We start from the raw sequence: 101,784 nt of genomic DNA, 5'->3' as shown, positions 1-101,784 counted from the left end.
AATTAAACATACAAACCAGCTGCAGCAAAACATAGAATCATAGAATCACCAGGTTGGAAAAGACCCATTGGATCATCGAGTCCAACCATTCCTATCAAACACTAAACCATGCCCCTCAGCACCTTGTCCATCCACCCCTTAAACACCTCCAGGGAAGGTGACACAACCACCTCCCTGGGCAGCCTGTGCCAGTGCTTTTCCATGAAAAATTTTTTCCCCAATGTTCAGCCTGAACCTCCCCTGGTGGAGCTTGAGGCCATTTCCTCTCGTCCTGTCCCCTGTCACTTGGGAGAAGAGCCCAGCTCCCTCCTCTCCACAACCTCCTTTCAGGTAGTTGTAGAGATCAATGAGGTCACCCCTCAGCCTCCTCTTCTCCAGGCTAAACAACCCCAGCTCTCTCAGCCGTTCCTCATAAGGCCTGTTTTCCAGCCCCTTTACCAGCTTCGTTGCTCTGGACTCGCTCCAGAGCCTCAACATCCTTCTTGTGGTGAGGGGCCCAGAAATGAACACAGGATTCGAGGAGCGGTCTCACCAGTGCCCAGTACAGAGGGAGAATAACCTCCCTGGACCTGCTGGTCACGCCGTTTCTGATACAAGCCAAGATGCCACTGGACTTCTTGGCCACCTAAAACTTATCTATTAATTCTCACATCCCCATACCAACGCCCCTGTCCCCAACCCCACTGTCCCCGTCCCCCGGCCCAGGAAGCCCCTCACCCTCTCTGCCCCCATCCCCACGTCCTCCCTCCCGCCCCTTCCCCTCCGCCCCGGCCTCTCCGGGCCCCTCCCCGGCGGGCGGGCGCCCCCTGGCGGCGGGCGGCGCGCGCGGAGGAAGCGGGGGCGGAGTGGTTGCCGCTCCGTGTTCCTCCGCGCCGGCGGCCGGAAAGATCCCTCCGCGCCGCGCGCCGCGCCGAGTCCGTGCGGCGGGAGCGGCCGTGGCCATGGCCGGCGCCGCGGGGACAGCGCTCGCCGCGCTGCTGCTGGCCGTGCTTAGCCGCGCCGACACCGCCGCCGGTGAGTGCCGGGGGGCGCGGGGGCTGCGGGGGACCGGGAGGGGGCGGCTGCCGTGCTCGCGGAGGGGGGTCCCGCCCTGCCCCGGCAGCCGCCCCCGGCGGGGGTGCTCGAGGCTTTCGGAACGCGGGGGGACGGGGTCGCCCCTCCGCGCATCCCCGCGGCGCTCGGAGCCGCGTCCCGGGGAGCGGCTGCTCTCCGCCACTGCCCCGTTCCGCGCGTTGGCGTTCGCGGGGGGATTTAGAGCGCGGTGCGCGGGTCCCGCGCCGCTCGCAGCGGCAGCTCCGCTCCTGGAGCCGAGCCCGGGCAGCCTCGCGGCGCCTGGCAGCCATCGGCGGTCACTGGTTACTTAATGCGACTTCTCATTCTTTCTTCCTTTTTGCTTCTGGCTGGATCGTTTTTCAGATGAGTTGGTGGGGCTGGATGGGGCCTCGAGCCGCCCGGTCCGGCGGGAGGTGCCCCCGCCCGTGCGGGGCGCTGGAACCGAGCGGGCTTTGAATCCTTCCCCCCCGAACCGCTCTGTGATTCTGTGACTCGTGAGGAGCGTAGGGGTGGGGGAAAGTGGGAGTGGAAGCGGCTCGGTGCGTGACCGAGCGAGCCGCTGATCGTTTCAGCAGTTTTATTCTTTAATATGGTCAGGAGCGGCGGCTGGCGGCTGCAGAGCTCTGTCTGCTTCTGTGCGGAGTAGTCGGGTTGATTAGTCTACCTGGTCTGACTCTGAAATGGTCATTATTTGTCTCCTGGGATAAACGCTTTTTTTCCCCCCAGTGACACCCACTGAAATCTTGCTTGCTTAGTTTTACCGATATGATGCAAGAAGGTGGTTGGAGTTTAAAAAGAAAAAAAAAAAGCTGTTTCCCGTATCTGTTTTGGCCAGCTTTGCTCAAAAGGAGCTGGAAAAATAAAGGGTCTTTCATGGGTAGATGTCTCGTAAATTCAGAAATACGTTTCCTTGGTACGTAAAGGTGTGGTGTGTAGGAGGACCATCGTTTCTGGAAATGGCTCACACAGTCCGGTAAGATGGCAAAATACTATTTTTGCAAAGACAAAATGTCCCATCCATTTAGTTAAATCGTACCTTCATACCAGCAACTGGCCAGCTTACTGCTAGCCCTCCAGGTTGCTTCTTCAACAGGGGCAGAGATGAGAAGCGGCTGTGAAATGGTTTCTTGTCCCTGGGCTGGGTATGGATACCCACCTGGCTGGTTAAGGTTCTCCCATGCTGCAGAAGTTTTTGACATTGTGGTTGAAATGTCTTCCCAGTGCTAAACAAAGGTTGATTATTGGAGATGACAAATCTAGGCTGAAAATGACTCCTGTTGTTCATGAGATACTGACCTGCATCTGGTTCCTGGGAGCGGGAGCTGTGGCTTGAATTAATGGGAAAGGGAAAGATGAAGTCACCGAAAGGGTATTTTCAGGTGCATGTTCAACTGTCTTGATGTTCTTGTGCAAGAGAGGGCAGGTATCTGATGTCAGCCCTCTTGGTCAATAAATAGGAGGCTCCTGGATGCACTAAGCGCTATGGTTTGAACTGCTCAGCTCTGCCTCATCATGCCAGCCCAATGGTGCAGCAACTCGCTTTTCCAGTTGAGCTGTTGTTCAGCTTTGCAAGAGGCTGCAGTTGAAGTTGCAGTAAGTTGGGGTGGGGCAGCAGCACCTGCACTCTTGGTGTGGATACTTTCCTGGTAATTGCTGTGAGCAGTTTGCTGCTCTCCTGGTCAGGCAGCAGAGGATGAAACAGGAATCCTTTCTGGTGAAACCCATCCTAATTCCCCACTGTGGTTGTTAACGCTTGGGGTTTGCCAAGCCTGGTTTCACCAGGCTGCTGCTGACTGTCAGCTTGTATTTCTAACAGGTTGCAAGGTATTTCTGGTCCACAGCAGTGCAAGGGTAGGGTGCTGGTGTGGACTGCAGTTTGAGATCTTTAGTATTCAAACAGTGAAGCTTCTGAGGATCTCAGATAACGCTGACAATGTCGGTCTGCTTGATAGGGATTTGCTTACGGAAGAGCAAGTTCTACTTGTTTTTTGGAAGGTGTTACCATCTATCGAATTTGTTCTTATCAAAGATGCTGATTTAGACTTTAAAAAGGGAGTGTGATGAGAATCTGTCGACCTCGCATTGCTTCCTGCAGGGCATTGCTTAGTCAGATTAGAAATACGTGAAGATCCTCTCGCTGATGTTCTCAGGACTTTGAAGCCTTTGGGAAAAAAGGACTTATGCCTCTGGTGGCATCTGAATCTCCTACAATGGGTGGGTTGGGTTTTTGTCAGCTTCCACAGCTGCTTCCCTCCCTCTGCTGTTCTCGTGCCTTGCTGATGTTGCAATACGTGGGTTTTTTCTTCAGTACGCTGTGGTGCTGTTCAGCTTCTCCCATATTCAAAACCAGTGAGTGTGGATGGGTGGCTGCAGTTTGAAGCCGGGGAAGGAGCAGCAGCAGGATGCTGGTAGCCTGTTTCATCTGGAGTTGGGAATCTCGCTTAACAGCCAAACCTGACAGCCACAGTTTGTGACTTGAGGTGTAAGGTAGTTTCCCTTGAGTTTGTGCTTTCGGCTAATGAGTGGAAAGCCATGGAATGATACAGGGATTATTGATTCTCACCCCTCCTTTGGGACACATTAGGGAAATGTTATCTGTGTTGGGGGGAAAAAACAGAGGTTCCCTCAGCATCTGTTTTAGAGTTCTTTTGTAGTTATATTCTTGGTTTCTGTGAATTCACTCTGAAATCTTGCCAGCAGAAGTCAAGGGCTGCCAGTACCCATCCGGAAGAAATAGTGCTTATGTCGTTCTAGACACAGTCATCTGAGAGCTGCAGAAATAATCATTCGTTCTGTTTAGAAAATAGTCTGTTTCTAGGGCACATGTCCTTTTTTTAGGCTGCTGTGAGGATGAAAAAAGAGCTTTGTATCTCAAAATGGCACGGGTGTCTGCTGTTTGTTCCATGCAGCAAGTCTTCATCTCCTTTCTCTGACATCACTCTGGATGGCTGTGGAATCACTCACTGCTCAGTACTAGCAGCAGGCAAGCATTTCTGCACAGGCAAACATCCTTAATGTCCAGATTAATAAAGATTTAGTGCTGGAGAATGACAGAAGACTTTGGACAAGAGGCGAGCATGGCTTCTGGCTGCCAGATTGCCATGGAAACACCAATACCCCTTCAGCTCTTTAATTGCCTTCCCTACATTTATTTTGTTGAAAACTTTTTTTTTTTTTTTTTTGAACAATGGTTTATGCTGCTGTTCTGTATTTTAGGCGTTTTGGCATTGGTTGGAAAAGTGAAAATAGGGGAAGGCAGGGAGCAGCAGCTGTGCAAGGAAATGGAGAACATGGTGACTGACAGACTTGGGAGCTGCATTGCGAGTTCACCCTGAATGCAGAGCGTATTTTAACTTGTAGACCCTCACCAAGTGTAATGTTCTATGAACAGGAGCTGCATCTGATCACAGTACCAGTCCTCTTGCAGCTTCCAAAGCCTGAGGACAGAGAAATTTCCACTTTCTGTGGATTTGCACAATGGTTCCTAGCTCTGTTCTTAGGAGGACAAATTAGTAGTGTTGTCAGTTTCTAGATGTTCAGAGGGCAGATTTGAAACAGATGATGGCAGGGCATGTGGCATTGTATATCAGAGAGCTTGATGTGGTCAGATTTTCTGTTTGCGCTCTCAAGTTAAAAAAATTCCTGATTAACTTCTAAAGCAAAATTTCTTCTTACTGGCTTGTTCTTCTAAAATCCACTGAAAGATTTTTTTGCAAGTTTTTTCACACTTGTCTTACAAAGCATAGAGGTATAGGGAAGAAAGCTAGTTGATCACTCCTCTGAGCTCTGTTCAGCTTCTCAGTTGATGAGTCTTGCATTGTCCAATTGGCTTCTGGCTTTTGTGCGTAAAAGCAGCAGAGATCTCTTAATAATCTGATTAAAGCACTTGTACTTTACAGGTGATTTCTATGACTTATAGGCAACCTTCGTCCTCAACTGCTGCCTTCTGTCTGTGATGTGCAAACCGTTCAGCTTGTCAAATCCCCCAAATGTTAACAGTTTCTAAATATAAGGCTTTATCACTTTTTCACAGTAAGATTTTTTTTTCCTAATTTGTTGTCCCCTGGCCCCTCTCAGTGTGGCTGCCACAGGGTGGGGTGTTAAGGAAAAAAAAAAAGAAAAAGCTATATTCATATTTTCAACTAGCACTCATTTACTAGTGGGTTCTTCCCTGGTACCGAATTTCACTGGAACTATAGCTTGTTGAGATTAGTGAATAATGTAATCATTATATAGTTATCACTCCTTTGTGGTTTTCCTCCAGAATTTGGTATTCTTTCCTTTTGTGCAGTGTTCTTATTCCTTACCGGTGTTTTCAGCAGCCATTTGTGCTGTGCAAGGTGTTGCAGAGGGGTATTTTGTCTCATCCTTTACAGCAAGAACTTACTGCTCTGCCTCCAGAACTGCACCTCATGTTTCAGCATTTTTTCATGGCTGCTTTTGTCACGCTCCGTTTTTCTTGATGGGAATCAGATGCTGGTTTTGGCTCCATTGGTATTTGGGACCCCTTGATTTGTAGCATAGCTGGAGTTAGTAGTGGACAGTAAATCCAGTGACTAAATAACAGTTGCTGAAACCTACTTTGTCCTTCTTGCTAGTTTTTAATGTATTTTTAATCTGACTTTTCTATGTTAAAATAGGTTGGTTTATAAGTTCTTAAAAATACTGAGTTTGTGAGCTTAATGGAACGTTTATGAACGGAAGGAGAGGAGAGACCCATACAGTGTCCTCCTGAGGAGAAAGCTGCACTACCTGCTCAGCTGTGTTCTCTGCCAGAATACTGTTCTCCCCTTATTTAGAGCAAAAGCTTTGGTCTGAGCCTGCACCTTCACAGATGCGGGATAATTGACCACAGAGCTACAGGAAACCAGCTTTATAATGTCTCTCACGACATTAATTGTTCTGATATTTTGCATTTTTATTTCTGCTTGACTTTTTCTGAACTTGTGGGTAAGGCATTTATTTGCATTGCTTTCCTTTTAGTATTTACAACAAACCCCTTTCACGTTTTCTCTGGTTATGTCTCTTTTTCCCTGTAGCAGCCTGCTCTCTTAAAAGCTGAACTCTGGCACAGCTTCTGATCTTAGTCTTTCTCTGTTTCTTTTAGAAAATTAGCTTAGAAAGTATCTTAATGGGCAGATGAAGTATAGGAACCAAATCACAATTTGCCGATTGTCTCTGCATCCAAAAGAACAATGAGGCCGAAACACAAGTTTTCTTTTCTTTTCTTCTTAAGTTTGCTTTAACTGTCTGTCATGGTTTAGACCTACCAGAACATTGTCTGTCTAGCTGATAAGATTAAACCTGTGTGAAATTTTACTCTGGTTAAGAGCGTGCTTTGGTGGATTCAGGTGTTGAGAATTGCAGCACTTGCTATAGTGTTTCTGTGAGTACCGTGCTCATTTTACAGCAGCAGCTATTTAGTTTTTCCCCTCTGGCCTTGGAAAATAGTCCTGACAGGCTAGTTAAAATGTCGGTGCAGAAATTGTGTCTAAACACAGTCAGGTGCAAGGGTTTGTATGGTCTCTAGGCTGGGTAGTACGGCTAATAGTATTCATCTCACATGCATGTAGAGCCCTCATTCAAGAAGTCTTTCATACTTAGCTGTGATGAAATGACAGGGATACTTCACAAAATCATAGCCTGCTCACTTCATAAGAACACGGTCTTTTGATAATTGTGGTCTGTCTTCCCTGTATTCCTGTAATGCGTCCAAAGGACTGATAGAAACCATGAGATGGTTCAGTATGTTAAAAAGCTGTGGGATTTCCCCTTGAAGACCTGCAGGCGTACCAGGGTGAGCCCTGCACCGCGTGAGAGGACTTGAAACATTGCTGCTTGCACCTGATCTGTGCTAACCCACCTTCTGGTAGTCTTGGTGGTCTTGGCAAGTTAGAGCAAGTCTAGAAAGCCAACAAATAATTCACCATTGCTTTTACTTTAAACACAGTATAAACCTGTCAAAAGTCTCCTTTTAGACTCAAGGCCTTGACAGCAAGCTGATACTGTCCATACATGGCTCCTAGAAAAGTAGCTTTATCTTTTCAAGACAAGGATCTCTTCTTCCATGCTGAACACAATGAAATTGACATAATGGATGTAGCAAAACGTACTTTTTTGGCTGGATGAGGTAGAAGGTAGACTTTCTGACACTGTTAACTCTTGAGCATAACTTGGTTGAGTAGCAGAAAAGGAGCTGTTTGAGTAAATTGTGTTGAAATGCCTTGGTTTTGCATGTGTTGTGAAATTGTTAAAAATGTGAAATACAGGAAGGCAGCGCTATGTACACAGAAATGCTAATTGTACTGTGAGAATTGCAGTCTTCATTTTCCCTTGTTATTTCTTTTTTGAAGAGAAGTAGTTGTGTTATTTTAATTACTAATTTTAATACAGAATATGGTTAGATGTGCATTCACTCCAGCTTTAATTGTGTTCCAGTGTATTTCTATTCAGCCTGTTTCAGTCTTGAGCTGAAAAAGTAGAAGTCTTTTTGCTTTTGTTTTCTTTGCTTCTTTCACTTCTAGATTACCATATACAAAACATTTAGCTGCCTGCATTACCCCATTCATGGTGTGTCTCTGTTAAAGAAGTCTAAGGACTAGTAGTAGTTTAATGACTTGCTAAACAGCAGTTCAAGGCAGGAATAATTTGACAAAAAACAGGAGAAAATTAGTCATTACTTTGCTAAAACCTCTCTGCCATGTCTGTGTTTGGTATAGCAAGCTCAACTGGAATTACTGATTCAAATTCTCACTGTGACCCTGAAGGCTGTCACACAGTTGTTCCCCTCTGTAGTTTTGCTCTGAGGTGATTTTGGCTAAGTGCTAAGCTTTTACTGTGTGGGTAACAAAACCAACTGGCTGCTCAGCTCTCACTGGGGATGGGGGTACTTGAAAAGATTATAAAATTGTGTTTGAAAGTGTGGGCACAAAAGAAATAATCCTCTGAGTATTTGCTTCACTGACTTGATGGGTGTGAAAAGAATGAAAACTCAAGGTGGTGAGATGAGAATACCAAGTCTGCTTCCTCTACTCATTCTCTAAAAGGTGGTAAGACTCCTTTTCACCTTCCTCCTTTTTCCCAGAGTAGTTTTTTCCTTCTGTGGGAGTAGCCCGAATCCTTACAGATCCCTTTGTGGTTTCCTCTTGAACACAGAGTAACTGTGCTGTACTAACTGGAGCTAATCTTAGCTGTGAAAACAAGCGGCTGTGGTATTAGACAGAAGCAGATGAAGTTTGGAGCAAAGCCTCCTGTTAAATGGCATAAAAATTGTCAGACAGGTGCAAATCAGTGTAAGAGTTTTTGGCTGCTGTGGGTAGGAATGCCATGCAAAATCCATGTTAATATTTCTGTTGCTTAGTAACCCTGACCTCAGAGGTTATCTGAAAGGGGCTCAGAGTGGAGTTTTGCTCATTTCCTGAGAGCCCTGCAGAAGCAGCGCCTTCCAAGTGTCCCTTTTCAGAAACCAAGTGAACAGAAGCAGACATACTCCTGTTGTGGGAAATACTGATAATTTTTCTGGGCAACTGGGTTTAATGTAACTGTGTTCTCTGTAGGGATTGCAAGTGTTAAACATTGCTATAGTAGCTTGTAGTGCCTCTGACCTGTTTATGTACTCCAGGGTTATTGAGAAATAACACTTCAAGCCCACTTTAGCTGTAACTGGAGTCTGTTCTGAGTTGTCGAGTAGCTGGACTGCGTTTGGGCTCATTGCAGGGAGAGCTTAGTGGGGCTGGTGTGTTAACTCTTCTGAGCCCAGTTTCTTAGTCACCAGCATATAAACTTTGATGGTGATTTGCACTAGTTTTCCCTCATGCTCCTTGCTGAGTGTGCATGGAAAATTTGATACCTCTTGAGGAAAGAAAAAACATATTTAACAAAAAAAGGCAGTTGGCTGCCCTGCAGGAGGTGGGACACAGGTGAGCAATTTAGTAGGTTGTATAATACTGATTCCTCTAAGTGCCTTTAGCTAAGATTGGTTAAATGCTTTCACAAACACAGCAAGGTTGTTGAAATAGGATATGGAAAGGCAAAGAAATGTGTGTGTGTTTGGGGGCCAGGAGACATAACTCAGGGCTGGGAATAGCTTGTGACCCTTTGGGATGTGGCTAGGTTTGGGAAAGGACACAGATCTTCTGGTTCTGAGAGCCTTACCCACTGTTTTGGTGCTATTCAAATGGCAGGCTGTGGTCTAGGTTGACAGGCTGTATCTTCATGATTCTAGAGCGCCCTCTGCTCCTGGAGGGTTTCTGTGGTCCTCGTCCTTCGGGTTGCCTCAGCATTAGCCATGACGTACTGCTTCAGGTCCCCATGAGGAGACAGGGACTTGCCAGAGCTGGAGCTGATGTGCTGCTTCAATCCAATTAGAACTTTATGGAGACTTGGAGTAAAATTGAGCAGCCTTGAACTGTTTCACACCTGAAAAAAAAAAAAAAGGGAATACTGGAAATGTCAAGCTTGAGCTACAGTATCTCTTCATGAGAAATACCACATTCTTTGTGGGCAGTCTGTAACGTCTCTGATGCTTTCACTTGCTCCCAAATCAGTGCCACAACAGTCGTGATGTTGCAGCAGATTTGGATTGCTAGAAATTCACAGCAGTTGGGTTTATGAGGGACAGATGCCCCTATTCCAGTGCCAAGTGACCCTAGAGACAGTGGAAAAGAAGAAAAGAATTGGGGAAAATACTGTGAAAGAAGGCTGAGGAGTAGTTGCCTCTTATTTCAGAGTTTCAGTCCAGAATTTTGATCAGAAAGTAGTAATTGGTGACACTTAACCTGAAACACACAAGTGCTGACATGAATGTTTTTGTAGCTTGCTGAAATTACCACATGCTTTGCTTTGAAAATCTACCTAAAAGAAATTCTGGAAACATTTAGTTGCCAGGTGAACAAATCTGTATTTGATTCTTCTTTCAGTCTGGCTCTTTTGATGCTGCCAGAGATTATATTAAACTATGTGATAGTGCCTTTGTTTTTGTTCCAGTCATGTAAAATTTTTTACTGCTAGATTTTCATTCCCTCAAATATGCTAGACTTGACATGTATGGCTACTGATTTGACTGCTGTTTTTTTTTCTTTCAGCTTTGCAGTGTATGGATGATTCCAGGCCATGTGTTAATGAGGGAAAGTGCATTCCGTATCAAAATGGTACAGGGTATTGCAAGTAAGTTGTTTTCATTTCTAATAAATTTAATCAACAGTTTTCTTTCATTCAGGGTCCTAGCCAGAAAGGAAATGTGAATTGTTAAGATTTTCTTATCGGGTGCATTCAGCCTAATGGTTTTGGAACAGCTGGTGTTTCTTGATAATGCCTTAGTTCTGATGTGCTACCTTTTGTTATGTAAGGAATCTGAATTTCTTGTACAGATTTTTGGGTTTTGATCATCTCAGTTTGATTTCTTTGCATTAGGTTAGGAAGCAAGGCCAAAGTGATCATAGAGGTAAACTGTACCTTGCTTCCAGACCCACAAGTGAAGTTGGAACTTGCTCTCCATCTCATAGCTTGCCATATTTCATAGAACTTCAGCCCAAATTTGAGTATTTTAAAGTGGTTTTTCAGAACTCCTCTGCACTGTGAAGCATGCCAGTTCCCTCCTACATGCTGGAGAGCAAGTATAATATGGGAGCTGCAAAAACAAATTAACGTACCCCCCCAAACAAACACCCAGGTTTGTCTTTATCCATGATTGATTTTGGTAAATGTTGACACTCATCTTCAATGGTGTCTTCACTTTGCTGCTGCATGGAAAGCTGATGAGCAGGAGCTTTGTCAGAGTGTGTGGTGACTAGAGAATATCATCACATCTATTTAAATGCAGTTCACCTTTCGAACTGCAGTATTTAGGTTTTTTAAAAATGAAATGGTATTTTGCAAAAAAGTTAAATCCTCCTTGTTTGGCAGGGTTAACTTGACATGTCTGTAGTAAATGGATTATTTTCTAAACCTTGTTTACTTCATCAGTGCAAGTTGTGCCATTTTCTGGTGTGCTAAATCCCTATTTTCTTAATGCCAACGTTCTTTAAGTATCAGTGGATTTTGTCTTGATCTAGCTTAGCTAACACACAGCTCTGCTCTTTACCCTTTTCTACCCATCCATCTTTCCTAGCCACAACCTTTGGTTCTCTCTATTTATGTGGGACATGATATTACTTAAGGTGCACCTGTGGCACACAAGGGGAAAATCATACTCTAATTTGAGCAGCTTCTCAGTTTCAAATCAATACTTGAAGTGCAGAAAGGCCATATAAAGGCAAGTGTGTAACTTGTTATTCGCTGTTGGTTTTTTTTCAATTTTTTAACTATTACTGCTTCCTACTCTTTTCCTTTCTGTGACTTTGTCGCTGTCAACAGAAATGAGCTGTCCTCTTGAAAGGAAAGCTGGAACTTTCACCTGTATTTTAAGACTGAAACAAGAACTGGTGATGTTAGTAGGCCTTCCCGACGTGTACTTAGGCATGTCAGTCCAGAGCCAAAGTATGTGGGTCACGATGAAGATAATAAACATCAATGGTATTGATGTTAGTGCTGTGCGTACCTTCCTAAGGACACTTTCTCCAACTTGCATCTTCCTCTTAACTATGTCTTATGCTGTTAAAAAAAAATGAAATGTTTAGTTGGTTCATCTGATTAACTTCTGTTTGGTATTTGCAGTGCAGTCCAGATCTTGACACGTTTTTTCCTTTATTGCAGTGGCAGCTTTGACCACTCTTGGATTTTTGTTTTCTTTAGCGCACAGAGTTTTTTATTTACAATTCTAACGCTGCCTTCTTCCTTTTTGTACAATTCCTTTGTGCAGATCTTAAGACAACCCATCCTTCAAATAACAGCTCAATCCCTTTGCAGGTGCCAGAGTAAGTGGAACAGTGAATAGAGGCTGTATGTAGAGTTTAGTATGGGTCTGTTTGTTCTGGCTAAAGAACTTTTTTTTTTTTTTTTCAGAAAGGCGGGGAAAAAGTAGCAAAAACCTCTCAGTTGTGGAGCCTTTACCTTTAGCAGGCTGATTCTTAGCATCCTGTTTTGGTTTTAACTTTTTTTCTTTCCTGTGCTATGAGGAACTCTGAACAGGGGAACTTTCTAGCTGGTGCAGTAACCTAAATGACTTTCTGATTTTTTTTTTATAGCTATCAGAGTAGACATTTTATTAAGGAAACTGAACTTATTACTAAAGCAAACTGCTTGGCTTGTAGCTCTGCAGCATCACTCACTGTTTAACTACATCTGCACTTCTTCCACTTTTTTCAGGTTTTCTGCAATACTTCCTCTGTGAGGCAATAAGTTGTTCTAACAGACTCTCTTCATCTTTCCTCTTGGCCAAGCTGTTTGTTCTAGTGTGTGATCTGTCCATCTAGTTAATCTCACTCTCTGTAAGAAACAAGCAAACACCTGAGGCAGAGCTTGCATCAGGGGTAATTGTATGTGATGAGTAAGACATGAGTAATGTGAGCAAAATATCTAGTCTAGCTGTTTGGCAAAGCAGCAAATGACAGCTTAGCGCTGAAAGAGTTCTTTAACAGAAAATCCTATAGCATCTACTCAATTAGAAGAGAAAGCTAGTTTTCTGCTAAGAAATCTTTATTCTATTGCATCTGGCTTCTGTTATGGGAAAAGTGCTTGTGACCCTTGTAAGGAAATCGGTGTTGGATCTTTATCAGATTGCTCTTGCAAGCACCCTTTAGGTAGCCCCGTTCCCTTGGTGATGCTGCTAGGCCGTGTCTGTCAGTTTGTGGCACTGTTGGATAGAATTGCTGACCTTCTTTGACCTTGATTTTATATTTAGAAAATTACACATTCCTGCGTTTGCGTCTTCCAAGGTCAGAATTTTTGTTTGAGAGGTCTTTCTGCACTCACTCGGTGACCAGTGTGGTGAGGATGCAGACCGTACTCCAAGGAATCTGGCTGTATCTGCAGTGGCACTACAAAGGGGACCCATCCTTCTGAGCTTTCTGGGTCCTGCTTTGACAAAGGGCTTTTCAGCTTGGGGTTTGGCTATGAATTGAACTGTGGTAGGGGCTTTTATGTTGATTTTGTGGGTTATTTTCTCCCTTCAAAATGCCTCCAGGTGGTCTTTTGCACATTGAGGTGTTAAGCATGAAAGAGCCTTCTTGCATGCTCTCATATCCAGCAGTGAAGCAGTGTAACAGTGGCTTGTTGCTTAATGCTAATTGTGAATATAACAGAAAATCCCTTTCTTGTCTCCCTGCTGCTAGATGTCTGGGAAAGCAGCCGTAAGAAGCATCTCGGGGATAGGGCTGAGAACTTGCAGTGCTTTTGCTGTTGCAGGCGGGCTGAGGAGGTACAGGGAGCTGTTTCAAGGACAAGCAGAGCAGAGATTTTGGCAGTGCTGTGTGGTGTTTTCTAAGCGTCCGAGTCTGCTCTGCTGCAGGAGGATGCAGGACTGGACATCCCTCTGTGCCTGGAGTGGGGCAGGGCCTGAAGCAGAGAATATCTTCACTGTTTTCCCCATGTTTGGCAGCTATGGCATCTCCCAACTTCCCTCCACTGCGCCCCAGTGACAGGGAGCAGAGATATAAGTGGGAAGGGAGTGAGTAGGGGTGCTCCAAGGTTTAGGGAGGAAACCTGGCCTTGCTACTTCTCGTGCTTTGTAGGCTTTCAAGATTGGAATTTTGACCTCAGGACTGTTGCATATTGTGTCCTGGATGGATATCAGTGCCTCTGTATGAACCAAAGTACTGCTTTAACACTATGGTGGGAAAAAAAACCCAAGTAAGGACACTGGCAACCATGGCCTATTTGTTGTGCATAGTCAAATGGGGAGGCTGCTAAAGTAAGCTGATGCATCACTGCGTGACAAGTTTTTGCAAAGTGGCAGCAGAAGGACCTCAAAGCAGCAACGATGTGGTGGTAAGGGGCTTCTATCCAAGTTTCAACCCCAGTAACTCCAACTCCTCTGCCAGGTTTTTGACCTACCTTTCTTTCCAGATGGGCCTTCATAAAGGAATTAACTTCTTGGGCTGGAAGCAGTATCCTAGACTGAAGAAGTGCTTCTGAGTCTGCAGCAGATATCCTCTCAGGGTCTATCTTGAGAGATAGACCAGCGAACGGGGAATACCCATAGGAGACCTTGTAGGAGGATGAGGTCTGAAAGTTTTCTAGAAGAGGCTAAATGCAGAAGTTAGTTATCCCTTTCTGAGAATGGACTGCCCTTTCCTTTTTCGTTGTCTCCTTGCAAAAGGTGAAGGAGACCTTTTCAGACCAGGGCAGAGGAAAAAGTGATGAGCATGCATACTTCTAGCTTCAATTCTAGGAACAAAATGGTGATTTGAGTTACTTGGTCAGAATTTGCTATTGTGATTTACCTGTGCAGACCAAAAGCTATTCAGAGCTTTGATGATCAGAAAAAGCTGAACTAAACTTTGACTGTTCAGATTTGGGTGGCACTTACTCCTCGGGATAGTGTGAATTGTTTACACTGTTGAAGCAGTTTCTGTGGACTCGAAAGAATAGTTGTGTACTGCTTTAAGCGCTCAACATCGAGGCCGTCCCATCCCATAGTTTGCAAAGTATGACGCATAAATGGGAGCCTTGAGACATGGGAAGGAGAATTTGTAAAGCTAACCAGAGAATCCTGTTCTCCCTCCTGAGAGGAGGTGTAGGTGTGGGAGTCAGAACCTGGGAGCCGGAGGGAAGTGTGGTTAAAATCTGTAGCAATGTAGCTGGGACCCTTCTCATGTTAGTCATCAAGACTGTATTCCCTCCCCGCTTCCACCCCCCAAGTGTGTTCCAATCAAAGTGAAGGGAGTGCTGGGTTGAGGAGGGGAGAAGCAAGACTAGGAGGAAATTCTTCCCTTCGTGTTTTAAATCAAAACCATCTGCTTCCTTCTGTGCATCTCCAGATGATATCACTGGGCCTGAATTGGAAACTCCCATGAAAGTCAAACATCTGGAAGACTGGTTAAAACAGTCTATAATGTGCATTTGAAGAGACTGTCCTGTGAATGTGCCCAAGAAAGTATAGTCCAGCAGATGAGGTTTTTCCAGCAGACCAGACATATTTTCCATAAGTCTTTTGAAAGCAAGAGAGGACAAAGTGTTGGGAGGTACTTCAATGTAGTTTTGTGGCAGAAGAGCCAAAAATACAGCTTTTGTGAGTCTTCTACTTCACTTGTAGCATTAGGCTGTTTAGAGTGAATACAGCTCTTTGGCTTTGTCGGTACTTCAGATTTGGATAAATACTTTCATTTTGTTTTTACGTCTCTTGTTTAGCTCCATGAGAGCCTGAGCTAAGACAAATGCAGGCTGGGACTGAAAAGGAGGAGGGAAAAAATGGGCTGAGCTCTGACTAAAGTATTTGTGCTGGAAAGTAGCCCAGAGAGAGTAAAGGAGAAGCTTTAATTAGAAGCAGCTGCATAGCTGATGCAGCCCACAGGACATTTTTCCCATTTTGAACTCTAGCTTTCAGAAATCATGATTTGAATTAAGTTGTATGTGAAATTTGTTCTTAAAAGATTAAATTCCTGTTGAAGTAGGTTAATAGACCTCATGTGCTTCCAGAAAGTGCCAGAACAAACTTCATCTTTCTGTTTCTGAGTGTTAGATGGAAAACTGAGGAGAAACAGTGGCTTTTATTTGGAAAAGATTCAGTTTCCTGTTCTGAGCATGTCCTTTGCAGCTGACACAAGCTGCTGCAATTTTAAGCTGTTCTGTAGACAAGTCTCTTTTTTTCTTTCTTTCTCCCTCTAATAAAGAGAACTTGAAAGAGTAGGTTGGGATGAGAGCAGAGCAGGAGTGGTGGGAAGCTGGGGTTGCTGTTGAGGATAATCATATCCTTTAAAGAAGTTTGGACTTAGACCCCGCTTTTTCAGTGTTTGCCTCTATTTTTAGAGAAAAAATGCGGTGCCCAACATGAATCAGGGGCAAATATTTGCAGTTTTGTCTAGACCAACATTTAGAACTAAATTACTAGTATTTGTGCCTAGAAATGTTGATGACAGGAGATGTAGTTGAAGATCTAGACTGTGGGATTTTGTTCCTTAATATTGAAAAAGGATTGCACTGAGTTGCTGGAGCAGAAGTCTGTGTAACTGTGACATAGCTCTTCTCTAGGGGGAGAGCGAAATGGTGGGTACCAGCGCGTCTATACCTGATGTACTTCCTCTCCACAGGCAGGCATGTGCCCTCTGGCTTGTTCTGTAAGGTTTTGTCCTTCCAGACATAAAGAGCTGAAGTTAGAGCTTTTTCTGTTCCATGATGGAGTGCTCCTTCTTGTTTTTCTGATTAGCCTCAGAAGATACCAGAACAAGACTGGTCTCGGAGCACTCTTTGCCATTGTACCAGAACGTTTGTGTACAAAATGTGGGGCCATTTGTGGGTGATGGTTGAGTGTTGTCTCAGAGCTCAGGTCTCAGCCTCCCTTCTAAATCATACCAGCAATACTCTTAATCAGTGTTTAGGCTCCCTCTACCCTGTTATCCAAGGGGAAGAGATAAATGCACCTTCCAGTATTCCTGAGTGTTGGGGATGGGAGAGTAAGAGTATTTTGGTGGTTTATTTGCTTGTGGACAAAACATGAAATGCTCCTCTGGAGTTTCTAATTTGTTTTACAGCCTTTCAATGAGAAATGAACTTCAGCTAATCTTTTAGGTGTGCTTTGGTTTATTTTGTATTTGTTGGAGTGATGGGTGCTGTTGGAGGACCTCGTTTGCCTGATGAGATGCCCTAGGTGAGGTTTCGTGAGGTTTTGGTTGGTTGCTCTTGCTTTCATTATCAAGAGAACTCCAAGTGGATGGCCTGTGCCTGCCGCTGTTAGGCTGTAGAGCTTGGTGTGCTGTTGATACTGAAGTTGCTGAGTCCTCAGACCGCCCCCCATGGCTGGTGGTACTGAAACCAGAAGAAATCCTGTCACAAAATCTTGTAAGCCCTCTGGGACTGAAGTTCAATTTGACTTCACATATACATCAGCTGCATATAGATGTCCAGAAACATGATTTAACTGTGGTTATGCAGACAATTTCTGAGCAGAGCTAGCCCATGTACTGTGTACAGGCTTGAATGCTGTGGGAGTCGAGCAATTCTCCAGCTGCTGGCACAGCTGTCTTTGCTGAGTGCCAGAATTCTATGTGATTGAGCTTCTGCACTGCTGTGCGGTAGCCCGCTGGTGTTTGGGCTGATATCTCACCTGTATCAAGGAGGGATTTAAGATGTTAAAGGAAGCCAATAGAACTGCTGTGGTTTAGGTCCAGAATACTCAAAAAGATTGCCTCATGTGATGTGGCAGTGCTGGCTGACAGCCTTCAGCTGTTACGCTGAGGACAGCACAAGAGGCAGAGGATATTCTGCAAATGGTATTGTCTCAGGATTTACTTTCTGTACCTTTATTAATCCTGCCTTGCCCTGCAAAACCTCTTCTTTCATGTCTATTCTTGGGTATGAAGTTGAAAGTATTAAGGTATGGTGAAAGGAGTCTAATTTGTGTGTCGGGAATGGTAAATTGCTATTATGCACACTATTATATGACTTTCCTGCTTTAAACATGTGGGTAAAGCTAGTTAATCAATTTTAACATGAGAAAAAACAGTTGTGGTCATCTTGTAATAACCCCTTGCGAAACTTGGATAATAACCTCTCTGAATAGCAGTGTTTGAACTAGCATGTATACTCGTGAAGCAGCCAATCCCGGTGTTCTTTTAAACATGCGTGAGTGATGGAGAAATTCCACTGCAACCTTAAATGCGTTGTTTCAGTTGCTTCCACTGCTGAAACTGTAAGTGGCTGGCTGAAGATAAAGCTTGAACTTTTAGCTGCTCTGTTCTGTTATCCCTGTCCTTTCTAGATTACGAATTATTGTTAAATCTGAGTTTCTTTGTGGGTACTTTGAGCTTTTGATTAACTGTCTCCTTCTCTTTCCCCTTTGATAGAGAGACTGAGCTACCTGAGCTTCTCATTGTGTCAAGAGATTTCTGTTAATCATTACTGTTGGCTTATTTGAATTCTTTTAATCTTTCTCCTTAAAGAGCAGACACCAGAACTGATGTAAATGTCTAGTAATGGTTGTGCCATGCAAATATCAGGTGTAGCATCATCTCACTTATTCCTACTCTATATTTGCTGTTGATACATCTAAAGTATCCCTGGCCAAACTGTCACGTTAGGAATTTGCGTTCAGTTGACTGTTAGGGAGCTGCAGAGCAAGTTTGTCTTTCCCTGGGTCAGCCTCCTGTTTTGGGGAGGATGCTGCTTATGTTTTGTTTCTAGATGTGTGACTGCAGTGTTGAAGTCCCACTTTGCATGCTGGCTGCCTTGTTAAGCAGGCCATGTTACTATTCTGTGTCAAGAGCTCATCTTCTCTCTTGCTTATGTGTTTGACCAGCATTGATGTTTTCCGTTTTTGTTCATTGATACAAGAGTTGAGTGGTATGGGAACAAAGGTAGATCCTTTTAGGCTTGTGTTTAAAACAGGGCTTCATAATTGTTCTTTGATTTTTAAACTAAGTTTTAAGGCCTCTCCAGCTAGGTGTGCCTTGGTGAGGCTTTTTTTGGATTTGTTTTGTTTGTTTGTTTTTTTTCAATCCACCATACATTTTTAAGTGTCTAAGGAAAAGGTAGTCTCTCTTTACTGTCGCATTCTTGTCTAGGGGCTAAATTAGAAACTTTGTGTATTTCTTGCCATTGGAATTTCCTCCAGTTGGATTTGAGTAACTTGTGATTTAATAATTGCACCTATCCTGTTCTGGAACAAAGTGTATCATGTTCACCTCTGAATGCTTTGCAGTCAAATCTTGGTTTACATATCAGTTAAAGTGTGCAGCTGTGTGCTATAGAAGAACCTGCAAGTGGGCAGTCCTGTTCTCTATTAGGTGTTACTTTTATCCAGCATGTGCTCTTGCAGCTTTCTGCTACCTGGAAGCAGCAACCAAAACTGTAGGTGGCACAAAGGTGAGGTCTGCAGCTGGCTTGCCTGGGTCCTGTATTGCTGGAAGTTAAATGGAAAATTCATGGTGCAAAGGCCAGTTAAAAGATGGATTGCAGCTGACAAATGTTAGACAGTATTGACATAAGTTTAGGTTAGAGAGAAATAACTGCAATTATTCTCCAATCACAGGTCTTTGTATAAAATATTGCCTTAGTTGTAGATAGTGTGCGAGTACTCATTTTTCTGTGGGAGAGAGGAACAGTGACCTTGTCGCTAGGGTGCTGGCCAGGGCGTGGGAGACCTGACTTCAGGGGCTGCGCTGCCAGCTGAGTGCAGGCTTCAGCATGTCACAGCCCCAGATGCACTTATCAGCATGGGGATAAAAGTGTACTCCTGTCTCACGGGAGAGTTGTGGAAAAAGATCTGCTATGGATCTTCAGGCCCTCAGACACTGCTTTTGTACAAGGTTTATATATTTTGGAAGATGGATAATAACCTGGTATTAACGGCTGTTACGGGAAGAACTTGTTTTTCTTCTAAAAAGGATGCTTATTAGAGAGCGAGTAGGTGCAATTGTTCCTCAGTGGTTCTTTAACACTTAGGCTTTTGGGGAGTGAAGGACGAAGTTCCCACATTTGACATAACTGTGTGCAGTATTTATTTATTTATTTTGTAATGAGTGATTTCACAATTTGAACTTAAGTTTTTAGTGGTCTCGTTTGGGGCAGTCCCAGAGGAAGGCCCTGTTACATCTGTGACGTTAGCATTTGGGTCTGTCAGTCTTACCACTAATTTTGGCAAATTCCAAGACCTTCAGTGGTCATGGGTCTTCATTCCTGGTGTGTTCCCAGGACAACAAGCCTTCATGTGAACATGCTGCAAGTAATTTCTTCTCTTTGCAGGTGTCGAGAAGGCTTTCTTGGAGACTACTGCCAGTACAGAAACCCTTGTGAAAGCAATACCTGTAAGAATGGGGGAACTTGTGAAACTACATCTCTGATCGGAAAGGCTACCTGCAGATGTGCTCCGGGGTTCACGGGAGAGGATTGTCAGTACTCTGAATCACACCTCTGCTACATGTCCCAGCCCTGCCTGAATGGAGGAACTTGTCATCCCCACAGCCAGGAAACATACGAGTGTGTCTGTCCTCCAGGTTACACAGGTGAGGTTCTGAGTTTGTACCTCTGGACTTCCTCTAGTAGGAATTACTTCATCTGAGAATCCGAGAATGTTCTGTGTCAGTCCTAGTATGCTCTCAATTTTACTAGCTCCAGCACAGGAAATGAGAAGTCTAAATGACTTCATGACCAAAAAAAGCAAAGGAGGGTAGGGAATCAAGCTCCCTACCCTTTTAGACGTAAGCAGAAAGATATTTAGATCTTGTGGGGTTAGCCACACGGGGAAAAAAAAACTGCAGAAGCTACTCTGGAGTGGCTGTTAGACTTGGAATTCAGGGTCTGCGTTCTGAAAAAGATTAAGCATATTTGGCCAATGGTATCTTTCTATGGGAAAATTCTAATTGGGTGCATGAGGGGGAGCTTGGAAGCTTGCCCCTTTCACTCTTGAAGGGGGCATAAAGGAAGAGTGACTGTCAGTGTGTAGTATGACTTCAGGTCATGGGTTATTTATGTAAATCACAACATTCTGTGTCTGCCTGCTACCTTCTAAGTAAAATTACTTCATTCTGTAACCATAAATTGATTTTTATTTTGAATATAATGCTGTAAAATGCAGATATAAATTTTCCTGTAATAATTTTAAAACTTACTACGCCAATCATTTTGAGGTAGCATGAAGGAAATACTATTTTCCATAGACGTAACTCTTTCTTAATGGAGTGCTATGTCTTGATCCTTTAGGAAAGGACTGCCAGTGGATTGATGCCTGCACATCTCAACCTTGTGCTAATGGAAGTACATGTACTGTATCTGGAAATAAGTTCTCCTGCATCTGTCTCTCTGGCTACACTGGCCAGAGGTGTGAGATAGATGTGAATGAATGTGCCACACCAGGCCTTTGCCAGCATGGTGGGACTTGTATCAATTTGCCCGGTTCATACCGATGCCAGTGCAAACCTGGCTATACAGGGCATCGCTGTGAAAGCGTCTATGTGCCATGTTCCCCGTCGCCCTGTTTGAATGGAGGAACTTGTCATCAAACAAGTGACTTCACCTTTGAGTGCAACTGCCTGCCAGGTAAATAATGCTTTTTCAAAGTGCTTGGATTTTGTACTCTTGTCACTGCATTCCTGTCTGTGTTCTGAAAACTTCTCTTGGTGGTATTGGTGTAGTGGAACATGGGCGGGAGAAAGCTCAGCAAGGTGGGGAGCTCTGCTAGTATGTTAAATTCTGACTGTCAGGATTTTGTAATATGGAAGGGAAGAAAATGTAAGAAGGCTAGAAATGAAAGATTTCTCTGGAAGCCAATTAGAGGCACAGAATCAAATAGGTAAGAACTATAAGGTAGATTCAAGGAAATTAGGGTGGTGTCTCCTAATGCCCATTTGGAATGTGAAATTCCATGAACATAAATCTCTACAGATACATAGTTTTGTGTCAGTACAGGCTGCAGTTAACTTCAGTGCTTGAATGAAGATGAACTTGTCTTTCTCCTTCTGTCTTTACCCTAAAACATACTAGGTTCTCTTCCCTTCCTTTTTGTTCCCCAGTTGCTCCAAATCTTAGGAGATACCATTTCTCCCTCACCACACCCTTTTTGTCCTGTAATGGCTGCAGATAAATTAGGCTTCCTTGTTTTCTGGTGCTTTTCGCTGTCCCGAGTTCATCCACAGTAGAGGTGATGTGCCTTACTCAGGATCATGGGCTGTATTGGTTTTTATGTCAAGCTGGGCTCCTATCATCAAGGCACTTGTCTTTACAAACAACCACATCTCACCTGGCTGGGACCCTGGCAGTTTCATCTTGACCTGTTCCTCCCCATCCACTTGTCAAACTGACCACAGAGCAGAACTAGACATGTTTGCATATCAGGGTTTTTTTTTTTTCAGACTGGTATATTTTTTACTGAGTAACTAAGTCCATGGGAAACTGGTTGTTTGGAAATGCTTTGGATTTGACTTCCTACTTAAGTGTGTTGCAGTTTGGCACGTGAAGACTTAGTGTGTGGTAAGCTAGAAAAGTAAACTCTCATCCCTCTAGCATTTCTCTGTTGTTATTATGTGAAAGATGTAGTTGCTATATACTGTTTAGGATGAGTGTAGAGTGTCTGCATTCTCGTGGGGATCATCTGGAGTCACAGGTATGTGCGAGAAAAGCATTTAGAACTGAACTTGTGAAAATACTCTGTTTTTTGGTCACCTTTGCCCTGAAGTTTTGGCTCAAATGACTGTAAATGTACATTGCCAACCTTAGAAAGTTGGTTTTAAGGCACTTGCTAAGTCATCTGGGCAAGCACGTGACTTTGCAGAGTTTAGGAAAGTCAATCTTAAAATAGAAGGATGTATCATCTTTATTTTTATGTGAAAGCAACCATTTCTGGCTATGCTTGAACATAGAGAGTCTTTGAAAATGCTGTGTCTTAACTAAGTTGCTCTCAGGGAATTTATTGTTTTACTGCTTTACATCTTTTTAAAATGAAATTGTGAACTAAGTATCTCTGGTTTAACAGGCTTGATCAGAAACTCAGAATTTTCTCAAAAGTCTTGTCTGTTTAGCCAATTCAAGGAGCTTAATATCTCGTGCAGAAGTGGTGCGGTGGATGGAGGAGCAGAGGAAGATGAGGTTTGAAGGATTAGATGCTGCAAAGCTGATGAAACAGTTTGCTTTTGTGATTCTCTTAGAGGGGTACAAGTCTGGGTAGGAACACATTTTCCTTTAGACAAGCATGTGGGCTGGCTAAACTATAGTCAGGAAATGAAAATGAGATTACTATAGTAACAGTTACACACCCACACTGCTCACACAGGTTTTGGATTATTAGCTGCTTTTTTGGACTTATTACACAACGTGTATAGTGGGGGTGAGTTGATGCAGCTTTGAGAGCGTTCACTTCTCTGTTTCCTGTATTTGTTTAAGTTGGCTGTGTTGTTTTTCTAGCTTGATTTTTTTAAAACAAGTCATATAAAAAAGAGGAGAGAAAAAAAAAGGGGGGGGGAGGCTGGAGAGGCCAAAATGCTTACAATAACTCCCTGATAAAGGCAAGGTGCCCATCTGTTTCTTCCACCTTCACGAGGCATGCAGAGCAAAATTTCTGAAGTGTTGGAAAAGGTTCTGTTTGGGAAGAAGGGGTCAACAGAAGAAGGGAATGGTGGCCTGTCACACCCAGGGAAGATGTGAACAAGGCCTGCTCACCTGGAAGAGAGTGCTGAGATTGTGGACTTAAAATTCCTCTTTTGACTCTGAATTGGAGCAGTGCCGATGATATTGTGACTATAAATGGAATTGCTCTAGCCATTTCTTCTGGACTGCCTTCAGATGTTACCATCACTCAGCGTTATGGCCATAGAGCCAGAAGGCAGTTAAATCTTGAACTGCTGGGATGTTTTTTAATATGATTTTTCATCTTGTGACCTGTGAAACTGCTTTGAAGAAACTGACTGTGTCCAAGCAGCAATTTAGGCATAGTTAGGTTGCTCCTGGACTGGCCTTTACATGGGTTCGTGTTTCCTGTAGATGTTTGCTTTTTGGCTTTTGAGTTAATTTCATTTTTTGTAAATGCAAATACAGGAGAATGAGAGCTTGAAAATGTGGAAAACCTACACTGTGGAGTTAGATGTCACAGCAGCTATTTCCGCAATAGCACAAGTACTGTGTATGTGTAGTGTAGTCAAGCTACTCTAAGTTTTTAGGTGCCCGTTTCACTTGTGGGATTACACAAACAAAACTTGCGTTAGGTAATTTGTCAAGTCATGTATATTAGAAGTCATTATTTGGCAGCAAGTGTAAGTGGAGAGTTATGTACTGTCAATATTACATCTGTGTGAAAGGTACTTCTTATTTTCTATCCATCTAGTGTAATCATTTTTCCGCTGGGTTTGGGTTAGATAAAACCAGGATTGTAGAGAACTGAGCATGTTGGGTCAAGCATAAGTCATAGTAAAAAATATATACTTCTGTGAAAGAGACTTAACCTGAAGCATTAGCAACTCCTTTAAATGTAGGCATGAGCTTGTAGTTATAAATATTTGACAAAAAAGGAGTTCGTTTGGCAACTAACCTTTAAAGGAATGTTAAACAAGTCAATAGAGGAAGTTCTCAGCTGGGAAAGTGATTATTCATTGTTATCCATCAAAATAATTACCCATTAACTAAGATAAGGACCCTAGGGAATTCTAAGGGCTTATTCAGGAAACAATCTGTCAGGCTGGAGCAGGATATTCATGAGAGCTGGAACACTTCCTGGGAAGAGGAAGTAACTCATGCTGGTTTGTAGTGGAGCATCATGAATGGGGTCTAGCAGGCACATGGAACTTAGAGCAGTGGGAAGACCCTGCTTGCTGGGATTTAGGGATGAGCTGCTCCCTGAGGGGTGCAAGGTTCTGCGTGGCAGCAGTCTTGGGACTCCAGTGTGTGTGCCCCTCTCCTCTGGGCAAGCTGGCTGCCTTGGGTGGAGTAGCCCATCTCATGTTTATTTCAAGAAGCTGTACTGTCAGAGTTGCACATAGGCAACTGATGTTGGCCACCTGCTATGTCCACAACCTTACTTCAATGTTAAAATGTGGCCAAGTGCAAGGTCCTGCACCTGGGTCGAGGCAAGCATAATTAAGTCTGGGTGGAGAAGGGATTCAGAGCAGCCTTGAAGAGAAGGACTTGGGATGTTGGAGGATGAGAGAAGCAAGCAAGGTGCGCTTGCAGCCCAGAGAGCCAAACCCTATTCTGGGCTGCATCCAAAGCAGTGGGACTATCAGGGTGAGGGAGGGGATTCTGCCTCTCTGCTCTGCTCTGGTGAGACCCCATCTGGAGCCCTGTGTTCAATTCTGGAGTCCTTGGCACAGGAAGCATATGGATTTGTTTGAGCAAGTCCAGAGGAGACCACAAAGATGTTCCGAGGGCTGGAGCAGCCTCCATACAAGGGCAGACTGAGAGAGTTGGGCTTATTCAGCGTGGAGAAGAGAATGCTCCAGTGAGACCTTATAACAGCCTCCCAGTACTGAAGGGGGCTCCAGGAAAGCTGGGGAGGGGCCATTGATCAGGGAGTGCAGAGATAGGATGAGGGGAAATGGTTTTAAGCTGAAAAGAGGTGAGGTTGAGGTGAGATCGTAGGCAGAAATGTTTTCCTATGAGGGTGGTGAGGCACTGGCACAGGTTGTCCAGTGAATTGGTGGCTACCCCATTCCCAGAGGTATTCAAGGCCAGGTTTGATGGGGCTTTGAGCAGCCTGATCCAATGGGAGGTGTCCCTGCCCATGGCAGGGGTGTGGAACTGGGTGGGTTTTAAGGTCCTTTCCAACCCAAACCATTCCATGATTCTAAAATGATGCCGGTCAATATGAGTGTGCTGAGATTCTGAATTTCTTGTCAGCAGGCTCTAAATTTGGCAATAATGTGACTTTTTCATTGAGGTATAATTTCCTGTCCCTGTAACTAATTGGTCCTGCAGAGAGACTGAGGTGTAATATGTAGGTTGAAATATGGATTAGGATTAAGATTTGGAAGGAAAGTGGATGTAGTGCTCTGGATTGGGATGAAGATTTTGCATCATGTAGGAGTCAAGTTATCTGCTCATATCAGTCTGCATAGTGGAGGAGGAACAATATGCTGTTAGCAGTGGGAACACTTTTCCTCTTGAGGTTCTCATTCCTTAGTTTGCTGCGCTTGGAGATACAGAGCAAAAGTCAGCTCTGTATTGCAAACTGTTCTTTTGGAGGAAGAAAGCAAAGGACAACATGTTGGTCCCAGCACAGGGGAGAACAGGAAACAGTGTCAGGTGTCCAAGTACATGAAAACAGTGAACTCTCTGGGTTTTTGGAAGAGAGTCAGATTGCGTAACTGCAAAATCAGATCCTGGGACCCAGCTTAGGAAAAAGCTCATGTGTCTCAGTGCAACTTCATGCTTGTCATGCTCAAATGTAGGTGTGTTGGCCCAAACAACCATGACTCTAAGGTACTGGTTATAGGATAAAAGGTAAACTTCACCAGGACTGTTTTCTTTACCAATTAAGCAGATTATAATATCGTGGTGTAAGTTCAGATTGAAAAGGACACAAAAATCGTGCCTTTACAACTTTTAGATGTTCTGGAACTAAGCCAAGGTTGTTCTTCAGTGTAAGACAAATTTAAAGGGAATTTGAGTGTTGGAAGGTTACCAAAACGGAAATTTGGGGTTTTTTTCAGCTTTACACTTAAAATAGTGTCCAACCCTTCCCTAGTCCCTTTCCCTTGGAAATGTCTTTTGACTGACAACACTTGACTGTGTATAATTTCTCTTGGACATTTTATTACATAGTGCCTTTTTTTTTTTCCTCCCAAGCTCTTTTTTGTTTCTATTCTAGTGTCACTAGTGTTATACCCCGGCTTTTAGTGTAGGATAAATTTTCTGCATTTGTATGATATGCTTGAGGACCAGCTCTTAGATGGTACTATAGCTGGTTAAATGTGAAAATGTATTATGGCTTTGTGAGGTTTGAGGGTTGGGGCGGCTTCCATACTCTATATTTACTCAAAATTATTGGACTATTTTAAATTTGTGTGTAGTACAGTGAGATAGCAGTAAATAAATGCCTGCTGTCAGAAATTTCTTTGCTACAAGGCAAGATGCATCTTCATATTGTCAGACTGAAATGATATGAACTTAAACTTTTCAAGTTTGTGGTTCTGTGTGCATTTCCATGCTGATCGTGTCACTGGCATGAATGGAATCTATGGTGAGTGGAATGATTCTCCTCGAGCTGAAAAACAAGCTGATAGGACACCTTTGTGTTACAGTTGACCCTTTGGTCATGCATGGTAGCTTTACACAGCTGAAAATGTAGAGGTCTGATACTCATTCTGTTCCTTGGTAGTTTTTCCTTGGGACCTTTTGCCAGGAAGGCACTGCAGTGGTGATTAGGGTTCAGGCTAACCATGGATTTAACCTTCCCTATGGCCAGGTTATTTGCAGTACCTTTGGTGAAGATGGGAAGGGCTTTGAAGGGAGGAGGTAATAATGCAGGTCTGTCTTTTTATGTTGTGTCTATTCTTTCTTGCTGTTGGATTCTAATGCACCTGATACAGCATGGCAACAGCACTCTGCTTCTTACTCTTTCCTGTAGTATTGGAAAAGTTCAGGAGGTGGGAATGAATATGAGTCATCTCAAGTTTTCATGAGAGTAACGGTTGTCTGGAGCAACTCCTTCTGAGCTTTACAGTCTGTCTTGTCTGCCACACAGCATGATCTGCGTTGGACCAGATGTTGTTTGGAGGGTCTGTGTGACTTGACACAGATGTTATGGAAGCGTCTGGAAGATGCTATCAAAAGTAGAGGGGTTAAAGCGTAATTTTAGATGAGAGGACTTCATAATGTTAATGTTACATTCCAAACCAGTGAAGAGGCAGAGCTGATGTTTTAAATTAATGCGTGTGTTCTGGAATCATTTACTGCACATTAGCATGCATCCACTTGTGCTTGATAAATAACTCTCTAATCCAGCAGAAACGGCAAGTTTCTTTCATGAAGGATGAAGTAAATCAGCAGGGGAAATCGAGTGGAACATGGCTTATGGGTGACTCCCTTCTTTTCCTTATTTGAAAGGCAAAGGAGGCTTAGCAAGGATGCTTTGCCAGCATTCATTCGGGAAGAGGGGTCTGATTTCTTCTGCTTTTCAGTCTTGGCTTAGTGTATAAGCATTGATTGGGTGGTGGCTGATTTGTTGAGTGAGTAACTTGTCTAACACTGAAGAGGGTCAAATCAGGCATTTGAAACCTCATTTTCAAAGAATACAATATCTTTCTTTGATGTGACCAAGGCACATAAACTACACTGAGGTATTAATGAAGTGGATGCCAGGCACTTTTTTGCTATGGGAAGCTTGTCCTGAGTGATGCCCTAGCTGCTGCTTGGTGGGCAGAGATGGGTTCACCTCACAGTAAACCTAATCTCTTGGTCTTCGCTTTGCTTCCTTTGAATGGCTGTGCTCATTAGTCACTTAAAGGAAAAATACCTTTGATGAAAGTGTATTTGGCTTTCTCGCCAGGGCAGTATCATTCTAGCTGTTCAGCCTGACTTGCATGCTATCAGTAAGGGGTTCAACAATGTCTCCAGTCAGTGTGCTGTGTTGAGGTTCAGCAGGATTAGGTTAGCAGGGAAGATCTTGAAGAAAAAAGGAGAGAAGCTGCATGAGGGTGGATTACAACTGGAAGCTCATTTCAGTCTGCTGTGTTTCTGCTTTGTCCAGGTTTCGAGGGGAACATCTGTGGGCACAATGTTGATGACTGCCCGAATCACAACTGCCAAAATGGGGGCATATGTGTGGATGGCGTGAACACGTACAATTGCCGCTGCCCACCGCAATGGACAGGTACGTACTATGGAAAACATTCATGTATGGGCTGGGCACACTGTGGGAGTGAAACGCTGGACTTCTGGCCTTCACCTGACGTTCATCGGAACTGCATACATCTGAATGCAGCTCACATCTGTGACTTGTTCTGCAGCCTGGGGGGCAGATGTTAGTGGAACCCTTAAAAGAAAATTGTTTGCGTCAAAGCCACCACAGTGGAGGGCAATTCCCTATTGAACCAGGCAGTGTTACAGGCTTCTGTATGCATGGGTTTGACACATGTCCTGTGATTCTGGAACTGCAGTGTGGGGCCACTATCAGCTGCGCTTCTGCTCATAGGGATTACTTTGCAAGAGGGCATGTGTTTTGTGAAACTGCAAAGCATGGCTTAGCTGTTACAGGTGTGAGCATTAGTGGTGCTTTGCTGATCCATCTTGTGGGTAGTTTTAACCCGGGATAATGATTCCTTTGTAGATAACGGTTAACACTGATGAAGAACAGGACAAATCTGAAAGAAGGCAAAGGTGTGGGAGAAAGGGAGGGAAGAGAAAAAGCGTGTGTATGGGAAGCTTATGTTTTTGCTATTTTCATTTCCTTGCTGTGACTAATTTTTATCTGGAGTTTGCTGACTATCAAAACTACTTTTGCTTCTTTAAATGAGTTTGCGTTAAGTCTGTAGGGGGAAAAGTGTGAATTCAAGAAAGTGTCATGCATGATGTAAGGAAGCAGCTTACAGGAAATTCAGTGTCATCTTTAGTCACAAAATGTCTCTACCTCAAAAATAAACAAATACTTGTGGGTTTGGCATTTTTTTTGAGTCATACTAGTCACTTTTAGCTGATGCACCTTTTCAGCTGAGTGTAGTTTTGCCCTTTCGTCAAAATCATAGGTAAAAATACAGCCCTAAAACTGGAAAACTGTGGCATGGACTTGATTTGCGTTTTCCCTTCATAAAGTAGATTGGGATACTTATTTTGGAAGAAAACTTGAACTAGCTTCTCTGGTTCTGAAGAACATTTAGCACATTTTAGTTTGTGTCTACAAATACTGTGTTTAAAACCAGAACGTGGGTAGTGATTGGCAGCTCAGATAAATGCACTGTGAGGAGTTTGACTACTGGAGACTGGAGGTTTCATGTTCTAGTTTTGTTTTTTTTTATTTCAGAGAGCATCATTCTTGTTATAAACTGATAAATTGGCTGTCATTAACTGCAAAGGAGGCTGCCAATTAAAAACCTTCATTAACTTTAATGAATTATGTATTATTAAATGAAGTTAAAACCATGTAAGAGTGAAATGCACCACTGCTTGCATAGCTCTTTGAAACTCAGTGTCAATAGGAGAAAATGAGTCCTCCCCTTAATGAGTAAGTACTCTTGCTTCTGTTCTGTTTCTCTGTCTGGGTGTCCTTAAAGCCTACAGAAAGTGAAACCTGCAAAGAAAAACTTGAAGAGAACTTGGGTGTGGACTCAACAACCCTTCAGTAACCCCTGAAATCTTGTTTCATGCTGCAGAAATTATAAACCTTGTTATAGCTTCTGGTGTCCATCATTAATAAATTAATCTCGGGCTCATTCCTGAAGGATAGATGATATGGATCATGAGTGCGTACAGCATGAGTTCATAATTTGCAAGGGATTATTTTGCTTTGTAGAGGCACCAGAAACTTAGCTTGGCTCACGGCAATTGGATGGATGGCTATTGTCCCTTGGGATGGTTTCTAGAGCTTGCTGGGAAGAGGCCTTGGTGTTTCTGTTTGGGTTTGTGGTAGATTGTCACTCTGATTAACCCCTGAAGTTCTTTTTAATGCAGTTGTGGTGGTTCCTGCTCTGAACCTCTTGTGGACTCTGACTACCACTGGGGCAAATCGTTAGACATATGCTGCAGCCTACCATTGTGTGCACAGTCTCTCCAGAAAACCCTCTGTGCTTCCCTTGGGTGAAACCTTGGAAAGAGAATAAGTCCCCAAGCTGTATGTTCCTGTAACATGAAACGGTTTGATAGAACGGGCTTTCTCAGAGTTTCCTTTTTTTACGGTGCGCTTAAGGTGATAAGCGCAGCAGTGGGTTTAGATGGTGGCTTCTCAAAACCATTGACTTTCTAGAATTAAAGACTCTGGTCAGTTAGGAACTAAAACTGGCCTCACCATTTAGGAAGCAGCAGCTTGGCTGTTTGAACAGTGGACGTTGGAGCCTTAGGGGAACCCAACTGTCTTATTTTAAATGTACAGTGCCAGTTTTGTTATTCAAACTGAAATGTGGGTAACTTCAGAATTAGCTATGCACGATCATATCAGCATATGTTTGGCATGTGTAGCTCTGTGCATCCACAGGATGCCTTAGTGATAGCCATTCCTCTGCAGTGTAACTGCTGATCTCAGTGTTTCTCGAAGTTGAAGATGACTTTTTTTCAAGATTAAACTGCAGCAGATGCTGGCAGGAGTAAGCTACAATAAAAAAATAGTTTCTCAGCAATAAGGAAATGTTGTGTAAGTGCAGGTCCATCCTTTGCACAAACATAGTTTATAACACTGTAAATCATCTCTAAGGTAAGTGAAGAGGGGAGAGCTGAGCAAACAACTCTTTAAACGTCTGTCCTAATAAATGCTTATATCCTATCAGTGAGGAACTGTGAGAGTGAAAGCTTCAGGAAATCAAAATCTTCCAATGAGACCTTGAGGTTAGAGGACATTGTGTGCAGCCTAGAGGAAAAAACAAGGGCCCAAACATGCAAGTTTGAAAAAACATCAGCAAAAAGTGTAAAGATGTTAAATTTGCTAAAAGCACTCTAATAGTGTACCTGTGCTGTCTTCCTAACAGTTCTTCTGCAGTCTCCTCTAATACTTAATTGCCAAGTAATTGTGGAGAAATTTAAATTGTTCTGTTGGCAATTTTAGTCTTTATTAAATGTTTGTGCTGTGGATGATGCTCTAGCATGTTTATTAATATAATTTGTGCTTTGTGGCATAGAGAAAACAGTCCCATTCCTTGCTATAAAGATCAAGAAGCTGTGTTGTACCCAGTGAAGAATAGTTTTGTGTACAGTAATATTGATGCATCCTTTACTGAAACAGAATCTGTCCTTATTTTGGTAACCATCAGCCTCGTGTTGTTCCATGACCAGGTGATAGGCTGGGCTACATGACTGGGTTGGATTATTTTTTTGGGGGGGGGAGGGTGGGGGGAGGATGGGTGCGGGGTGTGTGTTTCTGTTTGGTAGTGGAATGTAGCTTTTGAGGGACTGTTTGCTTTCAGCTTGGTTTCCTACTCCTCAAACAAAACTTCACTGCTCCTTTTCTGTAAGTGCATGCCTTCCCTTTCTCATTTTGCTGCTTTTTCCGGAAAGATAAAATCTCCCCTTTCTGAAACAATAATGAGAAATTCCTGCTATTGCTAATGTTTTTGTCACCTTCAGAGTTCTCATATTTCATATGGGTAAAATGATTGTGAAGGTAATAAATTTTTAACTGGTAAGACAATCTTGGAAGTGTTTTGGCGAAACTTCCCGAGATCTTTCCTGTTGCCGATGTTAACTGATCGTTTATTTGTTTGTTTGTTTAAGGATGGCTTTATCTTGTCCCAGGCTAAATCCCTTGTCAGAACCAGTGTTTGTTGAGTCCTTTCAAGGCATGATGTTGCAGATCTGTAAGGAAACTCACCTTTTCTTGGAAATAGATAAGGTTGCTATTGTATAAGACTGAAGTCTGTTCTGTGCATGGCAGGCCAGAGAATTTAAGTGTGATTTGAATCCAGATAAGCCAAAAATCCTGGCTAATGTCTGTGCCATGTGAGGGCTCTGGTTTACGCTGCTGTTCATCAGCAGTTAAACCAGCTGGATGGACTCACTGCAGTCTGAGTAGGAAGGCTTCTTTGCCTTCTCTCCCTGCCAGCCATCTTCCCCTGCGCTGACTCTGGTATTTGTTAGTGTGCTGCTTTTACTCTGTAATCTGGTAAAAAATCCTGTCAGCTGCTGCTTCCCCTCCTCCCTCCCATTTGGCTGGTATCAGGAATTAAAATTCACAGAGCCTTCTCTGTGAGTGGATGCAGAGGTGTCCTTCCATAAGACATGGTGAAACCATCTGAGGTTTTAAAGGCGGTTCAGTTGATGCAGACTACAATTGATACAAAGAAACAAGACTACGTAGAACACCTTGTTTACTCTGATCTAACCTATGCAACTTTGTGTCAAGAAAGACAGCTTGGTAAGTTGAGTGCTGAAGTGATTAACAATATAAAATACTGTAAATGCTGTTGTTGTTTTTCTTGACTGAGGACTCCTTCACTGTGGAAAGTTGCAGTGTTTCAGAGGATCATCATGAATCTGGCCCCAGTCGCCTTTCAGGAATAGCGCACAACAGAGATTAAGATTTGTATACTCCATTGAGTTCACTCCTTTGCATAGTTTGCTCCAGAAGCACTGCATCAGGAGTTGTGGGCTGAGCCCCTGGATTTGGGGGATGCTACATTCTCTCTCAGGTGGTTTTGAGAAGACCTACATTGTACTGCTTCAGTTGCAGGGTTGGCCTGCTTGCCTCCTTTCATTATTTCAACCCCTATGGCTGTGGAGGCGAGACTCCAATGGCAGTTGTATTTTCTTAGGTTTTGTTTTCCCCTGAAAAAGGGGATATTTTAAAATCTAGGAGACCATTGTCTTGAAGGAAGCACAGTGTGTGCTAACGGTTGACTCCACCAAATATCCAGTGTAGGGAACTGGTTTAAGAAGCAAATGTTTGTCTTGAGCGGAAAAGCTCTTCAGGCAGCAGGCTGTGCTTTTTAATTAAAACAGCTGTTAGCTTGGTCATATGCTCTTAAACACTAGCACAAGGGTTACTTTTTCTTCAGAGATTTAGGCAGGAATTTTCAAAGAGGGGGAGTTAAGGGTTCAATTCCTATTTAATTAGAGTAATATTTGCTCCCTACCTTGGTTTCTTTTGAAAATCCCAGCCTTAAACTCTGGGCAGACATGACTTTTCTTTGTTAAGAAGGGAGAATAAACATCAAAAGGCTAATGTTTAACATTTTAATGTAAGATGTATGCTCTGGTATTTTGTTCTTTAAAACTTTATTTGCCAAATATCACTTTCTTCAGCTTCTGTATCACAGAGTATACAGTAACAAGTCCTGCTAAGTTAGTGTTCAAAAAATGCTGCTTTGTTGGAATACTTAAAGCTGTGGAATGTAGAGGAACTAACTTTGACACTAGAGGATGTGGATTATAAATTTTCAACATGCTAATCTCCTAAATGATGAAATATGCATCTTCGCTACTTTCTGTAGCACATTGAGTATTACCTGCCAGAGAGCTCTGTCAGACTTGTGCTCTTTTTCTGATCCTGGTTGGCATGTGCATGTGATGTGCAATGAGCAGTCCTTGCCTTTGTATTAACACACAGTAGTGGGTTGGACTCCTGCAAGAAGTGTGGTCATCTCTCCCAGTGCATAGCGACAGCAAACATTCTGGTGCCTTTCCAAACTCCATTTAAAAACATGGTAGCCTCTTTGGTACTGGCTGAGATCCATCTATGCCAAACTTGGCAAGTTGGCTGGTGATTTGCTGTCCCTACAGTAGTATCTCCAAGAGACAGCTCTCTAAAAGAGGCCAAGAGGGATTACGATTCTTTTTCATCCTTCATTATTTGAACTGGCAGATACAAAGGAAGCAGGGAGCACGTAGCAGCCTCCAGAGCTGGCAGCTCCAAGCTTGAGTGTACAAGTGATTTGAAGCATTGAATGTAAAGTTTATTGTGGGCGTGGTATGTGTCTCTTGTGGTACTTGATGCTGGTGTTGTGCAGAGTAAGTTGATTTCAGAGGCATTAGAAGTTACACCATTAGTCTGTGCCTTGTCCGGTATGAATTCTGCAACACCTACATCAACCTTCTGTTGAGTTTGTGCAGCTTTCCATTTCCCAACAGCAAGTCTTGCTTAGGAGATAGCTGTCATGAACCACCTGAGATGTTAACAGCTTAACTGATGCAATGACAGCTGGATAATGTCCAGCTGAGACCATGCTGCTGCCTCTTACCTTGTGCCTTTGGCGACGTTCCAGGCTGGGAAAGTACTTTTTGCAATCTTATGTGCCAAATAATGTCTTCTGGAGCTGTCTCTTGGACAGCTGGCCCTGAAACAGAATAGGCTGGACTGCTCTGGAGAGGCCGGGCTGGACGTGCACTGTGAGACCAGGCTAACAGGTAGCAGTTTTTATCTGCAGCTGACTTGGTTCTGGCAGCTTCTGTCCCTTCCTTTGTTCTAAGAATGAGGCGATTTGTCTGTGGATGATTACTAAAGATGCGTTGCTGAGATAGCTTGGGAATATGAAGCTTTTATTGTAGGGTTTAGCTCAAACTGTTACATTTTTACCTTGTAGATCTTTGCCTTTGTTAGGTGTTTCCCTGATTCACTGGATTTTCCAAAGAGGTAAAGAGGAAGAATGGGGAGTAAGCTGGTGATGATGTGTTTCCTTTTTAGTTACAGCTCTGTCCTGCTGCTGTCACACTTCACCTGCCACTGGAACCAAGCTGTCATTAGTGCATCATGAGTAATTTGTAATGAATTCTGTTCTGTTCCTTTATTACTGCCTCTGAAGAACTTTATCAGGACTGCCTTCTCTACCCAGTAGTCTGTGGGAGTGGTCTTGGGCAGTATTTAATGGAGCATAAGGCATGCATAAGACTCCTGAAGCCCAGAGTTTTGTATTTGGAGGTTGTAAAATCTGTTGTAAAAGCCCATTAGTTCCACTATATGCTTCCCAATGTGGTTATGAAATTAAACTCTTTTCTCCACCATATTATCCTAAAATAAACACAGATGCTACTCTGCTTGTTACAACTGTAAATGCAACTCCAATTGTTCAAATTCTATATTAAGCTCTTAAATTTTATGATATCTTGAATAGCATTTGACATTGTCCAAGATAGAGTAGGTCTACGTAAAGCAAAAGCAACAACCTAATACCTGAGGTTTGGGAATGGCTGTTACTACTACTTTGCTGGTCTATAGTTCTGTATTTCAAATGGGAGAAAGGTGCTGTGAGATCTTGGGGAAGGAGAAATTTTTTGAGGGATGTGATGCCTCTCACTTTAGAGAACTCCTACAAGGGGAAAAGTATTTGGTTTCAGTCCTTTTGTTTTTCCAGGGGAAACTGCTGTCGTAGTTAAACAGAGATGCCTTTTCTAAACACACATGCAACTGGAGGTGCTTTTTGCAGATGTAACCAGCGCAGTCCTTTGAATTCTTGTGTGTCTGAAGCCATCCCTGGAGCTGAAGGCAGCAGTTTTATCTATGGGATTGCCCACAGGGAGCTGTCGTGATGGCTTCATCAGAGGGTCTGGAATTTGAACATGATCTGGATGTCGCGCTTCAGATCCCTTTCAGTATTACCTGTTCATTGCTCTGGATATTCTTGTCCCTATATAAGCGTGTTGCACTTTCAAGGAATTTTGAAGCTCTTTTCTTTGAGGTATCTTGTGTCAGCAAAGCAAATTACATAAATGATCAAACACTTTTTTTTTTTCCTATGTGCTGCGTTTTTCCTGCTGTAACTGTTGTATTATTTTTTTATCATCTCTTTTCCTTGTTGTGGGTAACAATTGCTTTGTAAGTCTCTTACAAAATTCTTCTCTTCATCAGTCTGTCATACTCTGAACTTTCCCCCTGTTACAGTGTCTTTGTTTGGAGGTGGTGACTTCTGTACTGCCAAAATGTATTCCATACTAAGTCTATGCCACTGCTATTGCACAACAACTGTTTGCATTAGTTATTCTTCCTTGTAGTCAAATGTCTTGTCAGTCATGTTTATTTTGTTGATTAAAGCTGTGATGGAGCAGAGGCACCCACTGATCTTTTCCAGAGAAGCTGAAGTCTTTCCTCAAGGAGTGCCTAACTGAAGTGTTCTGCAATGAATCTGCTGGCCTTATGTTTTACTTGGCGTTTGTGCATCAAGCCTTGGCTGCTGTTGCACTTTCCTGGCTTTTTCTTAGATAATATGAATATTATTTTGTTAGAGATCATTGCCTACTGTCTCTCCTTCCAGACCATTAATTAAATGCTCCAGTGTCTATATGTATTCATTAATTGTAACTCAGTTTTTTGAAGGAGTATGGATAGTTCTGTAGGTTAAAGAATAAATGAATTTTTGCAAATACATAATTAAAAACATGGAGCAGAAATATCTTTCATAAACACTTTTGCTAGAAGGGCCTGATGGTTCCATGCGTTTTTCCATCTTCCATTTCCACAGCAGCTTGAGGAAACTGGTCTTTGACCTGACTGACCAACAAGTGTGTTTTCCTTGTGTTCTGAGAAAGAACTGGATGGAGAAATGTCCCTCCCCAGCCAGGTGCAGTCTGCCAGCCAGCATCCCAAATATACACAAGGGTGACTAAAGAGGGAAAGGAACTTCATGGTCCTCTGTTGTGTGGCACTGGTAACCTTCTGCCACAGTTAGATTTGGTCATTTATACAAATGCTGTTTCTTATCTCAGCCCGTTCTTGAGTTTTTGATAAGATGCTGTTCACCTTCTCATTTGGAAGTCCTTTGAAACTTGGAGAATAAAAAGGCAAACAGTTCTAATGAGCCGTGCTCTCCTTAGCTACGTTGATAGTGTCTAAAAAACATGTAATAATGTTTGAAGGACTTCACGAATTAAGTAATCCTTCCAGAGATTTTCTGGTTACATGTGGTTTATAGCTTCCCAGACAGCATTTCAAGAGAGCAGATGAGCTCTTCCCGGAGTCTTAGAGTGCTAGTCTGAGAGAAGTGACAAACTTCTGGTGAGGTACTGAGAGGCTGAGGCATAAAAATGTCATGAAACCTGGTGTTCCTCTTACAGCGAGTCTTTTAGGTCCAGTTTGTGATTTGCACTGTTATATTTCCCTTCCAATAGCAGTTCCATCTGAGTCTGGTACTGTGGTGGTCGTGATTTTGAGATAAATGGATGTTGCTGTCTCCTCCCAGGAGGAGCTGTTAAGAGGCCAAGAAAGCTTTCTCCTTTTTTGGAAAGTCTGCTCTGCCGAAGACTAAGACCTCTGATTGAACTGACTGAAGGTCCTGTATTCAGCTGTAGGATGAGTGCAGTTTCCTGTCTTGGAGTTGGCATTTGTGCAAAGACTACGTGGTTTAGTAGGATCAGCTTTTTGAGGCATCTATTGGTGCTTCCTAGGGCAAATGTTTTTGTTTATTTACTCAAGCTAATGCTCTACCCTTTCAGTGTAGGGTAGTGCATAAAATGAGTGCAATCTGCTTTGCCTTTCTTTTTAACATAGAGAGCTGTAGAAGGGACTGACAGTATCTCATCAGTGAAATCCGGTACAACTGCTTGAGGGGCCTTGCACCTGTCTCAGCCTAAAGAGAAGTTCCCAGTGTTCCTGTCCAGTTCCTCCTGGTCTGCAAATGGGAGCTATTAAAGCAGCAAACGTGTCTGTCTTACTCCATACGTTTTTTCTGAGAGAAACAAGCAGGAAGTCACTTGGTTTCATAGTGGATGAGAAGTGCTAAGAGTTGAAGGCTATTCCTCTTTTCTACTTCTGGCTTTCCATTTTGAAATACCACATGGACTGGCTGTTTACTTTGTACAAGGTCACTTAGAACCTGAGTTGGCGTTTTCCTGATTTCCCAGGCTCTGCAAATATCAAGGTCAGCTTAGGCTTTTGTTAGCTTCTTGGAGTAATTTGTGTTTCCTTTTTTGTTGTCTTTCCTATGTATGTTTCTACATTTCCACTAAAGTATTGCACAGTTAGTGTATTTGCACTTGCCTTCACCAGTTCACCTTGTATTTACTAAATTTCTTTTAGAAATGTAATTGAAACTAGCCAGAGCCCCAGAAACGAAATACCTACAGAAACTGCCAGCTAAACGAATGAAGGATTTAGCTAAGTGGTTGTGACCTTCAGGAGCACTGGCATTATGTGCATGTGTATTGCACTGTACAATTCCTAGTGGAGTTCGCACTTGCAAGCTGAATTTCAGTCCTGTGAATGAGAGACTTGATTCTTCCTAAAACTCTTAACAGGCAAAAAACAGGCTTCCCAGCTACACAGTGACAAATAAATATGCTTGGTTCACTTACAATTAAATCAATTCAACAGCTCTTTAAGTGAACTATTTCAGAGATCTTTTGTCTCAGTTGCTTTAAATCAACCAAACCAACCTGGCAGAGAGAAGTCTTGTGCAGTATATTCACTGAGAAATTTTAGAATTAAATCCTGGTTTGTCAGGCACTAAAGAGACTTTGCTGTGAAAAAAGACAGTCAGGGAATTCCTGGGGCAGACTCTACTTCAGTGCCCTAGGTTGCTACCAACAAAAGTATCAAATCTTTTCTCTGGAGGACCTGGCCAAAATATAATTCCATTTCTGTCATTGGCACAAGGAATTGAAGTGGCTGCTGAGGGCGAAAGAGCCCTTTTGGGAGAATTGAGAGGCTGTGGACATGCCCCAGTCCCAATAAGAGTAAAGTGATGCTGCTGCTTTGAGGGAGGGCAGTCTTGAAAGCCAGGTACAAGCGTGTGCTGGTTTCTGGGGGAAAATCTAACAGAACAAAAACCAACCAACCTAACAGCAACAACAGCTAAAAAAAACTGACCAAAAAAAATGCACTTCCAAATTGTCTGTTGAAGAATGAAATTATTGACCGCTCATCCTATCTTCTTAACACCTGAAGACTGAGGAAAAAAAATAAATCCCAATGTATAAGCAACCATAGGGTAAATTAAAACCACCAAACTACCCTCTATTCCTCTCTTCTGAAGACTGTGGGCCACATCAGGCATTTCCAAGCCACTCAAGTGCCACTTAAACAAAAGGGCTCAAATATTTTCAGTGAACTTGAAATTGCTTTGCGTTCTTGCCAATTCCCAAGCTCCAATTAAGAAGTGTGAATGTCTTGGACTTTAGTCTGGTGTCTCCAGTATTTTAAAACAGAGTTCCAAAATCTTTCAAATACTATTACAGTTTTGTCACCTGATAGTGATGAGACTGAGTACTTACAAATGTAACTAGGTTGATATGCTCTGCTTGCCTTATGAGTCACATGTATTTGCCCAGAAGTTATTTGAGTCTGGATTTGGAATTATAACTTCAATAAGGAACATTTTTTTTCATTAAAATACTCAATAGTAAAATGCAGTAAAATTGCTCATTTATGCCCCTCATTGAGTTGAATTTCCTTTGTTTTTAAAACAAACTCCATTAAGGTGGAACTGTGTTTGATTCATGTTCATAATGAAACACAAATATGATAGTGATCTGGTAGCTGCAAAGGGAGCATTAGAAACCTGAGAGGCTATGTGAAGATCAGATTTAAGGGCTCATACGGGGTGTGTTCTTGAAATACAGTTGAATTGCTGAAAGAACTTTAAACTCCACTTTATTCTCATCTTGTGCAGATGTTTATGTACTTTTAAAAAGTTTATGTTAATTTAGGGCAGCAGAAATACAGAACAGATAAAGACAGAGGGTTGTTGCAGGCTTCCCAGTAGTGGTACTTGTTACTCTCCTTTTTGGAACGAGAGAAATAAATGAAAAAAAAAATAAATTCTGCAGTGTTGATCTTCCTAGTGACACTTGAAAGGGAGAAGTTTACCTGTCTTTGCTTAAAAAAAAAATAATCTGAAATCCCCCCAAACCTGCACAGCTCTGAATTCATCCCCACATTTTATTTTAGGAGTGCTTTTCAGCCAGTGACAGGGCAATGATTTGGGAAGAGGCGTAACAATCCAGAGGAGCCTGGCAGCTTCAGGACTGGAGGCTGTTCCTGATTCAGTGATGTGGGTTTTAAATTGGCTGCAGTCAAAAGGAGGGCATAAAAGCTGCAAGATGGCTTCTGTAGAGCAACTGGCTGTGGATGAGTGTTTATCCAAGAATGTACATTCTTTGATCTGGGCTGGGCTTCCTCCAAGAGAAGATGGAAAATCACTTTTATAATAAGCAAATAACATCCTGATTGGCTTTTTTAAAGGAAGTTGGTTGTTTTGAGTTACAAGATATGCACGACTACTAGGAACCACTGTGAGATAACTGACTTTTCAGTTTAGTTACTGATAAGCTACAATTGAAAGCTAATGAATGAACAACTTCTGTTATGACAAATGCGTGGTTTTGGTTTTCATAACGTAGCCATGTTTTACAGAGAACAATATGAAGTGTTCGGTTTCCCCCCAGCTGTTTTACTAAATAAACTGGGAAGTGAGGATTAATTCTGAAAACTGTTATTATTACTGTTAAAAGTTTATTATGGTTTTTTCAAGTGATAAAACCCTTGTTTTGGAGTAGTCCTGCTGGAGTAAGGTACACATGCACAGAGCAAAGTCTGTTGTGCAACTCATTTTTTTAATAAAATTATTTCTTTGACACCAAGGGAAAAAAAAATCAAGAGCTCACAGGACAAAAGGGTAAGATTTACTGAAGTGCTTTGAAAACAAAAGGAATTGTGATATGAGTACAGTAGATGGAGATGGTTAAGGCAGAACACTTTTAGATTCCTGCCAACGATAAATGTTTCAGTTCTGTGTGTTGGAGTAGGTGGGTGTGTGCACTTGCATAGTAAATTCTGGGCCATTAATAAGCAAGGTGACTGTTCAGCAGCATCTGAAAAGTGTTTTTAAACTGGCAGATGTGAATAAACTGGAGCCTGGGCAAATTGGCAGGGAAGATCTGTGGCCTGCTCTTGGATTTCTAATTTTGGAAAATGTGGGGAATTCCAGGTGAATATAAGTGTGCAGCTGATGCAGAAGCTGGAGATGGCAAACAGGAGCATCTTTGTGGTAGCCACAGGGTTACTCAAGAGTCTAGACCCAAATAACGGAAAGCTGCTGCAAGCTAATGGGGTGTAATATTGTCAGCTGGAGGGGAAAAAAGAGATCATATCAAACAAATCTAATCTTGTTTTCTTCTGTTGAAGAAACTTCAAATAAGAATGAATGACGTGAAACTTAAGCTGAACAATTTCAGTTTAGAATGAACCATTCAACTTTTATTAGGAAGATGAATAAGCATAGAGACAAAACACAGATGCATGGTAGGTTCTCCAGGTCTTGTTGTCAAAGCAAGATGGATTTGGATAAAGATATACGTTAATAAATGTGGATTGCAGTGCTTTCTGTGGATGTGACTGTGAAGTTCAGTATCCTGTGAAACTGAGGTCAAGAGTCTCTTTCCTTAAAACTCCCCAAAACAGTCTACATTTGTTTTCTTCCCTCCAGTGTCTCCAATCATTACAGTGTTTTCTTGAAGTGTTTATTTTGTCTCTAAAAAAAGGCAGGAAAAAAGTGAAAAGCTGTTGACAAACAAGAAAAGCCCAACTATTTGTGGCTGTCTGTGAAAATACCTGAGTGAAGAAAAGTGAGTCTTTTTGGTAGAAGAGAATTTTATTCTTTCTTATTAAGTAATATTCATTGCATAATTATAGGAAAGAATTAAGATCTTCTGACAAGACTTACTTTGCTGCTGGGCTCTTGACACTGCTTTGGCCAAGATTTTCTTGTGAGGCCATCTTCTTTGTCTCTCTGACTGCTCTGCAGGCAGGCCTTCATTCTTTCTACGTCTCTGGTCCTAATGGTTGTATCTTTGTATACTGCGGTTTGCCTACTGGCTTTCATACTGTGCCTTTTTAAAGTTGCTTGTAGTTCAGCTCCTATTTTGGGGTCCTTTAGGGGTGCTAAATGTCTCTACTCGATTTGACAACAGTGTTGTTAGAAGTTCTCCGGCTTGAATGTCCTAGAAATACAAAGTGGCAATCATGATGGACCACATGATGGACCAAGTTGGACTACAGTGTTTCCCTTGGTTATGTTAGCTGTAAAAGAATTTTCTTATGTCTGTATCTCTGATCTTCTGTTAAACTTGTTCCTTTTTGTGCACCAGGCCAGTTTTGCACTGAAGACGTTGATGAGTGTCAACTCCAGCCCAATGCTTGTCAGAATGGAGGTACCTGTACCAACCATAATGGGGGCTACGCCTGTGTCTGCGTCAATGGTTGGAGCGGGGATGACTGTAGTAAGAACATTGATGACTGCGTCAGTGCCTCCTGTGCTAATGGATCTACTTGCATTGACCGGGTGGCCTCTTTTTCATGTATTTGTCCAGAAGGAAAGGCAGGTAAGGGCAGAAAACTTGCATAGGTCTGGTGCTTAACAGAAGGTACTTACTGAAGTTTATGCATTTGTTTAAAGCAGTGTGTTTATTCTATGCAATTTTTGACCAAACCAGGAAGAACAAAAGGAGACATGTGCTGTCCGTGAGCGAAGACCTTTTAAACCTCTGTAGTTTGAGACAAAGAAGTATTTGTATTACACTGGGAGACAAGCTTATTGCAGTTCAGATGGCAAGGAAAGTAGATATTTTCCTAGTGCTTATCAGGGCCTGTGTTTGTCTGTGAAGTTATACGTGAGAATAACTTGCTCTGTGTCACTTAAGTAATTGAACTTAACAGTCTTAGAAGGCAAATTTAAATTTTTTTGGATCAGTGAGGATGCCTTACTGGTGTGGTAGAAAATTTGCTGTTATAGGTTACGTACAAATGTGAAGGTCGCCTAACTACCATCCAGGAATACAAGCATATTCAGATTAAGGAAGTGAGCTTCCTGTGCACCTGTGTTTTCAGCTGTCAGGAAAAATCATCGTGCTGGTTAGATGGAGGAGCTAGTTGACTGCTCCAAGGGGGAGATTTTGGTAATGGTAAGCCCTTTTACCACTCCAGAAGTCCTGAAGACACTTCTGAAGTCACATAATCTATATTTACATATAACATTTTGTGTGTCGTGGACTACCACAGAGATTTCGTGGGTTGAGCCTGTAAGAAATTGTTCAAGCTTCTGGCTGTGCAAGTCTCCATTCAAAATGTTAGGATGGAGAGTTTGGTTGTGCAATATCAGACTGACTGCTGTATCTCACTCTTTAAAATGAACACTTGAACGCTTCTCCAGGTCTTCTCTGCCACTTGGATGATGCATGCGTCAGCAATCCATGCCAGAAGGGTGCCCTGTGTGACACCAATCCTGTGAATGGACACTATATCTGCACCTGTCCTCAGGGCCATAAGGGAGCAGACTGCACTGAAGATGTGGATGAATGTGCCATGGGTGAGTTACTGTGTGCTTTTGTGAGTACATGCGACTACTTTCCTGCTCTTTTCCTTCTGTTTCAGTGTCTTTAGGTGAGTAGTAAATCTCCTGTGAGATTTGGGGCGGAAGGCTGAGTCAGAATAGCTGTCTGTATTTGAACTATTAGCCTTTGGAATATGAAAAGCAGCCAGATGCTTAACTGTTCTTTGTTGTGCAGGAGGGCTTTAGCATTGTGTGATGAGTGTGTATGAACACGTGTAATGATTAAGCTGACCCTTAGAACCACAGTTCACGGCAAAACTGTTGCAGTTCATGTGGGAACCGTTGTGGCACCCACCTTGGTAGAAATGTGTCAAGGCTGTTTGACAGCCAGAACGTGGCTGGATCGTTTGAGTGCCTCCTGAGACTACATGAGCTTTAAAAACTGTAGTTCTCCAATACAATGCTGTGAAGTTGTTTTGGGGATTAGCTGAACTCTCACAGAGTTGCTTCTAGTTTTGTGAATGATAGTTCGTGCTTCTGGAGTGTGATGCCTGAAGGTACTACCCAATTGACACTCATGGAAGCATTGGGAAGAAGCGCCTCTTTGAAATTCTTTCCCTGGTCAGCCTTGGACAAGAGTGCCATGCCTTTTTGAAAACTCATGAGACAGTAGTTTGGTTATTTTGGGACTGTGGTGGCACCTCTTCAGCCTCAGGAGCGAAGTAAATGTAAAGGATGATGTAGAGATAAGACCTTGAAAGCATCATTAATTCTCTAATCCCTGCCAGTTGATATTCTTCTCTTAAGGGCAGTTGTTAATAATACATATCAGAGTTGGTCTTTTAGTCCATTGGTTATGACAGCAATCTTTCTTTTTGCCTCTGACGTGCAAGTAACTGTCACAAGTTTCCTTCAATCACAATAGTCTTTCTCCAAAAGGATGAACAGCCTTTCCCCAGTATTACTTGCTGGAAAGGAGTGACCACTGGAAAAGACTATGACTAATAAAAGAACGTTGTGGCTTTGTTGATCCAAGGAGAGGTTTTGACAGACATATGCATCTTTTTCTTTCAGCAAACAGCAATCCATGTGAACATGCTGGAAAATGTGTAAATACAGAAGGTTCTTTCCACTGTGAGTGTCTGAAGGGCTATACAGGACCTCGCTGTGAAATGGATATCAATGAATGCCATTCAAATCCATGCCAAAATGATGCCACCTGCCTGGATAAAATTGGAGGATTCACATGTCTCTGTATGCCAGGTGAGGAGAGTTTCTGACAAGATGGGGTTTCCAGCAAAGGAAGAATGCAGAAAGCAAAACACAAGGAGGGTTGCCAGCTCTCCTGAGATGGAACGCAATATTTATTGCAAAGGGGTGAGGCTAAGTGAATTGGTGAGAGCAAGCTTGCTGTGACAGCACCAGCCAGGAGGACTTGGAATTTGTGTGTGGGAGGGAGAGACCAATTAGAGGTCTGAGAAAGAAACCTGTCACTACATCAGCAAAAGAAGTTTTGTGTTCTGAGCTGTATGTATGTGAACATATTTGTTACTATACCTGGAAAAGTGCATGTGCAGAAACGCTTGTGAAAGCAAAGCAAGTGCAAATTTTAAAAGAGTGACTGACTTTTGTGTTATGTATATGATGATTCTAGATAATAGTGTGGGTTTTTTTCTGTGCTTAAAATACAGGAAATTATGCAAACTCCCATTGAGCTGAAGAAATAACTGTAATAAAAGTTACTTGATTGAAGTCACACTTCTAAAATCTGTGTCCAGCATAGCAGCGATTTATGTAGTCTGCTATTTTGCTTTCTGATAACCGGTGGTAAAAAAAAAAAGGATGCAAGTTGCCAGTTGCAGTGTCTTATAGCATAACCAAAGAACTGTGTTGCCTGCAGCTGATCAGTGGATACCCTGAGCTTTTATTAATGTCTTTTTTGAAAGGTGGAGTTATAATCCCAACTATTTCATCCCTCTTATTGTTTTTCTTTATCTCTGTTATTAGCTAAAAAGCCTTGAGCTAAAATTGTCAGCTGTGTTTGTTTATCTTCAACCCTATATTGGTGCGCACCCAAATATGTAGATACCTTCCAAAGTGTTAAAACATAACCCCTTCTCATCAAGTGGAAGAAAACATCAGGTACAAATTCATCACAAATATCTGCTCTTATTACTGATTAAGTGAGCATGTTCAGCAACGGTGAAAACTCCAAAACTCCTTTTTAACCTCTGGTGTGTATTTGTACCTCCATAGGTTCTGTCCAAACTGCAAACATGAAGTGAACTAGGCTTAGACTGGCAGCACTGGTATAAGAGGCAGTTACACTTTCAAGAGCACCTTCTAAGGCCTTCAACCACCTCTTCTTATTAGTGTATTTATTTTTAAACAGGATTTAAAGGTGTTCACTGTGAAGAGGATATTGATGAGTGTCTGAGTAATCCCTGTGTGAACAATGGAGAGTGTCTTGATAAAGTCAACCGCTTCCTCTGTGTCTGTCCTCCTGGTAAGGACTTATTTCTGTAAGGTTTTCCTGCTTCACCTTACCAAGAACTGCATAGATAACTAGTGAGAGATTGTGGGTTCTGTGTTACTTGTGAGTTTCTTTGGTCTTAGTGCAGCATTTGTTTAAGTGAGTTGCAGTTGCTGGTAAATAAGAGTAGACCAGTGCTGGTGGTAGTGGGATTGTGCCTGTAACTGAATGTAAGTGTGAGAAACGTACAGCTGGACCACCTTAAAGGATAGTTGGTAGCTTGAACTACTGTTGTTATGGGTGTCGTAGTGAGCGACAGATGAGTAAGCCTAAGGGCACTTTAAAAATCAATGCCTCTGCATACTATTTGCCTTTTTCTGAAGTTTGTGGTCAGTAGCCATTTTTGCATCAGTACAGCCTGTTGCTTGCATGGGTTGGGAAGGGGATTGGGTCTCTGCTGTAGAAAAGAAGGATAAATGCTGAGCTGAGGGGTCAGTGTTAGCCATAGGGTGTCACTTGTTTTGCTGGTGGCTTACAAAAAATTTTGGGTTCAGAATATAGTTGACAAAGGCTTGCTCTGCATCCATTCCTATTGACTAATGATGTTCTGGCTCCTTCCTTTGGTTCCTTCCTCCAAGAAACATTTCTGGAGTTATTTTTTATTTGAAGTGCCTAAGGATCTGCATCATCTGGCATAACCTGTTGGTAGTTCATTAGCTATCTGAAGAAGTGTGGTGAAAGCTATTGTACCACATTCCACGCTGCTGTAGTAACTCTAGTCTGAACGCTCCAGTGATGTATGCGTTATTGTTTCATTTTAAGTTACTTGCTTTGATTACTTGAAAGTTCTTATTGGTGGCCTCTTGGTTGTGTCAACAAGTGTACAGTCCAGCAGTGCACACCACTTGTGCTCCATCTGCTTTATTTCTGTTTATCTTGGCCCTCTCAGTTTTCAGGCTGAGGCTGCTTTGACCTGGAAGATAGAAACTGTGATTTGACCTGGTAGTTTGGACAAGGAACCAGTCCACCTGGGGCGTGGTCTATGTGCTTAATGAGTTTAGATTTATTGAGCTTATGTTTGGCTGGTTTTAAGGATTTACTAATGAATAGTTTCAGATAGTGCAACTGTTTAGATTCACTGCATTAAATTACTTCTGGATTTCTATCTTTTTTCTGCCTTTCAGGATTCAGTGGTGCCGTGTGTCAGATTGATATAGATGACTGCTCCAGCACGCCATGTCTCAATGGAGCCAAATGTATTGACCACCCCAACGGCTACGAGTGCCAGTGCGCCACAGGTTAGTCTGGTGTTCAGAGCCCCTGGCCTGGGGATCGTATGTAACCTAAATACATAAAGGGGTGGTCAAGGAAGTGTCAGTGTTTGCTCTTTCTTTCTCTGAAATGCTGCTTGTTTGTTGTGAAGCTTTGTCTACTCCTTTGCAGCAGAGAATAGTGTGATTACAGAAAGCCTTTCAGTTGTGACAGTTCACTGCTGATGGGAGTTCTGGTCTCCCTCTTTCAGCCCTGTCTCTTGCTTCTCAGAAGATGACAGCTTCTTCTGTATTGACTATGGGATCCACAAGTGTAAAACCAGCAGTGTGAAGCCTTTCATCAGTTGTTTGCCTGCCTTTCTTCCAAATCTGATTATATAGTAAACAGTTGAAAACAAGAGATGGAGAGAGCAGTACTACTGTGTTCTGATTTCTGTTGTGTCAGGCTATTTTAGGTCAAAAGTGGAAGATCGAATTGCAATAAAAATTGTGTCCATTGGAAGAAAAATCACACAGTAGCTGCTACAGAATGTAGTTAAAATGATTTGTCAGTCATTGTACAGAAATTTTGACAGAGCTGTGGTTGAAACTGAGGTGGTTTCTTTGAATGCACCAAGTTCCTTTATTGCTTGATTGATTACGCATCTAGAAGCATCAGGTTTAATTATGGTCTTTTCTTATCTTCAGACCTCTAGACATGATGCAGATGTGTTTTATCTTAATGTTTACATCTGGTCAAATAAGAGGGTGTGGACAGTTCAGTGCTGTTACACTTAGTAAGGAACGACTTTTGGTTGCTTTCAGTTACTGGTTCTTGATACAGATTCAGGTGTGGAATGTGTTCAGGTGTGGCTTTAACTCTTCTGTTAGGGAAGAGGCTGAACAATTCCTGGACCTACCTTTGTCCCAGAAATGTGCTGTTAGATTGTCTAGACTTATGAGCAATTTTTCTAATTTTGAGTCATTCCAATAATCAAATTGTTAAGACAAATTCAACTACACTGATTTATTCTGTGCTGTACAGGATATAGTAAAGATTAGCATAAAAATTCCTCCCCAGTCATTCCACTCACTTCTCCCCCTTCCCCAGAGTGCCTGAAGTTTTGTTGGAAGTAGAGAATGCAGTAGTTCTAATCGGGAGAGGAATAGTTCTTGTCAGAATTCTCCTTTTGATTACTGCATGTGACAGAATAAGCTGTCCTTTTGAAAAAGAAACAAAAGCTCAAATCTTTTCCAAACGTGGAAGCTATCTTTGAAAGTATTTCTTAAGCTGGTGCATGGTCTGCTTGCTTTCATTCACCAGGAGTGCAGAGCTTATTGGGCGTAGGAGGGCTTTGAGTCATGTAGTGGGGGACAATGTGGAGAGCTGCGCCTTGAAAAGCATGTTCTGAATTTGTGTGCTTAAGTGCTGGAACCACCTCAGTACAGAAATCCCAGGTTTCCTGGGTGAGGAGAGATCACTGCTTCCATGAAGGCATGTGATGTATGGAGTGTTTTCAAGGAAGAGGCTGAAAGCAACCAAATGTATGTTACTGAAGCAGCAGCTCTTTGTAAAATCCTTGGTTAGTTCTTTGGCTGAAAAGGGAAAAGGGACCCTGTACTAGGGCTTTGTTCTGTCCTGTGTGAGGGATTCTTCTGTTCTATAATCAAATGGTTTTTTTCCTAGTCTAACTCTTGTCCGCAAGGAGGGAAATCGGTAATGTACATTCACTTAAGAGATCAAGAAATATATCTGATGTTCAAGTGCTTCAGTTGAGCTGCAGTGGGAGGCAAGGCAATAATTATTTGAACGAATGTACGCTAAGTGTTATATTTAATATTGACAGCTTTCTGTTAAACTGAAATGTGGAATTCATCACTGGGGCAGGTCAGTTACTGGAAAATGCTGTTTGAGTATGCTCTGTTAATCTCGTATTATGAGTGGTACGTATTCCCGGAATGGTAATTGCCAGCTGCCGAAGTGATTGAAAACTGCAGAATGTTTGGCCAAATGCTGTACTGATAGCTCTATTTACTGCTTGCTTTTTGTCTTTTCTTTCCCTCCCGGCATTGTTCCACTTCTCCTTCCCAGTGGCAGATCATGGCATTTCTTTTCTTCAGTTGTCTTAGGTCCTCTTTTCTTTGCCTCTGTTGTCTGGTTTGGTTTTTTTTTTGCCATTGTTTGTCTTCTTATCGGTTTGATTTTCTTCCTTCCCTAACATCTTTTTATATCCATCTTTCTAACTAGCTTCCCTTCCCTCTCCCCACCTACTTCCACACCCATTCATCCATGCATACGTTTGCAGAACTTGGAAATGTTAGCCGTCACCTGTTATGTTTGACCAGAGAAATAACCACAAACCTGTATGAAAAAATGGGGGAGCCAGTTATCCACTTATAATACTCAGGTGAGAATCACTCTTCAGCTGTTGAAATTCCCTGCAGCTTGGTTTGTATCAGTCTCTAGCTGGTGTCTGAAATTCAGACTTCTACCTTCCTAATCTTAAGCTGCTGGAAAGCAGTGTGAGCTGTTGCTCCAAAACCTTGTCCCTAAAAAGCATTTATTTTAAATTGTCCCTATTTCACAAAGCTCTGCTCTGTCATGGAAAACAGGGCCCTTGAGGGAGTTGCTTGCTGCTCTTTGCTTCCTGAACTGTTGTTTTAGCCCTTCTGGGGAACAGATTCTGTCCTTCTCTATTGCTCAGGATGTTTCCCAGCTGAAGCAGAATGAAACAGGCCAAATTGCTTGTTTCATTTTTCTGAACTGAAGTGGTTGCATGCAGTCTTGCATAAATCTGCAGTTGGTGTTTGATTGGAGTTACTGAAAAGTTTCCTGATGAAAGGGGCAAGAAACTTTTATGATAGCAAGCAGAGCTGCAGAAGCCTTGACATGAGCCGAGGGAGTTCCCTTGGGAAGGTTTCTGCAGCTTCATCGCAGTAGTTTCTCATACTCAAGAAGTCAGTCCCCCTGGTATTCTGTAGAGGAAATAATGACAGGAGAGTGCCTTCAGATAGTTTATCCTGATGCAAGTAAATATTTCTCATGGAGATTTACATGTTTCCTCTCTTTGCTGCTGTTCTGAATAAACTGAAGGTGACCCCTTCCAATGCCAGGATTCTCCATTCAACATGTTCTGTAATGCTGTGAGTAGTGGAAGAGTTGTTTTCCAGGGCTGGTAAATGGACAGCAGTTGAGATGCCCAGTTACCCTTCATGCTGTCTCTGATGTTTATTAATATGATTTTTTCTATATTTGCATTATATTCACCGCAGTATTATACCAGTTAGCTTCTTAATAAATCCTATTTGTCATTTTTTCTGTAGGTTTTACTGGCATCCTGTGTGAGGAGAATATCAACAACTGTGATCCTGATCCTTGCCACCATGGGGAATGCCAAGATGGCATTGATTCATACACATGTATATGCAATCCTGGCTACATGGGTGCCATATGCAGTGAACAGATAGATGAATGCCACAGCAATCCTTGCCTCCATCAAGGGCGCTGCATTGATTTGGTGAACGGCTACCAGTGCATCTGTTTGCCGGGCACTTCAGGTACGTGACGCCCAGGTGGAAGGATTGGATTCTAACAGAATTCAAGCATTTTATTATTTCTTATGTATGCTCTGGCATGTGCTGAATTTGCATAGAGTTAAGCTCATGTTATGAGGGTACCTTTGTCACAATACTTTTCCATGCTGAATTTTGCTGTGTTTATGTGGATTGCCTAACCCTCACTGGTACTGCAGGTAATCTTGGAAGAATTTACCTCCCCTTTATTCCCAAAATTGAAGTGTGCAGGGAAAAAAACAGGCATATTGTTCAAAATAGTTCATTCTTTGTTTAAACATCTAGCACAAATTCGGGGTCATGTTCAGTCAGCACCCAGGTGACATTTCTCAGTATCACAGTGCTTTTGCATCATCACTTGTGTAAGTTGCACCAATGCACATGTAACTCTGAAGCAGGTGGGATTCTTAATTTGTCTATTTCTGGGAAACAGTTGTATTGTGTTCTTTCTAAGAGTTGGCTGCCTTATTCCTTTAACTTGTTTTTTCAGGAATGAACTGCGAAAACAACTTTGATGACTGTGCAAGTAACCCATGCATTCACGGGCACTGTATTGATGGCATTAATCGCTACAATTGTGCTTGCAAACCTGGATTTACAGGTAAAGTCAGCTAATCCAATAGCTTTGAGTTGTGTTGAAGATGGTTATCCCAGTAGATAAGGAAGCCATTCTTTGCATGCTGACTGCAAGGGATTTGGTGAGTGTCTTGGTAGATCCTTTTAATCTTTGAATCTTAGCGTCTACGTTACAGAAAGTTCTACCAAGCAGAAAAATGGCTTAATCTGTGCTGTGAAATGCCATTCTTGTTAGGTAATTACATCCAATTCATGGTTCTTGGTTTTATAACAAATAAACCCATGTGACTTCGGTTTATTATTTACAGCTTCTTTCCACGGACAGAGAGACTGTGAACAATATAGAGAGGTGTTTGATTAGACAATACCTTGGGCTTTGACCATGAACAGTATTTCTCTTTCTGTGAAAGCAAAGCATTACCTCAGTGCTCTAATGAGCTGCTCTCCACTCTGAAGTTGCCAACTGAATAACCTGCTTTTTTCTGTACTTTTTCATTGTGTGGTCTGTTCTGTTTCCTCTTTAAATTATAAAGACTTACCTAACACGGTAAAAGTAGAGCTGAAAAAAAGAAGCTTTTAGACGCTTCTGGATCCATGCATAGAACTGTAGATCTACATCAGGACTCTTTCTGATGACTAAAGCACATCTCAACACTGTTTATACTGGACTTAATATGTTTTGAGCCATGTAAGGTAATACACTCATAAAATAATTGTTGTAAGGCATTTGATTCTATTTATAAGTTTTCTTATCATGTTATTGTGTATTACTGAATGATTCTAATTAGAATTTACCTGAAATGCATTAGATATAGCACTAAGAGGTTTTGTGTGTCTTGTACTTTTTCCCTTGGTATCTTTCTAACCTTCTGTTGCTCTTTCCTTCCTTTTGCTCTGGCGTGGGGCTACTCCTTTGTCCCCAGAATGGGAAGAGGCATGATTCTGATCCTTCTTGCCTTTTGGTCGTCTTTGTTACTGGCATAACTTATTTGTTATCTTACTGGACTTCTTACTGTTATGTTGTTAAAGTAATTCAGTAATACAATGAATTGGCATATTCCAGTATTTGAAGAGAAGGATTGCTTGGGGTCTTGTTGCTTTGTCCTTTGCTTATATTAAAAATGCTTTCAACTTACTGCAGCATTCACTTTGTTTAGCTTTCCAGCCTCACAGGATCTTACTGTCTCTGCTTCAAGGATCTTGCAATCATAATCAGAGGCAGGCAAAACAGGAAATGGTGTTTTTTAGAGTCCCTTTTGCATAATAAACCACAAGACCAGTATTAACTGCAGACAATGTGGCAATATGATTGTTCAAAGGGTAGGTGCTTTCAAAGCAGAAGAGCAGGGCTGTGACAAGTGGAGCTCAAGAGGTTTGTTCCAAACATGATGCAGTTGAGTGTTTTTGTTTTCCTCATCAATATTAACCTATAATTTTCAGTGGATTTCTGCTGAGATTCTTGAATGGTTTGTAAATACTTGCTGAGTGTAAGTACTGTTTTCCAGGCACAGAAAAGTGCTGCGTCTTTCAAAAATGGTTCTCTTGACTTCAGTTAAAGCATGGAGGCATGCAAACTCTGTCCTGCTGTGTTGGCTTTACTGAGTTGTATCTCAGTGTATGTTCTTGCAGACGTGCAAAGAAAATGTTCTTATAAGAAATACTACTTAAGTATTGTGTTTTCTTCTAGGCCCGCGCTGTAATGTGGACATTGATGAATGCACATCCAACCCCTGTCATAACGGCGGAACATGTGTAAATGAAGTCAATGGCTTTCAGTGTGTATGTCCTGAAGGTTACCATCACCCTCACTGTCAGTCACAGGCAGATGGCTGTCTTAGTAATCCCTGCGTACATGGCAACTGCACACACATTACCAATGGGTAAGTATTTACTGTCACATTGAACCTACCTGATACCTTCTCTACCTGCTTTTTCCTGCTTTGCCCAGAGTTCCGTCTTGACTTGAGGTTTCTGATTTTTCTCTTAATTTCTCAGATTAAGATCCAGACTTACCTGCTGCTATGACATAATCGTGGCCAGATGTCACCCTTTAGTCACCAGCTGCAGCCTCTGCCGTTTCAACATAGATTTTTCTGTCCTGCATTATATCTTTGCTGTCTTTGCATAGGCACATAGGGTATAGTGGACTGCCACTGTCCAATGTGAGGGTTTGGCAATTCAAGTGAGCAGAGTGAATGCAATTAAAATAAAGAAATAGTTGCAAATTGAATCTTTGGGGAGCAGCAGCTATCTATTCCATCACATTCTAAAACCTCGAATGTGGAGACTGTCTTTGTTGGCTAGTGCTGTTCTTGCTACCCAAATATTCTGTAATAGGACAGGCAGACAACTTGTGACGTTAGGAGATAGAATGTTATTTGACATAGAGCAGTTTGTCCAAGGCTGAGATTTCTTCAGCATTAGTGACATTGTTGCATGCCTGAGAGAAAAAAAGAAATTTTTTTCTGCCTGTTTTGGTGGCAGTAGTTGCTTCTGAGTCTTCCTACCCAGGAAGAACAAATGGTGATTTCAGGAACCCTGAATCAGACCTCCTTTTGGTCATGGTAAGGCTGGGAGCACAGAGCCTGGGAGTCAACAGGTTTGGGGAGGTAGGTTCTGTTTGTGAAACTTCCCAACTGTACTTGGTGCCTCCCAGATGTGTGCTGCATCCTTGGAAGTGTTGGCAGTGCTTAGGCAAGGAAGTGACTTACCTTTGCAAGTAGCTCTGTAAGGCAGGTTTCAGCACTTTACCTGGAGCTGGCTGGGAGGCTGCCCTTATTGCTAGTTTAGCCTCTGTGTAAGCTTGGAAAATAAATTTTTTGATTCATCCTTTCTGTCATGTCACCTGCATTCATATATATGCCCATGTACACCTTATGTTCGGTGCCAAATGAAGTAAGTCTTGTTTGTGTGACAGGGTCTGAGTCCAAGGCAATTCACCAAGCCTTTGGTTCTATGTTGTATGGGTGGAGTGCCGCTCTAGTTCAGATTGTGAAACATGATGGAGAAGGTTGCTCTTTCTCCCAGCAACTTGTTTGCTTTTCTAGCAGCTAGTTTGTGTTGAATCAGTCTAGTTATCTTTCAAACATTTTATTCTCCTCTGCTTTTTAAAATCTTTTTTTTCTGTCTTTAAGTATGTTGAGATGGTCTTATGAAAGCAAAAACATTGCTGATTGGCTGAGCGCTGTGTGAAAACTGCAATGGAGGGAGGTGTGGTTCTAAGGGAGGGTTTATTTTCAGTATTTTCAAAACTATATGGCTGAGTTAAGCAATCTAAACATAACTTAGGGCTCTCTTAAAGAGAGCTCTTCTGCTTTTTTCTCCAAGACTAATGTGCGGGAGAAGCAGATGGAGGAGTTATTTCAGAAAGATCTAAAATGACTGCTGGTTTTGCCTTTAAAGGTATAAGTGTGTCTGCGACCCAGGCTGGATCGGAGATTACTGTTCAACAGAAGGGAATGAATGTAAATCAAACCCATGCCAGAACGGAGGAACTTGTGAGGATCTGTTGAATGGATATAGGTGTACCTGTAGGAAAGGATTCAAAGGTGAAAATTCAGAGAAAAATTTCTGTTCTCTCTTTCCTTTCCACTTCATTGTACCTTTAGTGCTATTTTAACCTTTTCATTAAACTTTGTGGGAATAGAAACCAAGAGGGGAAAATCCATGATTGTATGAAGTTAAATTACAGTCTGTTTATGTAGACATGATACAGTAGTAGAATACTTAGTAAGACCATCTCTAAGACTTGTTTTGACTCATTACAAAATGTCCTGGTGGCTGCTCAGCTTAATTCTCTTTGTAAGAAAGTGAGACTGAGATATATAAATGCACTGGGAATTGAAGGGACATTAAACTTCATTTTACCATGGCTACTGTCCACTTGTACCCACTGAGCCCACGAGGAGTGCTTTGATCTCCTTTTCTTCTGCTGAGATTTTTCAAATATGGAAATGCTGCTCGCTGCTGTATAGGATAATCATACAAGTTATAGTCTCTTTAATTAGTCTTCAAAGAAGCACCAAGCTCTTAGCAGCATGCTCTCCTGGTTTTGCCTCTTCTGCTCTCCAGGTGTGAACTGCCAGGTAGTAGTTGCTCCCTGTTCCCCGGATCCTTGTGAGAACTCGGGAATTTGCCAAGAATCTCCTGACTCTGAAGGCTACACCTGCCAGTGTGCCCCTGGCTGGGAAGGTAATGTGGATGGGGCACACACTGTGCTTTCAACAGTGAGCAGTGCTGGCATCGAGCCTTTTGACCATTGCCTTATGAGGGGTCTTATTTCTGGACTCTTCTTGTTTCAGGGGAGAGATGTACAGTGGATATTGATGAGTGTCTTTCAAAGCCCTGCAAAAATCATGCTGTGTGCCATAATATTCAAGGCAGTTACCTGTGTGAATGTCGGCCAGGCTTCACTGGAGGCGACTGTGACAGTAACATCAATGATTGCCTTTCAAGTGAGTATCAGCAGATTGTTCTGTGTTTTCCAGTTTTTCCTGGAAATAATCTTGCTGTATTGTTGATGACTGCTATTCAACAGATACTGAAAGTTCTTTTATAAACTCTTAGAAAAAAAAGTAGAAAACCCAAACCTCAGCATTGGGAGAGTTGCTTGTTTCAGGCAGTCAAAATCCATCACGTTCAGCTGCTAGAAATGGACTACAGTGTTCTAACTGACAGCAGGAGTTTTTACCAGATTCTTAACTTGAAAAGGTCTTCGGAGGTCATATACTTTAGTAGGGAGCAATGTTAAATGAAGAATTCTGTTCTATTAAAATCCTGAAATTTTAATACAGCAAATTAAGGTAACACTGCAGGGCTTACGATGTCATGCTTGCTTGAGGTGTGGTGAGACTCAGTCTTTCCTGAATGTCTCTGTCTGACATTAATATTCTGGAAAGAGTGGGTCCTGTTCCAGTTAATCCATATTTGAAAACAAATTAAGCAGCAGGAAGGCTCTGTTCTAGAGTAGACATCAGTTGCAGGAGGACAGCCCATTCAGTTGAGTACTGAAATAGTTTAAATTACAAGAAAGCAAATGTTAATTTTGTGCCTCTGACCTTACTGTTTAGGAGAGAAACCAGATATATAGTAAATTCTTCCTCTTGCTGGGCATATATGTATCATCACATAAACTCAGAGTCTCCTGAAAAGTGTTATGTGTTTAAATGCTCCTCTATTACTATTTGAGAAGTGCTGTATCAGACCTTGGAGAGGTTCACAAGGTTGTATTTTTTGATTGGCTGGCTCTTTAAAAAAAAAGCCGAACAGAACCCAGCAAAAATACCCCCACAACCCTCCATTTTTTTTGTTAGAATAGCTTGAAAACAACTCAAAGTCTTCAAGACTTTAGGGATCAATTTAGAGAGCTGTGTTTTGCATTGAAGAATATTTAGATTTGTGACTGCTGTAGTGGCAGATGCAAACAAATCTATTTGCAAAAGTTACTGTGGGAGGCCCTGAAGCACAACTGCAGAACGAACTTTTAAGATATCTGGCTGAGCCTGAGCTTTTAATTGCCTCTTTCTGAGCAGACAAGTATAGTACAAAAAGTGTCACACTGGTGCACCGACCTAGAGCTTTACTTACTTAAGCCAGCAAAATTATTGCTTGTCCTGGTAGTTTTTATGTGGGTGTCTGAAGATAAAAATGTTTCTGAAGCATTCATCTTTCTCTCTTGAGCAGCTGGGAAATTTCTCTCTATTCCTAAGTGTTTGGGTGCTGTGAGATTCCTCCTGTGTTGTCTGTTAGGCAGCACACCCATGAGGCTGACGAGGAATTTCAGATTACTGCTACAGCTGATTTCATTTAGCATAACAAAAACCTTCCATGGCTTGAGCCAAATGTCTTTAATCTATGAAGCAAACAAACCCTCCAACAAGAACTTACTGAAAAGTTGATACTCAAGTCTTCTTTTTCTGTCAGTAAATGTGCAGCACAGAAAATTACTGTGCAGCTTTTGGCTTCAGTCATAAATGGCTGGCTGCCATGGACACATCTTATAGCTGCCAGGAATCTTGCTGTGAATGTGCTTTTCTCTGCAGTGGTCAGATGATCTTAAAATGGATGCAGGTGTGTCTCAACACAATTTTTTATCATGTGAGCATATTTCTCAGTCAATAAATGAGCTTTAATTACCCTTCCCATCTGTTTTCTTCATTTTCCAGTGAACAGAATGGTCTTGTACTTAGGTTGAACTGAAAAATTTTGGTGGAGTCTATTTGCGTTTTAAAGTTTATATTTTAGTGGTACTTAAACGTAGTCTTAGATCAAAAAAACCCTGCTCCTAAACCTTTTTTTTCATCCCCTTTCCTTTCTCCCCTTTTTCTCCTCCCTTCCAATTTCCCTCCCTGTCTTCATATATCTTGGCTTTTGGTCTAGGGAATGCAGAGCAGAAAAGGAAACTGGCTTCAGAGGCAGTATCTGACAGGAATGTGGGTCTTAAATCCAAAAGTGGAAGGAGCAAAGCAGGAAGAAATAACTGAACGGTGGAGCTCTTTCAGGCAGATTGGTACTTGTGGAAGTAGAGAGAATACAGTAGTTAGGGAGTGGATTAGACCAAGATATGATGATAGACAAGTAGCAAGATCATGGTAGGGATAAAGAAAATGTTGAGAAATGCAGGGGCAAGAAGAATGCAAGGTTCTGTGTGAATCTGTGAGCTGTTCTGCAAGCCTTTCCCTAGTCAGCCTTTGTTACTGGGAAAAATGCTAAGTGCTCAGTAATGCATAAGTGCTCATGTGTGTGCTAATTTACACATACACATTTGATTTGACTGGACGACTTTCATGCTTGAAATGAAGCACACAAGTTCTTCTGTGTGTGGGGTAATGTCTGGAAAAGAGAGAACGGTCCAAGTTCTTCTATGAATAAGGCTTGATAAGGAAGAAGCAGTTGCTGTGCTTTTTGTATGGTCTTTTTTCAGTAGGCATTTATCAAAAAAGCAGAGTTTGAATTTTAAAACATGAGACTTTGGCTCTCGTTTTGTTGCTCTTGGCGGAACAAATCACAGCAGAGAAATCTTGAGGCCCTGAAGCTTGGTCTCACTTCATAGCTTTTTGTGAATTCATTATTGATAATGCTTTGCAATTATTTCTTCCATAAGGTGGCTCAGAAACATTTGTCAGTCATCTGTCGTGTTCTGGGCTGTGTGATACATTTTTTCCAAAAGCTACTACACTAGGCCTGGCCTGTGACTGTTGTCCCTTTTAATGCTTGCTGTAATGCTCTGTCTTAGATCCCTGCCAAAATGGAGCTTCGTGCGTGGATGGGATAAACTCTTTCTCATGCATCTGCCTAGCTGGTTTTCATGGAGATAAATGTCAAACAGATACCAATGAATGTCTGAGTGAGCCATGCAGGAACGGAGGCACATGTACCCACTACGTCAACAGCTACGCATGCAAGTGTCCTCCTGGGTTTCAGGGAACCAACTGCGAACACAACATCGATGAATGCACTGAGAGGTGAGGTAACTTTACTGTGCTACTGCACCAAGGAAACACACAATGTGTACTCGTGGCTTGAAGTCAGTCCTACTTGGAAGCAGTTTGTAAGGACAAGGATCTGCTTCCCTCTCGTTGGTCACTGAGATGTACTTGTGATTCTTGAAAGAAAAACTTGCTTACCTTGTGCAGGATACCAGCTGAAAGACAGCTGCCTGTTGAATTTGGGCTTCCATTTGCATACCTATCTAGAATAAGAGAAATGTGATAGTGTTTAACAAATGTTAAGACAATAATAGATGCTAGCTTATTAAATAGTTTATATTTTCATAAGACCTTTACCATATAGGGAGAGAAAATAATTGATTGGTTATGATCAGTTACTGTGAGAAATAAAGGAGCTGCTAAAAGGGAAGTGATGGCCAACTCTCAGAAAGGCAAGAAGGTTAAAGGAGCCCTATGTTGAGTTATTGACTACGATAATATGAAGAAGCAACCAGGAGGAACACTAAATCTCCAAATTCTGTACTGGAAAGGTTTGATCATTAGAGATCTTCTAATGCTCACCAGTGGGATGTGTCTTAGTAAGATGGAGATAAAACCTGAGGCCATTTGAAGAGGGAGGTGTGGAACTGAGTTAAAATGCTCAACAGCCGGTCCTTTTGTAAAGGGTTCACTTGGTAGTTTTAAAAGCTCCTTGAGAGTTAACCCTGTGTATCCATCATCTGCCTGTGTATTCATTTTAAGCTTTGAGAGGGTTGATGTAACTTCAGATTCTCAAATGGAAACAATTTGTAATAAATCTTGATATGATTTTAAAAAAAAAAAGACTGTTCTAGTCTAGTTACCGGAAACAAGTAAGTCACCTAAATGCAAAGCTCCTACTGTTCTCATGTTTTCTGCACTCAAAGAAAAGATCTTTCTTATCCTTCATAAAATTACACTTGTGGGGAGGAAGTATTTTAATATCTTTTGCTTAAGAACAGGATTGTGTCACCAGTGAGGGTGTGTTTAATTTGCACAACAGTTGTTTAATCCAGTGAACTATGTTGAGTGTTTTAGCAGAAAGCCTGGTTCTCCCTTGAGGTTCATCCTGTTTTTGTTTTCATTATCAGCTAGGACAGAAACCAGTCCTACAGGTATGAATGACGGATGTAGCAATTTTTAATGCTCTGCCAAGCTAAACCAGTCACACCTTCCCAACCAAAATTTACTGAGCTATACTTAAGAGCACCTTGATGGTTGGCTAATTTGAATTTGGTTTAAATAATTCTTCCGTGTGTCTTGTGTGAAAAGCTGCCGATGAGAGAGTGCCGTCTTCTTTTGGTGATGGGTAACTGCTTTTGGTGGAACAAAGTGCTTGATAGGCCTTGTGTCTTCTCTTCTTTGTTTTGCCTTGAATGCATACAGCAGTTTCTACTCCCTGTAGAACAGAATTTAGCCCACAAGGCAGAGGTCATCTCTTGTCAATAGTTTAATGCTGACGTCTCTATCATAATCACAGTCAGAATTTAGATACTTTAAACTTGCACTGAAAGTTTGAGGAGGTGAGTTGGGGGCTTCTCTTATGTCAAAGGAAAGTGCCCCTTAACAATGCGCAAGACAGCAAACGTGAATTTGATTTATGTACTTCATCAAATTGATTATCTTGAGTCTGATCTAGGGTTATTTTCAGAGGAGCAAGAGTCTCTTGGCAGGGGTTTCTTTATAAGGAAACAGGAGTCAATTTTGCATGAGGCATCGCTTCTCTGAACTTTCACAGTCATTTCTCTGTAGGACACTTAATTTGGCCAACATTTCCTCTGATCAGAAGATAGGGGGGAGGAGGATAATTCCTTTCATCTAAATTCTGCCGGGGCACGTATGAATAGTTTTACAAATCAAGGACTTGAGGTTCTCATGAGAAGAGGAGGAAGGGATTCAGCAATACCAATACTTTCACATAATTTCAATGAAGAACATGCTTGTGTTTTGCATCTTATATGAACTTTTTCCTTGGGAAAACATACCTGTGACTCCTTTGAAGCTTAAAAAAAAAAAGGCAAATTGTTTTGCTGCTCATAATTTGTAATACAATAGTAAATTGTAATAACATTTGTGTAAAATTTATCAGTTTGAACAAGCCACATGCCAGCCTGGTACAGTACTGTTTGTGGTGTACATTGACGCTGGGAAGATTTCATTAAATAAGTTATCTCCATCACCAATGACTCATTGAAACTCTGCTTTACTTTTCTTGACTGCCAAGGTAAAAGGCAGCAAGCTGTAGGGTGAGCTGGAGTCCCCTTGAATTGCTGTTACCTGATTTATGCGTTAGCAGGATTTTACCAGTGGTCAGAGTACTATGTAAATCTGTTTTTCTCTCTTGTTTCATTAATGTTTACATGCTGTTTTGGCTGTGAGTTAATTGCATTTTGCCTCAGCTTGCCTTTGTTCTCATTCTCTTGCAGCTCCTGTTTCAATGGAGGCACTTGTGTGGATGGGATCAATTCTTTTACTTGCCAGTGTACGATGGGGTTTACAGGACCATTCTGCCTCATGGAAATTAATGAGTGCGATTCACATCCTTGCTTGAACAAAGGCTCTTGCATAGACAGCCTAGGCACATACCGATGTATCTGTCCTTTGGGTTACACTGGGAAGAACTGCCAGGTGGGTGCCTGTTTCTTGTGCGTTTTGCCCAAAGTGCTGCTGTTTGAACTGTCCAGCAGCAGAGGTGATCAAGTTAGGTGTGAGGTACCACCTGTGACAGAGCTCTTGTTCCTTTGGTTCTGGGAAGGAGGGGTTTGGCACCTTATCACTGGGAAAAATGAGTCCAGTGCTTCTGTCTAACAAAGCAAGTGCCTCAGTTCAAAACTCTGGAAATAGAAAGTGTCTATTTGCAAGGAGGAGGAAAATTTTGTTATTTATGAGGACAGGTGTCACTGGAACTTTCTAGATTAGTTTTCTTCTTAAACGAGAAACAGCTGTTAGCTTTGAAAATGCCTACTTTTCATCTGAAGCATAAAATTATCCTGACTGAAGGCTGACTCTTGTATTAAATGAAACACCGCTGAACACACACTCCCACCCCACACACTCTCCACACGCCCCCCCCAAGACTAAAGCCAACCACTTTGAATAGCAGAGTATCAGTGTGATTACCTATACCTCCCATATGAGGAGAGGCTGAGAGTTGGGGTTGTTGAGCCTGGAGAAGAGAAGGCTCCAAGGAGACCTTATAGCATCCTTCCAGTACCTGAAGTGGCTACAAGAAAGCTAGGGAGGGACTTTGTAAAAAGGCCTGTAGTGATAAGACTAGTGGGAATGGCTATAAATTGGAGAGAGGAAGATACAGACTGGACGTAAAGTGGAAGTTATTCACAGTGAGGGTGGTGAGGCACTGGCACAGGTTGCCCAGGGAAGTTGTGGATGCTTCCTCCCAGCAAGTATTCAAGGCCAGATTGGATGGGGCCTTAAGCAGCATGGTCTGGTGGGAGGTGTCCCTGCCCATCGCAGGGAGGTTGTAAGGGACCTTAAAGATCGTCTAATTCCAACTCAAACCATTCTGTGATTAGCAGGGCCTTGTTTTAACTGTTCTGTTTTATGCAGGGAGATATAGTTATTCCAGATTGATTGTAGATTTATTACTTATTTTTCCCCAGAAAAAGCCAGAAAATGTTTTAGGGCAGTAACTGATGTGATTGTCCTGTTCACAACCTCAGTAAAAAGCTTGGACCTTACAGACTGGAGTTCAGGCAATTTACAGTTCTGCACTACTGAGCGTAGGAGCTGCAATCCCATACTGTAAATGACTGACTAGTACCCATTAAAGACTTTAAACTTGGCATATCACAGGGGAAAGAGAATGCTGATTTGATTTTTCAGATCAGAGCTTTTTTTATTCTGTTCTTATCAAAACAACAAGAATGGTTTGAGACTCTTTCTAGCTTTGAAGCGCTGTACTGGATTCCTTCATTAGCCTGAGTGCTGCTGTTTTTTTAAAAAAAAAAAATCTGTGGATTTCTTAAACTACTGGAAAGCACAATTCTGTACGGATTTTGCAGCCATCTTCTGTGCCAGTGTGTCTTTGGAAAGTAGCAAGTGTTAGAAGCAGCATTTTAGTGGCAGTGGGGAAGGTGATTTTCCTGAAGTGTGTTGCTAGACATTAGGTTGTCAGGTATGCTTTTAAGTGTTGCTGATGGAGGAAGTGAATGCAAAGTAATGAAGTGACCTGAAAAAGCAGCCCCTCTGCCACCCTCATTAACCATTCTGGGCACACTGCTTAAACCTCACTGGGAGAATTAGCATTGAGAGTGATCGTAAAGTGCAGAGAAATTCAGTAGCTCCTCTTCTGTTATGTGTGCTTTGTTTTCACTTGAGAAAAGGGTGAATGTGCCTGCCCCCAAATTAGATGATGTGGATTCTCAGAAAGCCTGCTTTATGTTCAGAGAACTCAATTGTAGTGTATTGCCCATTTTATACAAGGAATCAGAGCTTCCTAAATTTTTAAGTAGTATTCAAAGCTGTATTGGCAAATCTTAGTTCTTGTCTTAGAGGTAAACTGGCTTGACCTAATTATCAAAACTAAATAAGCAGAACAAAATCAGACAATGATTCATAAGTTACAGAATTTGCATGTAGGACAGTCAGCTACTCATTACAAATGCAGAAGCAAGAGGCTCGGTGTTTTTCTTCTTCACGCTCAACTACATGTGATAAAACTAAATTCTAAGTTTCTTTTTGGTTGCTTGTGAGAGCACAGATTTTCCTACTTTAAACCTTGTGAGGAGACAGTTTGCAGAACTTTCTGCAATTGAAATTGCATTTTACAGCCAAAATTCAATACTACTTGCTTTAAAAACCTCGTCCTTCCCTCAAGTCAGATTGAAATCAATCAAATAGCTCTGTTACTTTGAAGACTGAAGTGGTCAAAAAGGAAATGAGGGTTAGTGGCTGGTTTATATTAGATCAGACAGTTATTTTGGGTCCTCATTCCACTTTCATATGATGATTTACTGAGGTTTAGTTTCTTTGTTTTGAAACCTTTTTATGTAAGTAATCAAGAAAAGCAGTATACTTTGGCCCATCTTCTGTTCAGTTGTGGGGTTTCTATTGAATCTCAGAGGACAGAAGAACTTGGAGGGACTATACTGGAGCAAATGGGGCCAAAAGAAGGTATGGTGAGCTAATGACAAAAAAGAAAAGCAAAGTTCAAAATGCAGAACATATCTGATTGTCCTAAAAAACATTGAAGATGGAGGAAGTTTGAGAAAAGTAAAGGGTAGCTGTTACTGTTGATAGCTGGAAGCCTTCCACAACTGTGGAACTAGAAGCCTAGCCTGAGATAAAACTAAATTACCTCAGACTCAGCCAGCCAAAGATCCCTCTGCATAGCATGGTCTGAGGATTATCTCACTCTTGAAATGATGCTGCCATCTGGGGTTTTCTTCTCTGGACACGTGCGCTTTCCTAGTCATGTGAGCTATTCAGGTTGTTAGTGAAAGCTTAGAGTTGGAAAATACTTCTGTTTCTTTCCAGTGCTACATGTAGCCAGTTTTGCAGAGCTTCTATTCTGTGCTTCTTGAACTTGTACAGTTGCATTGTTTCTTACAGCGTTTGCCATATGTCATGTTGAGTTTTTTTTCTCTCCAGGCTCTTATGGATCTGTGCAGCAAGTCTCCCTGTAAGAATAAAGGCACATGTGTCCAGAGTGGAGCCCAGACTCGGTGTGTCTGCCCATCCGGCTGGACTGGGGCTTACTGCGATGTGCCCAATGTCTCGTGTCAAGTGGCAGCTTCACAAAGGGGTAAATAGCAGAATGGAATGTTTTATGAAATCTCAGAGTTTCAGTAATACTGTTTTAAGTAGACTGACTTTTCAGCAAATGCCTTGGCTATGCATTTCTGCTAAATCCCTGGCAAGCCTGGTTTAAGGCATATTGTCCTTGTACAAGAACGGCATCTTGTAACTCATGATCTTTGTGGGTATTTCTGAGAATAATACTGGCTACCAGTGCTCTATTTAGCTATATAGGTAATACCATGGCCTCCTTCAGATTACATGTAAAATAAGTGGTTTTCAAGTTATTTTCTTCTTGGAAGGCCAAACTGGTGGACAGTGACATGCCATTTTCAGTGCAGGAAATCCAGACAAACAGGTTCACTGTTGAAGAAGCAGGGTGTCAAGCTCCAGTATCTTTTGCAGCCTTTCTAGGTACAAATGTTAGACCTTTGTAATGCAGCAGTATTGCTTTGGAGATATGTATTCACCAGCCACCAGGAAAATAATACAGCAATGCAAATAATTCATGCCAGTGTTGATGCTGGTGCTCCAAGGGGGACAGAGCATTGACTTTATTCAGAAGCCCGTTTTGGGTCTGACTCACTGTAATTGAAGAGTAACTCATCAATTTTTTGGTCTCAAGTTTTCAGTTAATTGAGTCTAGCCATATACGTTCCTGGCTGAACTGGCAGCACTCCTGGCAAGGATGTTTTATGTATTTGCTCACTTGATTTAACTTTATTTCAGGAGTTACAGTGGACCAGTTGTGCCAGCACTCTGGTCATTGCTTCAGTGTTGGAAATACACACCACTGCCAGTGCCAGGTGGGTTACACTGGCAGTTACTGTGAGGTGCAGCTGGATGAGTGCGACTCCAGCCCCTGCCAGAATGGCGCTACCTGCCGGGATCACCTGGGTGGATACCAGTGCAAGGTAACGCACAGAGGTTTAGTAGGTAGTAGAGCCCTGTGATGCAAAAGAATCAAAAGAAATCAGAAACACATGCAAGTGGTAGAATAGCTTCAAAGAAGGAGAGGATAAAAGCAACCTGCACCTGGAAAGACTTTATAATTGAGCTGCAGCCGAAGCAGTGCTCCTGGGAGGCTTTTAAAACTAAATTAGAGGTGTGAGTGTAGGATGGTGTGATTGATGGGCATTTGACCTCTTTGTCTCTGTGGGGATGGGATTCATATCTTGAAAGATTTTTTGCCTGAGGTGTAGTTGGTATTAAAATAGATGTAGAATGTATTAAAGGAATGCTGTATTCTCCCTATTGGATGGACAAAGTATCCCGTGCCTCTCAGGGTGGGAGATGCTTTACACTGCTTTCTGTTGCTTACAGCTGGTGCAGAGAGTGGATGAACCATGAGATTATGGTATATCAACCTTTCTAAGGTTTTCAGAATGGCAGAACACCTTGGGTGCTGTCACCCTAAAGGGAAAGGATGAGTTTTGTATAAACACAAAGTCAAAACTGCTAAGCTCTTCTCAGTGCGAAAGGTGGCTGGCGGTGCAGCCCTTGTAATCACTTGCAGTTGCAGAGCTACAAGGACAGTGATAATCTGTCCTACTGAGGATTCTTTTTGTCTGTGTTGGCCTTTCTCAGATGTTTGCTAATGTATCTGTTACAACATAATTCACACATTTTTATACTGGCAGTGCATGCCTGGATACCAGGGTGTCAACTGCGAATATGAAGTGGATGAGTGCCAGTTTCAGCCCTGCCAGAATGGAGGAACGTGTATAGACCTCGTCAATCATTTCAAATGCTCCTGTCCACCAGGAACTCGGGGTATGAAGCTTAGTAATTAAATGAATGTTACAAGAGGGAATTTTCCTTTCTGACTTCTGGTTTCTTGATGCACAATCTGAAGGGAAGGCATTATTTTCTTAGAAGAATGTTCCCAAAGTGTCCTGAGCTGCTTGAGATACATATTTTCTCTTTAAAAATAAATGCTGCTGGTTTGGTTTTTTTTTTCTTTTTCTCTTTTAAAGGAATAGGTCATGACAAGGTTCTTTGGAAATGTATGATCTGTCTTTGGCAGTGGGGATGGACATAAGGTCTTTCCCAGCCCTACCTGGTTTGATATAGCAAATCCAAAAGTTTTGGGGTTTTTTTGCTAAGATACTATAAAATATACGGAAAACGCTCGTAGTTCTTGTATAATTTCCAGTGTCCTTTACTTGTTTAGAGTTTGGGCCCTGCCTTGTCCTCTGTTCTGGAGTCTTTTGTGGAAAGAAGTTCAGTGCCTCTAGGCTGGCCGAAACTATTTCAGCAAATTTGAGCTCTTTTATTGAAAGCTTTTTTTTTGGTTCTTTTTTTTTTTAAATAAAAACAAAAGGCTACAGTTACATAATGGTGTTTTTCACTATGTATGATTCCACAATCTGTTTAATGTCGTGTGTCTTGAAACCCGACCTTTTGTTTCCCCGTTATGTCTAACTTGATGACCCCAACTTCTACCTTTGAAAATACTCAGGACTGCACATTTTCACCCATCAGTGAATGCTTTCTCATTGAATGCTTTTCTTAAGCTCATTTCTCAAGTCAGTTAAAGATCTTACATTCCTCTGAATTTGCTTTTTCTGTCTGATGGGTGTCATCTCAGTATGGGCAAAGTCTCCAGGTGTGTGTCAGATAGAACTAAATTCTTGGTTCATAAAGTAAATTTAGGTAAAATTAGAAAATAATCTGATAATCTCCCTCCTGCCCATGTAGTTCCTTCACATTAGTGTGGCTGTCAGCACGTCTCCCCTGTCTGGATAAGCATTTCTTTCATTGTAAATCATTGCGTTAGCAATTTTCCACTTATTGTTCTCTATTTGGTCCTCCAATTAAATAATATACAAAAAGTTGCTTCTTATGTCTCTACATCAAATGTTCATCTATACACTGGTTTCTGCGTTGCCAGAATTTCTGGGTTTTCCACTAAAGCAGTCACCCTCCTTTGAGAGGCTGTGAATTCTTCAGTCTTTGTTTGTAGAGATGAAGTACTTTTTGGATGTGACAGTTGTGGGGTTTTTTTTGTAAATTAAAGGAATTCAAGAAGGTTTATATAGTTATTATCAACCTTAGCTTTTGTTTGAGATGAAGACTTTACTAATGCCAGTGTAAGCATCCTCCATGTTTAGGTGAAAGGCTTTAACTGCTCCAGATGTATCAACTGCATTAACTGACGGAACTCCTTGCTTGGCTTACCCTCTCTGTTCCCTTTTATCTGTTATATTGTGCGGTGAAGGCAGAACCAGTACTGGACATTGTCTCTTGAAAGGGCACCCTGTAGGGAAAGGGGGAGAACTGCTGTCCGAGGCCGGTGTTGAGAGTTTTCCATAGGTGCCCAGCAGTGAAACTGCTAACCCAGAACCTGTGTTTTGTCACAGTTGCTTTTCTGTTGGCTTGTTGTTGCTTGTTTTAATGATGTCGCTACAAACACTCTTTGCAAAGTTTCAGGGTTACCATCATGTCAGAGGAAGGGCTCAAATTGAGTGCATCATTTTTGGGTTTGGTTTGGGTTTGTGTTTCTTATTATGCCCTTAATTTAAGCCAAACATGAAAGCTGCTGAATGCTGGTATGACCTACCACTGTGAACAGCCTAACTCTGAACCGCATGCTTCCAGGGCCTGATCTGAGGCTCTCTGTCTGCACAGGGTATGGGTTGCATTAAGCTGGGATGGTTACCTGTTTGTATCTGGGGCTGTGTGAGACATGGTCTTAAAACTTGATGAGCACTGTAGGAAATGAGGCCGTGACACCATATCCTCTAATTGTTACTTTTTACTGTCTTGACAGGCCGTTTCTGTGAGGAGAACATTGATGACTGTGTTTCAGACTCAGGAGCATCCCGCTGCTTTAACGGAGGGCAGTGCATTGACCAGATCGGGGGCTACAGCTGTCTTTGTCCCCCAGGCTTTGCAGGCGAGCGTTGTGAGGGAGATATCAACGAATGCCTCTCTAGTCCTTGTAACCCTCGTGGAAGTCTCGACTGTGTTCAGCTGATAAATGATTACAAATGCATCTGTCGTAATGCTTTTACTGGTGAGTAGTCAATGATAAACATGCTTCTAATTTCAGAGTGATATCTTATAAAATCATCATTCTTTCCTTTTCTGACAGTCACGTTATCTAGTCACTTCCCCTTACAGGATCTGATTGTTTCCCTACACGATGTCTCAGTTTTTAAACCTTCTAAGAAATTCGTCTTCCAGAACTGTTTCAGACAAAGCAATCTCCTGAGGCACTTGGCTGCCAGGATTTTTTTCCTGTGGTACTTCTTTCTCCATAATTTCACGTTTCCAGTATTGGAAGCGTAACTGTTCACATGTTATCTTCTCCATGGCTTTCTCTTTTGCAAAGCAGCATATGGATTTTCTCTCTAAATCAGTGTCATGGTATCCATAATTAGCTTTCGGCCTCCTTCTCTGCTCCTCGCTCCCTTTCTTCCATACATTAGTGATATGGTTGGGATGGAATACTCTCTGCATAGACAGACTGTATGCTCCTAGCTTAGTGCTGTGATCTTTCCACAATCCAACCTTGAATCACAACTTCACAAGAATTTCACTCTGTGCACTCTGTGTATCTGTCTCTCTAGATCTCTTCTTTGTTAGTGTGTCTGTTGTTCTACTTTCTGCCTCCCACTGGGTGTAAGTTTGGGCTAATAGTCTCCAGATGTGTTTTAACTTTCAGCTTTCCAGTTTCCATGTCAGTTTAACTTCTTATATGTTTAGTTTTTCTCCAAGAAAACCTTTCACCTTCCCTGCTTGTTAGTGATGTTCTCTGCATGCTTTGCCAGTAGTTTTTACTTTTTTTTTTTCTCTTCAAAATTTAAATATGCTGTAATTTTCTGTTAAATTTGTGGCTGTCAGATGCAAAGAAATCAAAGACCTGTATCTGAAGAGTTCATGTAGTAGTTTCTGAATGCATTACCTAGACTGACAAAAGAAATTCCTAAAAGAACGACATAGGAGGGAAGTGGAGCCAGGCTAGCTAGTGGGACACTAGCTAGTGGGACACTAGCAGGTCGTCAGATAGGTTTAAATTTAACCCTATCTGTTAAGCTTGCTTTTATGATTTATGCATTGTGTTGCTTCTGGCTCTCAGGTAAGGGTGGCTGAAGCTTGCAGTGTGGGGGCTGCATACCTGCTGTGCTCTAGAAGGAGCAGGGAGAGCTGCAGTGTCTCAGACATGAAATCTGTCTGGAAATGTTAGGCACAGAGGGGGAGCATGCTTCTTCCTCTAGCTGTTAGTCTTCTGCACATTCCACATTGACCCTTCTGCCTGGAAGGCAATGGGGTTGGCTTTGCTGTGGTTTGTGACTGAGAGGATGCCAGAACTCTGTGGGCCATTCTGCCCTGTCTGTGAGCAGTCATGCTTGGCTGTACATATGTGGAGCTTTCTATTAATTTTTTTTTGGGGGGTCCAAGTCGTGCTTAGGTCATCCTCATCTTTTTAAAGTTTGGTGTCAGAGCTTGACTCTGGGAGCTGCTGCAAATGCTACTCATTGCAGTCAGACCTCTCTGTCTAGCTGGTCAGTTAAGGAGTCTCCTGTTGCTTGTCCTATTCACTCATGTAGCGTCTGATCCTGAAGCTTGTTTGCTCATAGTTAGAGTGTGATTTGCTCCTGGACTCAATGACCATCTCCCAAAATGTAAAGAAGTGATAGGAACCCCCAAATTCATGTGGTACAAGACCTTCAACCTCTGGGGTGGGGTGGGGGTGACCTGGAGGTGACGTGACAGCCCCAAATTTTATCTTCGTGCTGGGTTGCACATATTCTTGAGGAAGCAGACAAGTAGAACTCTATCCCAATACCCCTTCTGGATGCTGGAGTTGTGCATTGCACTAGCGCTACTTAGGCAGCTACTTGAGAGCATGTGTTATCTAGAGAGGTTTGTCCTTTCTGTTCTGAGGGCAAAGTCTCACTGGAGTGTTTGGCTGGTTGGCTCTTCATTGGAGTGTTTTGCTTTGTGATGGCTTTTTAATGTGTGCACACACACATTTTCTGCTCTCATCTCCCCCTGTGTCCACATCTCAGGTCGTCACTGTGAGAGCGTAATAGATGTGTGTCCCCGGAAGCCCTGTCAGAATGGAGGTACTTGTGCTGTTGCCAGCAATATGCCAGATGGGTTCATCTGCCAGTGTCCTCTGGTAAGTGCTGTATCCTGAAATTGAATCACCTGCCTCAGATGCGGAGTTCTCTGGCTACACTCTTATTAATTTCACTGATCCACTCTATGTGAAAGTTATCTTTTCTGTACTGCTTGCAGAGTACAGAAACTTTGCAATCTTGGATGGTCTTTGCCCAAATCCTTTAGTTTATCTACTTAGCTGGGAAACCCAGCACTTCCAGGTGCCCTAGGAGAATGATGCTGCCTGTATTTACCCCAAACAACTCTGCTGTTGAGGCAGGATAGCTGGCTCTTCTGCCTTAAACCAAGCATTACATTTTAACAAGTGTTTTGCTATCCCCTGTTCTCTGTGCTTACTGCACGATTCCCCTTGTTCATGGCTCTTCTAAATCCATTTCAAAATTTTATGGAGCCTTAAGTTCCTAGTTTATCCCTGAGGCTAGATCCAGAAAATCACAGCTCCTGCAATGACACTAGAGGAATTATGGGGGAGAAAGGGTTTGTACGTGATGCCTTGCCTCCAGCCCTCAGAGCACTGAAGAATAAGTTGATGAGCCTGGTTGTTTTGCCATTTTTTTTTCCCCTGTAGGGTTATTCTGGAGCAAAATGTGAGTTCAGCAGCCACAGTACTTGTGGACAAGTGAAATGCAAGAAGGGGGAGCAGTGCATTCAGACGTCTTCTGGTCCTCGGTGCTATTGCCCCAAGCTGTCTGCAGGAGAGGAATGCCAGACACGCACAGGCTGTGCCAGTGCTCCCTGCCAGAACGGTGGGAGCTGCCACCCTCATTCTCAGCCTCCTTACTATTACTGTCAGTGCCCTGCTCACACCCAAGGCAGCCAGTGTGAACAGCCCGTAACTTTCAGCCCAGAGCCCCAAGGATGTTTGGATTCCCAGTGTGTGGAAAAAGCAAAAGATGGTTATTGTGATGAAGACTGCAACACTCATGCCTGCCAGTGGGATGGAGGCGATTGCTCCCTGACAATGGAAGATCCTTGGGCCAACTGCTCCTCTTCATTGCGCTGCTGGATGCTTTTCAATGGACAGTGTGATGACTTCTGCAACACACCCGAGTGCCTATTTGACAACTTTGAATGTCAGCAGAATGGCAGAACGTGCAAGTAAGGCTTGATCCCGAGAACGGTTTCTCTGTGTCACTAATGTGTCTCTTGCTAGCGCTTTCAGTAGTTGATACACTTCATGCCTGCTGCTCCCATCTCTTCTGTCATTTCTGTTGCTGTTACTTGCTCTGGCATCAAGGAGTTTCTGTTGCTTTGTGTACTTTTCATCTGGTTCTGGAAAGTTCTGGGATTTGCATGCTATGAACTAAGTTGATAGCCTAGGCGGTGGTAAATGTGTTAGCCTGCTTGATGCATCTGCCCTGCTTTCTGTGGAAATGTAAATAGCAGGCATTTCACCTGCTGGATTTTAATAGTACTGCCTCCTATCCTGAATTTCACTCCATACGCCAATGCTGTGTTTTTACCTCAGCTGTATTGGCTACCTCTGAATGTTTTTCCAGCTCGTCTGTCATGACTTTTCTTCAGTTATTTGTGATAAATGCTACGGCTTTGCAGTTGTAATTCTCTGTTGTGAGGCAGGAGGTGTTACAGCTTTATCTTAGTAAACAGAATAAGCAGTTCTCTTCCACTGGTACTAGAATTGAACCATGTGTTCTTGGGGCTTTCGGTTTCCTGCTTCCGCATTTCCAGTTTGCAAGCTTGTCCTGGGCTTGTCTTTCTTCTCCTTGAATTTTGATTATGACTGTTATTTTACCTTAAATGATTGAGGAGTGTAAGGCCTTGGCCCCTAGACTGCAGGTGTACTGTACTGAATGTGTGTGTCCTGTGTGCTGTCTGTAACCCTTTCGCTGTTGCAGGTATGACAAGTACTGTGCAGATCACTATGCAGATGGCCGCTGTGACCAGGGCTGTAACAGTGAAGAGTGTGGCTGGGATGGTCTGGACTGTGCTGGTGACAAAGCTGAGAAGCTGGCGGAAGGGACCCTAATCATTGTGGTCTTGATGCCCCCTGACGAGCTGTTGGGTGATGTTCGAGGCTTCTTGCGCACTTTGGGAACTCTTCTGCACACCAATCTAAGAATCAAACTGGACTCGCAGGGAAACCCCATGGTGTTCCCATACTATGGGGAGAAATCCGCAGCACGGAGTCGACGTTCACTTGTGGCCATTCGCAAGCCCAGAGAACTAGAGCAAGAGGTCATTGGGTGAGTGTATATCTTTGTTCCTGTGGCCTTGTTATGCTGCTAGCTCTTACTTGTAGGGGCCTGGGGCATTCTGGACCTTCTAGAGCTGTAGTCTGTTTTTCACGGAGAAATGTAAAGCTATTGCAGCTGCCAAATACAGTATTGGGGTGGGAAGATTAACTTAAAAGGCTGCAGTTTAACCGAGTGCTTTGGTAAAAGTTTCTGTTACTGACTTCTGTGCCTTGCAGCACCAGGGTGTTCCTGGAGATTGACAACCGTCAGTGTGCTGAGGATTCGGAGCAATGCTTCCAGAACACAGAAGCTGCTGCGGCTCTCTTAGCTGCTCAGGCCATCAAGGGCATGTTGCCCTACCCTTTTGTGTCTGTCCAAAGTAAGTAATTGCTTGTGGAGGAAGGCAGTCAGCAAACTTGAGCTTGCAAAATTCTTGCTCAGATTATTGATCATCATTTTAATATGTCTCCCTGTTCAGTATGGTTTCTGGGAGCTAACTTGCTCCTCCCCCGTTGTAGAACTGTGTATGTGCAATATGCTGATTCTGTTCCAAGCAGACATTTGGGTTAGTAAGGCAGGGCATTTCAGTTTGGAGCCTAGTCATTTTACCACAGGTAGAAACAGTAATCTCGTATGCTGCAGCAGTGTGCTACGCACTGCAATGGTCTTGTCTACCCTAAAAACCATTCATGTGCTCTAAGCCGTGAATTCAGTGAATAGGTGCCATTAGAGAGAAGGCTGGGGGGACATTCCTTGATCTACTGGATGTTTTCTGCTCTGGCAATGTGTAATCTGTTTGATTTTGCTCCCCTCTCCCTCAGTCTGAGGCTCAGCTGCAACCTCATGCTATGTGGGTAACATCACTATTCCTACTTGGGTCATGCTTATGTCTTTCTGTAGGTCAGCGCGCTATGCACTGGTTCAGGGTGGCTGCCTTCAGCCAGCAGGACTCTTGAGGAAGAAGGATCTTCTGTTCAGCAGTCATATACTCTAAAAAGTATTTTGAGAAACAAGACTAAGGGAAGGCAGAAAGATGTGTTCTTACAGCAGTTGCAGCAGAGCCTGAACTTCCTCAGGCATCTAAATGCATCACAGTTAGACATAACATGCAGTCTGTGGGGAAGACTGAATGAGAAAAGGAAGTGAGTAGATGGAAGATCATTGTCTCCACTTTGTTAATCTCATTGTATTTTAACTGGAATTTTTAGGTGAACCTTTGGTACCACCGAAGACCCAGATGCTTTACCTACTTGCTGTGGCAGCTTTGATCATCCTCTTAATCCTTCTCTTGGGTGTGATGATGGCAAAGCGTAAGCGCAAACATGGCTCACTGTGGCTCCCAGAGGGCTTTATTCTACGCAGGGATCCTAGTAATCATAAGCGCAGAGAGCCAGTTGGGGAAGATGCTGTTGGACTCAAGTAAGTTCACATTTAGGTTCGCATTGTGTTTGGGTAGTGTATTAGAAGATTTTGAGAATGTGTTGTATAAGTTTTTAATAAAAGGGACTTGCCTCCTAGAGAAAGCTAGCTTTTCAGCTAGAACTTCTTAGGCAGTTTCTCTAAAATCTAATACATCTGTTTTGGGCAGAAGAACATCAATTAAATATACTTTATAAACTGCTAGTAAGGAGTCTGATTTCCTGGTTTTCTGATACTTTTAGTTCAGCAGTTGGATACAATTTGTGTAATTTCCTCCTGGAATAGGTGAGACATTTTTAGGTTGATAGGTGACAATGAACACATCCAGCTCAATATGTTAAAGACATGACTCAGAAATAATGGCAGGTTTCAAAAGAAGAATCCCATTTGTGCAGTTTTGGCTTTCCACTGAATTAACCAAGTTGGCATTTAATGCCACTGTTGGCTGCCTGAGATTTCTAATCTCCTCATTGCTGTTTGCAAGCATCCCACCTTTGGTCTCTGCAGGCTGGTGTAAGTGGCAGCAGCACCTGCTCGGACTGTAAAGTGATGTGCTCTCCTTGTTTGATAGGAATCTGTCAGTTCAGATACCAGAGGGTAACCTGGCTGATTCTGGACCAGCTGAACACTGGGCAGCTGATGGTGGACCTCAGCCAAAGAGAGCAAAGGTAAGATTTGAATATTGCCTGAAACTGAAAATGCTGGTGAGGAAAACAGCTACATTAACTTCCAGAGTGAACCCCTAGCTCAAAACCTCCCTTTGCATAGGGTTTTGTAGTATATAACTAATGATGTTTGAGGAGCAAATCCTCAGGTTAACACTGCCACCATAAACCAGTAGAGAAACCAGGCCACTTGTCCTCCAGTGTTCTTTCCCTGCTGAGGCCCCGCTGAGAAGAGAAGGTTAATGGTAGGGTCATGTCTTGTGTTTCAGGCCTGATAGCATATGGTGGGAGTGTGAAAGCTGAGGATGCCAAGTAGAGGTAAATGGAGACTGTCATCAGCCTAAAAAAACTAGCATAAACAAAACCCAAACCCCAACACACACACATCCTCAAACAAGCAAACAAAAACCCAACAAAATTAAGAAAACCACAAAAACTTTCGTTGTCTTTGGCCACTCAGTGAGCATTTTGAAGCAACTGCTTATGTCCTGTGCTTAGGCTGAAGATCAAGCCTTGCTCCCAGAAGGTGACGAGCAGATTGATCAGCGCCAGTGGACACAGCAGCACTTGGAGGCAGCAGATGTCTGTGGGAGCACATCACTAGCCCTTACGCCACCTCAAGCAGATCAAGAAGTGGATGTTCTGGATGTCAATGTCAGAGGGCCAGGTCAGTATTCTGCGTCCATGCATTCTCCACACTGACCGTCCCTGTCTCCAGTGGCTGGGACTACTAATGTGTGAAAATTCTATGAAATGTTCAGGGACACCAGCAGAAATTTTATGGTACTCATGGAAGGGGGTCGTGTGCTCTCCAGGAAAAATGCTGGAGAGCACACGATCATGGTCTGTAGCACATGGACTATCATGTAACCAGGAGAGAGTTCACTTAGTAATCCCTACAAGCACCTGTAGGGATTACAGCTGTAGGAGCTCATTTAGAAAATGTGTAGCTAAAAGATATTGTCAGACTGCTGTTGTGGCAGAAATTGGGAAGGCACGGTTGTGCTGGAAATACCCCCCCAGCTTCTGCAGCCGGATCACTGCAGAGATTTACGCCAGGCTTTGTTAAGGACAAATTTTGCCAGGTTTATACCAGAAATTTCTGCTAGCTGGGGTGGAAGCAAGGATGGCCTATTCCAGAATGGCCTCTGGCAGACAGTGGACGCTGACTAGCAGCGTGTGAGTTATCTGTACTGGAACAGAGCAGTACTGCAGCATACTTGTTCATAATTTTATTATTTGATGATTTATAGCCTTGTCTTACAGTGGTCAGCTCATTGAATTCCTAACACCAGCTGTGAGCTTTGAGGGTGACTTCTTTACCACACACGGAGGCTTGCTCTTTTTCAGTCTCAGATGACTTGATGCAGTAAGAATGCTCTGCTGCTTTTTGTTAAGTTAGCACTAAGGCTGTGTAACCTGGTAAGGGGCTGGGTAGGCCACCTGGTAATAACTCATTCCTGTGTTCTGAGAGGAGAGCTGACCAACAACTTTACCCTGGTTGCAAAGAGCTGCAAGCATGTTCATACAGGGAGAGGTGATTCTGATGATGATTTTGCTACAATGGCTTTTTATTGGATTTTGTGGGAATATTTCCATACAATTTAATGATGGCTGGATCCATTCTTTCAGTTGCTTTCTATTGTCTTTTCTGCTCACTGACCCATTAGCTCTGCTAAATGCAAAGCACAGGAAAGGAGGGATTTCTGTGTAACAAGTGTGAGAACATAAACCATCAGTTGCTGCCAAATTTAAGCTTTTCTTTATTTCCTCTATTGAAGCTTCTAGTTCTGTGGTGGTGTTATTTAGACGTCAGGCTGCTTATTTTCATGTTCATTCAAAGCTTTGCCAAACAATAGCAATGGAATAATACTGACCTGTGAGCTGCTTTCCTGCCATTCAGGTGCGACTCTGAAGCTTGCAGCAGGCTGCTGTAAGCTGTCCCCCTCCGCGACATCGAGCAAACAGCTGAGTTACTGTCGGGGGAAGAAACTGTTTAAAAAGATCTGAGAAGTGTTGGGAGTAATGGGCTAGCAAGGAGGGGTAGGATTCCTCACAGTTAATGTAGCTGTTCATCTGCCCTGGCCACCTTCCTCTTTCTTTGCAGGCAGAGGGAGGAAACAGGCACCCCTGAGAGGTAGTTCATCTCTGTCTCAGGCAGAGGTCTCCTGAAAGTAGGTGGATCACACTGGTGATGCTTCACTGCGCCTAATTACAAAGGGTGCTGAGGCTGGCTGACTTGGGTGCAGGTGCCTGGGCTGGAGCCAGCTGAGGCTGGGCAAGTCACATCCTGGCTACAGGTCCAGGTGGCAGGTAGAACAGTAGAGGAGGGGAGAGGCCAGCTGAAATGCCTCAGTGTACCAAGGGGTTGTTCCCTCTCTCAATCCAGCACCTTCTGAGGTCTCTCAGATTTAGGGGGATTTAAGAGATCCAGCCACCTACAGAAATACTTTCTAGAGACGTTGCCAGTGGGTTCTCTGCATCCCACCTTTCAGTATGTTATTGCCTCTATGAGTCCTTCAATTTTATTTAAACTTCTGGCCTTACCATCTTGCTCCAAGTTTTACATTTACTCAGGGGCTGTCATCTTGAAAGGCAGCAAACAGAAGAGTTTTTATAGAACACTGCTGTCACCTTTGTCTCCCCATGCTGTTCTTTCTGTGCGTCCCCCAGAGTGGTGAGCACATTCTTTTCACTGGAGCTATTGTGAGTGTGTAACCAGGGTCATGCAATCATAGGCATAACTGGTACTACCACCTATAATTAAAACTGATTAACTATCCCTATTATATGCCCCTCTTTTTCAGTTACTAAAAATTCAGTGGTTCAGACTGGAATTTTCCGTGTATGTCCGCCTCCAGCTGGATCTTTTTGAGTTCTTTTCCAGCTATTTCAGAGAACAAACTGGAAGGAGGAAAAAAGATATTGTGTCCTCAGCTTTTTTTCTAGTAGTCCATCAAGTGCTTAATCGTGACAGTCTAGCTGGATGTACTTTTTTGCTAGGATCATAAAACTACCCTTGTGTGGCCAACTTACAAAGCTCTGGAAAGAGCTGCACGTACCCAAGAGATCTTTTGGAGAGTGGCAGCTATTTTTACCAAGGATTTAATGCCCACTCTCGCGGTGTCCCTGAAGAGCAGCTGGGCAGCACCCACCCAGGACAACCCAGGCAGTGATTGAGGGAGCAAGACCATTCCTGCACGTGGTTTTCTCAGAGCTGTGGTGCTGGATAAAAGGAAAGTTCTTTTCTGTGCTCTCTCTGCTCTTTGTGTCGGGGCAGGATGGAGGAGGCCACAGCCTGACTTGAATACTAAGAAGTATTCATCTTGGGCATAGAAGCAGAGCCAGCAGTGGGAGGGAGAAATACAAAAGGAGGTATATAGCCTTGGACAGCAGGCAAGAAGGTCTGTAGACAGGGCTGGATATTGGAAGTGAATTCAGGCCCATACGTCAGCACTTTGCTGCCATCCAGTAGATAGTGAGCGAAGAGCTGAGTGGAAGCCTGCCTGTCCTTTGGTCGGGAACCACTAGGAGGAGGTGCTGTTGCTGCTGAGACTACCCTGAAACAGAGACTCAGGAAAGCTTGGTGATGAGAAGCTGGGAAATTGATCAGGACCCATTATTAGATCTCTGTATGTGACTTTTAATTGGAGATCATCACTTTGTTCAGAATTGCACAGAATCTGAATTCTGCCATTAGGCCATATGGTTTTCAGTACAGATGGGGCAGGGTACATTGAGAGCTGAACAGGCAGGGAAGCTGCTATCTGTAGCGCTCATGAAGATCCCCTGCTTGTAGCATTAGTATCTGCAGTTTAAGTCTGGTTTTAACTAACGAATATCTTGTAATTTGTAGAGTCTGCTGAAACAAAAGCACTTGGCATTTGATGAGTTGCCGAAAATGTTGGTTTTTCAAACCTTGATTACACTGCATCAAGGGTCAAAAATCATCAGCAGGAGCCAGTCTTCCTGGGCTGCCCTCTTTGATCAACAGAAGGAAGGAGAGGTTCATCGAAGGAAGCCAAGTTAAAGTAGAGGTTTGGAGGAGCCTTTCTCCTGGTGACAATGCAAGGACCTGGGCTGGATGAATGTCAGTTTAGCCTTTGTGGATGTTCCATCTGTGTGAGCCCATCACTGGAGACTTGTGGAGAGTTTCCACAAGTATTTTTGCTGTTTTGTTATTAAAAAAACACTCAAACTGTGTGAGACACTGCCCCAGATATAAATTGCTCCATCTGTGTTGCGGTAGAAGGGGGTGCATGGCAAACAAGGCATTGTGTATGTGTAGGATGCTACTGGTGCACCAGTGAATCATACTGGGTTGCATCCTGTTCTATGGTGTACTTCTGTGGAAGTACAGAGTGCGCTTGATCAGGTTGTTCAGGGCTCTGGTCGTGGATGTTACTAAGAGCAAGATGAGGTTAGTTCAGGCAGTCATCCTGAAGGTGTTTTTCAGCTATGACTGTTGGACCCTTAAGTAGTGACCTTGAGTCATTCTCATGAAGACCTTGGTGTGTAACAGACAGGAAAGCTTTTGTCTGAATTTTGCTTCAGGTTATTATCTGCAGAATGCCACCAGTAGTTGGTGGTTAGTTGTCCAATAATTTTTCTCTGTCAGCTCTTTCTTTTCCCCAGGTGTGTGATTATCCATGTCATCAGCTATACTTGGTCACCTGAATGCTTTGATTTGTATAGCCCTTGTTTAGCCTTTATATTCTGAGGAAGTTTTCCACTTTGGCAGCAAACTTTTTTGTTTTATAATGATCTTATTTGAGAAGTATCCAAGTTCTGTTGGGGTTGCAGTAGGTACTCAAGTTCTGCTTGGAATGAGAACATCTCACTAACTGTCGGGCTTTAAAGTAAGAGACAAGGTCTGGGTTAAAATGACTGGAGGCATTTACTGTTGCTAAAGGGGAGAGGATTATAAGAGGGTTTCCTTTCTGCTGCTATTACTATCACGTTACTGTGATATTCTCTCTTCTGTTGCAGATGGATGTACTCCACTTATGTTGGCATCCCTGCGTGCGGGCAGCTCCGATATCAGCGAGGATGATGAGGATGCAGAAGATTCCTCAGCAAATATAATAACAGATTTGATCTATCAAGGTGCCAACCTGCAGGCCCAAACAGACCGCACTGGGGAGATGGCACTGCACTTAGCAGCCCGTTACTCGAGAGCAGATGCTGCAAAACGTTTGCTGGATGCTGGAGCGGATGCTAATGCACGGGACAACATGGGACGGACTCCTCTGCATGCAGCGGTAGCTGCTGATGCCCAGGGAGTCTTCCAGGTACAGCAATGGAAGAACCCCTTTTAGAATAGCTGTGCTTTGTAATCATATGAACCTACCCAAGCTGCACACTCTATGCTCACAGCCTCCTGCCTTCCACAGTGTGATGTCCAGGCAAAACTCTATTTTACATCCAGTTTCTTCAGGTATTCACAACTTGGAGAACTCAGCATGCATGACTCATCTGGCATGTATTTATTTGGTCTGTTTCCCTCTGTCTCCTGTTATCTGGGTCCTTGCATTTCAGTGCTGAGGCTGTTTTTTCACTATAAAGTTTTCCTTGAGTTCCTGCCAATTCCTCAGTTTTGGTCTGTAGTGGTATTGAAAAAAAATCTGTCTTCCCCTGTTGTCCAGATCCTGATCCGTAACAGAGTGACAGACTTGGATGCTCGGATGAATGATGGAACGACTCCATTAATCCTGGCCGCACGTCTGGCTGTGGAAGGAATGGTAGCCGAGCTAATTAATTGCCAGGCAGATGTGAACGCCGTAGATGACCATGGTAATGTGAACACGACATACTCGGCTGGGCAAATATTTATCATGACGCGAGGGTTGGGCTTCTGCTCCCATGGTATGTGGGCTGCTCATAAATTCTGTGGCTAAATCAGACTCTAGATTCTCCTGCAGAAGTCCTCCCAGCAGTACTAGATGGCAGGCTGCTGCACAGTGGCTTGATTAGACAGTCCTAGAAGAACAGAAGAAGAAATCTGGGATTAGATTTGGTGAGATTTTCTGGACTATGGACATGACTCTGTGGATACATTATTTAAAAACGAAATATCTCAGAGCAATTGCTGAAAATCCCATTGCATCTTGGTAATGTAGGGCAATGTCATGGTGTGGTGGTTTCCAAAGAGTAAACCTGCCTTCAGGACATGTTCACATGCTGTGAACAGCACTGCAGTTGCTTTTTTCCCCACTTGGTGTGCTATGTCCATCTTGGTTCTTTAGAAAATAGCGTCTTGGTTTGTTGCTGAAGTTGTTGTGTTTCCCTGCAGGTAAATCTGCTCTTCACTGGGCTGCTGCTGTCAACAACGTGGAAGCAACACTGGTGCTGCTGAAGAATGGGGCCAACAGAGACATGCAGGATAACAAGGTACAGTTTGAGTGTGCTCAGTGTGGCTGTGCTTCCGAACTCAAGGCATGTCTTTTCTGTTGGTAGTGAGCTCAGTTCAGATTTTCAAAACTGGCTGCTCAGCGCAGGTCTTCCAAACCCAGACTGTGACTGGAACTCCCCAAATGTCACATCTCTTGTAGGATTTCTGATACAGGAGAGCTGTTCCCTTCTTTGTCTGGCCAAGTCCTGGGCATCAACACTGTCCTGCTTTTCTTGTGGGAAAGGAATGCAATAGCCAGTCAGTGGTGTGTGAGAGCACCAAGGTGAGGGGCTGTTGGTGTCAAGCAGCCGGATACCAGTTAGCAGAGAGCCAGATCTTGCAGCACAGCAGCACTCACACCCTGTCACTTTTCCAGGGATCACAAGGCAGGGTGGATATGGGGGAGAAGTCTCTCTGTTTGAGAGACTGTGCTGTGCAGACCTCCTGTACCTTCACTATTAGTTTTGCCTTTGTCTTAAGCCTTGATTTCTTTACTGTGCCTAAGGGTGGGGTTTTTTTATTATTATTTATTGCTCAGTAGGTTTTAGAGCCACCAACAAGTGGCAGTTCTTTGCTGGGCTGTTTTAGTCCTTTGTACCTTTCCTTCATAGGGGAAGATGGGAGAAGGGCACCAGTTTCACAGTTCCTCCAAGGACCCATGGCAGGACAGTGCACTTCCTGGAGTATAGTTTAGCCTGTGTACTCCACTGCCATGTATGAAATAATCTCCTGTAATTTGTCTTTTTCAATGGGTGTCTGGCAGAGTGGGTTGATCTTGGAGACAATTAATGTGGCACTACATTAAACAGCGCTTCCAGGTGTTGCTGCACCATTAAGAGAGTCTTAGGAGTAAATCAGTCCCTGCAGTGAAACCGCTAAAGTACTTATTCTCTGTTTTCAGGAAGAGACACCTCTTTTTCTTGCTGCTCGGGAAGGCAGTTTTGAAGCAGCAAAGATCTTGCTGGACCATTTTGCCAATCGAGACATCACGGACCACATGGACCGCCTGCCCCGCGATGTAGCCCAGGACCGGATGCACCATGACATAGTGCAGCTTCTCAACGAGTACAATGTGGCGCACAGCCCTGCTGGGCACCCTGGTGCCATGCTGAACTCTGCCCTCTCCCCAGTCATCTGTGGCCCGAATAGGTCCTTCCTCAATCTGAAGCACACTTCGTTAAGCAAGAAATCACGAAAACCGAATGCCAAAGGCATCATGCCCACAAACCTCACCAAAGATGCAAAGAGGAGAAGGAAGAAGTCCCTCAGTGAGAGCAAAGGGCAGTTTTCAGAGAGCTCAGTGACCCTGTCACCAGTTGATTCCCTAGAATCACCCCATGCTTTTGCATCCGAACCAACATCCTCTCCTGTGATGCCATCGCCAGGGGTGTTACACTCATCACCCACCTCACTGCTGACCGCTCCATCGGTACAGGCTGCACACACAATGTCCTTCTCCAGCCTTCACGAGATGCAGCCCTTAGGGCGTGGATCTGGCACCGTGCTCCCTTCTGTCAGCCAGCTGCTTCCGCAGCACAGAACCACCCCTCCCAACAGTGGGCTTGGCAGGCTTCGGCCAGCCAATGTTTCCACCGAGTGGGTGAATCGCATGGAGTTGAATGAGTCCCAGTACAACGAGATGTTTGGCATGGTGCCACAGGTGATGCATTCACACCCCAGCGTTTCTCAGCAGAGTGGTTTGGTTCAAGCAGATACAAAGCACCTGGGAGTGTCCAGAGAGTCTCTGCCCCCTATCATGACTTTCCAGCTGGTTTCCAAGGGTGGCGTAAACCAGCCAACACTGCCACAGCAGGCCCAGTCAAACTGCGCTCAGAACATGGCTGGTCCTCTTAGCTCCATGTACCAGATACCAGATTTGACTCAGCTACCCAGCGCCTCATTCTCCATGGCTGCCATCCCTCAGCAGGATGGGCAGGTGGCTCAGACAGTCCTCCCAGCCTACCACCAGTTCCAGAGCTCAATGGGGAAATACCCCACGCCTCCATCGCAGCATAGCTGCTACTCCTCAGCCACAGAGCGGACTCCTAGCCACAACCGGCACTTACAAGGAGAGCACCCATACCTGACTCCATCGCCTGAATCTCCAGACCAGTGGTCAAGCTCTTCCCCGCACTCTGCCTCTGACTGGTCTGATGTGGCAACCAGTCCCAGTAACAACCAGCGCGGGCCTGCAGCCACTCACATGACAGAGCAGCAGCGGAACAACATGCAGGTGTATGCCTGATGGCTGGCCAAGGTGAAGCCTGATTAAAGTGGACTCCAGAACTCATGAAGGTCTTCCAGGATGAAAATGAAGAACCATTTTAGTATCCAAGAGTCTTAATGAGCCCCGGCTGTTCTTTCCTTGGAGGGACTGTGGTCGCTGTAGGCTTGTATGCTTTTGTCCTAAACAGAGAACTGTAGAGGCTGGCGATGGAGAAGACCAGCTGGGTCACTTCTAAACAACTCCCATGCAACTTGGGCGCAAGTGCTGTCTGCACTGGATTCTCCAGTCTGCTTTTAAATATGTTCCACCATTTCTTTGTGGAAACAGCTCTTCAGCTTAACGCATCTTATGGTCATTTCTCCAGAAATCTAGCCAAAACCAGCCTTGTATCCTTATTTTGTTACTCCTTTTGTTACCCACATAACCTCTCTCTGAAGCACCTTCTACTAGTTCTCCTTGAGTTCAAGTTGCCTTGACAGCTCAGAGCTGCACCCACATTCCTAGACCCCCTCCTTCCCTTGGCTGCTTTTGCTCAGCAAGTGAGCTGGACTTCCCAAAACACCTGCAGGTCGAGTGACACCTGTCACGAAGCTTCACCCTTTCCTCATCACGAGTTTTGTACAGATTCACTAACACCTCTTAGTGTTCTCACTGCCTGTCCCCCCAAGTATTATGAGGTTATATATACGTATAGTCTTCTCTTAGCTATTTGTTTTTTACCCCTGCTCTGAAAATGCTGGTCTGACCTGGTCTTCCCCATGATGTGGCCTGTAGGCACATCTGTCCCATGTTGTATGTCTTCCCTGAGACACACCTGACTGATTTGGCCCTACCCTCCTCATGCCTCTGTTCTGCTAGATGTGTCCATGACCATGTTTGTGGGCTCCCCTGCCGGAATAGCTGCCTTGCAACTGATACAGGCCTTTTGGAAAGCTCTTGGGATGAGCATGAGTGTTTCAAAACTTGGTAATGCATGCTCCCAGTATTCTTGCACAATACTTCCTCCTCTCCATCCCAGGATGGCTGTGTCCAGCCTCCAGATAACATATGCTGCCTCTTTATGGTGTTATCGAGAGGTCCTGAGGATATCATCACATGTTTGCAGTGTGTGCCCTTCTGTGTCAGGAGGAACAGCATCCAGCCCTTTGAAAAGTGTCCCTTTTGCTTCAGTCCTGGGACAGGGCTGCCTTGTCTTCTCCTTCCGACAAGAAGGCTGCAGCCCTGGCTCCCAAGCAGGCTTCCAGCAGCAGCGGCCTGGAGCCAGAAGCTAGGCTTAAACGGCAGACCAAATAGCTCAGAAACCACTGTCTAGGGCAGTTTGATTGACAGTTTTGGAGCTGTCCTCTGCTCTCAGCCTGTGTAGGGATATCCTAGCTGAGGAAATCCCTACACGTGCCCCACATGCCCTGTGGGACAGTAGTGCCAATTGTACTGCAGCTCCCCTGATACTTTTGGAGTTCTGGAAGCCAGCTGTCACTGACCTTAGACTGACAGCCATTCTTTTTGCTTTGTCCGCAAGAGCAATGCTTCCCTGGATGGTTCTGAACCGGTCAGCAGCCCAAGGGAACATTTCTGGGGATGGTTTGCTCCTACCTCTTCAGGAGAACCCTGCAGACATGTGTTCCAAAGAGATAAGGGCTGTCGGCTGCCGCCAAAGGACAGAGAAGGCCGCACCCCTCTGAGCAGCAGTCGTTCGGCATCCTGCCATGTACAGTATTTCCTCCAATGTTTCTCTCCATTCTAACCAAGAGTAAAAGCTTTTTCTTTCGGTTCTACTCAATGGTACATGAAGGCAGGACCTCAGGAGGAGCTGGTTCCCAGGGCCACTGTTTTGGGCTGAAGTTCATAATTCTGAAGGTACTGCTTTTTACAACACACGCAGTGTTCCCCAGCACACTCACTGCAATGTGTCCTGTGAAGTTTAGGTGCAACCGACTCAGATCTCTGGGCAGGAGCCCACAAGCTCCCAGAGGTCTGTTCAGGTACATGTTTTACTGAAATAATGAAGTGTTGCTACATCCATGCTAAAGAAGCAAAGGGCTTTTCCTTGTTAGCCCCAAATAACCAAGTGCCTTTTCCTATATGTGGCTGCCTTTTACAAGATGAGTGCTTTCTGTGGAATGAAGCCAGCTTTGTGCCTGGCGTGTTAATACGATGGCCCTCTGCCTGCCTTTTTTTTAACTACTTGTAAAGATAATATCTTCTTAAGGTGGTATTTTATCTTGTAAGTTGTAGAGTAACCATTCACACAGCAGCATTTTCCTATATTAATAATGGAAAATATTTGCTTATTTTTACATTTTTTATAAAAGTCTTTTATGAAAATAGTTGCTGCAAAATGTATAAGCAATTTTTATCCCCAGAATAAAGACTATGTGCCCAACATGTGTGTGCTGCTGGTTTTGTGCTGTCGCAGCACAGCTACGGGGTTATAAACAGATCCCCAGTGTTGGATAGCTGTTCAGACCCCTGGTAAGGGACCACTCATTAGGATCTCAGCAGTCCTTGTCAGTAGAGAGCCTTGGGGTTCAAGGGTGCTCTGTGCTGTGGCTCAGCAATGCACAAAGCCCATTCCTTAGCTCCATCCAAGGGAGCTGTGTCTGGGAGCTGAATGCAGCCTTGTTTGGGTATAGCAGGAGGATTCTGGGTCTCCTGGTCAGCTAAGAAAGGGGACAGTAACCAGCAGCCAAGCTAGGCGTACTGGGAAGTAGGAGGAGGGACTGGGATGGGGCCTTTCTGAGATGCTTTGAATAAGAGCTCTTGCATGCCTCGGACTCGGGGAGCCAGGACTTTTGTGTGGCTGTTAGAAAGTTCGTGGGCAGGCATGGATCAGGCAGCAGTGAGTGGAAATGTGGCTTCGTTCACCTTTTCAGGTCCTGCTTGCTTCCCTGGGCTGTTACTGCTCCTGCAGCCAGGAGAAAGACCCTTGTCTCTGGAGCTGAGGCAGCCTCCCTGGCTTCAGCTTGACAGGCAGCTGATGCATGAAGATGTGTGATTCTCCAGCTTCTAACAGGGAATCTCAGCTCCTCTGTGCTATTTCCAGACTTAAAAAGTTTGACTTGAACAATCAGAACAAATTGGTGATGGCTGCATGCCTGTTTTGGGCAGGGAGGTGCCACTGAAGCCTTGGGCTGTGCCAGCGCTCACCTCATTGCTTTCCAGCTGTTGTTGCAGACTCAAATTGAGCTAGTAGCTGAGTTATGACTGCTTGCAGGGATAAAGCTGCTGGGGGCATTGTAAGCGTTTAATATTCAAACAGCACAGCTCTTTTATCTTCTAGTAGAGCCAGCTTGGCAAGTACAAACCTCCGGGAGACTTTCATCCTTGTTCTCCCACAGTTTGCACATCTCTGCCAAAGTTTAGCAAGCTCTGCTGTGTCTCTGGCACAGCTGTGTAAAGTTTGCTGGTGCTCAGGCTGAGACTTGAATCTGTCTCTCCTCCAGGACCACGCATGCCTCTTCTGCTGCCTGGGCCTTGCTGAAACTTGTGTTGCATGCGAATGAGCCTAATTGAGGCTGGTTTTTTCATACAGTGAGAGAGGGGGTTTACTGTGCTTGAAGTTTCCCTGTTTGTCAGAGTGGCTGAGCTCCTCTGGAAGGTCATTTCTTCCAGGAGCAGTGATAGCCATCACCAGCTGTGTTTGGACACAAGACAGCTTTACCTCTTTGATCGTGGTGGGTGCCTTGCAAGCTGGCCAAGGCTTTAGAAGACTCAGGGTGCAGCAACAGTATGTCCCAGCTGTGTAGGCAAAGGAGACAGGTCTGATTCTCCTCCCTGCCAAGGGCTAATGCCACACCTGCCTCTGCACGCTGGCATGGAGCTGCTCCCTGTGGGCATAGGAGCGCTCAGCCAAGTTTTGGTAAATGCTGGCATAGAGGAGCCGTGGGAGATCCCTGGGGGACATGGCTTGACCCTGGTAGCTAGAACTAGCAGCTTCAGCCAGCTGCAAGCCCTCTGTGTAGGGGGAAGTGAGGCTTAGCTCCAGCGCTGGGTCCTCTGCTGGTAGCTGCCTTCTGGGTAGCTGCCTGTGGCTGCCTCTGAGGGTCTTTGGGAGGGCTGAGGAAAGAAGAGCTGGGCATTGGCTGTAGCTGGTAGCAGCAAGGTGTTGGGCAGGAGCTGGCAGCTTTTCAGGGAAGCCCAGGACAGGCAGTGGGAAGCGCTTTCAAAGCTGCTTCGTTATGTTAGGAGCCAGCAAAGCGATGCTTCAGAGCAGTGTGATTGAAGCAGTAGGGTAGAGGTGAGCTTCAGCCATGTCCCACCAGTGCTGAGAGGACACTCTGGGGTGTGGAGTGAAGGCTGTGCCCTTCCTGTGCCAAAGGGCTCTGGCTCTGGGGTAGGGGCAACCACTTCTGTGGCTCCACGCCAGCAGCAGCCTCCACAGGGCTAGGGCTGGGGGTACTCACATGGGGCAGGGTAGTGGGGCTGCTGCCGCGAGGCCTGCCCTTCCTCCTGGAGGGCTGTGGACTGACGAAGCCCTGCGTCACCACCGTGCGTGGGTGCCGGGCACCCCCACCGCTATCTGATGACACCCAGCAGACCCTGGCCACGGGCTGTTCCCACATCCCTGTGTGCTGCATCCTGCTGCCAGCCATCTCCGGGCTGTTCAAACAAGGGTGGTGCATGGCAGCGCAGGGCAGGGTGTGGGGCCTGGCTGTGTGCCATCCCCTGGGCCAGGATGCGGGTGATGCCGGCGGGTTGGTACCCACTTGCCACAGGGATGCTCCAGCTGGGACCAGGGCAGCCTCCTGTGGGTCTCACCCCTGCCAGGCCCTGGTGTGGCCAGGGCTGTGGGCATCCCTGCCTGGTGCCTGGCTGCTTCCTGCTACAAAGTTACCTCTGTGTTTGCCTTAGTAATTAATGCTAATTGCAGGGGGTTTATTGACCAACTAGGAGAGGTTCTTCCTGTCTTTTCTAGAGGAGCATTGAATGCAAACAGATTGGAGATCTGGGCTGCTTTCCAACAAGGCGGGGGGGACAGGGGGGAAGCAGCAATAAGATTGTTATGGTTGAAATCACCTGAGCTGGGCAAACACTGATGCTGGTGAGCTATAAAGGGCAGCTCTTCTCCCCACGACCCACGAGAAGCCGTTATTCCATCTGGTCTCAAGACAGCAGGTGAGGAAGGGGACCCTCCAGGGGCAGCTGGGGCCTCTCTGGATGCTCATAGGCAAGTGGGAGCTGGTCGCAGCCCAGCAGCCCCTAGGGGAGATAAGCGCTGCCCTTGCTGGATGGGGCAGGCTGCAACAATGCAATTTTTGGCCCCACATTGACTTTTGTGGCTGTTGCTTTGAGGGGAAGATGAGCTGAGTCTGCAGATCAGCCCCGGTGCCCAGGGATTAGCCCAGATAAAGGGAAACTGTGCTGATGTGGCTGATTCGCCTCCCCCGGCCTGACTCTGGCAGCACTGTGAGTTTGGGGAGTGGGGGTGGTAACGATGCTGTGCCTGCAGCCCCTCAGTCCCCAGTGCTGCCTGTGCTGCTGCTGCTGACGCCAGGGCAGGGCTGGGGTCTCCCGACCCGTGCCTGTGGCAAGTCCTCTCCCCATGTCCCCACAGAGCAGCTTGGCTCACGCAGGTGCCCTCAGCCAAGGCTGGGACTGGGATCCCAGGCTGTGCCCAGGGGACGGGGTGCAGACACAAGCCAGTGACCTGTGCCAGCGAGGGGAAAGGGAATAATGGACCCTAGGGCTCTGCTATCTCATCCAGCTGGCTGAAAGGGGACAGAGTCAGTCCATAGCAGGGCAGGTTTGCATCCCCTGTTCCCCAGGGACCTGAAGTGACCCTCAAGTTCTTGCAGGAGGCACTGTCCAGGAGTGAGGAGGATGGTGTCAGCAGCCAGACTTGCCCTCCTGCTGCTGGGCAGCGTGGGATTCCTGTGGCCAGCTGGTGAGTCCCACGGCTCGAGGGGCAGCTGCTTTCACAGCCGGGCCAGGAAGGAGTCATGCTCCTCTCCAGCTGGTGGCACTGGCTGGCCTCCACCCCTTCCCGTGCTCTCCTTCTGCAGGTGCCTGGTACATAAACTACTGCCCCAAGGGTTGGTCCTACTACAAGCTTAGCTGCTTCAGGTACTTCCGTCAGCTCCAGAGCTGGGACGAGGCTGAGGTAAGCTGGCTGAGGTAGGCAGGCTGCTGGCCCCCTGTCTCCAGGGGTGCCCTGGCACTGACGGCCGCCCCCGCAGAGGCAGTGCCAGGGCAGCCACCCCGGCGCCCACCTGGCCTGGGTGGAGGAGCCCCAGGAAGCAGACACCCTGCGGAGGGCCATCTCCTACTACCAGCGCGCGCAGCCTGTCTGGCTCGGTCTCCGCTACTGGAATGAGGTGAGGCGAGGGCTGCAGGGGTCGGGGGGACAGCAGGGCCATGCTGCTGACCCCCTCTCCCTGTGCAGAGCCAGGCCTGGCACTGGGTGAGGGGGGACAAGTACAGCGTCACCAGCGGGCTGGCTGGAAACGGTGCCCGCGGGGGAAGCTGCGGCATTCTGACCCACCTCAGCGGTGAGCACCTCCAGTGCTTGGTCTCAGACGGCATCCCCTGCTTCTCCTCAGGGGCTAGTTCTGTGGTGGGCAGAGCTGGTGCCTCTGTCCTCGTTGCGGCCCCTGCTGACCCCGAGCTCATCTCTCTGGCAGGCTTCACCCTATGGTCCAGCGCTGACTGCGCCCAGCGGTATCACTACATCTGCAAGGTCATCCCTTTGCTCTGAGCGTGGCCCCTGGGCCCATGGAGGACCCCACGCAGGCGATGCTTTTCCCTCACCACCTCTGCTCCTCTCTCCCCAACCTCTAAAAATACATCTATTAAAAAAACCAAGCATGTAAGTGCTGTGTGAGTTTGGTGCTGGTGCAAAGCCCTGGTGCAGCCTGCCTGTGGGCACCTGGGCAAAGGAGCAGCAGGTGGTGCTACTGCAGCTCTCCAAGCTTCCCAGCTGCCAGGGGCTTCCATGGAGCCAGTGCCAGCAGAGCCACTCGGGCATGAGTCCCCAGGAGCCACAGCACCAGAGGCTCTCCTGACTGGGTGCTTGCTCATGCCAAGCCTTCAGGTGCTAAATGAGAATACTGGGGGCACAGGATGTCCCTGGGGCTCCGGTGTAGGGGGACAGGAGTGTCCTCAGTGGCTGAGCCCCCCAGAAGGCATGGAGGAGAGCAAGGGCACAGATATGGGTGGGGATGGAAGTCATCATGGGTGTGCAGGTGACGGGATGGGTGTCCCTTCAGGTGCAAAAGGCTTCACAGGGGCCAGGGTTGTGATGCTGTCCTGTGGCCATGTTGACAGCAGCACTGGGACCAAAGGTCCCTTTTTGTGTCACCACAGGCGTCACGTGCCTGTTTGCTCTGCTGTTTTGAGGGTGGTTTTGCCCCCACCCAGCTCATGTGTTTACCCCCTCCCCTGGAGCGGCACCGTGTGACGGAGGTCGACTGTGTCCTGGGCAGCACGGATGGTGCCGGCACCCAACACCCAGCCGCCCTCTGCTCCCTTCCCAGGACAGTGGGCACAGTCAGGGAGGCCACACAGCACCTTGCACACTGTGCGGTGACCACGGCCGTGCCAGCAAGCCACAAGCACTGGGGCTGCTGGTGCCCCACGGCACAGGGGGAGCCTGTCGCACTGCCCAGCCCTGACTGCAGCCAAGCACAACCCCAGGCTTTAGGGCACAAAATGGAGATACCTGGCAAGTTCCCGCCTCCAAAACCAGCACTTGCTCTGCTGTTCCTGTCGTGTTGGCTGGCTCTTGGTGACCTTTGAGCGCTGGGGTCCAGTGTGCTGATAAGGGCCAGGAAGGTTGTGCTGTGCTGCCCACGCAGTTTATAAAAGCACCACGCGAGGCTCGTCCTGCTGTCTGTCCGTCTATTCCTCTGTTTGTGCAGTGGCCGGGCTGAAGATGCTGCGCTTGGTCAGCCGTACTGCGCGCTGCTGGGGGGCAAGGCAGGCACCGCAGGGGCTGGAGCGAGTACACCAGGGGGGCCAGACCCCCATGGCTGTGCAGAGGGCATGGTGAGCACCCAGACAGATCGGGTAGGATGGAAGCATAACTGGGGGTGATTGGGGAGCTGGCAGCACTCTTGAGCCTTACTGGGGAAGGGGATGCTCTTCCTCTTCTCAACAGGGCACAGGGAACCAGCAGGGATTTGGGGTGATCACAGGCTGGGGTGCTTGATGATGTCATCTCTGTGGGGCCACTTCCTTTCCACAAGGCTCAGGGCTTCCATGGGACTGTTGTTGCTCCCTCTGCCCCGCAGCCTCTGCAGCACTGCTGGGACGGGCGCCTGGCCCAAGGATGTGGGCATCCTGGCGTTGGAGGTGTACTTCCCTGCCCAGTACGTGGAGCAGGAGGAGCTGGAGCGATACGATGGTGTAGAAGCTGGCAAGTACACGCGGGGCTTGGGCCAGCAGCAAATGGGCTTCTGCGCTGCCCATGAGGACATCAACTCCCTGTGCCTGACGGTGGTGCAGCGGCTGGTGGAGCGCAGGCGCCTCTCCTGGGATGCCATCGGCCGCCTGGAGGTGGGCACTGAGACTGTCATCGACAAGTCCAAGGCTGTCAAGACCGTCCTCATGCAGCTCTTCCATGACTCGGGCAACACTGATGTGGAGGGCATCGACACCACCAACGCCTGCTATGGGGGCACAGCCTCACTCTTCAACGCAGCCTCCTGGGTGGAGTCCAGTGCCTGGGATGGTGGGTGTGGGCAGGGTCTGCTCCATGGGATGATGGAGTTGGGCATGGGGTGGGTGCTATGAGAGGGACAAAGGAGGCAAGAGGTGGCCTGAAACCAAATGGTGCTCTAACAAGCCTTAAAGGGAACTGTTGCTCCTCCACATTGTCCACAACCCCTGTTTGTCACTTGCCTTGTTTGTCTCACACCTAGCAGCGTGAGGATGGGGATGTGTAAGGGCTGCAGGATGGAGGTTCCTGCCTACTGATGACTCTGTGTTCCTGTCTCCTCCTTCAGGTCGCTATGCCGTGGTGGTGTGTGGGGACATTGCCGTCTATGCCATGGGGAATGCACGGCCGACGGGAGGTGCTGGTGCTGTTGCTATGCTGGTGGGACCCAACGCCCCACTGGTGCTGGAGAGAGGTCAGTGCCATGAGACCCTGGGAATGGTGAGCCCCCCAGGGGCTGTACATCCATGTCCCAACCCTGGATGGAGATGCTTAACCCTGGCAGCACCGGCTCTGCCGACCCCAGTGGCTGCCCAGTTCTGTGTACCCCAGGATCCAGCTGGCCACATCCCTGTGGGCACCTCAGAGTGACCCAGGAAGACTGGGGTGGGTGTGGGAGGCAGAAGCTGTGCTTGCCATCCTGCTAGGACCTGCCACCACTCCCTGCCACCTGGCTCTCCCTGTGCCCCCAGGCCTGCGGGGAACCCACATGGAGCATGCTTATGACTTCTACAAGCCAGATCTGTCTTCTGAGTACCCAGTGGTGGATGGGCAGCTCTCCATCCAGTGCTACCTGCGGGCCCTGGACCGCTGCTACGCCGTGTACCGTCGGAAGGCAGAGAGCCAGTGGCAACAGGGTAAGCAGTTGCATACCTAGGGTGCCTGTGCCGTCCAAACAGCTGCTGAGAGCCGCTGTGTCATCTTCCAGCTGGTATCCAGAGGCCCTTCACTCTCGATGACTTCAAGTACATAATCTTCCACACACCCTTCTGCAAGCTGGTGCAGAAATCTGTTGGGCGGCTGCTGCTGAACGACTTCTTGTCCAACCCTAACCCTGACACGGCCACCGGCCTCTACAAGGGGCTGCAGCCCTTTCGGTGTGTCCCCACATCATGTCCCCTGTCCTTGAGCCCAGCTGGGGATATGTGGGTGCCAAGTTTGAGCTGGCCTCTCTCTGGGCAGCGGTGTGAAGCTGGAGGACACCTACACCAGCAAGGAGGTGGAGAAGGCGTTCCAGGCAGCCAGCCAGGAGATCTTCAACCAGAAGACCAAGCCCTCCCTGCTCCTGTCCTGCCGCAATGGCAACATGTATACGCCGTCCATGTACGGCTGCCTGGCCTCCCTCCTGGCACAGTGAGTCCCTAAAAAGTTTGCCTGGGGGGAGGCCATTCCTGGGGCGGCTTGTGCCAGCGCTCCCCTCCCCCAGCAGAGACCTGAAACTTTCATTGCTCAAAAACCCTGGTGTGGATGGTGGATGTGTCCTGACCCATGCTGTCTCCCTGCCAGCCTTTTTATCCCAGCTCGCTGGAGCTGGGCTGGCAGAGAAACCCCTTCTGTTGGCGCCGGGAGGATAAAAGCCCCCTTGTCGTGCCTACAGAATGGCTGATCCCGCTGTGAAGGAGCCGTGGGAACAGCCAGGCACTGGTGGGGTGGGGGCACTAAAGCTTCATCCCAGGGCTCCGCAGCTCCACCACATTCCAGGGCCATGCACTGTTGGTAATGTGGGACCCAAGTCCTAGGACTCCCCTGCCTGCAAAAGGAGCAGGAGGAAGCCCCCTACGCCACTCCCCATCCTCCCCCAGCCCCCAATCCCCTCTATACCCCCCTAATCATTCATTGCAGGGCCTCAGCGCGGGACCTGGCTGGATCCCGGATTGGTGCCTTCTCCTATGGCTCAGGACTCTCTGCCAGCATGTTCTCCCTCCGCGTCTCGCAGGATGCAGCCCCAGGTGAGCCCCCTGGGAGAGGGGGTCTGGGAGGGGAGGGTGGCATGGGGCTGTGGTGCTGTCTCACCTTAGCGGTTCCCATTGCCAGGCTCACCCCTGGACAAGCTGGTGTCCAGCCTGGCTGACCTGCCAGCACGCCTGGACACCCGCAAGCGCGTGGCCCCACAGGACTTCGCCAACATCATGAAGCAGCGTGAGGAAACTCATCACTTGGGTGAGTGGGGCTGGGGGGATATGACACTCACCCACTAGAGCCTCATGTCCCCCCTGAGCATCTCCGTACTCTCCCTGCAGCCGACCACACTCCCCACGGCTCCCAGGCAGATCTCTTCCCCGGCACTTGGTACCTGACACGGGTGGATGCCAAATACCGCCGAGAATATGCCAGGAAGCCCATCTAAAGGGGATTGGCATGGTAAAATCCAGGAAGAGGAGGGATGTGCTCCTCCCAGCTGGCATCCCTGCTCACCCCCAAATCTGGGATTGGCCTCCATATAAACCTCATCTTGATTCCCTCAGCTGGGAAGCAGCTGGTGGCACTTCAGCCCTGGAGCTGGTGGAGATGGCAGTGTTTTCTGCAAACACCTGTGTAGCACCGGGGAATAAAGGTGTGGATGAGAGGAGGGCAGCAACCCAGCTCTGGGTCCTGGTTCCAAGTGGTCTTCATCTGCCCCAAGGCCCTTCCCTCAACAACCACAGGGCTGGATTGCGGCTGGATCATTGCCCTTTACAGGATTTATCCTGTGGGGAACCGATGTGGCCACTAGCCCTGTTGGTGACATGCTTCAGTAGCCCCGTTTCCACAGGAAGGGAGCGCGCCCCAATGTTTTGGGAGAGCCAAGCAAACCCCAGCTCCCGGTCTTGATTTCCACTTTGTGGGTGGTGGGATGCCATACCAGGGCCACTGGCTGTGAAACATTCCCAGAGGAACCCGGGGTGGGGGTGGGAGTGTGATTTCAGGCATGCAGGAGGGGGCAGGCAACACAGGGACTCATGGGAGGGCTCACCCCTCTTGGAGCACTGCCTGGTCTCTGGGCCATGTCCCAGCTCTGGACTGTGACTCGGTGGGATAGCAGCAGCCCTGGAAACCTTTGCACCCTTGAGCAAACAGCAGCAGGGCCTAGAAAACTTCCATGACATGTGGCTTCAGCTCACTGAGACTGAACTGGGGGTCTGAGAGCCCCACAGGAGGGCACAGGGGCAGGAGCGACAGAGCCTGGGGTTGGGGGACAAGGGACCACAGAGACAAGACATCATGCTCTCTCCTCCTGGACCCTTTATTGAGCACAGGGCCACTCAAAGCCCACCACAGGGGCCAGGGGTGGCTGGGTGCCATGCTCCTCCAGCTGGGGAGGATCCAGGTGCTGTGGCCATGGGGAGGGTCCTTTGCTGGTGGTCGAGGGCTACAGGTGAAGCTGGAAAACCTCTGTGGCCTGTGGCTTCAGCTCGCTGAGATTGGACAGTGGGGCTGAGAGCCCCACAACACTCCACTTCTCCCCCGCCACTGTGCTTGAGCTGTGGTAGGACTGGAGCTGGATCCCTGCCTTCCCCAGCAGCCCTGGGCAAGGAGGAGAGGGGTTAGGGGCTGCAGGCTTCCCCAGCACCCAGCAGGTAGCAGGACTCTGCCCACCGCAATGCCCCTCAAACAGTTCATGATGCCTCTTCTTTCCCCCACCCCAAGTCTTTTGCTCCAAGCCCCCAGCTCTCTGTCCAAGCCCTCCCATCCCTGTCTCCATGCAACATCTGCCCCTTCCCTGCCGCAGCTCGGGCTTGGCTCCAAGGCAGCTGTGAAGGGCCCCCAGGCTGCCCCAGCCCTACTCAGGGATGACACAGGGAGCTCACCAGCAAGCGTGGGAAGTGTATTGGGCTCGGTGGCTTTGGCTCTGTAGATGAGGATAGGGCTGGCCAGCGGAACCGGCTGCTTGAAAGTGGCTCCATTGAGCTCCCGCAGCACTGGAGTGCTACCCTGCACCGTCCCTGCCACCCGGTGCGGGGTGCCCTGGAGAGACAGCTGCAGCAAGCCAGTGCTGCTGTCAGGTTCAGGGGCCACGTCGCCGTGGGTGGTTGTGACCTGTCAGAGATGCAGCTGCTCAGCACCCAGGTCCTGCACATGGCAGAGCATGGGAAGGGATGTCCTCAGAGGGCACCCCATGGGATGCCCCCAGCCTGAGAGCGCTGCACTGGCAGCCCTGCAGGGCAACCCCCGGCATGCTAGGCTGATGTGCAGAGCCCTGGGTGTCCACGCACCTTCAGCCCAGCCTCCTGGGCCAGCAGCAGGGCATTAACCAGGGTCACCTCCTTCTGCATGCCTCCAGCCAGCATGCCCGCGGCCACAGCAGGTGTTAGGTAGCTCCCAGCCTCCCGCAATGGTGTCCCTGAGGTGCAGGGAGGAGGCAAAGGGTGGATATGCTGGCAGTGGTGAGGGCAACCCCAAGTTGGAGCTGCCAGCCTGGGGCTGGTCCTTCCATACACCCATCCTTACTCCCACTGTTCCTCCCATCAATGAACCCATCTGCGTGCACATCCACATCCCTACATTCCTGTGCTCCCACCATCCTCCCATCCAAGAACCCTACCCCCTACCCCCCCCCCACCTGCCCAGCCCGGTGGGTCCCCACACACTCCTCCGTGCTGCCCACCCATGGGCGTCCCTGTGCCCAGGTGCGGGATGCAGCCTGCCCGGCTCACCTAGGGTGCAGACCTGCACGCTGCCCTGCGCTTGCTTGCCCAGTGTGTGCAGCATTGTGCCCAAGGCCCTGCCCAAGGCTATCCAGGGCTTGGTCTGAGGTGCAAAAGCCTTGCTGAGAGCCTGGCCGTTTACCTATGATAAAGAGTAGGATGTGCAATGGGAACCCACCACTGAGCACACAGGGTCCAGTGTCACTCCTGGTGCACCCATGCATTACGGACAGGGAAACAGGCACAAAGGACTGGTGCCCAGGGAGGAAACTCACTGTGCCAGCCAGCCCCTTCCCTGTGGCCATGTCCACGATCTGCATGGCAATCTCCTTGCCGCAGCGGCTCTGTGCCTCTCGTGTGCTGGCACCCAGGTGCGGGCAGCAGATGACGTTGGGGTGGTTCACCAGGTCACGGTCCTTTGGGGGCTCCTGCCGATACAGCCCCGTCCCCCCCATCAGCCTCTAGCACCCACCTGGGAGCCCAGGGGGACATTTACACCCTCTTCTCTTGCAAGGAGGGGAGCTGAGGTGGGATGCCCCCAGCTCTGTGGGGTTTGCTGAGCTGCCCTGGCCTGACTTGGGCAGAGTTAAGGTGATGCCGAGACGAAGCCAGGCTCAGAGGGTCCTCACAGCCCTGCTCACCTGCGTGAAGACATCAAGGGCTGCCCCGCCACACTGCCCTGACTGCAGTGCTCGCAGCAGCGCGCCCTCATCCACGATGCCCCCGCGGGCGCAGTTCACCACCTGCACGCCACGGCGACACTTGGCGAAGGTGCTGTCGTTCAGGAGCCCTGCAGAGGGAGGGAGAGCCATGAGCGGTGGGGGCAGCCCCAGCTTCCTCCAGCTCCCCCAGTGCTGGTGCCCGCCCCGTACCCGTGGTGGAGGGCAGCAGCGGTGTGTGCACCGTGATGAAGTCGCAGCGGGGCCAGATCTGTTCCAGCGGCAGCTGCTCCACGCCGAAGGTAGCCGAGGTTTCCGGGGTAATGATGGGGTCGTAGCCTATGGTCTGAGGCACAGCAGATGCTCGCTCCTGCAGCCTAGTGTGCTGCTCGTGGCCAGGCCAGGGGAAACCATGTTCCTCATTGCTTCTCCCTGTCCTGGCTCCTTACCTTCATGCCAAAAGCCTGCATGCGGGTGGCCACTTCCCTGCCGATGCGCCCCAGCCCCAGCACACCCAGAGTCTTCCCGTTCAGCTCCATGCCCATGTACTAGAATGCAAAGCAGAGTGAGCGAGCACACCCCACACGGGCACCTGTCACCCTGTTCTGAGGAGTGTGCTGCACCTGCCTCCTACCTTCTTACGGTCCCACTTGCCCTCCTTCATGGAGGCAGCTGCCTGCGGGATCTGCCTGAAAGGGGCAGCTGCGGTCAGCAAAAGGGCAGAGGCCGTGGGGCACACATCTGTCCCCCCATCCTGCCCTGCGCTCACCTGGCCAAGCACAAGATCATCCCGCAGGTGAGCTCAGCGGCGCTGAGGCTGTTCCCGGTGGGTGTGCTGGGGAAGGACAGTGGTGTCACTGGTGTGTCACCTCTGGGCTGATGGGGGTCTCTATCCTCTGAGGATAAGTGCCACCCCACGAGGATGGAGACACGCAGGGTCGTGCTGTGAGGTGCCATGGGTGGGGAGGGCACCCTGCCGAAGCCTCCTATCTCCCCAGGAGTGCAGGCAGGGATGTCCCCATGCTCCTGCTCTTACTTCATGACCAGGACACCCTTCCTGGTGGCCGCCTCCACGTCCACATTGTCCACACCGGTGCCCGCTCTGCCCACCACCTGCAGCCGCTCTGCCGCCGCCAGCACCTCGGCCGTGACTTTGGTGGCTGAGCGCACGATGAGCCCCTCGCAGTCCTGGGGGGACACAGACACCGCGGTGACACCGGAGGGGCTGGGGGCCGCCGTGCCGACCCCGCTGGGCTGCTGCGGGAGGGGGGGTCTGTGCCCGGGAGGGGTGTCGGTGCCCCGGGAAGGGGAGTCGGTGCCCGGGAGGGGGGGTCGGTGCCCGGGAGGGGGGTGGAGGGGTGGTCGGTGCCCCAGACCGGGGAGGTGTCGGTGCCGCGGGACCCCGGGGTGGCCGCGCTCACCCGGATCTCCCGCAGCAGCTCCTCCTTGCTCAGCCCGGGCTTCTCCTGCACCCGGAGGCCGCCGGCCTGCAGGATCTCCCGGCAGCAGGGGTCCAGGCTGTCACTGATCAGCACCTTCTGCAGCTTCCCCAGCGCCATGACGGGACGGACGGACGGACGGGACGGTCTCTCCTCTGCCGCCGAGGGGTTGCTACCGCCCGCCCGCCGCGCTAAAAGGGCTCCGAGAGGGGCACGTTTTTCGGGCTCATTGGGTCCCGTCTCCATAACCCCACCTCCTCGCCTTCCCCTCCCCGCCCCGGCCCTCCCGCCGCCCCCGCGGGGAGGGGGGGAGGCGGCGGAGGGGAGCGGGGCTGGTCCCCCGGCAGCCCCGGGGAGTCGTGCCTCGGTTTCCCTGCGCTGCGCATCGCCCCGGGGCCGGGCCGGAGGGGAAGGGCGGTGGCAGCCGGGGTGCTGCGGGTGCCCCTCACCCCAACACGGAGGTGGTGCTGGCAGGAGAGCAGCCTGGGCTTTTCCCCCCATCTTGTCCAGAATCGGGGTTCCCCAGCCCCCCAGCGCAGAGGTGAGGTGGTGACATGGCCCTTGCCCGCCCCTGGCATCGCACCCGCTGTTGGGCAATGCCCCTGATAAAGAGTTGGGGCACAGAGCCAGCCCTGGCCACTGGCTCCCAATGACGGCGGGGGGGGAGGGTTCCGGGAGCCACCCAACAAACGCCCTCCGTGGGGCAAGAACCACGTGTCTGCGTCCAGTGACCTCGCAGGGAAAGGGCTGGCCCACAAGAGGGGACAACACGAGGCTCCATGTGGCCAGGCAGCCCAGCGTGGGGGATGGCAAGGATGGAGGGTGTCCCGTTGCTCGTGGGGCCAAACCTTCACAGCACAGCTGGACCAGACAGACCCCGGGTCCTCCCCATTGGGGAACCAGGATATGGCCCTTCCTTGTCCACCACTTTCATAGAATCATAGAATCACCAGGTTGGAAAAGATCCATCGCATCATTGAGTCCAACCATTCCTATCAAACACTAAACCATGCCCCTTAGCACCTCGTCCACCCGTCCCTTAAACACCTCCAGGGAAGGTGACTCAACCACCACCCTGGGCAGCCTGTTCTAGTGCCCAATGACCCTTTCTGTGAAAAATTTTTTCCTAATGTCCAGCCTAAACCTCCCCTGGCAGAGCTTGAGGCCATTCCCTCTTGTCCTGTGCCCTGTCACTTGGGAGAAGAGCCCAGTTCCCTCCTCTCCACAACCTCCTTTCAGGTCCTTGTAGAGAGCAATGAGGTCTCCCCTCAGCCTCCTCTTCTCCAGGCTAAACAACCCCAGCTCTCTCAGCTGCTCCTCATAAGGCCTGTTCTCCAGCCCCTTCACCAGCTTCATTGCTCTTCTCTGGACTCGTTCCAGAGCCTCAACATCCTTCTTGTGGTGAGGGGCCCAGAACTGAACACAGTACTCGAGGAGCGGTCTCACCAGTGCCGAGTACAGAGGGAGAATAACCTCCCTGGACCTGCTGGTCACGCCGTTTCTGATAGAAGCCAAGACGCCATTGGCCTTCTTGGCCACCTGGGCGCACTGCTGGCTCATGTTCAGTCTCTGTCAACCAACACCCCAGGTCCTTCTCCTCCAGGCAGCTTTCCATCTGCTGGGGACAGGCAGCAGGGACACGGTGCTCTCAAGCTGGGTCCTGATGGAACTGAGCCCTTCCCCAGGCTGTGCATGCCTCAAGCATCAGGACTGGACCAAACTGTTCCATGTGAGACCTGGAGTGGCCCCAGAGGCTGTTGAAACCGGCAGAGCCCAAGTGACAGACCTGCCCTGGCAGCTGAGAGGTGGCTGGAACAGCTGCTCTCACTGTAGGCAGAGTGGCTGAGGTGAGAAAGCCCAGCTCTATCTACACCCCGGCACCGTGTACAGCCTGGTGCAATGTACACTCTAGCACTACCTATACCCCAGTGCTACACACACCACAGCCACAGCCAGGGAACAACTGTGACGCCAAAGCAAGGAAAGTCCAGGGCAGCCAACACAGGGCGAGAGACGGGGTCAAGGGCAGCAGCTGGTGAAATCTGCAGCACAGTCCCAAAATGGCCCCTTGTGGTTGTGTGACTTGGGGACCAGGACGGGGCTTCTTCTCCACAGCACGGCCTGGGGACTTCCACACTGCGGGACGTGCTGTGGCTGGGACATGGCTCGGCAGCCCCATAGCCCTCGGCACAGACCTGCAGCCAGCCCTGGCCTCCATTAACCATGAAGACCCTGCTCAAGGTGCCTGCTAATCCAGCGTCCCAGCATCCTCCTTCCTATGCTGACACTACCTGGGTTTGCCCAATGCCTCCTTACGTCTCCATGGCCCCTCTCTCATGCCTGTGTCTCACTTGTCTAGAGGACGCCTGTGGCCAAGCCACTGCTGCCACATGTCGTATTTGCCAGCTTTTCCTGGCCGGCTGGTGCCCTCTCCTGGGGAACAGCACTGGAGACACAGTCCTGCAGCACCCCGGCACCCAGTCCCTCACCAGGGGCCTGCTGGCACAGGATGGGTGCTGGTGGGATGGCGGTGTCGGCAGGCAAATCCACCCACTCGTGGCCCTCCAAGGAAGCCAGCTGGAGAGATTTGAGTCTGGTCCTTGCTTGTATCCTAAAGAAGGGGTCTTCAAGCTGGAGGAGACCCCAAAGATGGCAGGGCCAGCAGGATGGGTGCTCAGGGGCTGTTAAGCCACAACTGGGATGGAGTGGCAGGGTTATGGGGACATGGCACCCTACTGCTGACTCCATTAGCATCGTGGTCCTGGATGGGCTGTGCTTGGTGGCAGGTGGGGGGGACCCTTGAGGTCAGCTGGCTGAGCGGCTGTGGGTGCAGGATGGAGGAGAGCGAGGCCAAGCAATGGGGCAGCACCGCAGCGTGGGGTCCCTG

At 45.9% G+C, this 101,784-nt stretch overlaps 4 protein-coding genes across 6 annotated transcripts; 3 read left to right on the top strand and 1 right to left on the bottom strand.

Annotated features, from left to right (window-relative positions):
* Positions 1-867: 867 nt before the first annotated feature.
* NOTCH2 (notch receptor 2) lies at positions 868-86,991 on the top strand. 3 transcript variants are annotated; one of them, XM_069862428.1, is made up of 33 exons: positions 869-1,014; positions 10,137-10,218; positions 19,828-20,087; positions 20,785-21,120; positions 28,256-28,378; positions 42,217-42,450; positions 43,278-43,433; positions 44,472-44,660; positions 45,790-45,903; positions 47,055-47,168; positions 50,445-50,678; positions 51,184-51,294; positions 52,957-53,149; positions 54,672-54,817; positions 55,341-55,460; positions 55,571-55,723; positions 58,504-58,732; positions 61,162-61,363; positions 64,346-64,499; positions 65,222-65,406; positions 66,133-66,265; positions 68,265-68,510; positions 70,510-70,622; positions 71,193-71,722; positions 72,481-72,828; positions 73,056-73,198; positions 74,028-74,238; positions 74,810-74,906; positions 75,402-75,570; positions 79,893-80,194; positions 80,549-80,696; positions 81,196-81,293; positions 82,196-86,991. In XM_069862428.1, the coding sequence occupies exons 1-33, from the start codon at positions 942-944 to the stop codon at positions 83,537-83,539; spliced, it is 7,290 nt and encodes a 2,429-aa protein (XP_069718529.1). In that variant the 5' UTR covers positions 869-941; the 3' UTR covers positions 83,540-86,991. The 3 variants fall into 3 exon arrangements, with proteins under 3 accessions (XP_069718530.1, XP_069718532.1, XP_069718529.1); XM_069862429.1 differs by lacking the exons at positions 54,672-54,817; positions 55,341-55,460; positions 55,571-55,723; ... (15 more) ...; positions 81,196-81,293; positions 82,196-86,991 and adding an exon at positions 53,271-53,453 and having other exon boundaries at positions 868-1,014; positions 52,957-53,162; XM_069862431.1 differs by lacking the exons at positions 50,445-50,678; positions 51,184-51,294; positions 52,957-53,149; ... (18 more) ...; positions 81,196-81,293; positions 82,196-86,991 and adding an exon at positions 49,213-49,501 and having other exon boundaries at positions 868-1,014.
* Positions 86,992-88,239: 1,248 nt separating this feature from the next.
* REG4 (regenerating family member 4) lies at positions 88,240-90,392 on the top strand. Its single transcript, XM_069862433.1, has 5 exons — positions 88,240-89,405; positions 89,524-89,621; positions 89,698-89,835; positions 89,904-90,009; positions 90,142-90,392. Exons 1-5 carry the CDS (start codon positions 89,342-89,344, stop codon positions 90,213-90,215), a joined length of 480 nt encoding a protein of 159 aa, XP_069718534.1. The 5' UTR covers positions 88,240-89,341; the 3' UTR covers positions 90,216-90,392.
* A 785-nt stretch (positions 90,393-91,177) lies between these two features.
* Positions 91,178-94,766, top strand: HMGCS2 (3-hydroxy-3-methylglutaryl-CoA synthase 2). Its single transcript, XM_069862026.1, has 9 exons — positions 91,178-91,504; positions 91,750-92,189; positions 92,464-92,589; positions 92,867-93,031; positions 93,103-93,271; positions 93,357-93,527; positions 94,017-94,123; positions 94,209-94,334; positions 94,415-94,766. Exons 1-9 carry the CDS (start codon positions 91,392-91,394, stop codon positions 94,519-94,521), a joined length of 1,524 nt encoding a protein of 507 aa, XP_069718127.1. The 5' UTR covers positions 91,178-91,391; the 3' UTR covers positions 94,522-94,766.
* A 607-nt stretch (positions 94,767-95,373) lies between these two features.
* PHGDH (phosphoglycerate dehydrogenase) lies at positions 95,374-99,158 on the bottom strand. Its single transcript, XM_069862432.1, has 12 exons — positions 98,880-99,158; positions 98,495-98,646; positions 98,228-98,293; positions 98,093-98,147; positions 97,908-98,006; positions 97,672-97,804; positions 97,441-97,589; positions 97,075-97,227; positions 96,809-96,941; positions 96,368-96,495; positions 95,963-96,191; positions 95,374-95,678 (listed from the first exon to the last, which is right to left on the bottom strand). The coding sequence occupies exons 1-12, from the start codon at positions 99,141-99,143 to the stop codon at positions 95,524-95,526; spliced, it is 1,716 nt and encodes a 571-aa protein (XP_069718533.1). The 5' UTR covers positions 99,144-99,158; the 3' UTR covers positions 95,374-95,523.
* Positions 99,159-101,784: the final 2,626 nt, after the last annotated feature.

The sequence above is a fragment of the Phaenicophaeus curvirostris genome, chromosome 8 (assembly GCF_032191515.1).
Source record: "Phaenicophaeus curvirostris isolate KB17595 chromosome 8, BPBGC_Pcur_1.0, whole genome shotgun sequence".
NCBI classification, from domain to species: domain Eukaryota; kingdom Metazoa; phylum Chordata; class Aves; order Cuculiformes; family Cuculidae; genus Phaenicophaeus; species Phaenicophaeus curvirostris.
Note: the sequence above shows the minus strand (reverse complement) of the source record. Positions and strands in the feature narration are given on the sequence as shown.

What these genes read in the sequence shown, in the direction of transcription:
- NOTCH2 (XM_069862428.1), top strand. Translation starts at nt 942, where the DNA reads ATGGCCGGCGCCGCGGGGACAGCGCTCGCCGCGCTGCTGCTGGCCGTG. An exon ending in CTGCCCACCGCAATGGACAG is followed by an intron (nt 28,379 to 42,216) that starts GTACGTACTATG and finishes TTTGTGCACCAG; the next exon opens with GCCAGTTTTGCACTGAAGAC. An exon ending in AGTGGCAGCTTCACAAAGGG is followed by an intron (nt 64,500 to 65,221) that starts GTAAATAGCAGA and finishes ACTTTATTTCAG; the next exon opens with GAGTTACAGTGGACCAGTTG.
- REG4 (XM_069862433.1), top strand. Translation starts at nt 89,342, where the DNA reads ATGGTGTCAGCAGCCAGACTTGCCCTCCTGCTGCTGGGCAGCGTGGGA. An exon ending in GGGATTCCTGTGGCCAGCTG is followed by an intron (nt 89,406 to 89,523) that starts GTGAGTCCCACG and finishes CTCCTTCTGCAG; the next exon opens with GTGCCTGGTACATAAACTAC. An exon ending in GTCTCCGCTACTGGAATGAG is followed by an intron (nt 89,836 to 89,903) that starts GTGAGGCGAGGG and finishes CTCCCTGTGCAG; the next exon opens with AGCCAGGCCTGGCACTGGGT.
- HMGCS2 (XM_069862026.1), top strand. Translation starts at nt 91,392, where the DNA reads ATGCTGCGCTTGGTCAGCCGTACTGCGCGCTGCTGGGGGGCAAGGCAG. An exon ending in AGAGAGCCAGTGGCAACAGG is followed by an intron (nt 93,032 to 93,102) that starts GTAAGCAGTTGC and finishes GTCATCTTCCAG; the next exon opens with CTGGTATCCAGAGGCCCTTC. An exon ending in CTGGCCTCCCTCCTGGCACA is followed by an intron (nt 93,528 to 94,016) that starts GTGAGTCCCTAA and finishes CATTCATTGCAG; the next exon opens with GGCCTCAGCGCGGGACCTGG.
- PHGDH (XM_069862432.1), bottom strand. Translation starts at nt 99,143, where the DNA reads ATGGAGACGGGACCCAATGAGCCCGAAAAACGTGCCCCTCTCGGAGCC. An exon ending in GCAAGTGGGACCGTAAGAAG is followed by an intron (nt 98,007 to 98,092) that starts GTAGGAGGCAGG and finishes TTTGCATTCTAG; the next exon opens with TACATGGGCATGGAGCTGAA. An exon ending in CGTGCAGGTCTGCACCCTAG is followed by an intron (nt 96,496 to 96,808) that starts GTGAGCCGGGCA and finishes CCTGCACCTCAG; the next exon opens with GGACACCATTGCGGGAGGCT.